Source organism: Biomphalaria glabrata, chromosome 1 (assembly GCF_947242115.1).
Source record: "Biomphalaria glabrata chromosome 1, xgBioGlab47.1, whole genome shotgun sequence".
NCBI lineage: Eukaryota > Metazoa > Mollusca > Gastropoda > Planorbidae > Biomphalaria > Biomphalaria glabrata.
This window is the reverse complement of record NC_074711.1, coordinates 17,862,010-17,989,584: the sequence shown is the minus strand read 5'-3', so window position 1 is coordinate 17,989,584 and position 127,575 is coordinate 17,862,010. Positions and strand designations below refer to the sequence as shown.

Here is a 127,575-nt window from a genome sequence, read left to right as displayed (position 1 = left end):
TAAAACAAGACACCATTCAGTCACTCCATTTATGCATTAAGTACCTTCACTAATAAAGCAAGTTCCTGGGAAGGGGGGGCTGGCATTATGCTTTTAAGATAAGACTGACCCATTCAGAAAATAATCCTTTTTTCTATAACAGTAAAATCTGTTGAATAATTTGTCACCATCCTGATTAATGATAGTTTAGATCTTAAGAGAAAGGAAAATAACAGCATAAACTATTGAAAATATCTGATTAATTATGTTAAGATATGTAAACGCGACATGACGCTCTTCAAAATCGACACTAGCCAGCAGGGAAAAAGTAGCACTGGATAGATCTACATGGAGAGAGGGCATAAAGGAAGGGTCTCGGATTGCAGATGCCATACACTACAGAAGCAGAAAGAAGGGTGATCACATATGCCCAACCTGCGATGGCAGCTGTGTATCAAGGATCTTATCTTATCTTATATAATACAGACGTTACTTCAAAAAAGAAGATGATTACGTCCTACGCGTCATGCATTTAGTCATGCATATTAACCAATGACTTAAATTCTGCCAAGTCACTGGTTTTCCTGGCTAGCTCAGGCAACCCATTCCATGCTCTAATAGCACTAGGGAAGAAGGAGTATTTGTACAAATTTGTCCTAGCATATGGGACGAGGAATGTGCCTTTATCTTTGTGTCTTTCAGAGTATTTTATTAAATTTTGTTTTTGTATTTGAAGATTATGGTTCAGTGTTTTATGTATGATTGCTACTTTACTTTTGAGCCTTCTGTCCTGAAGGCTTTCTAAATTTAGTGATTTTACTAAAGGTGTTACTCTAGTCAAATGTGAATATTCGTTTGTTATGAATCTCACTGCTCTATTTTGTGTCTGTTCCAGTTTCTTAATGTTTTCTTGAGTTGAGGGGTCCCAAACGGAGGATGCATATTCTATTATTGGCCTAACCAAGGTTAAGTAACATTTTAGTTTTATGTTCTTATTTGATTTATAGAAATTTCTTTTAATAAATCCTAATGCTTTGTTTGATTTTTTTGTAGTTTCATCAATATGTGGATTCCATGATAGTTTTTCATTTATTATAACACCTAGGTATTTTGCGTTTTTAGTCTGTGATACTGGTTTGCCATGAATAAGATAAGTTGAATTAATTTGTTTTAGTTTTTTTGTTACTCTTAACAACTGACATTTTTCTGGGTGGAAAGACATGCTCCAATTTGATTCCCATTTCTGTAATTCATCTAATTCTCTTTGTAAAATATCTGTGTCTTGTGTTGTTTTTATTGTTCTATATATTATGCAATCGTCTGCAAATAATCTGACTTTTGTTCCTGAACTAATGCAATTTGGTAAATCATTTATGTAAATTAAAAATAGTAGTGGACCCAAGACTGTACCTTGAGGTACACCTGAGTTTACTGTTATCGGTGTTGATTTAGAGCCATTTATTATTACAGTTTGTTCTCTCCCTATCAGAAAGTCTTTAATCCACTGATGCAGTGGAACATTAATGCCGAAATATTTTAATTTTTTAAGCAAACTATGGTGGTGAACTTTGTCAAAAGCCTTAGAAAAATCTAGTAAGATAGCATCTATTTGTTCACTATTATCTAGGATTGGCCTCTTTAGTCACACAAGAAGTTGCAAAGGGAAAAGATCGTAAAATGCCACAGATGTTATGTAAAATTGCCTTGACTTTACTTAAGTCTATCGTATGTAGGGCCAGTATCTGCTTTCGTGTTTCAATAAATGTCAAGTTCTATTATCTCGATTCAGAAGTTTGGTTTCTTTATGAATAACGAAAAGCTAAAAATGAAATAGTTGCTCGTTCGCTAGATTTTCAACTAACAGGTACTGCCCAAAAACATTCCCCACCCCCGAGCCTACCAATATTCCCCATCCCCCCTTAAATTTTTTAAAATCCTGTTCTAAGCTATATGAAGAAATAGGATATATAATAACGTCTGCACTATTTAAGAAATGTTAATTGATGAAGTCGCATTCAGTTAGTGATACTCTTACCGATGTATGTCTGATGGTCTGTTGAATAATACTTTCATTTATCGATAGATCTAGATCAGGGGTGGGCAACCTTTTTCTACCGAGGGCCGCATTAAAAAAAACTTTGGGGACTGGCGGGCCGCATACATTTTTTTTTACTCCCAATTAATGAATTACAACAACATCACAACATTTCACTACAAATGTACAATTGTACATAATGTCAAGCATTTAACTGTTTACATCCGTGCATAATGTTCTGTAACTGAAAAACTAGCTTACTAGTTGTTTTGTTCTTCAGACTGCTGTCAAATTAAGGTCAGTGAGCATAGACCTGTTCTAACACTTCAGAATTTTCAAACAAACGAAACAAAGCGTGTTCACAGATGAATTAGGTTCCGAATAATGTGACAGCTTCGCAGCAAAGTTTTTTTAAGTATGGGAATACAGCTTCTGTCAGTCATGAATCTTCTGTGGAAGAACTCACTGGAATTACTCTTTCTGGTCATAATTTGCTTGGAGGTATGTCATCTGGAGCTAAATCAGCTTCTGTATTATATGGTGAGCTGATGGTATTGAAAACTAGTTCCAAGATCTTGACGTCTTAAAATTTGCTTTCAAATTCCACAATCAAGGAATCCAAATAAGTCTTGTAATTTCATCCATTTCACTAGAAATAGTTTCACTTTTCAGCTAAGGAAAATGATAAGACCCGATTTCACTCGCTGCCTCAAGAAGTGGAATAACTTTGTTTGAAAAGATTTAAGATGCAGATGCATTTCATTTGCAAACAAAACATTGCACTGCCTCCTATGATAAACATGAAGTCTGTCTTCAACTCTTCATTAGAAATATTAGTAACAAAGTCACAGTCAATGTCCTGCAATGAACCTAACTATTTCTTCCTTGAGATTCCATATTCCTCTAGGCCAGCGGTTACTACTGTGTTACCGAACATCAGAATGTTTTGTTTCCAAATCTTCAAGTACTTCTCGGAACTGCCAGTCATGGCCAGCAGATAATTGGAGGCCCTTGGCAAAGTGAATTTGGTGGCCACAAATAAAATAAAATTTAAAAAAAAAGCGAAAACAATAAAATTATTCAATTTATTAAAAACCTATTGTACTTCAACAATAACATTGAGGACAAGTTTCGCTATTTCTTCTCTAAAATAATAAGAAGGAAGTCAGTGCAAGGCCCTCACCTATTGGGGACCCTAAGCACTTTGTCTATGCCTAAGGCTGGCCCTGTGCCAATAATAAGATCATTGAGAAATCAATTCCAACAATATATTTGATATTCATTGCTTTATTTTATTAAAATCCTGTTTTTCTTAGTCAAAGCACGAGCTCTATTAGTTGTTACACTTGCCATCTTGTAAACGCCGACCCAACACTTTCAACACAGTTTTTGATAGAATAGAATAAATACTGGCTTGTGTTTGTCTTTGAATGAATGTTTCGAAGTATTGCCATTAAGAATAATTTTCGCTTACTTTAAACTATTTAGAATGACGTTTAAGACAATGTTCCTTTAGCCTCTTCATGATAAGTGATAAGAATCAGAAGTTTCATTATTTCTAGATCTATAGATATTTACAATTATTTATATAAATATATTTGCATTTTTATATGTGTAATGTGTGGAAACACCTAGTTTCTTTAAGCGTCGGCGGGCCGCATAAAACACTTCGGCGGGCCGCATGTGGCCCGCGGCCCGTAATTTGCCCACCCCTGATCTAGATCTATACATTTATACCATGGCCTTTACTTCAGAGGTTCTCAAACTTTTTTTCACCTGAAGACCCCTTTCCACAGCCAAACTCTGTCCACGGACCCCACGTGAAAAAGTTACATAAATGCATAGTATTGTAATAATTTCAGTGAGGCCAACTCAACGAGGCACATCGATATTTATTGACACGACATCACAAGTTCATAAAACATCATCTTTCTTAGGCACAGTCTTTTCACTTCGGCTCTCAACTTCGGCGGAAATCGTTCTCCTCTTCTCTTCCTAATGTTGACATCCTTCTAGGTCTAGTCTATCACAGTGCGCACCTTCTAGCACTAGCCTGGATGGTGGTGCGCATTGCAGAGTTATAACAGTATGTAGCCTATAAATGCATATAAATTACAAATGTAAGAAATAATAACAAAAAACATTTTATTGAAGGAGTGCTTATTGATGGTATAACTTTTGTTTAAAATCAAAGAAAATAATAACTTGGATAAACTTGATGAGAATTTATGAGTGTAGTTAGATTATAGCATATACAGCTCAATGTTTGTAAATAACCGTAAATCTCCTAGAGCACAAGTTTCTAGTCGGTTTCTTTGATTTGTCGAGGTTCATGACGTCACTGAATCCACGTTCTACCAAATAAGAAGATGAGAAAGCAATCAAAAAAACCTTCTGTACATTGACATATAATGAAGGATGTACAATTGTTATCTCTTTTTGAAACCAGAATTTGAAGTATCCTTGTTCGAACATTTGTTTTAAGTTCCTCGGTTTGTTTGTTTTTGAGAGTTCAATAAGCTAATCCTGTATTAGAATGGAATCATCTGTCATTTGGGATATGAGTTTTGATTACTCGTTACTCGCATAAGGGCTCAATAAGCCTCAATACCTTTCGGTACAAATGTTCGAACAAGGATAGATAATAAGTGAAAATTAAGATTTTGTATTAGAAAATAAATTCGTCTTTGCTTTTTATTTATACTTTACCACTAGCGGATCCAGAACAGTTTTTTCCAAACCCTAACCCTATCGCCCAGTAAACCCTAACCCTATGCATAAGCGTGCGTACAGCATATATGTAGGTATATATATATATATTTTACCTTTACCTTTACCTATCCCCTAGTCTGTTGGACCGTTGGGGCACCAGGCAAGATTTGTCGACCGTCTTTCTCCATTCCTCCCTTTTTTTTGTCTTGTCTAGAACCTCTCTCAATGGCAGGCCTGTCCATTCTTTAATGTTGTCCTCCCATCGCTTTTTCTGTCTGCCTCTTCTTCTCTTCCCTGGCACTGTTCCCTGAAGGAAGGTCTTTGCGAGCCCCGTAGATCTTGTAATGTGGCCAAAGGTTTTAAGCTTTCGTCTTTTCACAATAGTTAGCAGGTCGTCATGGGCTCCGATCGCTACAGTAACCCTGTCTCTGATTTCTTGGTTTGTGATGCGGTCTTTGAATGTGATGCCTAGGATCCTTCTGTAGCATCTCAATTCCATTGCTAGGATCCTCCTCTCAAGCTCTGCATTCAACGTCCACGACTGGCAAGCATATAAAAATGTGGCCATGACCAGAGAGCGCATCAGTCTGATTTTGGTGTCGAGGGCTAAGCCCTTATCTTTCCATATTATTTTAAGTTTTGAAAGGGCTGCTGTGGACTGTGCTATTCGGGACAATAATATTGTCTCAGATGAGGGAACAAAACCCGAATTATTGGCCCGAATGTATATATATATATAGGCCTATATATATATATATATATATATATATATATGAGAATTTTTAAAAAAGCAGTATTTCTCAACCTTCGGCGAAAAAAACAACAACAAAAAACAGTCATGTTGAGGCCTTTCTTTTGCAAGCTTGTGGGTCTGGGGGAGCGCTGTAGGCTTCCACAGTGGGATCATTTTCTTGCGTTTTTCACTGAAAAAACGCATACTCCTGACATCTACAGCTCATTATTCATCAGTGTAGTTCGGGGCGAAGCATTCTTCTTTGCAGTAACGCATTCTCCTGATATCTACAGCTCACTATACATCAGTGAGGTTCGGGGCGAAGCCCCGACGCTAAAAGCGTTTTCTTGCATCCTTCATTGAAGAAACGCATTCTCTTGACCTAAAGCTCATTATTCATCCTATTTAAAAAGGACCTTTTGAATAATTTTGTACTTGAAAAAATATTTTAATATGAATTAATATTTATTTGCAAATAAAACCGATTTGTTCCTTGCACATATTTAGATTAAGGCTTTGAGGATCGCCGCGAAAAAAAAAATTCAATAAATAATGTTCAATAAAATTCAAGCATAAATTGTGAGTTATAGTCCCAAATTTATTTAAGTAGAAAAATATCAGATTGAGTAAAGGTTGGAAAAAGGCGACTAGGACAATATCACTGGGGCTTAGAACTCATCTCAATCGTGACTCTTATATTAAAAATTTTCGTTTGAATTCTAACTTTTCCAAGCAAAGACTTTCTTAAAATAAGTATGATAAATTCATATGAAATTACATAAACTCTGTCTCTGGAAAGGGGAGGGGCGATAGAATAAAAACAATTAATCCTCACTCCTTTTTGTAATTTCTGCTAAAGATTGCATTTGGCATTAAAGAATATGGGTGGGGCGACTCGATATAAGAATTTAATTTATAGCATATATAAATTATATTAGTGACAGATTTTTTTTAATTTTGTAATTTCTAAACTATAATACAAAAAGAAAAAGTACTGGTTTGTCCGATGGAGGAAACGCGATTGCATGTATCGCCCCTCCCACCTGGTACAACCCTTTTTCATTTTATATTTACTAATAAAAAAATTTGAGTTTGGTGCGACATAATATAAAATGGGTTCACATATCAACACGTAGTTTATTTTATATAGATATTCAACTAATTTTGTTCCCAAACTATGATTTCTCCATAAAAGTAGGACCGCCCCACCACACACTCAAAGGTTTTAGGTGGGAAGGGCAGAGTTATTCGCCCCCCCCCCCAATCGGCCAACAGGGGAATGACATAATATAAAGATCGGTTAAAATATCAATAACAAGTTGTAAGCATATAGATATTTAATTGATTCTGTTAGCAGGCTGTGATTTCTACAAATAAATTGGACCGCCCCCCCCCCACTCGAAAGTTTATGTGGGGAGGCGGGATTGATGCCATCGCCCACTCCCGACCCCACCAAATCAGCCAACATCCTAGAGGGGGGGGGGGGAGCGAAATAATCTAAAAATATGTTGAAATTAGTATATATTTTTAACATAAGTAATAAATTCGTATACAAATTGTGTGAATTCTATACTAAAATTCGTCCGCCCCTCCCCTTCGGAGGTGGGGTCGGCCTAATGGGGGGGGGGGGCGATCGCCCCTAACGCCCTCCCCCCTGGATCCGCCAGTGTACTTTACTAAGTAAAAATCACTGTCAAATTAAACTTACGAGCCATCTACAGTAGATAGTAGGCCTATAAATTGTTTCAACAACAAAAAAAAAAAAAAAAACGATAAACATTCAAATCTGCCTTTTAGCCTACTAGCTCTATCAACTAGCAAAATATTGCTTTTTGTAATATGTCAAGATAGATTTAGATCTATATTTCAAATTCAGAAGCATCGGAACTTCCGAAATAGGGGCATATTGAGCTCTTGATTATTAGAAAAAAAAAAAGCTAGATGACTCAGTCCTGAATATCGTCATCTTGATTCGAATATTTCTGACGACTGTAAGTGTGGCTACATGCGAGCGTAGTTTTTTTCCAAACTTAAAAGTTGATCAAGAATTAAGTTGCGTTCAACGATGACAAAAATACGATTGCACTAATTTGGCGATTTTGCAGACTGAAGAAGAGCTGGAAGAAAAAAAATAATTTCGATAAAGCAAGATATCTATAATCTTTTGTAATGAGAATGAGTTATACTGTAATGTAAATCTAAATCTAGTTTTAATAAGTTTATTTTTGAATTTTTGTTTCAGTAAAATTTATTTAACATTTTATTCCGTTAAAGGGAGGCTACGCACACAAATTATCTCTAACGAACGTTTGGAGGTGGTTTCCTTTTGCGTTTTAATCTCCACGATTCTTTCCACGCCGTTATTCAGAAGTTAGCTTAAAATGTCAGCTACAAAAGAAAGAGTTTCTACAATAATGACGGGAACTAGAATAGTATTCTACTATGGATTTATTCCAACTATTTTGGTTCTAGGTAATCTAATCTAACTATTTAAAATTAAGTAACTTTCTAACTACTAAACTAGACTTCTCCACTAGCTGCTGACTAGCAGTTGCACTACTCAAGTTCTCAACTTCTACTGAGTCTAAGTCTACTGGAGTCCTGAGGCTGGAGGGCACTACTGCTTGAGTGCCTTGAGTTGAGTAGTAGACTAACTTAGTAGACCTACTAGATCTAGGTCTAGATCTATGACTATACTAACTAAATTAGTAGTCTAAATATAGATCTAGATAGAGGAGGTTCTTATATTTTGGTAATAGGCGATATTATGCCGCCCACGCCTGATCCGGTTCTTTCTGTGGTCCTACCGTAGACCATAGGCTCATAAACCTACCCTCCAAAGCTGTACCATCGCAAATTAATATTAAGCCGAAAAAAAAATATTTAGTTTTTACGGTTCCTTATTATTGCTGTAAGTGTAATAGAGGCAACGCCATATTGTTATGATGTTCTGGAGAGGAAGTAAAGAAAAAATGTCACTGAACTATATATCGTTTGGAGCACTATATTATAGTTTAGGATTAGGTTTAGTATGATAAAAATAAAAGGTTTACTGCTAGGTTTAGGGTTAGGTTTAGAATAAGAATTAGGTATAGAATTAGGGTTAGGTTTAGAATTAGGTTTAGGGTTAGTATTTAGGTTTAGGTTTAGTACTAGGTTTAGGGAATTAAGTTTAGGGTTAGGTTTAGTATTTAGGTTTAGGGATAGGGTTAGTGTTAGGTTTAGGGTTAGTGCTAGGTTTAGGGTTAGGTTTAGGGTTAGTGCTAGGTTTAGGTTTAAGGTTAGGGTTAGGTTTCACTAAACCTATTCTAAATCTAACCCTAATTCTAAACCTAACCCCAAACCCCTAACCCTAAACCTATTCTAAACCTAACCCTAATTCTAAACCTAATCTTAAACCTAGCACTAAACCTAACCCTAAACCTAATTTTAACCCTAACCTAATCCTAAACCTAATTCTAACCCTAATCCTAAACCTAATCCTAAACCTAACCCTAAACGTAATTCTAACCCTAACCCTAAAGCTAGCACTAAATCTAAATTTTGATCATACTAAATTCCATCAAAATAATATATAGTTCAGTGATACTTGCACTTAGTTTATTGTTTTTTAAACTTCTGGGATGGAGAGTTACATCCTCTTAAGAACGTAGTAAACAAAATGGCGTATTTTTCATTACAACAATGATAAAAGAACTTGAAAACTAAATTTTTTTTTTTTCGGCTTAATATTAATTTGCGATGGTACAGCTTTGGAGGGTAGGTTTAGGAGCTTATTGTCTACAGTAAGACCACAGAAAGAACCGGATCAGGCGTGGGCGGCATAATATCGCCTGTTACCTATATTTTGAACACTCCACTCCATGATCGAATTCTCCTTCCTTGAACGGGTCGCTTTTTTTGTTTGTAATTCATTTGTTTTTATGTTTGAAGCTAAAAATGACGTTTCGGGACTGCGCATATCCAATTTTAGATAAGTTCCTGTAATTTTTTTCCGGTTTTCCAAAGCAGATGATGATGCCGCAGATGGCAGTTTTTTAGATTCTCGTTAACCATGTATAGTATATAAAGCTGTTGTTTTAACCTCCCCCGGCAATTCATACCCATATAAGCGATGAAGGCTATATTATGAGCCTATTTTATCGTAGGCTGATGGGCATATCAAAATAAGCTTCCAAACATCTTTAGACCTTCCAATCACATTTATACCGTTAGCTGTTAAATAAAATTTAAAAAGGGGGTGTCTAAACAAATAATAATGAATTCAGCTCATTCTCCTTCCTTGAACACAGCAAAATCGTAATAAGAAATATTATTGGGATTAATAAATCTATGATTTTTTCAATGATAAAATATGACCTAGATCGAGATATCTAGAATATATATAAATAATTTATGAATGAAAGAAAAAGTGCAGGCTGCTAATTTGAAGCCATATTCCATGTCCACTGCAGGTGATCACACCAGATGAGCTGGCAGTGAGGAGAAGTATACACTAATAATACAAAGGAACACATCTATTTTTATTGTTCTTTAGTTGAAGAATAAGAATCTGCTTTCAGTTTTTTTTGTAAGTTAAACCTTCACCAAATAAAAAAATAAAATAAAAATTTGACCTAGTTCCTGAAAGTCGGTGTTCAGTTATAAGAATCTACCATAGTATATACTCAGTATATATTATTATATAATTATATAGTATATAATTATAATAATAATTATAAATAATTATACTATGTCTATAGTCACATTTATAGTGTAACTATATATTATAGTATATTACAATATATTACAAACTGGTGCACCGACAACTTTCTAGAACTGAATGTCACAAAAACTAAAGAACTTATAATAGATAAAGAAAAAACAAACTATACGTGAACTGCAAATAAACACTACATCTATAGAACAAGTAAAGGCATATAAATATCTAGGCGTTATCATCAACAAAAAGCTTTCATGGGAAGACCACCTTGGAACTATGACATAGAAAACAGCCCAGCGACTCTTTTTTCTATACAAACTCAATAGCTTTAAACTAAACAAGAAGATTCTTGAGACTTTTTACGGCGTGAGTATACAAAATCTACTAACATACGAAATAACTTGTTGGCAAGGCAACGCTTCATCTAAACTGTTCTGACGTCTAGGAAACATCATTAAAAAAGCACCAAAAATTAGACTCACAACATTACCACATTTAAAGGAACTTTTTGAACAAAAGTGCCTAAGAAAAAATCGAAAAAATCTTGGAAGACAACAGCCACCCGCTCCATCAGAACTACGCCAGGTCGTCGCGAAGTGGGCGACTGCTGTCAATCAAAACAAGAACGGAGCGGTACAAAAACTCATTCGTACCTCACTAGGTCAGACTCTATCACCGCCATTCATTGATCAGGGAACATGAAATGCACCAAGATACCTGTGTGTAATCGCTGAATGAACTCTTTATGTTGTCTTTTGTATTTATGTGTATTTTTCTGTTGTTGTTGTCTTGAGAAAAGAGTCCTTGTAATCACAACAAATTTCCATAAGGATTAATAAAGCAGTCTTAGTCTTATTTATGAGTATATTATATAATATATATATATTATAATATATATATATTATTATTAAATATATAGAAAAATCATACTAGTCATAGTAATTAGATCTAGATTCTAGATCTAGAATCATCTAGTTGTACATCTAAATCTAGATTAGATCTAGAAACTAAAAGTAAAATGTGTAGATTGTAGAATGACACTCACTGACAATAACTTAAGACTTAAGCTGAGAATAGCTCAGAAGTCAGAAGTAGTAAGAAGAGTAGCGAATAGACTCAAGATCTAGATTATAGATAAGATATTTAGATAGAGCCTAGATCTAAGTTACTAATACTAGAATCTAGTTTTTAAAATAATTAATAGTTACAATCTTCTAGTTATTAACCAGGAATCTAAGAAATTATTAAATACTAAACCCTTTTATTAGACAAAATTTAGAATTCAATAAGTTGAAAGCTAACTTAGTTAGTAAGACATTACAAAAATAACTTTGACTTAATAAATAAGTAGAATCTTATCTCTGTACTAGAACTAGACAGATAATCTAGATTCTAGATAGATCTAGAATCTAGATCTAGATAGAATATTATGTAGAATATATACTATAACTATAGTATTTATAGGCACTTTTGACAGACAGTATTCAAGTATTGAGTTAATTGATTATAGATGGGGCCGACTGAAGATATCAGATCAGCATTACCATTCCAATTACAATCCCACAAATTGCCAAACGACGACATACCATGAGCATAGCCAGGGGGGGTTTTGGGGGTTCAAACCCCCCACCCCGAAATGAAATCCCCCCCCCCCCTGCCGGGGGGGGGGCGGAATTCAGTGACTGATTTTTTGCTTTCATTTTGTTTATTTTAGGTGAGATTTTAATACTAAATCATCACTTACCACAGCACAGCCGAAAGGGTTTTGAGTTTAAAACCCTCTACCGGGGTGGTTTTGAGTTTAAGACTCCCTACAGATGTTTTGAGTTTAAAACCCCCTACCAGGGGTTTTGCAGTTAAATCCCCCTCTTCTATCAACAAAACTATAAAAAATGCAAACGACAATCCCCAAATTCCAAGAAAACAGCTAAGGAAGATTTTGACTTTAAAACCGCCTCCAAAAAATTACGATAAACCCCCTCTCAATATAAAAAAAAAGCAAATTACACACTCAAAATTCTATGAGCATAGCCAAAGGAGTTTTGAGTTTAACCCCCACCCCCTCCAGTTGGGATTTGAAGCTAAAAAGTACCCCTTAAATGAAAAAAAAAGCAAATTACACACTATAAAATCTATGAGCGTAGCCAAAGGGGTTTGAAGATGAAAAATACTTCAATATTAAAAAAAACAAAAACTACAGTCACCAAATTCTATGACCGTAGCTAAATGGGGTTTTGAATTTAAAAAAAACAACTCCAGAGATTTTTTATTTTAAAACCCCTCAACAGATGATTTTGATGATAAAACTTTCCTTTTCGATATAAAATCTAAAGCAAAATACAGGCATGTAATTCCAAGAGCGTAGTCAAGAGAGGTTATAAATTTCTACCAGTGGCTGGGCTCCATAAATAAAGTGTGAATAGTCATCTGCAGAAATTGAAAAACACTAAATGTGGCTAAGACAGATTTTAGGAGTCAGTTATAGAGATCGGGTCTAAATCAAAGAAATCTTATGCTGAACTGGGAGTTGAACCCTTAGTAAGGAGTGCCGCATGAGGTTTTGCGGGACATGTTCTCTGACAAAATGAATTGGCGCGAGAGGGTCTAAGTCAGTAAGAATAGCATATTACTTTTTAATAGCAAGATAATGCAATGTAGATACATCAGAATATGCATTTTGTTGGCTTTCAATACCAGAAATAGTGCTCGGCTTTGCCCCGCGCTGTGGGAGCACTGCGAGATCCCCCAGACCCCCTTGCTAGCAAGGGCGGGGAGTCTACAAGATTTCCACTAATTCCAGGAAGAACCTATTCTAGGGCACAATAAACGTCTTCCGAAAGGGTCAGAATGTAATAAAGATTAATTATGTACACACACACAAATATATAATTTTTTCCGCGCCGGGGGGGGGGGGGCGTTGGGAATCCTGGCTACGCGCATGCGACATACATCTATTGTTAACTGCCCTCAAAATAATTACAGTTTTGATAATGGATTGAAAATTGAATGCAAGCATGGAAATGTGGGTTTAGATTGGCCTTTAAAAGATATATTTTTTATTTTTTTTTGTATTTAATTTATATAACCAGATGACTTCTAAAGACCTAGATCTAGAGGCTAAAAAAATCTCAATTTGTACAAACAATTGTACATTTGCAACATTAATTAGTTTGAATAGAATAGTAAGAATAAAATACTTTATTACATGATTTTGAAAACATTTTTAATACAGTATAGAGATAGATCTATATAATATATACAGTAGATTATCTAGATCTAGTATGGTTTGACGATGTCTATTCTTGGTAACATGGTTTAGAGGTAAGAGTGGGTAGCTGGATAGAGAAGACCCATTTGAGAACCAAGGGATTATCACCCAATAGGCTGTTTTAGGCTCTTTTTTTTACTATCAATTTAGTTCAAACATTTGTCAGGGAGACTAATAAATATGATGCCAACTTTCTGACCAACAAACAGCTAAAAAAAACGATCCCTGGGTCATAAATGGGTGACTGTCACTGTGACAATAATGAAGGTGTTTGTTTCCATGGTACCTGGGGGGGGGGGGGGAAGAGAAAAGTAGTAAAATAATGTGATAGAAGTATCTGAAGGGTCTCAATGTGCCTTGTTTCTCTAAAGACGTGTATTAGGGCTTATTCAAGCTTAAAACTTCATAAAAAAACTCTTACCTTTATAATTCTGTTCTGTTTTGAAAAAGCTTTTTTGGAATTGTATGTGCATAAATTATGCAAATTAGTTTGGCTTATTTTAATAAATGTTAATATTTCAGATAAATTCCATAAGATTAAATTAGTTCATTCATTTCTCTTCAATAATATATATAGTTTTGTGTATGTAAAGTAATTAGTTTATTTGTTAGGAATTTTTTTGTAAGAGAAGTGTTAAGGCTGGAAATAGTGCTCCATCTTTTTGGCACAAGACATGCTAAAATGCTCCGTCTTAAGAGGGTTAAATCAAGCTTCTATTTTACTTTACAATCCTTTTAATAGGCTTCTTTTCCACTATTGTCCATAAATTAGGGTATAATTTAGTTTTATACAACATTTAATTTGCAGTACAAGGAAATAATGTATGTGTCAAGACAAGAAAAAATTTAGTTATAAATATTGCATTTATTAAATGTCTTTCAGACATACGTCTTGATCCCTAATAGTTGTAGTTATACACTTTCATTGTCTATTTCAGTGTAACTAAATTATTGTTTCTAGGTCTAGACTCTAGCTGAGCATTGCTGTCTGAATTAATTGTTTGTGAAATAAAGCTTCTAATATAATATTTTATCAAGATTTTTTTTCATTGGGCTTATTTTTGTCATTTAAATGAGAAATATTTAAATTAATATAGAGTACCATTTATACACATCAAATTTAATAGTTCTAATTCATTTCAGGCTTCATGAAGGGAGCAGATGAAGGCATGCCACCTTTGTCAGTATTTAGGTAATACTATAATTTGTTGTTTGTTTTTTTAATTTTTTAAAATTGATATTATCCATTTTGATACATTTGTGCATTTGTTTTAAATAAGTTCAGTTTTTTGTTTTTGACACTTGTTTATTGTAGTAGTAGTATTTTTTACTGACATATACGGTACCTCTGCAATAATAATGCATTAAATTATCATATAATTATGTCATTGTCTATTAAAACCCAGTTCTACTAACAAGGTCATAAGTGACTGATTCCAATTTTAATTTATTTAATATGTGGGTTGAATCTGTTTTCAGATTGACCAAGTTAAAAATCATTAAATACAAATATAAATTAATTTACCAGTACCAGTATTAAAAATATCCTGTAGGTCAGATATTTATTTATTGTGTCAAAATCAATATATTTGGTTACAGCTAACATTTTGACATTTCGTTAAACACTATCTTGCTTTGCTGTCAATTATTTTTGTTTAAATTCTCTATTAAATTATACTTTTTTGTTTTCAGTTTGCTGTGGCAATAGTTCACTAAGTGATGGAGCCTTTTGTTAAGTGTTTCCAGTCCCAATTTCCATCTGTGCGGAGCCTGCTATGACTGGTTCAGTAGCACAAAGTGCAGCCCATTACAAAGTTAACATTTAAAAGTGCTGCCAACTGCATTCATTTATTGTTGACTCAAATACAACTTTTTACTTCTGTTACTTTGAAAAATGTCTTTCTTTTGATTATTTTTAGTTCTAAGTTTGTGTTGTAAAGACCAGAGCTGCTTAACACCACATTGTTTTAGATTGTTTAGTTTATTTGATAAAATAACTCCATTTTTCCAAGTGCCTTTTGAATAAGCCAGGAAAACTAATAAAGAAGTTGAGCTTACTTTTTCAATTAATATGACAAGTTGAACAAAGAGACACAGATAATCATAGGATATTGTAGACTTGTTGTTTTTTTAAATTATGTCTGTTATTGATAAGACATCCTGTTGGGCAACCTGTCTCTTGTGATGGTCATTACAATTCTTCTGACACATTGTACTCTTATCTGTTAACAAAAACTATTTGCTACATAACACAATCTTTGAAAATATCCATAAGCAAACTAAAGGCACAAATGTAGATGTGTTAAAATGGAGATGCTTTGAAACAAAACCAATACAGAATTTCTTCAAAGTTAGCACTGGCTAAGTAAACATAGACAAACTATAATATTAACTTGCTTGTAATTTAAGAACAAAAACTTTTAAAACTCCCTTCCTCTATGTTTTTTTTTTTTTTTTTTACTGAACTGTTAAGTGGGATTTTATTTTTTTCATTCTTGATACTTTATTAGCATGTACCAAGATATTTTTTTATATAAAAAAAAAATGAATGTATGCAATATTTTATTTTGCATGAAAAAAATTTTTAAATGAGGATATGAAACCAAGTAAGAGTCAGAAACATAGGAATCCATTGAGTACTTTAATGAATCTACATGAGCAGTAAAACAAATCTCGACTATTAAAACAATATTTAAAAAAACAACAACAGAAAAGCAGAAGATGGTTTAGTGACCTCTTACAACATTGCAGAGTTTATTAAAAAAACAAAACTCAAATCTCATGATGTTGCTAAAAGAAAATATTCCAGCTTTAGGAAGTCATTTCCAAAGGGATGCATCAAGAACTAAATGAGGTTCTGAAAGTATTATCAATGGAAATAACACTGTCATTGAAAGACGGATTAATGATTGATAAAAACTACATGTAATATTAATCACAACAAAAATGAGAGAATCTTTCAGCAATGTTTTGTGAAACAAATGATTAGCGACATGTTCAACTCTTATTGTATGCTGGTTCGATTGATTTTTTAAGTTAATTGTTTGTTCATTTTGTTGAGCTTTTAAATACAATTTAATTTTGTTTTGAGAAATAGGATCCATCAGTTGGTAATGACTTAAGGTTAAAAAAAAAATTGTGTTATAGGCAGCATCTACAGGCCCCCAAATTCTAGTTTAGAGTACCGGTACATGCAAGAGCTATGCAGTCAGTTAACTACAGTTAAAGAAAAAAATTAAAATGCTGTTTTTTTGGATTATGGGTGACTTCAACCTACCTGATTTAAATTGGAAAACACTAACCATAGATAAACACCAAAACCTTAAGGACATATAGGAGCTTTTCATAGAAACTTTACACAATCTTCTAAGTTTAGATCAAATTTCATTAAAACTATCTTATAAACATTGTAGAAAATCATATACCAACTAAATACACATTAAACAAAATAAATAAATGCTGGGTTAATAATAGATTAAAGAAGCTTTGTTAACAGAGGAAAACCTATAATAGAAAATTTAAAGAAACTAAGGCAGTAATAGTTTATAAAAAGTATATAAAAACTAAACACCTAACCCAAAAAGTAAGCAGACAGCTGCAAAGTAAATACATAAACACTGTAATATATAAAGATAACAAAAACCTATGGTCATACATTAAGTCTAAGAAAATGTAAACAACAGGCATAACGTCATTAAAAGGAGAAGTTAACTTAACACATAATGATAATGAAACTAAAGCTAACATCCTAAATAAATACTTTGCATCAGCATTCTCAGCCCCAGGAGACAAAGACATATTACTTAATTTAAACCAAGTAGACAACATAGGAGATATAGAAGTACAAGAAAAGGGGAACCTGAAACTATTGGGAAATATAGATCATGTGAAACACAACTAATAGGACTAATCGATATTTCAAAATGATAAAGGTTTAGATAATAGTGATCAAATAGATGCTATCTTATTAGATTTTTCCAAGGCTTTTGACAAAGTTCACCACCATAGTTTGCTTAAAAAATTTAAATATTTTGGCATTGCATCAGCGGATTAATACTTTTCTGATAGGGAGAGAACAAAATGTAATAATAAATGGCTCTAAATCAACACCAATAACAGTAAACTCTGGTGTACCTCGAGGAACAGTCTTAGGTCCACTACTATTTTTAATTTACATAAATGATTTACCAAATTAGTTCAGGAACAAAAGTCAGATTATTTGCAGACGATTGCATAATATTTAGAACAATATAAACAACACAAGATACAGAAATTTTACAAAGAGAATTAGATGAATTACAGAAATGGGAATTAAATTGGAGCATTTCTTCCCCCTCCCCCCCCCCCAGAAAAATGTCAGTCATAATGTCAGTAATAAAAAAACTATAACAAATTAATTCCACTTATCTTATTAATGGCTATAACCTAACATAGACTAAAAATGCAAAATACCTAGGTGTTATAATAAATGAAAAACTGTCTTGGAATCCCCATATTGATGAAACTATCAAAAAATCAAACAAAGCATTAGGATTTATTTAAAGAAATTTCTATAAATCAAATAAGAACACAAAATTAAAATGTTATTTAAACTTGGTTAGGCCAATAATAGAATATGCATCCTCTCTTTGGGACCCCTCAACTCAAGAAAACATTAAGAAACTGGAACAGACACACAATAGAGCAGTGAGATTCATAACAAACGAATATTCACATTTGACTAGAGTAACACTTTTAGTAAAATCACTAAATCTAGAAAGCCTTGAGGATAGAAGACTCAAAAGTAAAGTAGCAATTATAAATAAAACAATGAACCATAATCTTCAACACAAAAACAAAATTTAATAAAATACTCCGAAAAACACATTCCTCGTTCCATATGCTAGGAAAAATTTGTACAAATGCTCCTTCTCTAGTGCTATTAGAGCCTGAGCTAGCCAGGAACAGTGACTTAGCAGAATTTAGGTCATTGGTTAATATGCATGACTAAATGCATGACGCGTAGGACGTAATCATCTTTTTGAAGTAACGTCTGTATTATATAAGAAGAAGATACCTAACGCAAAAGCACGAAATGGATATGCGACTGCAAGGAAAGAAATTGACCCAAAGCTTATCAGTTTCTCTTTTCCCGGGCCGGCCTTAGGCCACTGCAACCTATGCGACCGCAGTGGGCACCGCACTTTCATAAGACCCGCGCTAATTCAAGGTGTATAAACCATTTTATAACTTAAAACAGATTTCCCGCACCCTCCTGTCGATTTACAGGAGCTCCTGGAAATTTCCCGAAATTGCAAAAGATACGAAAAAGTCCTTAAAATATATAGACAAACGTTGTCATTTGGGGGGTCACTCAATATGGAAAACACCAATCCAACGCGCGATTAATAAAAACGGCATTATGCATAAGCTGTAATTTTGTAATCTGGCGAAAGAAGCTTCTCGCGCCTCAAACTAACGAAGAATTACTTGAGGTCAACAATTCTCAAAGATAGATTGAAACATTTGGCAATAGCCTATATGCTACTGAGTGTGATCTATGTAGGAAATAGAATTATTATGATATACTGTAACGTATGACTACAAGCAATAATGTATAGTCAATAAAAATAATTTTAATAGAGGAGGAACAACAGAGATGTTACTGCATTTATACGTTCCTGTTAAATACCCGGTATCTAATGCAATTTTCATTTATAGCATTTCCCTCAACATAAATGGTTGAAACTGGACTTTTTACTATACCGGTACTATATTATAACAAGCTACCTAAGCAAAGAAATAGACTAAATGTGGCCATTAGATGAGACCTTCGCCTTTCTTTGACTTACCTAAAAGCCAGACATCTCTAGTATTGTTAAATTGCATGGGTATTCGAATGGTATTCGATTGAATTTTCCCTTCTCACGTTTCTTTGTCCAGGAGAGAGGCGCTGGGTTAAGGAAGGTTGAAGACCACTGTAGGCCTACTATGCTTAATAATGCTTTCCATATATGTGAAGTGGTCTTCCACGTTAAGCGGTGATATTAACGATGATCTTTGGGGCTCAGTAGAATTTATTGGGTAACTTCTGTTTCCCCGAGGTCTATAGTTAAACTAAAAGAGGCGGCAGCGTACGCAAATTCGTTGACCGCGATCTGGAGCTCATGTTCAGTGTGAGCAAGTAGTGCGCAATCATCGGCATAGAGAAGTTCTGTTTCGAGTTTCGACCATTTCCTTTGTTTTGGTATGGGACGGTACTCACAGTAGACGTTACAGATTAACCACGACATCGCCGTCTGAGTTAAACCTGATGTAGGTGCAGTTGCTGCCTCATTTGGCCCAGCATTACGCCAAGGAATATAGCAAACAGAATAGTAGGCCTACACAGCCCTGCTTCACACCATTTTCTAAGGGGATACGTGATCAGACAAGTCACCATTGTGGCCTTTTAGTCCCACATGTAGCTGCTTGAGGTGGGCATCCCAGCCTGGTCAAAATCCTCCATAAGCTTCGCGACTGACCATGTCGAAAGCCTTGGTGACATCCACAAATATATATATATATATATGTTTGAATGTATGTATGGGCCGCCAAACACTATTCTTGGTATTGAAAGCCAACAAATGTATCTGAAGTATCTAAAGTGCATTATCCTGCTATTAAAAAGTTTTATTTCAAAAACCTAATCTGCTATTTTTCCTTACTTAGATCCTCAGGCATCGTTCGATGCACTGGGCGGCAAGCTGCTTCCACAAAAATCTGTCACTGGCAATGTCTAAAGCCTAGCTTTTCCCACCTGCTCTGAAGTCCTCCATGAAAGTGTGGCGCCAAGTTATAGGCCTACTAGACTGCGTTTCCTCGTAATAGCCACCATGTCATCGCAAATCATATTATGCGAAATTCATTTTGTCGGAGAACATGTCCCGCAAACTTCAAGCGACGCTCTGTCACAACCTTACTTAGGGGTCGACTCACAGTTCGGCAAAAGATTTCCATGATTTAGACCCGATCTCTATAACTATATTACTCCTAAAATCCGTCTTAGCCATCTTTGTTGAGCCACATTTAGTCTTTTTCAATTTCGGCAGATGACTATTCACTGCACTTTATTAATGGAGCCCAGCCACTGGTAGAAATGTGTAACTTCTATTGGCTACGCTCTTGGAATTAGGTGACTGTAGTTTGCTTTAGATTTTATATCGAAAAGGGAAGTTTTATCCTCAAAATCAATTTTAACAAATTCAAAATGGATCGGCTACGCACATAGAATTTTGAGTGTGTAATTTACTTTTTTTTTATATTGAAGAGGTGGTTTTTGGCTGCAAACCCTGCTGGTGTTAGGGCCTGCTCCTGGCCTCCACATACTAAATCCGGCCCTGTTCCTTCGCTTTGACAAAATAAATATTTTGATGTCCTCTCTTCTGACTTCTGTCTTTTTAGGTTGTGTACCGTACGTGTGTTAGTGCATAATTCTACTGTTGGAAAACATATTGGGTATTTACCTTAGTTGTTTTTTTTTAAATTCTATTTTTTATTGTTTGTCAAGTCGTCGTCATCAATTGATAAATAAAACTATATATTTTGAGGACAAATAGTGTAGGTTATATATCATAGATAAAGAAATATAGGTCTGTGATATAGATCTAGTTAGGATCTAGATTTAAATATAGTCTACTTTCTGTGTATTTTTCAAAACACGAGTTTCGGAATGAAAGAGGAATGAAAGTACTGACTTCCGTTATCAACAAAAATACACGAGGGATAACGAAGCTTTTATAATTTGTTCTCATTTCTTTTTTAAATGAAAGAATCGATAGATCTAGCTATTGACTCTACTTTTTTTGGAAATGTCATTAGTTCCATCCCTTCAAGCTGGCTCCCAGTTTGGAAAATATACTTTTTCTCATGACTCAAAGTAAGGATTTCATTTTTAAAACGATTTTAATTTTTATGAATTTATAATTATTATATAATCTATTTATATAGATCTATTAGATTATAATTAAATTATTAATTAGAGTAGTTTAAGTTTATGCTATTCCGAACTATTCGGACACCTATAATAGTTATAGGCCCAAATTTGAAAGTTTGACTTTGACAGCGCATCATTTGACAATCACAATGGATCGACATAGAAAAGAAAATGAAGTATCTAGATCTAAATCTTCTTTAGTTTAAGCCAGTTTAAGGAGAATAAGGATGACTTCTTAGTTATTATCTTATAATTTATATTTGTACCCCTAACCCATATTTGTTATTATATTTAAATTTAAGGTCAAAGAGGCCGTGTGTTTTGATTTAATTCGGACAAATTTGACTCACATTATTTGATTCCGGATACCATTATTTATTTCGGACAGTCTATATATTTAGGCCTCAATAAACTCAGATTTTAATTCTATATTAACATAACTAAATTTTAAGATCCCCAGGCATAGCCCCTCACATTAAATCATTAAGATGTTTTGGAATTATGCATAAATACGAACACACAAAGTAAAAATATGATTAGGAACACACTTATTCTACCAAAATTAGGTCACCGGGATACGGATAGTGACTTCTATACCGACTTTTAGACTTATTTTATGTTTGAATTGTTTGCATCATTAGATGTGTGTTGATTGTTTGTGTTTTTTGTTTATTAATTAATTTAATTTAATAAATTTCTAATACAGATGTCAGATGATCTTTTGTAGTATAGTACATGTTAGGATAGCCATTCTTGCCTAACTGAATCCTCTATATTCTCTCTATATAAATCTAGATCTATCTAGTAGGTCTAGATCTAAGCATTTAACTTCATTCAATGTACCAAGCTCACTCCAAACATTTGCCCATTTATTCTCTATTTAAAAAAACAAAAACAAATGAACAAATATAATATAAGATCATTTTTTATTGATGTCCAAAACTGGCTGTCCGAAATAAATTTTGGTAAGAAAATCGTAATTTAATTCGGACACCCTATTAATTTTTTATTTGTATGGAATCAGACAATGTGGCTTATTAATCAAATAAATCAGCTTGAAAAACAGAATAAATATTGCCGGGCTCATTAGTATAGACTTAGCCAATCAAAAAAAATAGTCTTAACCCTAGGAAGAGGTAAAGTCATCCGGGTAACATAGGAAAAAACAACAACCTGACTAACAAATTTGAAATTCGTTTTTCTTACATAAAAAGATAGCTAAATGGAAGGGAATTGTGTCAGAATCATTGGCAAATGGACAAGCACATTATACAGCGCGCTAGTTTTATAATAAATATTAAGATAATTATTTAATGACCACAAAAACAGCGAATGTCCGAATTCATGTAATGTCTGAAATAAATAAACTACTATATATATTTAATATTATAATTATATTAATATAGAATCTAAATTATAATAATATAAATATAGATCTAGATCTAATATGATACATACTTACCATACTTCATACAAACATAGTTTACAATATTTACTAAGTCACATACTTATGATATAGACTATATTATATAGACTATTATAGACACTACGTCACTATTCACTATTGTCTATATAATTATAGAGTCTAGTAGTTTATTTAATTCGGGTATTCACTATTCACTATTGTCTATATAATTATAGAGTCTAGTAGTTTATTTAATTCGGACAGTCACTGTTGTTTTGGTCATTAAATAATTATTTTAATATTTATTATAAAACTAGTGCGCTGTATTGTATAATTTATAATGTGCTTGTCCATTTTCCAATGATTCTGACCCAATTTCCTTCCATTTAGGCTTTAGGCGTTACTGCCGTTAGCTGTCTTTTTATGTACAAGACAAACAAATTTCAAATTGTTTTTTCCTATGTTACCCGGATGACTTTACCTCTTTCTAGGGTTAAGACTATAGATTATATCTATTTTTTGATTGGCTAAGTCTATACTAATGAGCCCGGCAATATTTATTCTGTTTTTGAAGCTGTTTTATTTGATTTATAAGCCAAGTTGTTTGATTCCATACAAGGAAGTGGAAATGATGTAAGGCATATATTAATAATAAGTACACATAGGATAGGGGAAAAATATTGTTTTTAAAATACAAAATTTGTGTGATCTATTTATGCTTTCTATATAGACTGCAGCCTTTTGGGGAAACACTAAAAATAAAATACAAAGGTTTGATAGAAAGCTTGTTGTTTTTCATGAATAACAGTCGTCAGCTTTCAAATCTGTCAAAAACTGATTTCATTGAGCACCTAGGAGGTTAAAAGAACCTGTGTATGAAATTAATACGAACCAGTCAGACCATGAAACTGAGGCTTGATGATGTAGAGACAGATCCATTACAGCTAAGAGTCTGGGCATGGAGATGAAAAACACAGTATAGATCTCAAAGGAAAGATGCGTTGAAGTAGGCCAGGGCCTTCCGTGGGTTCTATTGCCACTGGGATGAATGGATATAAGGGCTTAAACATCTTGTTAACTCCCAAACTTCTTCCCAAAGGAAAAAAAAAGTCATTTTTTATACCATTGTAGTTTAGCCTGAGGTAAGACTTTCTTCTCTCAATGAAAAGGCATGCTACATGAGTGTATGAAAAAATGGTGCATGCACAGTATCTATAAAAAGAACATTCAAATAAAGAGGATTTAATAATATGATGAGGTGTGCGATAGGCTTGACCAGATGCTGTAATGTGATTAATGTGCTTTACTCTTATTTAGTATCTTATTTTAGTATCTGGGTGTAAAAGGGTTTACAAGATGTACCATTCCAAAATAATGTCTAGGGCAACAAATATAGTTTGTCAAATTGTTCAATCGAAAAATCATTCAAAGGCTCACAGATAATGGTTCACATGATAGTAACATATTCTGATGTAAATATTCTCCTGCCATGTTTCATTTGTTTGTAAACATTTTAAGTAGATACTTCAGGGTATGTAATAACACATTATAACTTTTTGATTCCATTATTTCCAAGAATATCTTGATTGCTAGCTCAGCAAAAGATTGGGCTTAATCAGAGTTGTTTTTCTTTATGTAGGTAAAGCACGGGAATACCATGTTAAATAAATAAAACTTAAGAAACAAAAAAATTCTCTTGGTAATAAGCCATTCTTTTTGTCCTGCTAGCTTCTTTTTTTTTTTTTCTTGGTTAAACCACTACTTAATTACAAACAAAAAGTAGCACAAAAAGTATTTTTGCCTGTGGAAATAAAATTTCATGACATTTTATTTTATATTTTAAATTCTTCTGAACACCAAATGATTATCATATTATGCATTCGTACTTTAACCACTTGCTTGCCTCAACAATACATGTTTTTTTTTTTGTTCAAATTTTGATATAGATTTATGTTTTGCTGTTGTGGCAATATCATAAAGATATTTAACACAAGAAATGGTGAATTGCTCCATGACCTTAAGGGTCATTCCAAAACTGTCACTGGTGTGGTTGTTAACCCAAGTAATATCTTACAGGTAAGTGTACCATGTTTTGATGACCAGACCGTAAGGTATATATGATTATGTTATTTTACTGGTAACACATTGAGCTTATTATTTGTTGTTTCTCAAATCTATTGCATACTTTTTTTGTTTCTGCTGTGAAGAAATGCACACATGCAAAATCTTTGTTGCTTTATGTTCTTAGGGATTTATTGTAGTTTTTAAATATATTTCTTTTTATTATACAGCTTTTATCTTGTGGTAGAGATGGACTTTTAATATCTTGGGACTACCTTGATGGTGTAAAACTAAAGGTTAGTATTTCTTGCTTTTTTTTTTAAACCAAAAAACTGCAAACTTGAATTACTATTTTTCTCTCTCTAATATACTGTCTTTTTACTTCCCTCTGTAATATTCATATAATATGGATAATTATCTTTTTACCAGCTTGCAATGTCTACAAAAGAATTTATTAGGGGCAGAACTAGAGTTCTTTAGCATTCTTAGTACAAAGTTGATGATTCATTATAGGTCTAGTAATATGAAGCAAATGTTCTCTTTCTGTTTTGTTTCCTAATAGATTTGATTTATTGCATATAGTTAGACATGGAACATTGAATAGTCATTTTTTTAATACCTCACTATCAGTTTTAAAGTACTTCTGTAAATGTAGTAAATTGACTGTGACATTTACATCACTATAGTATGATGATAGATTCAATTTTTAAAATTTGCTAGTGACAATTTTTCGGTTGAGTCAGGCAAGCTTTCCCTTGCTCAAACATGACTTTGATAGTCAATAGGAGTTGTCATCCATTTGACTTTCTCAGTACTTCATTAGGGACATGTCTTAAGTTTAAGTTTATTTACAATATTTATAGTGTTATTGTCTATTTCCAGTACTGCAATCTTTATAAAAACCCATTTATTGTCTGTGATGCATGTATGTTTCTAAAAGCACATAAGCGAGTTGTTTTCTCCATGAGCTGAAGCAGATGTCCTAGATGAGGCATAAAACATAAGATCCTTGTCTTTTTAATAAAAATTACTTTATATAAATCATTGATATAATTAGGGATTAATAATTTATTTAATTTATTTTTTCTGTTCAATTTCAGCAACATCATCTGCACATGACATTAAATGGTATCATTTCTATAAGTGCTGAGAAAAAGTCCATAATTATGCTCGCTAGATCTTCAGAGCATAAACAGTGTAAGTAATTATAAAGTTTCATTACACCCACAATAAAAATGCTACAAGTTTTCTTTTTTGTTGCCCTGAAAACACCATACTCCATTAAATACAAATAATATGCTATTATACCAAAATATTGAATTGAAATATAAAAATTATCCCTATAAATACTTAGCCATTCAACAGTCACATTTTGTTAATGCATTTTAACGATGTTTTTTTGGTCATAATGTTTGTCTTTAGAATCCCGGCTTTTATTTCTTTTTATTAGATTTTTCTGTTATGTTGTGGAAAAAGAATGCTGAAGGAGAATATTCCAGACCAAAAGTTCTATTAGACAACTGTGATGGCAATTCTAATTTGGTTTCTTTTGGATGTTCTGTGAGTTTCAGTTTTAAAAAAACAAAAACATCATGATTTCAAATCTTTTCAAATGTTCATTTCTTGTAATTGAAATATGACAATTTCTTTTTAAAATCTTTCTTTAAAGAAAGAGTATATAGCCTCTGCACTGAAGGATAAACTGTCTGTTCATTCTATGAAGAGAGAAGCTACTGAGATGTAAGTTATTGGATCATAATAAGTAGCTTTTCATTTAAAACTTCAGAATCTCAACAAATAATAATAATCAAAATATAATTTGTAAAGTTTCTTTACTTATATGCTTTATTATAATCTTACTGTCTGACCCTGTTTGTTCATCCTCATTTTTCCTCCAGAGTCAGTATGAAAGATAAATATAACAAAGACAAAGCTATCACCTGTGTTGCCTGCCATCCTTCTGACTACTGCATAGCTACTGGTCTAGAAAATGGCAAAATTATTATATGGTAAGCAGACTTAAATTTCTTGGTTACTTAGCTTCAAGATATCATTTCAATTAATTTGTTATATCATGTAAAATACTTATCATCAAAAGATTAGATATATATGTAAACATTGAGTTAATCTCAATTAAATGTAATTTTTAATTCTTTAAATAGATATTTTTTTGTATTTCTGAAAATGCATTAAAATGTCTGTTTGAATAATCCTCAGATTTTTTAAAAAGTATTACCATATTTATATAATTGTTTTTTTTTATTCATTAAAATAATTTATTTTGTTGTTGTTGTTTTTTTGTATCTTTTTTTGCCAGGCATAATTTTTTTAAGAATGCAGAACCTGTTACTTCAATCAATCATTGGCATGCTCTATCTGTTTCCTGTTTAGAATATACACCTGATGGTAAGTGCATTGGTCTGATTATATATTTAATGGTGTTATATTGTTCTTTTTTTTTTTTTTCTTTTAAGATTCTTAGAATTTCTATATTATTAACTTGAAACACAACAAACTCAACAAAACAGATTCAGTTGAATGGGGGGGGGGGGGTATATTTACAATAACCTCAATAATAGAAGATTGCATTTTTCAGCTCTTAGCTTTTGCGCTGGTCTCTAATTTCACCTCTGTCACATAGTTTTAGCCACTTCTACTGGGATTTAGGTCCATCTCCACAATACAGCATTGGATGCAACAACACAATACCAGAAACAACTTCCAAAACAACACACCACTCACTTCCCTTTCTCCACTATAAAACGGCTTTTTAACCTGTTAGTTCCTCACCTCTAATTGGGCAAGCCCACTGGGGATAATTCTTCTCTCTCTTTGTCCCGTCTCACCTTTAACTTGTTTATTTTATGTCTTAGTAAATCTAATTAGTGTTTAAAAAATAATCTACTTAAGTGCATTTTGGTGCACACTGTAATATTCTGCCCAATTGGCTAACATACAATGGGACATTTGTGCAATTATTTACTGGCAGGATCCAATTTACTCAGCGGTGGTCATGAATGTGTGCTAGTTAGATGGCAGACCAATAATACAGATCGTCGTGATTTCAAGCCACGTATGGGAGCACCACTCAAAGAGATAGTTGTCTCACCAGATGGAAATTTCTATGCAACTAAACATACAGACAATGGTAAAATTAAAACTTATATAGATATCTGCAAATCACAAATTTAAGATTGTAGTTCTTGTTTTTAATTTTACCAGGAAGTAGAAATTTGATTAAAATAAAAATGTTGCCTACAATTTGCATTTTTCATCTTGAATACTTTAAAAACATTTTTTTTATGTAGCATAATAGTGTAGATTTTTGTTTCTTAAATAATGTAATAGTTTGAGCAGTATGTTCATTGTATAACTTAGACATTCAAAGATATAAAATTTTGTTATAAACATATTTTCTTTGTAGTGATTCAACTTATGGATATCAGTTTAAAAATTCTGCAAGTTTACAGAGGAATGACCCATAACAATTTCTGCATGGGTAATGGCAAAAACCCTATTCCCTGTGGTTTAATTTATGATTCCAAATGGAGAACTATTGTTCTTAATGGATTATTGGGATGTCTTCAATTTTATTCAGTTTCATTGAATAAACAGATTTTCAATGTGAGTTCAAGATTTCTTGTACTATTATTTAGATCACATTTTAGGGGTCAACATTTTAATGGCTCAAAGATATAAAAGCTTCTCAAAGGTGCCTGGACCATTTTATGCATAAGATGACAAAAGTAAACTTAAAATAATGATTTTCTAGGGGATACCAATGTGAATAATAACACTTGTGCTAGGTAGGCCTATTATCCCAATGGGATGGGGGATGAAAACATGTCATAGACACGAGTTTTATTAAAGGTGATTATAGTAGTGACATAAATGCTGCAAAAATATCATCAGACTTTGGGTTTTAGTGCCTTAGAGAACATCTGATGGTGACTATTATTTGCAAATACAGTGGGACTTGCATTTGAGATCTAAAGAAAAGGTGCAGTGAAGATCTTTGCAGACAGCCAAAAGAGAACTTAGACTCCTAGCATACAGAAGTGTTGTCTGCATCAGGGGAGACAAAATATGTAGTTTCAGCTGGGTCTGCATAGCATTGTGATTTTTTTACTTAAAGAATATACCTCATTATCTCGAAATTTAGGAGAATTAATATGTTTGTACATCTTAAAATAACTGCATTGGGCAAGCCAACTATTGGGAGTATAAAATAAAATAAATATTAATGTCTTTTAAGATTCCATATACAACTTAATAACCCTAACTAATGACTTCTAAATAAAATGAACTAAATGATTTGCAGCTGGATATTGTTGGACAAAATTATATTTCTCCTGAAAACCTGGAGTCAGCTCAACATGTTACTGAACTTCTGAGTGCAGCAATCAGTGACGATGGTGACTGGCTGGCTACATTTGAAATGTGGGAGGATGGTGTCTTTCAACCTGAGCTAAGACTTAAATTCTGGAACTATAGCACAGAATCTCAAACGTAAGTACTTTCTGCTAGTGGTACAGATAAGTAAAAGTTCCAACTTCTCCAAATCAAAGGTAGACCATTGTAAATTAGTTAGTTGGTTAATTGTTCAATTATAGAAAAATTACGAAGGAACAATTACTGTAAACCTATACTTGAAATATAATAATATTGTTGTAACCCTGTTTTGCATTCTTGATGGCCTTGATGATCTCCCCTTTAGTAGGAGGACTTGTGTTAACATCCATTTCTTTTGTTGCTGAGGGTATTTCCGGAATCGATTCAGGAGGATGTCGGTTCAAAATTTCCTGGAAGTGTTCAGCCCCTCTATCCTTCTGTCCAACATCACTGGTGATAATCTTTCCTTGTTTGTCTTTCACTGGCTTGTTGGTGTTGGTATTTCTTCCTGCTAAGGTTCTTGTTATGTCGTACAACCTTTTCATGTCTCTTTGCTCTGCTGCCTTTTCTGCATCGACTGTCATTTCATGAAGGAAGCGTTTTTTGTCCTCTCTTGCATTCTTTCTTACAGACTTGTTTACTGCACCATACCGGGTTCTAAGATTAGCTTTTTGCTCTTCATTGTGGCATTGGTTTATCTTTTCTTTTAGCTCTTTCCGTTCCTGGATTTTGACCCATGTTTCTGCAGACAACCATTCCTTGTGTTGTTTCGTTTTCCTGCCTAGGACGTCTGTACATGTGCTTTTCCATATCTTTTGGAGAGTGAGGCAGTGCTGCTCAAGGGTTTCATCTGTCACTAGTCAAGCAAGTACTTCAAATTTATTTTAACCTCACAGTTGAAGAGTACCTTGTTTTTCTCACTCTTCAAGTACTGGGTGTTGAATTTGTAGTGTGGTCTGTCTGAAAAATCCTTAAAGGATTTAAGTTTGATCCTCGCTGTTGCTATTAGCAGATGATGGTCAGAAGCTACATCTGCTCCTCGTCTCACCCTAACATCAAGTAGACTTCTCCTCCCTTTCCGAGAGATTGCAAAATGGTCAATTTGAAGTATACATGATAAGTCAAACTGGTAATATGAATTATAACAACTTAATCACTACATTTTTATATACCATGTTGTAGTCTCATGCCTATTCTTCACTTTGTGACATCACAGAATTTTCTGAGCTAATTTTATCTTACTAGGCATTACTAAAAAAAAATGATGGCATTCTGCTTGAAAATTTTCATGTAAACAAGTTTTAAGGACACTTGGGGCTTGTGACAGTGAGTGAATTAGTGACTCTTGCAGTAAGGTCCCTTTAAGTCTTTAAAAACCTAAAGCCTACTTTTTTTGTTCAACAACATTTTATAATGTTTCTTTATTCTTTTGATGAACAGGTATGTCTTGAACACCAGTGTTGAATCTCCACATGAGAAAAGAATAACAAGTATGGTGTACAGGCCCAGGAACCAGAACAGAGCTCCTACTTTAGTCACTGTTGGCTCAGATTTATGTTTCAAACTTTGGACCTTAGTTGATGATACTGACATCTACAGTGAGTAATGCTAGAAAGTTATTGCTATAGCTGCATGTCATTTTGTTATCAGTTGTGTGCAACTGATGTGTGATGTAAAAACATAATTTGGAAAATAGGTAGTATGCCACTAGTAGAGGTCCATATACAGAGAGAGTGTGTTATGCAGGTAATGAACTACCAGTTGTAATCTTTGTGAGTTATTATATAAATCAAAATATTATTAAAATGACAAAGAAACTCATTATTTGTAATTTGAAAAAGAATTTCTTTTTTTTTTTCTTCAAATAATGATGTAATATTATGTAATAATCTTTTTTTTTAGAATGTTTATTTTCTGATTTCAGGAACTAATAACCATTGGACATGTGAATCTGTTGGTATCTACCATGATTTAGCTGCTCTTTGTGCTGATTTTTCTTCCGATGGATCTACACTAGTTGTTGGATTTAACCATTTGATAACTATTTGGGATCCTGATTGGAATATTCACAAAGCAACACTTTCCAATTCTATCAAGGACAGACAGCAGATTTTGTAAGTTTAATTTTTTTCTTCTTTACCTCAAAGTTTTGAATTGTTTAATAATGTATCAATTTAGATTTCTCTTTGATCTCAAACTATTTTATCTTCAGAAATGTTAAGTTTGGAAGTGGAAGTTACTCTCACCAGTTAGTGGCAGCCACATCAGACAGACTATTTTCTTGGAATCTGGTGACTTTAAACAGTTAGTATATATGTTTTGATATATAATATAGAAGATATATTACTGTAAAAGTCAGGCTTCTTTGCGTCATCTTAAGATAACTTTGATTTTCTTTTATATAACAATAAATGCCACCCAATTTCTTCAGGTTACCCTAGATTGACTTGCCTTCTAGTACATGTCTTGCGTATGTGAGTACCCATTCCCCCCGTAACAACAAAAAAATTAATAAAAAAAACAAACAAACCACAAGTCATTGCTAATCACATTATTTCTTGGAATCTGACTTTAATTATTAGATTTACCATGAGAATATAGTTATTTTTTATCCACACAGCAATACATGAAGATTTAAATTTTCTAGATCTTTCTAATCTAAATAACCGCAGTTCCTTTCAATGTGTCAGTTTGTTTCAGTTCTCATGATTTCAAACGGATCAGGAATAATTGTTTATTTATTGATTGTTTAGTTCTAGATTAATTCATTGGACTTTTACAGAATCTAGATCAAAATCTCTAGCTAGATGTAGTAATCTCAGTAGTAGTAGTATTGTGTTTTACAATGTCAGGCACACCAACTTTATGTAAATCTAGATTTAGTAGATCTAGGTGTGATCAGATGTCTGCTAGATCTGGAACTAATTCTAGATTTAGACTAGATCTAGTAGTTCTATGATCTAGAAGTCTTACTACTAAGAGCAGCAGTTTCTGCCATCTTATAATGAGATTTATTAATCTCAGTGTCCTTTTATTTTTGGAATTAAAAAAAAAAAAACAGATTTAGGCTGGGCTGTTTTAACTTAATTATTTAACATTCAGGACAGTACTATCCCGGGGGATTGTTAAATATATGTAATGAACCTTATGCACATTAAAAACCAATCAACTATTAGTGAAGCTTCATCTAGATGAAGATCTAAAACAATTTTTTATAAACCACCAAATTCTGGAAAGAGTTCTCAGGTGAAAGTGACAAGGGCAGAGGTTTTATTGGCAGAAAAGATGGCTAAGCTAAATCTCCCTTTTAGCAGTTTCAACACCATGACTAAGGAAATCAAATTGATTTGCCATATCTCTAAAAGTGCAGATCTAAGGCTACTGCTATAGTCACTAGCTATGCATTTGTGTGCTGGTATGGTTTTATGAATTTCTGGCTTTCATGAGTATATTTCTTTATATTTAGGAAAATACTCTTTTGACCTTAAAAAAAAACACTTTCCAGGTCTGGGAATGTAGGCTTCTCTGAAAAACTATTTTATCTAATACTAATTGCAGACTCTCTCAACTCTAATCAAATCAAAACAAAATATTTATAATTATAACTTTTTTTTAAATTGTAAAATGGTAACAGTTTTTTGAACTGCCATAGAAAATGAATGCAATTTTTTGTTTATATGTTTTGTAAAAAATATTTATCTATTTGTTCAAAAAGAAAACTTCATATTTTATTTATTTATTTCTTGCTATTATAGTTATGTGGAGCATTGCAGTAGATGTTGTTGTCCTTTTTAGAGACCCATCATCTGATCTTATGGCCTTTGTTTCTAGCTCTAAATCCTGTAAGTACTATACATTCATTCATTTTTCTTTGCTTGTTTGATAATAAGATGTGTGCAAAATTATTGAACGTTGACTTTATCTGTTAATCTTGTGCTGTTTGATAATAAGATGTGTGCAAAATTATTGAACGTTCACTTTATCTGTTAATCTTGTGCTATTTCAGTGTGTGTATTCCGGCCAGGTAGTGCTGAGCCAGTCTACCAACATGACTGCATAAGTGGTTATAATGTTGTGGGTGCTGTATTTGTGCCTGATGGGAGAAATGAAAGTCTAGTTGACCTTGGCTGGCCAGGTCGCTCTCAGATCTATATCTTTAATGAAAAACAGCAGCTTATTACATTGGATCTAGAAACTGATCAACATAAAGAACCAAACAAGGTTAGAAAGATTACAATGGAGTTGTAACTTTTTTTCTGTAATATTAGTTGATTTTTTTACAAAGCTTATACTAACAGACCTGCCTACCGTTGCGCAAAATGTGTAATTCGTTACGCAAAATCTCCCAAAAAATGACCGCCAGTACGCAAATACGCATTTAACCCGTCGCGTTACGCATTTCGTATGCTTTTTTTTCTCCTCTCTAGACTAATTTACAAGCGGTCACGCTAAGCCCACCTGTGGGGAGAGGGGCGAAACAGAAAAGGTGGGGTAAACACAATGTGCCCAGATCTATACGTTGATTGGTACTTAATAGCAATTAGATGTCTAGAAATGAAGAACGCGAGAGTGAGGGAGTGGCGGGCTGGTACCAGGTTGGTACCGTCAGTTAGCTGATTCACCAACGTGACTTTTTTTTGTGTGTAAGTTCATGAGTAGAAATTAATTATGTTGGTGCATTCCTGATTCTCGTATTCATTTGTATAGAAAAAAAAATTGAAGAGCTATCGATTCAAAACACATTGAGTGACATTGTAGATATATAATCTAGATCTGGATTCTAGATCTAGAATCTAGATAACTTGTTATACAGGAATAGATCTAGCTCAAGTCTAGCTAGTCATTATGTTATGATTCTCTACATTAGTCATTACCCTACAAACTAGTTATAGTATGATTTAGAATTTAGATTGACTAGATCTAGAATCTAGATCGATAACATCTACTACCATCTAGTCTAGATCTAGACTAGATTCTTAGTCTTAGTATAGAATAGATCAAGTATGAAGGTAGGCCTACGAAAGTTTGGATCTAGCGGATCCACGGCATCGGTAACACTTTTGAGCCCAGATCTAGAGTAGATTATATTCATTATATAGACATAGATCCAGATCTTCTTATCTTATCTTATATAATACAGACGTTACTTCAAAAAAGAAGATGATTACGTCCTACGCGTCATGCATTTAGTCATGCATATTAACCAATAACTTAAATTCTGCCAAGTCACTGGTTTTCCTGGCTAGCCCAGGCAACCCATTCCATGCTCTAATAGCACTAGGGAAGAAGGAGTATTTGTACAAATTTGTCCTAGCATATATGGGACGAGGAATGTGCCTTTATCTTTGTGTCTTTCAGAGTATTTTATTAAATTTTGTTTTTGTATTTGAAGAATATGGTTCAGTGTTTTATGTATGATTGCTACTTTACTTTTGAGCCTTCTGTCCTTAAGGCTTTCTAAATTTAGTGATTTTACTAAAGGTGTTACTCTAGTCAAATGTGAATATTCGTTTGTTATGAATCTCACTGCTCTATTTTGTGTCTGTTCCAGTTTCTTAATGTTTTCTTGAGTTGAGGGGTCCCAAACGGAGGATGCATATTCTATTATTGGCCTAACCAAGGTTAAATAACATTTTAGTTTTATGTTCTTATTTGATTTATAGAAATTTCTTTTAATAAATCCTAATGCTTTGTTTGATTTTTTTGTAGTTTCATTAATATGTGGATTCCATGATCTAGTCTAGATATCATCTCTATTGATCTAGATTTAGATTGTAGATCTAATCATGACATCTAATATTATATATATATATGACAAAATAGAGGATCACGTTATGCATTCTGGTGCCAAAATACGCATTTTGACCGTAAGTGTTATGCATTTGGACTTTTTTTGGTAGGCAGGTCTGTACCAACTCACTCTGTCTGTCTGGTAAAATGTTTGTACATGTTATTTCTCCCACACTCAATCTCGTATAAAGCTGAAATTTTGCACATTTATTTCTTTTACATGCCAACACAAGAATCATTTAAAAGAAATAAACTGTTGGTAATTAACTATTTTGTTGGGTATCTCTAACTAGGTAAAGAAATTTTATGCAGCTGATAAGGTGGAATTAGTCCTCTATATTGTTTGTAGAAAGACAAGTTTGTAAATTACTATCAAACCCATTTTCATAAGCAGCCTCCCTGGCACAGTGGTTACTGTATTGGCTTGAGGAAGCCTTAGCTCTCGAGTTCGAATTCAGGTCGCTTACTTTTTTAAAAAATAAATACATTTAAAAAGCGATCACCCAGATACCTCCTTCTTTCTCCCCCTTACCCCTTTCCAACTGGCCAGACAAGTGATAGGATCATAGTGTATTGAGAAAGCTAAAAGCATGAAATTGCGCTAAACAAAAACAATTGGTACAAATATTTCTAATCGCACAGATTTATTATTGTTTGTGTAGATCTATTACAAATTTAATTAAATGTTTGATCCAAACTAATTAATACAACTACACTTAATATAAGCTTTGTTGTTGTTTTTTTTTAATATTTGTATTTTGCTTGTTTTTTTTGTGTTTTTTTTTTGGACGGAATTAAAAAGAAGTCAATTAGACCTTTTAAGTTATTATAAAACATTCACATCACTTAGTTTTTTTCTAGGTGAAAAAAGTGTGATCTTTCATTGTTTAGCTGTCATGTTTAGATCTTAAAAACTATAAGTGCTATTGAAAATCTAATCTTACATTTGTTTGTATCATGTTTAAATTAGATGATAATTTTTTTTTATAAAATCTTACATCGTAAATTGGAATGTTCATAAAGCAACACTATCAAATTCTGTTCATCAAGCAACACTATCAAATTCTGTTCATAAAGCAACACTATCAAATTCTGTTCATAAAGCAACACTATCAAATTCTATCAAAGTTTAGTGATTAAAGAAATATAAAATAATTTTAAATGGCAACATTATATCATTCACACGTAGAAACAAAATATTTTAAAACATTTACACACAAAGTACATGATACTTTTACTTATCCAAAGAAGGGATGCCTAGTTCTTTATATTGACAATTACTACTGGTACTGTAATTGATTAGTGGAGACAAATTCATATCCAAAACAAAAGGCGCTGTTGAAATCTGATTCCTGCTCATATTCATGAAAATATCATAACCTAACCATTTACTTGCTTTTCTTAACACCAATGGGCCCACAGGGCTGACACCCACACAAACTCCCTTTGTTATCATGTTAAATTTGTTTTTACTCTACACCTCTAAAACTTTAGTCGTTTCTAAGACTATATTTAAAAACAGTTGTTTTTTTTTACTAAAAGTTATAAAAGTTTTACATTAATCATTTATCTAATTACTACTTGCTTCATTACTTGGCATACTTTATTGCTATTGCATTCTAGAGGGGAAGTAGTTCCATTGCACTAACTTAGTGGTTAGGTCTCACAGTTTTCTCTGAGATCATGGACACATTGGCACATACTCAAAGACCACAAAAGCAGTATTGGATAGCAGACTTGCTTTTATTTTTGTAATATTTAAATATTTGATTATGCATTAAAAGATTTATTGCAGGACAAAAGTGAAGCTGGCATACTGCTAAAAAAAATAAATGTCCATTAAAAAAGTATACCATTGTCTTTTTTGTTTCTGATAGATTCGCATAGCTCAAAACCTTCCAGCTAGTACACTGAGCACTATGCTGGCAGAGAAGTTGGTTCGTGAGAGCAGCGCAAAGATTAATAAAAAAACACACTCCTCTAATGATTCATTGATTACAAAGGTAATTTTAATTGTGTTTGTTTTCAGCCAATGGCAAATTTTATACAATTTATTTCAATTATCAACTTTTTTTTTTTTTTTTTTTTAAGATTCATGGGATGTGAATTTTTTATTCTTTTTCAGTTTCTACACTCTAACGAGTCCATCTCCTTACACTGTGATCAATATTTGCATAGTTTTCTTGTTAAAAAGTAAGTCATGTTAATTTAGCTTTGAAACAGGCTAAAAAATATTATTTTTTTTTAGTTAGTAGTACTATGCTACCAGCTAATGGCCCTTAAATTGAAAAATATTATAGCACACTAAAAGATTCAACCCGAGGCAGTCAAACCAAACCCTCAAACAAAAAATAAATCCTTTGACTATATTATAAATACACTCTGTCCATAACATAAATAACAATATTTTTGAAAAAGGCATTATCTAGGCTCAATTACTTCCACTATTTAATAGATGTACTAGTAAGGCTACTAATTACTACATCTTCTAACCTATACAGTGTATAAAACATCAGAATTGCCAGACTAGCTTGAGAATCAACAATGAAGGAACTTGTATGCTAGCAATAATAACATGAATGAGACTCTAATAATGATAACAACACAGTCTATGATTTAAGAACATCAACTTATAAGCCAACATCAGTCCTCAAAAACTAAAAGAATGGGTACTAGGCAATCAGAAGACTGCTGTCCAGTACCATTCAGCACATCCAGCAACAGCTTGTTAATATATTAAAAAAAATGGGAAATGCAACTATCAACAAGAGAAAAATGACATCATAAAAAGTTACATGTAACATTTACAAAGAAGAAAAGGGTCTGCTTTTTCTGTGCAAGTGAACACAATCAAATAGTGCCTGACATCAATGACATTTGTGTGTCACTATCAGCTTTTGAAAGTTGTGTAAGCACTAAATTGCCAATTTCACTTTTCCTAGTCAGTCTCATATCTAGTTGTTGCCATTGTCCAGACCTAGGATGCCTACACAGTGTTGTGGCTTTATCTCAAAGTATTTATTATTGAGGCACAGCTTGTGTTATGTGCAAAATTCAAGCATTCATCTTCTTGATGCGCTGAAATACCCAATACAGTCTGGCCATAAAGACTTTCTAAAAGGACCAAAAGCTTTTCTTTTTTTTTTGGGTGGGGGGGGGGGGGGGGGGGAGGTGAGGTTTGTTCCTAATTATTTCTTTTTTGGTCCTCATAGAACTTCTCATTGTTCTCTTGAATATATGGTGGGAGCAATAGACACTGAGTAAGGAAACTTTCCTACTACCATCTTGCCAGTACTTAAAAATGTTCTGTGCCACTAACAGGAGGGACTAACTCTTGTGATGAAGAGTTTCTTTATAGTAAAGCCCACTCCATGTAATGGTCAACATATGAAACATGCTCCAACATTGGCACAAGGCATGATTATTAGTGACACACTGAAGAAAAAATTCAAGAAAAAGCGAACCTGTATAAAAAAATATAAATAACTGATTTCTAGAAAAAAGTACAACAGTGATTTAATTCATAAGCTTCTACTATGCTCTAATCGATGCACATGCTTATAATACTAATAGGCCAGGCCGTTTTATCTGGATTTATTCTAACTTATTTATAGACTGAATTATCATTATTAGGCAAGATTTATTATATATATATACCCCATAAAACTACTGACCTTTTAATAAAAAAAAAAAGGAAAATATCATTTTCAATCTATGGGTCAGATGATGTAATGGTCATCTGTTCCTGTAGCCTATAGTTAATGAGGGTGTCATGTGGCCAGCACAATGATCAACCGTCTTTACTTTTCCCCAACTAATGTCAGGTACCCATTAGTGCTGGGTGGACTCAGAGGCGCCCTAAACATCCCAAAATTAAAAATCCCAGTCTTCACTAGTATTCAAACCAGGGACCCCTTTTACCACTCAGTCTTTGGTTTGAAGGTGTGGTTGTGTATCCTTGATTTTTCAGTACATCTACACATAAGAAAGTTTAGCAAAGAAATGTAAAATCACAGCTGGCAATAGTCCTGAAGTTGCTAGGGATTTTAGTCAATTTATTCAAAGTAAATGTCTTGAAGATCAATCTAATTGTACAGAGTACATTGAAAAAATCAGAAGCATTTGATTTTTTTTTTTTTTTTTTTTTAATGATTTTGCTGAAAATTAAGACTGTATGCTTGCATTTATAAAGTCATTTTCACTTCCTAAACTAAATGAAACATTCTGAAAATGTCTAATAATATACAGATGGAACTTAATGATCTAAAATTTCAAATTCTTTACTGAAAATGAAAAAGTCAAGAGACAAATGGTGAATTCCACCTATCTACCCCACTGCAGACACAGTTCCCACTTTTATGACACTGTCAAACATTGAAATAGATTTCTCTTTGGTTCTTGCAGGAAACAGAAGAAAACAAAATCTGATCATTCTGCACGTGATTTGGACCCAGGCAGCAGAGATGAAGACATGTCCAGTTCTGAATCTGAAGAAGAAGTGGACACAATGAATGACAATATAGATGAAAGTAATAATGTACTTGTGTCCAAGAAACCAAGTGAACAGGCAAAGGACATAGTTGACATGGACTCAATGTTAGCCAAGTGGACAAACTGGACCAATTTTTGTGAATCTTTGGCGGCCACCATTAATTCCAAAATGTTATAAGTCCTGTGCTTGTAAATAATCTGAATGTACATATTTTATTGAGAATAAATGCTGATACTTTTATTTCTAGCTTTTGTGTGGCTAATTGATGACAAGTTTTAAAATCCTTTTAGTAATATAGTAGACTAAATAGACAATCACACCCACTGTGGAACAAATCACTTTTCACCTGTTATCCATAACTCTGTATTTCTTACAAAACTCAACTAAATCTAATCACATTTTCAATAGTTACAGATACAAATAATGAATTTTAAAAGAGTATACTGGGTAAGCAACATATTATGTTTTTACCTTAGGCCTATTTCAATTTCAATCCCATCTGCCCTTTGGACCACTAGATCATTACTTTTTACAAAGCTTATATTAACTGTCTGGGTGGCATCTCTATTTTGCATCTTCCACTTGAAGCTGAAACTTTGCACAATTATTCAATATCGATGACAATAGATGAATCAATCAAAAACATACCCAATTAGTTAATCAATGTGTCATAATAATTTTGTTTTATATAGAACTATGTACTAAGCCAAGGGAAGATAAGCCTTGTGTAGCTCATTAGGTCGGTCGCTAAAAATTTGAAACAAACTGTAATATAAACCAGAAAGTAAGGCGTATGTGTGTCCCGAGTAAAAAATCAAAACCTGAGACAAATCTTTATATAACTTGGCATAGATGTTCCTTAGATCGTAGCGGAGATCTATGGCATGTTTAATGTCTACTCCACGATCGGAAGGTCCTCAAAATAAAAGAAAATACATAAATGTATCTCTATTAAAGAGGAAACTTTTTAACAAATCGGGTAAACCCGTTTACAGAGTATTTATATTTGATCACATGGGTATGTCTGCTCAACTCAACTTTTATTTTCGAGGCAAAAATAAAAATATTCGGCCATGTTTGACATAGATCTAAATCCTATCCACTATATCAGTATCGGTAGTAGGTACCCCCAACTAAGGCCCGCAGGCCGCGGGTAATATCTGGCTAGTAGACTAATAAAACCTTCTAATTTTTAATTATTTTTTGTTTGTTTTTGTAATAGCTTTTGAACAGTCAGCATTGAAACCTTATACAACGACACCCCCCCCCCCCCCCAACTGTTCCACAAAAGTGATTGGACCGTAGCGCACTGCCCTATAAACATGCCCATTACGGCCCAGTATCAGTTTTAATTAGGGTTATCCCCCTTTGCCCTAATTGCAGCCCTAAATAGCCCAAATCGCGCCCTAATGGGCGCGCATACCGTTTGCACATTGGCGTCATTAGGTTCCCATAAGGGACCAATACGGGCTACCCTAATCGTGCCAATATCGGCCCAGAATGGGTAAACCCACTTCCGGATTCATTGGGGATTTCCAGAATCGCGCCCTAATCAAGCCCATACTAGCCCCAATGGTTTAGTAACTGAGATTTTCATTGGGGTTTAATTAGGGATAACCCTTATTGTGCCAATATCGGTCCGATGCTGGCCTGAATGGTTTAGTAACTGAAATATTTATTAGGGTTCAATTAGGGATAACCCTTATTGTGCCATTATCGGTCCAATGCTGGCCCTAATGGTTTAGTAATTGAAATATTAATTAGGGTTCAATTAGGGATAACCCTTATTGTGCCAATATCGGTCCGATGCTGGCCCTAATGGTTTAGTAACTGAAATATTTATTAGGGTTCAATTAGGGATATCCCTTATTGTGCCATTATCGGTCCAATGCTGGCCCTAATGGTTTAGTAATTGAAATATTAATTAGGGTTCAATTAGGGATAACCCTTATTGTGCCATTATCGGTCCAATGCTGGCCCTAATGGTTTAGTAACTGAAATATTTATTAGGGCTCAATTAGGTATTATGCAAATACTGTCTCCGATGGTTCAGTCATTAAATTTTATTATGGCTTAATTAGGAATAATCTTTAATGTTTTTCAATACTGTAGTTTAAAACAAATTCATTAGTGATTTTTTGTTTATAATGCCCTTTTTGTTCAAATGCAGCTCAATGGTTTAGTATGAGATTTTTAACCTTTTACATAGGTCTACTTTCACACTGATGATTTAGATCTAGCAATAGAATTATTTGAATAGAATTATTTGACATAATTGTTTGGAAATTATAATAATTGAATCAGTGCATGATTTCTATATACATCTAGCTATAATGTCAACATATTTATAAAGTAATGGACAAGTTAAATTACATTTTTGGGTTTGAACACTATCAAACAATACAATTTTTGGTAACGTACTATATAAGACTTGCATGCTCTGATCATTTATTCTTAAATCAAAGTTACACAATTAACTTTTTTTTTTTTTTTATTCATGGAATAATTAACCAACACAAAAGACAAATATAACAGTACAAACAAGATATCAAGACAGCATTTTCATTCAATTCTTAGCATTCTTTACAAGCTGACTTCAAGACTGGTGGCAATAATTCATATTTTGACTTCCATGCAGCAGCTGGAACAAACAAACAAACAAATAAATATTATAGTCATGTAATAAAACTACCTTCAAGCTGTATTAATAATAAAAAGAATCTAACAATTAAACATCAGAAGACCTTACATTTATCTATGTGGACATACTATTTAACGGTTATATTTCCAGCCCTTGATGATAAACGGTGCTCAAAAATTAGGTTGCTTCTAAAGCCTATTAAGCAACACAAAAATTAATGGTATTTCAAAATTTGGAGTTCAATCTTCTCCTTAAATTAAATGTTATGAATTGGTGTCAGCAAATGTGGCACTGGTATTTGACTATGCTAAAAGTGCAATGGCAGACTAGATCGAGCTAGGCTTCAATTCATTCAATATTATATTTTGTCCAATTTATTTATATTAACTTTATCACAGGCTCTTATTAATACAACTATATTCTGTTGTAATTAGAGTTCTATGGTAATTTTAAAAATAAGTTGGCTGAAAAGTTATTCTAGAATTAAAATAAATAATTATCACAGTGAAACTTAAAAAAAACATAACAAAAAAAAAAACACAACCAGCATATTTCAAAATTAGGATAGCATTTCTTTATTTACATTTAATAAATTCCATCCCATTAACAATTTACTTTCAGATTGCTGATCAGTAATCTAAAAGCAAAATTTAATTCTTACCTTCTTGAGCAGGCTTGCTTATGAAAAGATGAACAGCATCTGTACTGCATGCATAGGTTATTATTAACCTAAAAGATTAATGTCAACTTCCCCTAAAGAAAATGTGGCGATCTGTTAAAAAAAAATAAAAAAATAAATAAATAAAAACATAAAAAATGTTTAAAGAATGCAAAAAAAAATAATATTACAATAGAGGCAAAACACAAAATGTTTAAGGTAAGGTATACAAGAAGGATTGTTGCTATATAATGACATTAGGTCAAAAACAATTCTATGTAGGCCCTATTTTCATTGTATAAATGTTCATTATAATTTTTTATGCAAATTAATAATGAACTTAAATCTCAGTGAAATTACAAAAAGCTGAAGATATTGCTCTCGAACATTGTTTCACAAGATTAACATTTATTTTACATTTTCTTTATTTAATCGATTTGATCTCATTAAAATTTTCATTTGGTTTGGGGGGATAGGGTGTCACTGATCAGTAATCTTAAAGAAAAATTTATTCTTCGTACCTTTTTGAGCAGGCTTCCTCATGAAAAGATATTGAACAGCATCTGTAGTGCATACATAGACAATTCTTATTGTCAGCTGCCCTTAAAGAAAACTGGCATTCTAAAAAAAAATAAAAAATAAAATTACAATAAAGAGAAATCCTGAAATGTTTATGGTATGGTGTATAAGAAAAATTGTTGCTATAGCCTAATGATGAGACTCTGTATTTTTTCTTTAACAGTATCCACACAATGAAATTTTAAAAAGCCTAAGCCTTAGCTAAGCCTATAGAATGAATCCTAGATCAAATTGTAGAAAAATGTGTAATATAATAATTAGTATTAAGACTATTAAGACCTCTAGATATTCTAGCTAGCTCTAAATATAATCTAGATCTATGTCTAGTTTATAGATCTAGAATTTCTAGATCTGTATAGATCTATTTAATTCTATTACATAGAGCCTAGAGTCTTTTAAAATTTACAAAAAATAAAATCTAACATATATTGAGTATTGGTGAATAAAGATGTAACGCTACCTGGACCTGGTTATGTGGTATGCACGATGGACTGTTTGGTCGCCTCGTTGGTCTCTGCATGGTCGTCTGATTCATACCCTGCAACTGCCATCACTTCCCTAAGCTCCTTTGAGGTTTAGACTACCAAGTAGATATTTTCAACTCTGAAGGAACATTTAAAAAAAAAAAAAACAATGTCAATATAGGGCTATAGTCTATAGCAGCTATAGGGTTAGCCGTTAGTGGCGTTAGTCTATTATATATAGGCCCCTAATATAGATATACTATATATATACATATTTTTCTAGACATATCTCAATATCTGATTTTAAAACCAATATAAACGTTTGATTTTATTTAGATTCTATTTGTATAAATTTAAACATTCTAAACTCTAGACTAGATTTTCAAGATCTGGAGTGTAGGCCTAATATTGTACATTAGTCTCTACAAAGTAAATATCTATATTATAAGATTATAAGTCTATACTATAGGTCTATGACTATAACTAGTTACTAGATCTAGAATTATTTAATCTAAATGACCTATCGCCTATAGTATAAAAAAATTAAAGATTAGTCTGTATTAACAATATATTAATTAAATATTATTCTATATCTACTAAATTTTCTAATAACAACTAGATTTTAGAATCTAGACTATTCTAGACTATCTTTTATTAGATCTAGATCTAGATCTAAGTTTACTAAGTCTTAGTATATCTTATAAGTCTAGGTCAATTTTTTCTAACCTCAAAATATTTGAATTAGAATAGAACTAAAATCTATATATGAGTATGAGTACTATGAGTATAATAATTATTATATTAATATACCAAAGTGTCCAAAGTCCTAAGTCTAAGTATTAGTTTACAGTTACGTGACTAGATAGGCATATAGATCTAGACTAGATCTAATATTCTGTCCTAAAAGTTAAAAGGTAGTAGATTTAGATTTAAGATCTAGTAAGTCCTTAACTAAATCTAATTCTATGCTGCAGATGCATTAGCCATTTCATGGCAGATTCTAGAATCTAGATCTAGATTCTATTCTAAATAGTAAATCAGTAAATCTAGTCATAACGCATGAATGTTAATCACTTAAGTTAAGTCTAAGTCGTCTAGATCTAGATTTAATAGGTCTCAAGTCTAGATTAGATATAATATAGACCACTATATATTTATTAATAATATTATATCGTACTAGATCTAGTAGCCTATTACTACTATTAGTAATTAGATCTAGATATTATAATAAAACTAGTCTAGAGAGATCTATAGAATCTCTAGATCTAGATTCTTAGCATTCTAGATTATTTAGATATATATATAAATCTATTCTAAGTCTAGACCTAATCTACTATCTAGATTAGATCTGTTAGTAGTGTTAGAGTACTTAGAGATTCGTCATCTGATGATGATCTGTACTTGTGATAGGCTTAAGACTTTAACTTATAAGTTACGACCATTCCAATTGAATTTCCATGGTTGCTGCCATTGCTGCCATGAGTTGAAGAACATATGCATTGATATCAAGAAGTACAGCTCTTATAATTATTTATAATAGATCTATTATAGTAATGAAAGTCTAGATTGACTAGACCTAGACTAGAGTGACTATAGCTCTATAACTTGTAGTATAACTAATAACTTAACAGATTTAGATCTAGATCTAGCTAGCTCTAATTTGATCCACGTGTGTACGCTCTAGAGTGAAGACTGAATAATCCAGTTTGTGCCGAATATCGCGAGCTTAAAAGAAATAAATGCTTCTTTTTCATTGGTCGAAAAAAATGTTAAAATGTATAAAACTTTTTTTTTTAAAATCTAAATCTAAAAAAAAAACAACAAAAAAACAAATATGTTCTCCTTTAACTTAAGATTCTATGTGTGATTAAATATTACTAGATATATATTTTTTTAGTGTGCACATTAAAAAATCAGACACACACACACACACACTATTTGATTACGAAAAGTCTGCATTGGGCCCATACGGGTAAAACTTCACTATTCCAGTTAGGGATTTCCCCAATAGAACCCTAATTAATTTTTTTAAAAAATCTTAATATTACTTACAAAAAGGATTCAAAGCAACATTTAGCTTTAAGACGATTAATACTACATTTTAAAACATCATAATATTGTTTTTTATGTTATAATAAAGATTTCATCATGTTGGTTCTGGCGTGATTGGGGAAATCCCACACCGGCACGAAAGCGGAAAGACGTTAACGGCCCAATAACTAAATCCCACACCGATCCGTTAACGTTTTTATAGGGGCGATTGTAAGTAGGTCAATCTACCCAATGAAACCTTATTACCCCACACCGCGCCAGAATGGTTTCGATGGGGCTTTGTTTATAGGGTGAGCATGCTATAAGCATGAAAGTTGCGTTAAACAAACAAGCAAAAAATATTTCCAATCGCACAAAATTATTACTGTTAGTCTATACCTAAATTAAAAAAAAAAAAAAAATTACATGATAGACTAATGCAATTTCACACAATATGTTTCATTTGAAAAATAAATAAATTTTTAAAGGTATTTATTAAATTTATTTACTTTTTTTTACATTTAGATAAATAAGTATAATTTATCTAAGCTAAACATTAAACTATGGTAGGCCTACGTTGCAATTATCATTTTCACCTTTCGCCCACGCGTGCTTCAGTAGTTAGATCATATGCATAGGGCCTATCTATAAATATTTAGCGAGGGAGTCGGAGATAACATTGTATGATAAGCAGTGGCGTCACTAGGTGACTGTAGTTCCCTTTAAATTTTATATCGAAAGGGGAACTTTTATTGTCAAAATCATAAATTTGGTGACTGTAGTTTGCTTAAGAATAATATTGAAGATAGTGGTTTTCCACCACAAAAACCTCTGTACGGGGATTTTAAACTCAAAACTATCTGGAGGGGTTTTAAACTTTTTAAAAAGCCACCTGGAGGAGGGGTGTTTAAATTCAAAACCCCCTATTGGCTTGGCTACACTCAAATAATATTAGTGTGTAATTTGCTTTTTTTTTTATATTGAAGAGGTATTTTTAGCATCAAACCCATCTGAAGGGGGGATCTAAACTCAAAACCCCTTTTGGCTACGCTCATAGCATTTTGAGTGCGTAATTTGCTTTTTTTTTTTTATATTGAAGATGTATTTTTTAGCTTCAAACCCCGCTGGCAGGGGGTTTAAACTCAAAACCCCTTTGGCTAAGCTCATAGATTTTAGATTGCATAATTTGCTTTTTTTTAATATGGAAGAGGTATTTTTTTTTTAGCATGAAACCCCACTGAAAACAAAAAGGGGGGGGGGGGTTAAACTCAAAACCCCTTTGGCTACGCTCATAGAGTTTTGAGTGTGTAATTTGCTTTTTTTTATATTGAAGAGGGGGGTTTATCGTAAATTTCGGAGGGGGTTTTAAATCATTTGTCATTTTTTGTTTTTGTTTTTTAGAAGAGGGGGTTTAACTGCAAAACCCCCTTGGCTGTGCTGGGCAAGTGATGGTTTAGTATTAAAATCTCCCCTAAAATAAAAATAAAAATCAAAGCAAAAAATCAGTCACTAAATTCCGACCCACCCCCAAGCAGGGAGGATTTCATTTCGGGGGGGGGGGGGGGGGGGGTTGAACCCAACCCCCCTGGCTACGCCCATGGTTCAAGGTATTATGGTTCCAAAGCGGGTGACACCACTATTGATAAGTTGTGTAAATTAAAAACTCGAGTTAATTATAAACATATGTCATGACGTCATAAGTGCATGACTTTGCAGAAGAAGCATTTTAAAGCCTGCACGACATATAACTTTTGAAGCACATCTATTTTGTAATTTTGTTTGTTTTGATTGTAACTATCTAGATCTAGGCTTAACGGCAAGGAAAAAAAACATTTTTTAAAAACATTTTGTCTTATCTCCCCCCCCCCCCCCAAATGGACCTCATTCACCAATCGTAAACAAACATTTAGCCACGTCATTCTCTATCTCTTCTATACAAATTACGTAATACACACAGGCTATCACGTGACAGTTTTTTCGTTGTTTTGTTAATATTATCACGTGGCTAAATGTTTTGTTTACGATTGGTGAATGAGGTCCATTGGATTAGCAGATTTAGCACTAGATCTTATATTTATTACACACGGCGCGCGGGCTACGCCAGTTGATTTGTTCCTATGCTATATAGAGTATATATAATGGCCGGAATAGGCCTATCCCTATATATATATATATATATATATATATATATATATATATATATATATATATATATATATATATATATATGAATATAATCAATAATCTGACATAGACTTTTGACCTGAACTGGAATGGTCCGCCTTATAAAGCCCTCGACTACATACTTTTGGCCCGTGAATTCTAGTATCACTTTTACTTTCCGCCTCCCGTCCATAAAATAAGTTAGTCCTACGTACAGTCTCTGACTTTTCTTCTGACCGGAAGCATCCCTACCCACATACCTTCCCACTTTTCGGTCTTTTTTTTTTATTACAATGACAACCTCTATACTTGGCCGTCCATTCTTTTATGTTGTCTTCCCAGCGCTTTCTGTGTCTGCCTCTTCTTCTTTTTCCTGGTACTGTTACCTAAAAAAAAGGTCTTTGCGAGCCCCGAAGACCTTGCAATATGGCCATATATTTTTAGGTTGCGCTTCTTTACGATAGTTAGAAGGTCATCGTGGGGTCCAATCGCTGAAGTAACCATGTCTAATGATCTAAAATCTAATCTCTTGGTTTGTGATGCGGTCTTGAAATGTGATACCTATGATTCTTCTGATGCATATCATTTGTCTTCTAACGTTACAATTATTATTGATAAGAAGAATGTATTTCAATCTATCTAGAGAAAGCCATCATTTACTCGTAGCTCGTTCTCCTATGAGTTGACCTAGATCTAGATGTTTTGAATCAGCTTCCTCTCAGCATCTGACCCAAATAACGCATCGAATCCATCTTTTTTATTATTTAGATCTACTTATTTTTATTATTTCTATTTTGTTTGTTTGCAATACACAACCATTGTCCATAGATAGATCTAGATAGATCAAATCTAAAAGAAAATGAAACAATGACAACCTCTATACTTGGCCGTCCATTCTTTTATGTTGTCTTCCCAGCGCTTTCTGTGTCTGCCTCTTCTTCTTTTTCCTGGTACTGTTACCTAAAAAAAAAGGTCTTTGCGAGCCCCGAAGACCTTGCAATATGGCCATATATTTTTAGGTTGCGCTTCTTTACGATAGTTAGAAGGTCATCGTGGGGTCCAATCGCTGAAGTAACCATGTCTAATGATCTAATTCTAATCTCTTGGTTTGTGATGCGGTCTTGAAATGTGATACCTATGATCCTTCTGATGCATATCATTTGTCTTCTAACGTTACAATTATTATTGATAAGAAGAATGTATTTCAATCTATCTAGAGAAAAGCCATCATTTACTCGTAGCTCGTTCTCCTATGAGTTGACCTAGATCTAGATGTTTTGAATCAGCTTCCTCTCAGCATCTGACCCAAATAACGCATCGAATCCATCTTTTTTTATTATTTACTTATTTTTATTATTTCTATTTTGTTTGTTTGCAATACACAACCATTGTCCATAGATAGATCTAGATAGATCAAATCTAAAAGAAAATGAAACAAAATATTCATGTACATTTTAAATCTATATTATATTTTAAAAAAGCAGGGGAATATATAGATCTACTAGATCTAGGTCTAGCTGGCGTTACCAAGATACCTGGCAGAACAACTGGCCTTGGTAATCAATAGTGACCTTGATGCAATGCGTAGTAATTCTTATAATCTAAATTCTAAATCTAGAATCAGTGATCTAGATCTAGAAATGTAAAAATATATACTGTTCAAAACATTTTTTTTCTGAAATTTAAACACAGACATTTAATCAAAATATTAGAGTTTAAATATTGTGAAATTTGCAGACTATTTTAATTTTGTTTAAAAAAAAATAGATCTAGATTAGTTGAGAAAAAAAATCCACTTCCGGCGCTGTAGTCATTTACGCAAAAAAATAGCGTAATGTTGTGTTGATTGTTGATGAAAGCAAGGACAAGGAAGTTATCACTTAATTTTGCGGCTCTTTTGTAATCTTTCTTTATTTTACCATTGCTGCCTACATTCTCATTTAAAGTTTTAATTAAAGAAAACAGCAACAAATAATCAAATTGCTTCTTATATATATTTCCATACATTTAAAAATGATCATAAAATCATGATAATGATTATATATTAGTTCGAGACAGTCAATAATAAATATAACTAAGACAAGAATATAAATATTTAGATCTAATATTATTTATTTTATTATATTATCAATATAATATTAATAATAGCCACATTCTTAGACCGTAGATGTCGTAGTCTCGACACTAGTGACTCACTAGTCTAGACTAGATCTATATAGACCTAATACTCATTTACCGAGTCTAGTCAGTCTAGTCTAGTGACTAGTCTATATTCTATATATATCTTAGCTAGTTTATACTCGTAAATTGTATGTAAATGTAGTGTAGACAAGAAAAATACTAGAATCTAGATTCTAGGTCTAAACTCTAGACTAAATTAGTCTAAAGTATTCTATATCTAGAGTCTACTATATTATAAATATTATATAGATCTAGTATTAGACTTGGACTTTCTTATTAGTTATTAGGACTTTCTTAGTATTTGTATACTGAATAGTATAATTATACCTTAATTAACTTAATATATTATATATAAGTATAAGAGGCTACTACTTTTACTGGAATAGTAATAGTGATATACATATTATACTCTATCCATTACGACCTAGTAGAGTCTAACTAAAATCAAAAATGGATTTAGAGAATCTATAGTTAGAATCATAGGTCTAGCTTTTAAAAAGTCAAATCCCATTATAAAGATATAGATTCTATAGATCTTAAAGTAGTTAAAGTTAAACTACAGGCAATTTTCTTCAAAATTTTAATTACTTGGAATCGGAAACAGATTATATTTAGAGACTCTAAATCTATCCACCCACTTAATCAAATTGTGTTTATGGCACAAAAAATATTTGATTTTTTAATTTGTTTATTCATATGTTTGACTATCTTAAAATATTATTATTATTATTGAAAGGCACCAACACTTATAAGACTATAAGAGTGATATTATTACCATCAATCAGAACATGTATAAAACGTAAATTGTTTTACTCACGCACTTATTTTCTGATATTTTTTGTTTGCTTTAGATTGTGGGGCAAGAATGATCAGGGTCGCAAGTGCAGCAAAGCGCAAGTGCAGCACCAATAGATTTGAAAGGAAATACTAATTGATTCTTTGCATTAGCTATGTTGGCAGCAAAGAAATCATGTGTAAGTTGGTATATCTAATATTATTGACTTGATAAGAACTATGTTTAATACGTTAATAATATAGTGTTAAAAAAATAATTTTGCTATAGTCTTGAATGGAGCATATGTTTATTTTTTATTATGACTCTATTAGGTTAGTGTGTGCCTGAAATATCTTTTAAGTAGAAAATGTAATCTTTTTTCAGTGTGGAGAAGGTTGCTTAGTGCTTTAATTATATGTTAATGTCAGCTTATAAATGGCTTGTTTATGTATATATAATAGAGTTACCCCATATAATTTTCGCCTTGACAGAGAGCACAGCAGGAAAAAAAAAGAAGGGGGGGGGATAACAAGTAATCTTTCTCTTTATACATTCTATATTTGACTACATTTATGACGTGTATTTTTTAAACACGTCAATATCTGGTGTCATTAAAATAGTTGCATGTTTTTTCTGTAGCTTTGTTTTCATTTTGCCCCTTTCTATTGCCCTTCCTTTTCGTACCATGGCCATGGCTTCACATATATTTCGTGGAGTCAACAGGTCTTTCATTGTAGTCAAAATTCCTGCATCAGGTAACTGTTTATTTCTATCAGGCGCATATTTCTGGAAAATGTCATTGACGAAACTGTTGCTCTCGAACTTTACAAGATGGCTGTAAGCTTTGTTTGCGAACATTACGCCATACATCACAGTTATACATGCTGAAATTGTGTTTTTGTCTCAAATACTTCCCTCTACTATCACTATTCACTTCCAAGAACGCCCGCATGACCCTCATTGAGTTTACAATCGGGTCAGCGTCTCTCTATATCCCTGACTCCATCAGATTCAAAATTTGCCTTTTACCTTTACACGCAATTCCCTGTTAGATTAGCCTTTGCCATGACAATTAATAAAGAACAAGGCCAAACGTTCAAAAAGATATGCCTGTATCTTTCAAAACCTGTTTTCAGTCATAGACAATTGTATACATGTTGCTCTCTCCAGAGTTTCTTCTTTTCATTCACTCACATTTGTTAGCCCAAAACCCACCTCATTTGGACAACTGTGTCTTTCAGGAAGTGTTCACCTGTTACTATATAGTGGTGTATGCTGCGCAGTGGGTTGACTAGTTGTTTAATATTTCAAATATTAATTTAAGCTGTTAAGAGAAATATTCATCTGATAAACCAGTAAGAGTTTTGGTTGTAACTAATCTGTATAAAACTCAGCTTTTTTTTTTTTCTGTTTTAAAAATAACACTTAAGCTATTAACATTTCTTGGTTGTCATACATTCTTTTTGGTTCGCTTCATATTCTGTCTTCATCCATTGAAAAAAAGTTTCACATTTTCATTGTGTATGAACTAATGTATATCAGTGGTGTTTATGGGTATTAAATGTTTCAAATTCAGATTAATTAAACTCATTTGGGATGGAAATCTAAGAGAGCTAAAAAGAAGAGGTGAGCTGTGTGGAGTGACAATGAAGCCACCTTTGACAGTGGAGGCAAGGGTGGCAGAGGACCTTCGTAATTGGTTAGCTTCTGAACTGGAGCAGCTCGATGCTTCTAATACTAAGTGAGCTTTAAATCAGTCAATGTCTCTAGTTGAACAAATGTTTGAAATTAAGCTCATTGTTTTCTTTACATTAAAATGTTTATTCATTTTTTTTTTAATTTGTGTGTACAGAAAGAAGGCAGGTTTTTTTTTTTTTTTTTTCACTTTAGAATTATTTATGAAAAAAAACAACAACATCTTGTTTTTAAATGTTAACATTTGATAATTGAATGGCTGCTATTTCTTTTCCTTATGTCTTTATATCATATTTTTGTATTTGTCTAGTCAATTTGCCCATCATGTTGTAACCATATTGTTACATGAAGACCTGGACATTGAGGATGAACCTTTAACTGCTGGAGATGACTTTTTACAAAATATATACAACATCAAGAAAGGGAAAACTCGGGACAGACAGAAGAAAGCTGCAGTGCAGTTTTTAAGGAGTGCAGTTTGCTGTGTAAGTAAATAGGTCAAATATGAAAAATTATTTCTAAAACATTAAGTTCTATCAAGTGTTATTCACTTGTTTCATTGACAGCGGTTTGAAAATGTGTTATGTAAGAAGAAACAAAGGTGTTTGTAGATAATAGAGACTTGGTACCCGAACACATACCTGTTTACATTATACTTCATGTACTTTTGCCTCAGTGCATGTCTAGTTAACTATAGAGACTTGGTACCCGAACACATACCTGTTTACATTATACTTCATGTACTTTTGCCTCAGTGCATGTCTAGTTAACTATAGAGACTTGGTACCCGAACACATACCTGTTTACATTATACTTCATGTACTTTTGCCTCAGTGCATGTCTAGTTAACTATAGAGACTTGGTACCCGAACACATACCTGTTTACATTATACTTCATGTACTTTTGCCTCAGTGCATGTCTAGTTAACTATAGAGACTTGGTACCCGAACACATACCTGTTTACATTATACTTCATGTACTTTTGCCTCAGTGCATGTCTAGTTAACTATAACTTCAAAATTCAATCATTTAGGCCCAGACAACAAACTTATTTAAAAAAAAAAAGTAATTAAAACATACTTTTTTTTTGTGGCTAAAATATTTTCAAATTATTTTTATTAGAATTTCTTTTTATTTTAGAATGACTCTGATGAAGCTGAGATTCAAGGAGTTGTTGATGAACTAATGGTAAAAATTGATGAAACTAAAAGTAAAATGAATAAAAAGAGTTCAAAGAGAAGTAAGTCATTTTTTTGATGGATTCACATTCTACATTTTAGTAGCCTTAATTCTGATCAACCCATCATATAGTTTTACAATCTTAACATCACATACACACTGCCATTTTAGTTTCTGGCATAGAGGGAAATGAAAATACAGCATCGAAGATATCTTCTGAAAAATAATCTGACCACACCAATAAGACAATATGAGCTAACTATATATCCTCCAACCCCTAGAAGTTAGAAAACAATTACATTTGTAAACATTGAATTTTCGTCTAAACAAAGAAAACCACATGCACACATCAACCCTTCTATTCACACTGCTCCTTGAAATGTCTCAAATTAGAATGTCCCCACTTTCTCAAACAAATACTACTCTACTTCTTTATGGCAGTGCAAAGTAAGTAAGAGTAGAGCTTGCTTCTTTCCATAGCAAAGCCTACTGAGGTAGCCTAAAGATTAGCAAAAAAAAAGCTGACTAGAAGAAGAAAGTATTTTAAAAGTAAAGTCATTAGTATTCAGCCTTTATTCATTTATGATCATTTAACATCACATTTTATATTTATCAGGTCTTCTTGCGCCCATTGCAGTCAATGTAAAATCAGCTGTAGCCCAGGCTAGTAATAAACAGGATGGCCTTGAACAAGAAAGGTAAGTGTAATCATAGCATATTTTTGTTTTTCTCATATTGTAATCATTTATGTTTTCTTTAGGTTCTTATAACTTTAAACTTAAAAAATTAGTAATAAGACTGATCTGTTATGCTAATGAGATTTTTAATAGTTGAAAGATTTGTTTACTCTGATGTCATGTAGTAAACTAGGTTTTTGATGTACTGAAAAATATCAATAACTAAAATATGTAAAAATAAAAAAATATATATTTCTACATTTAAATTTGTCATATAAAATTTTAAAAAAAGATAAGTTTTCCTTAATGTGAAGTTACGAAAAATCACTTTAAATTGGGATTATACAAAGCATTTTACACCTTTACCTGCAGGCGCTACAATGAAGCATTTCCATCACTAGCCAGTGAAGAGTCCCTCAGCAAAGAAGGTGCACCTCGATTCAATGTGGATTCTGTGTGGAACAGGTCTCCTCCTGCTGGCAAGGAAAACAGCAAGAAACGGGTGAAAAAGAAACCAGTCCAGTTCCTAAACAGACAGTGTTACATGTTCACATGTCAGGAAGAAGCCCAGGCTTGTAGTATTGCTAGACAGGTAGCTGCTCTTGCCTTAGCTGAGACTTCATTACCTAATGTTGAAGCTGCGGAAGTTTTCCCATCCACATTGCAGGACAGCTCACCATCTTCTTTTGGCGACAACTCCGGTTGCTGGAAGTCAGCTTTTCGGACTGTTGTTCTCACCAAGGTCTTTTCTCCCTCAGTAGCCCCGCTTCAGTCCAAAGATAAATTTCTAGTCCCATATGCTGACACAGTTTACAAGGTGTTTTCCCCAAATGTTGTTAGTAAATTTAATTTAAAATCATCAGACCTAGCTCTAAGTGTGAAGAAAGCAACCTCAGAAGACCAAGCTTATTCTAACAGTCGACACTTTCACCCAATTCCTGATGGGAGTGGTCAGCATTTGTATTCAGAATGCCTGTTGGATGAAGATGAAACACTTGACTCAAAGAAAGCAGATAATGAGATCTGTGCAATCTTTGAAGCTGGCATTATAGAAGAACAACAACTTAGACAGAAAGTACAAAATGTAGTCCAAAATAAAGTTCAGAAAGTCAAGAAACCAAAAGTAACAACACCATATCAGAAGATTCCCAGTGAAGATGATCTTGAACATGCTTTACAGTTTCCCTGCCACTGTGGGGATTTTTGGCAAGATATAGTACATAAAGGTGGCATAGCACTCTATCCAGACTTACATGTGAAGGACATCACTTTAAATGCTACTGATGGACTGAAACCAGCAACATTACTGAATGGTGGCATTGAACAATATGCTGACTTACATGAAGAGAAGATCATGAGTGAAACTGATGGACTGGTTAAATGTACTATTGATACCCCACTTCGTAGTGTATCGACATCGATAGAACAGTTTAATGGCTCTTCACAAAATTCCAACTTACACTGGAAGGACAACACCATGAATGAAATTGGTGGAGTGGCTGAGTGGGCTCAGGTGTCTTTACCTACAGCACCAGTGGGTAAAGAGATCAGTGACTTATCTCTACTTAGCTTAAAATCTTTAAGAGAGACTTACTCCCTACAGGTTATCAAGAATTTAGTTGTAAATTATGTTTCCTCTGTTTCCTGTGAGCAAAGATCAACTGGGCACATTTTGAAGGGCATGGTAGATACACTTATCAAGAGGAAAGAATATACTTTGCTCCTTGTAAAAGGCAACATGAATGACAAGAAAATTAAGGAAAGCCTTGATGTAGATCAAGTTTTAGAAGTATGCATTGAAACCCTTACTAATATTTTATCACCAGAGGCAACAGAAATGGTATGGTTTGATGAAGCTCATTCTTTGTCAGAGTCAGATAGATCAGACAAACAGGCTAGTGACAACCATAATGTAGAGAAATATTGGCAAGAAGAAAATGTTCAATTTTCTGTGAACTACATCTTAGAGAGCATTGATAAGAGCAACCATATTGACAGTGCTAGTGAATTAAAAATAGCAGGTAGTAATAACTTGCTAACTTTATGTTCTACTGGTCCTGGATTGAATTCCGCTTGTATTGATTTAGAAAACATACCTGTTGAGGATTTAGTTAGTGGCATTCCTAGTTTGAATGGGTTCTCACCTAGCTTTCTTGACAATGTAGATCTTACATACCTAGACGATATGGAGAATAGAAGCATACATGGAAGTGATTGCCGACCAAGGAGAACTCCAATGACTTTCAGAGAGGATGCTCTCACATGGGAGGGCAAAACGGAAAAAATAGATTTGTCAGATGGCTGGCCACCTGATAGTGACATACATAGTAAAATGGGCCTAGCCGCCCAATCTAAAGAGTGGCACATTGCATCTGGGTGTTATCTTGCACCCCTGCAGCCAGTGGAGACAACAGGACTGGAGGTGTATGACCAGCAGGACATTGGTTATTTCTCTAATGACATGAGGCAAGTGCAGTGGGACAATCCTTGGCCATTGACAGAATGGGACCATATCTGTAAGGAGTACCTTGGGGGATTTATGGTGAGTACTCCAGCATGGCCACAGCGTGCTTCTCCTCCTAATCCATATAGGCCTTCCTTGTTGACTTCCTGCCTCAGTAAAGAGGGAGCTCAGTTTCTTGAGGTGAGTGCTTTTTCTTTTCTCTACCCTCCTCCCTTTTTTTTTTCTTTTGTATAGGTATTGCAGACCTGCCTACCGTTACGCAAAATGCATATTCGTTACGCAAAATCTCCCAAAAATGACAGTCAGTGCGCAAATACGCATTTAACCCCTCGCGTTACGCATTTCGTATCCTTTTTTTTCCCTCTCTTAACTAGCTTACGAGTGGTCACGGAGGTCACGCTAAGCCATCCTGTTGGGGGGGGGGGGACAGAAAAGGTGGGGGAACACATTGTGTCCAGATCTATACGTTGATTGGTTCTAAAAAGCAATTAGATTTAGTCTAGAAATGAAGAACGCAAGAGTGAGGGAGTGGCGGGTTGGTACCAGGTTAGTACCGTCTATTAGCTGATACACCAACGTGACTTTTTCTTTTTGTAAGTTCATTAGTAGAAATTAATTATGTTGAATCCCTGATTCCCGTATTCATTTGTATAGAAAAAAATATCGAAGTGCTATCGATTCAAAACACATTGAGTGACATTGTAGATATCTAATCTAGATAACTTGTTATACAGGAATAGATCTACCTAGAGTCTAGCTAGTCATTACGTTATGACAGTTATGTCACGATTCTCTACATAACTCTACAATCTAGATCCAATTTAGTTGTAGTATGATTTAGATTGACTAGATCTAGATCTTAGATCGATAACATCTACTACCATCTAGTCTAGATCTAGACTAGATTCTTAGTCTTAGCATAAAAAAAAAGGCACGTTGGTGTATCAGCTAATAGACGGTACTAACCTGGTACCAACCCGCCACTCCCTCACTCTTGCGTTCTTCATTTCTAGACTAAATCTAATTGCTTTTTAGATCAAGGATGAAGGTAGGCCTACGAAAGTTTGGAGTAGACCTACGTTTGTAGCGGATCCACGGCATCGGTGACACTCTTGAGCCCAGATCTAGAGTAGATTATATTCATTATATAGACATAGATCCAGATCTAGTCTAGATATCATCTCTATTGTCGTATTGATCTAGATTTAGATTGTAGATCTAATATTATATATATATATGACAAAATAGTGGATTGCGTAAGTGTTACGCATTCTGGTGCCAAAATACGCATTTTGACCATCAGCGTTACGCATTTGGACTTTTTTTAGTAGGCAGGTCTGGTATTGTATGAAATGTTTAAAGCACTATGGCTTTTACTAGGATATCTTCATGCTCACAATAGTAAGATCCTCTGACCTATAAAACACAATTTTTGATGTTATGTTGTAAACATAGCATGTCTAATTTTGTATTTAAAAAAAACAAGATTACAAAGAGAGTTTGTGTTGTCACACAAACTCGGAGGCGGCCCCCGTCGGAGTCGGATCCCTGTCGGATTCGCCTATTTGCAAGGCATATTCAAGACATGATTTTGTTTTGATTTTTAAAAGTAATAATGTTTCAAAGATTCATTTGGCGTTGTAAAAAATGTTTTTTTTTTTTTTCTGTAAAATGTTTTACATGTTTTGGATGTTCCTTTAAAGTTAAAGATAATTTACTTCCTTATCCGATTCTCCCGCTCGACTATGGGGGATAGCAGCGAGCAGGGTATGAAACCGGTACTGTTTTTGAGATAATTAGTTCAGCACGCTAACTGCACGACCAGGGCATTGCTCTTAATAACAAACTGGCTACAAACTAATAGCCTATTATTGATAAAGAGATGTTTGTAAAATGTTTTACATGTTTCGGATGTTCCTTCAGAGTTGAAGATAGTTTACTTCCTAGTCCAAACCTCCGCAGGACGACGGGGGATGGGAGCGGGCAGGGTTTGAACCCGGGACCATCGATAAATCCAAATGACAGCCCAGCATGCAAAATGCACGACCAGGCAGCCATCCCGACCAGGCAGATATATTACACATTACGGCATGACAACTACCGGATATGTACAATATATCAGACGAGCGATTTTAGATAATCTTTGAAATTCTAGATCCAGAATCTACAGTGATTTTAATTAGAATATAAATCTAAATCTAGTTTTAAAAATGTAGCTCTAGTGTAAAAAAAAAAGCTAGATCTAGTGTAAAAAATCTAGCTCTAGTGTAAAAAAACATCTAGATCTAGTTTTAAAAATCTAGATTAGATCTAAATCTAGCTATTTTGCCTTTTTTAAATACAAGTCAGATAACACTGCCTAGTGAGGTTAAAAATGTCTTTATCAATACGAGCAGGCTCTCGAGGGTTCATAGACATTGGTGCACCGAGTTATTTTAGCATCTCATTTAAAGAATTAACTATTAGATATATTACATCAAAGAAAAAAAAATCCATTACGTCACAATGGGCTAGTTAGACTAAATTTGTATGTATTTTTATATATGTATATATATATATATAAGGATTAAAGACGCATTTTTTTCTGCGTTTTGTCTGTCCGTCATGTTAATATCGAAAAAAAAAAAGACTAAAAGCTATTGAAAATCTGATTAAAATTTAATTTCCCTTCAGAAACATCGCAATAGTTTTAAGTTTCCATAATGGATTGTTCCGGATGTTTGTAATTAAAGGGCCTAGTGAGAAAAAATAAGAATTCCAGATAAATCAAATACCATTTTTAATTCAATTTTTGGGATGGTCTCGTATGAAAATTAGAATTTTATTTGAAGAATTTGTCTTTAGTACTGATAAAAACATTCTAGTATTATTTGACACAGCCCAAGAGAGTTGAGGCACGACATGGCCTAAATTGTGCCGATGTGCCTCAAATCAAAAATCAAATCAAACCAAGAGAGTTGCTTTTTTTTTTTTTTTTTTTTTTTTTTTTTTTAAGGGGAGTTAATCCATTGATTTTTTTCAACAAAATCTCTTTATAGCCAATCCCAGTATTCTTTTGTAAAATCATCCCTATGATGTGCTAATTATTGTGTAAATCTTATTTTATCCTTGCTTTCCAAATGAAATAGTGAATTTAGCATGTTTTGTACTTTTATATTATTGTTGGCTATTTTGAATATTAGAACTAACATTAAATGAACTGACTACAGGATACAACCCCTTGCAATCTATTTTTGTCTTTGCAAATGTTCTATACCAAATATTAACCCTTCCTTCCTCCTCCTAGAAAGAATATTTGTACTTTATACATTTGAATTTCATCTGTTACATATTTGACTACAATACTTTATACCAAGTTTAATATAAAATAATTATTTAATATTGATTTTCTTTTTTTTTGCTCCATCTAGAGTGCTTTTGTAAATTCATACTTTTCAAATGATTTCACGGAACCTCATTCTAATTTGAAGGTACGTTTCTACGTTTAAGCTTTAAACTATCAGATCATAGCTATTAGCTTCTTTAATACTTGGATATTTTTATTTCTTGTATGTTTAAGAATCTTAAGTTTAATAAATTAAATGGCATCTCAGCATTTGACTTAAATAATTGGGTGCTCGGCCAAAATATTTCAGTCCAAAACTGACCTTGAACACCTGGTTCAAGCCAAGAACAACTAGCGAATGCGAGCACTGATTACATAGCATCAGTTTCATTCAGCCTACCATTAAAAGAAGACTGGAACTTTCTGCTTTGTATAAAACATTTTTTTCCTGTTAATAATTTATCAATTGTAAATCTTTATGGGTACAGGGAAAATCATTGGTAAACACAAAGAGAAGTGGAAGACAGAATGACTATTGAACTGAACAAGGAAACATAGTAAAATAAAAAAAAACTTTGTGCATGTTTTGGCTCTCGCTTCCCAGTATGGCATGTGTTTAGTTTTAGAATATATATATTTACACTCTGTCTGATCTGTAAGAATCAATTAAATCTAGACATTATTTTTATGGGAAAAATAGTTTCTGTTTTTGAACAAATTCTGGTCAATAACCATGGTACTTTTTGATTTTGGTTGAATTTATTACCAAATAATATGTTTAAAGATTCTCATCACATGACTATTTATTATTATTTTAATTTATGCCCTATTCTGTTTTTCTATAAAGCGAACTGCTCATGCCGTAGACTGTTCTGCATTAGAAAAATTGTGGCTCTCCAGGAGAAACAATAGTTTAGAACGTTTTTGGCTGGCTAAGGATAGCCAGCATTCCATTGGTAAGCTAATCAAAGTTATATAAATGCTACTATGATATCACTTATAGTGAAGAAAGCATAAAAAAATAAATGTTCTGTTTGAACTGATTTGATTAGCTGAGAGATCCCTGCAGTTTTATTTCACTTTTATCATGGATCTGGTCATGGCTGTCACCTACATTATAAATTAACAAAACATGAAATATTTCCTAATTCTAGATAGAGAGGAATCAATTATTATAGTAGAAAGTAAACAATAAAAGGTACAAATAAAAACCAACAAATAACTTAGTTGCTGTTAAAAACATAATGCATTAATAATTCAGCATTCCAGACTTTTATTTTGAATACATTTATTTATTTATTTATTTGTTGTTGTATTTTTAGTTACTAGACTTGCTATTTTGTATATTTCCAGCTGTAGGTTGGAATTCTTCCTTTGCGCTGATTGAAGGTGTGACATGTTCCAATTGGTTAGAAAATAATTGCAATCTAGGCCATTCATGTCCATTTTCTCATCCTAGGTAAACAACTATTGTATATTTTTTCTTTCTCTTTATTTTATCACAGTTGACCCTTGATAGTCCCACGTTTACTGAGCTTGGGTGATGTGGGATTACCAAAGCCTTGCTGTACCATAAAGAATTTAGACGTATATGTCAAGAAAATTATATTTATGATATACAGTAATAAGATATTCTCTTAAACTTTCAATGGTATAAAATAAACAATAGAACATTTATTGATTTTAAAAAATCCAAGTAACTTCCTCTACTTGGGGATATTTGTAGATTTTTCTCTTGGTTTGGTCTTTAATGGATTTCACAAAATGTTTTATTTTCTCTCTAGTTTTCATTTAAAAAAGAAAAGGTTTTCTGATGCCATAAATCCAAGAAATGCATTGATGGGAATTTTCTGAATTCCGAAAATTTCTTCTGATCCGATTTTCTAGCAAATAAAATTATTCTACATAATTTAAAAAAATTCAGTATCATCTTTTTTTAAGTCTCCGCGACAGGCCAGTTCAAAAACCGGGAAAGGGGGGGGGGGGGGAATTTTTTACAAAATTTCCTAAAATTTTTAAAAAGTCTTTTCCCATCACTGTAAATGTCAGTAGGAGTTTCACCTCCATCATACCTCTTAATAATTTTCCATTCTTTTCTGGAAGCAATGTTTTATGTTCAAGTTTGCAAACTTCAACGCTAACAAATATGGCAGGTAAACAGAATCATAGAAAGACAATCATGAATGTATCACTACTTAACGCAGCAATAATCACAAGAGAACAAGCAAAATGTACATGTCAAAACACATGTGCAGCTTGAAGCATACATTGTCACAGAGGTAGCATGTGTCGGATTATTGTGTTGAATTAAAAAGTGTCCGGCTATCAAGAGTCATTTGTACTTGTTATAAGAACACAAACATTCAAAATATGAATTGCAAAAAAAGCATGACTATTTAGCAACATATTCTAGAACTATGTAGACTGACTTGAATGGTTGTAATGAGCAAAGCTTAAAATAAAACCAAAAACACTTCCAAGTAGTACCATATATTCTTTTCAAATATTATTTTTTTTTTATTTATTTATTTTTTTCTTTTCTACAGTATATGATGTGTTAGACTAGAAACTAGAGACTGCAAGAATTACGTTTTGAACCAGTATGATGGAAAAGAAGTAACTTAGACTGCTCATAACATCAACCATTTCATTCACTATGACAACGATTCATATACGTAAATAAAAAAAAAATCATTGTTTAATCATTCATTTATTTTGCCTCAAACATTTTTCCAATTATGGGCTAGTGTTTTATATTTGTTTTGCTTGTAACAAAATGTTACATTGCATGGAAACCTTGGGCCGCCAAGGTTTATAACAAATTGTAATATCTGTCTAGCACTGTTTGCTTACTAGCCCAATACAGCTATTTGAATAAGTCCATTAAGATTCTTATGTTGGAAAAGGAAATAATCATTGAAATTGTAAACAATACCAATGTGGAAACAATTGATGTTCTAGAGGCACGCAGTCTTTACAATGTGTTTATATCTGTATATAGTATAACATTTCACAATGCAGTGATCATTTGGATCAGTAGCATAATTACTTCATTTTTTTTGTATATTCTGAAGGATAATTTGGCATATCTATCAACTAAAAAAATGAAAAGAAAATAGTGTACCATTCAACAGTGTAACAATGAGATATTTCAAAAATAAATCTGTGCCTTCTGTGTGAGCTATTCCCATTGTAGACAGTTTGCTTGTTTCCACAAGACAAGACAATATTCTGTCAGAAGTTTGTTTGTGTACTTAAGTCTCAGGCTGGCCATCTGTTTGAAATGGATAATTGGCGACTGTAGTATTGTCAAACTCTTGATTGTATGCCCTTTTATCTGTAGTATGTACATATACTACCATTAATTTATTCACTCAGGTCTATATTTAGTAGGATGATATGTATATGAGGGGTAGGATGGTATGACTGGGTCATAATCTATGTACAAATAAAAGTTGAGACATTTTTCTGTTTAAGTTGAAAATACAATGTTTATCCTATTTCCAGTGAACATTTTAAAATCAAATCCTTCAATTAATAAATGCTATATACGGATTTGGTACCTTGTTCTATATCTCAGTGATTGAAGATATATTTTATACAAGCCAAAAAGGAAAATCCATTATTGAATGCATTATTTAACAATATTTTTTGGAAGTTATTTTAAGAGTATCGTTTACTATAAGTTTCCTTTTCAAATTTACTATTAAATTGGGTATTGCATAGTTGATTACATTAACAATTATTTGTTAATTTAAAAAAAAAAAAAGCTTTTTGACACAGAAACATTTAAGAAACAATATTTATCTTTTGTTTTAAGTAAAGTCCTATTATAGTTTTGAATCCCATCCAGTAATTATTATTATATCTAGTCAATGGTTCACATTCTTTTTCTTTGCAATACATTTATTTGATGTTTGAAAGTAAACTTTTGATTCTAGACCATACATAAGGAATTACATTTTTTTTTATAACAGTTAAATAATTTGGATACATTTGTTGGTATGAATTTTAGGAGACATTTACATTTTTTAAACTATATAATAATCTCATTCTCCACATATTTTAAACTAGGATCACTGGGATGAGAGGGGGTGGGGTGGGATGATTAGTAGATGGTGCTGAAAAGTGTAAGCAATTTTTTTTTCAATTTGATTGTAGAAATCAAAATGCGTCTTTCACTATGGTCTTCTGTTGTGAATGGTCATTGCAGATATGCCAACAGTTATGTTTCAGCGATCAACATTTTGTGTTGTTAATGGTTATTAAGATATATTTATCTATTGAGATATGCACTTTGATTGGTCCTCTTTGTTCAGGCAATGTACAGTCATTCTTGACACTAATTAAACTCTTATATTAATCAAGGTTTACAAAATGCATGTGCCATGAGCTGAGTTTCAAAGTAAACTGCCTCAGTTAATTGTTTTTTGTTCTTTCTTCTTTTTTTTTTTTTTTTTAAAATATTTGCTCTTATACTGAATAAGAAAAAAATAAAGTGTCATTGAATAAGGTAGAAATAAATTTCTTAATCTGTTTCTATTTTGTTTTGTTAACATGCTGTAACAAATTTACTTGAGTAAACTGGAGAGGATGTCAGTTTGTTGATAACTCAATAGATTCATTTTCACATCAGCTATGGTAAAAATTGAAGACAATAGTACTACAATCAGTTTTAAATCTTCCATGCTATGATTGGTGTCATTTTTCTCTCCAATTTTTATCTTTTATTCCCAATAGGTCTGGGTATAGAGTCAATTTTCTTCTTAGTACTTAGGCTATTATTGTTTTGTTTGTTATGAAATGAAAACTGTGGCCTGAAATTCATATTTGTGAAACAAACTTGCACAAATGAAGAAGAGTGGGAAAAACAAAATGTCTAGTGTTGGAAGGCCTAACAGTTGGCATATCTGTGAGAGTCTGTGTACAACACCCTAACAGTTGGCATATCTGTGAGAGTCTGTGTAGAACACCCTAACAGTTGGCATATCTGTGAGAGTCTGTGTAGAACACCCTAACAGTTGGCATATCTGTGAGAGTCTGTGTAGAACACCCTATAACATTGTTGGCTTTGTTCTTCTTTGTGAACCGGTGGTGATTTGTTTGGTGAAGCTGGTCTCTTAGTGCTTGCATGACTGGGTATGAATATAAATTAAGTTTGTATGGTTTCAAAATGTATGGTTATTAATGTTGAATGTTATTTGAAATATATTCTGTTCAGTTAAGGACAACAATAACCAAAAAAAAAAAAAAGAAAGAAGTTAATTGTTTTTTTTTTAAAGCATAATTAGGGATTGTTTTTATTTCATTTTTTTTTTAAATCTGTGATATAGTTTTAGTGACCAATTGTTCTTTCCATGAGTGTTCTGGCACTAATTACAATGGTATCAGTTCTCAGGAAAGTATTTGAGTCAATGTCTGTTAAGAATCAATAGACTGCACTAACAATGATTAGTTGTGCTAAGCATTCATTGGTTCCATTGCCATGAAATAGTTCCAAATTGTGTTGCTAATGAACACAACAAAATGCTTACAAGTACATAGTGAGTTGAATGTTAGTCATGAAGAGAACACTTATAATGTGGCACTCTTTATTCTTAGTCTCTACTCGCAGACTATTACAATTTCTTTAGTTATATCTACTTATTGAAATGTTACTCAAGTAGGAATAAGTCTAGTATCAATGTCAGAAGTATAAACTAGGAATCAAATGAGTGGGCCTAAGTTAAATGGCTGACTTGAAAATAGAGTTCATGTATAGTGGACACGTTATTTATTTTGTGAAATCACGAGTTTGACTACATCTTAATTGACAGATAGTCAATATAGAATTTTTCCTTAAATGTTTTGTATCATCTGTCATGACATTCAAGACCAAGATGACAGAAATATTTGTGAATATTTTTCAAGCCCCGCCCCAAAAAACAACTTACACTGTCTAGCTGGTCCAGAAAATGGTTTATGTTTGATCTACACATATGCATTATTTACTTCACTGTTGTATATTTACTCTGGTCCAGCTATCCTAGTTTGTGTGAGTGAAAAGTGCAGAATGACAAGCTTTGAGATGACAAGAACAAGTGAAGGATTTCATGTTTCTGTCTCCCAATAGACAGATGACATTTTTTTGGAAATGAAATAACAGTATTTCCATTGAAAGTGACTGCTTGTAAAAAACACATTTAAAAATAAATCAGTGCTTTGAAGTTGGCCTGTTCTGAAAAGAAAATCCGACAATATTTTATACACTCTACTTATGTGTCTATATGTTTTCATGTGTATTTTGATGCCCGAACATATGTTAAACAAGGGTGTTTGTTCTTTTATGTTAAACAAGGGTGTTTGTTTTTTTATGTTCTACTGGACTAGACGTCAAGACTTTGTCTAGTAATTCATTCATACAGGAGAAGAAAATCCAGTGATTACTATTTGTGAAGTTTGTATGTCCAGTATTGGAAAGAAGAGAAACTTTCAAGTATGTTGAATATATGTTGTTTTTGCAATATGTGTAGTTTTTGTAATTGTGGCAATGTTTGTTGTTTTAGGAATGTTTAATAACTGTTAGAATTCTAACAAGTTACTCATAGAACTGCTATGAAATGTGTGTATTGAGTTAGTTTAAAGCTTTTTGTTTGACTTGTCCAGTCTTTGATTGCCCTATTTCAATATAAAAATCATTTTTCGGAGCAGTAATTATAAACCCATTATTGACTTTTTTCCTCTCTGTACAATGTTTAAGAACAATTGGCACACTTTCCTTCTTTGCCACAGTGCATGGGGAACTGGTAGAGATCAGTGATCTTCTCTTGTCTGTCTGTAGCGTAGACGGTTTACTCTGTCTCAAGTCTATTTTCACATTTGGAGATATGCAATCCTTATCATTGGTTGAGAGTTACTGTCTATCATTTCAGTTAGTACTTAGAGCCATGAAGAGTTTTGGGAACGTTTGGATATTGTATAACACCCCCCCCCTCCCCCCTATCTTCCCCTTGTAACAAACAAACAGTAACTAAAACTCAATCACCTTTTCTGAATACACTCATGTTCAAATTTACAAAAGACTTGTTTATTAAATATCATTTTTCCAAATGACATATTTCACCATGGTATCTATAAAAGTGATGGGCAAAGTATCGACTTCTTTCAGCGCTTCGATGAGGTATTCAGTTTGTTTTCCCCAATATTGTACATATACATCAGGTGGCCGCCCGAAAAACTGTAACGCTGATTATTAATAATTTTTGAAAACCTGTGGTATAAGCCTTATGCAAAAAGTCCAATCCGCAAAATTCAAGGTACCACTGTAACTGTTATTTCATTTGAATATTTTTTTAGTTTTGTTATGTAACATATCTTCAGATCACTTCCCCTTGTAACAAATTGTAAGGAATTTGTATTATCCCCGCCCCCCCTCCCTCCATAGGTTGTTGCATATTATCTGAGCGTTCCCTTTTAATGGATTTTATGCCAATACACGTTTTACTGTTGTGGTCACTGCAATGTTAAGAAGGCTTTACTGCTAATAAACTACACTTAGTTTGTCTTGATATGATAGTCATATATAGTCTGGAGGTTTTCTTCTTTGATTGGTTAAAGACTTAATGTAGTTCCAAAGTAGAGAGATACTGGTACTGAATGTAGCCAAAAGGTTTTGTAGTTTACCCCCTGATTTATTCTTTTTGTATTCATATATATTTGTAGAGTCTTACTAGAGTGTATTACATTAAGTTGATCAGACTATTAAGTTGGCCTTGTATAGCTCATGAGTATATATTTATACATATATATATATATATATATTTATATTTGAACTACATATAACATTTTTATATTTTGGATAATGCTATTTCTTATCAAATGTTTGTCAACATACTCAGCAGCATAGGAATTTGCTCTATTTTATTTGTACAATGTCAAATTTCTTTTTTATTTTAAAGCGTAGCTTCATAGTATTAACAGGCCACATCCCCAAGGACATTTTGCTTTAATGCTATATTTATGTTTGAATCAAAACATTTATAATTCTCCTGTTTCATGAATTTTTTTTTATATTTGTTTTACTTACTGCCTTTATTTTCCTTTTAAAAACAAAACCAAAAAAAAATAATTTCTTTGTGGATTTTATTTGTTTCATGGTGATTGCTTTTCGAATCCAATTATTTGAAGGGAATTGAAGTATTTTGTGCCAGGAGCCACTGGACTCATTCTGTTTTATCTGTTTTAGCTATGTTTAATTCATATATATATATATATTTGTATTGTCCAATGCACTGTCCCATTGTAATTATTCATATTGCATTTTTTTTAAGATTCATTGAAATATTTGACATTATATTAAACTTATGAAAAAAAAATACAACACACAAAAACAACAACAGAACTTAAAAACCTTTTTAGATATTTGGTTGGGAAAAAAATACGTTTTGTGAACAGTTTGGCCTACAGTTAGAATTTGTGTTTTCCAGATCTTTGTCTATTAATTGTATTCCCAATTTGAGTTTAAAACCTGTGCAAATAACGTGATATAATCGAATCCACGAATTACATCATAATTATAACATGGAACACTGATGGTGTGCCCCTTGACACATAGTATGATGTTCCTACTGTTGTGGTATGATGTCTATTTTAGGCCCATGGTATATGTATATTTATTTCTTGTAATTAACCAGCACTGATTCGATATACAATCAACGAATCAAAGCAGTGCTTCTCAGTTTTATGGGTCAGTGAATAGCGCACTGTAAATACCGGTATTAGACAGATCGTTGTCTCTGCACACGTTTCTAGACTTCACCTTCCAGAGAGTTGACAACTTTGGGAGTACATCCTTTTGTTTTTGTTTCAAGTGCGTTCAGTTGAGAAACACCGTCTTTTTTTTTTTTGTGTATTATATTTGTGTGAATAGCTCAATAATAGAGCTTGTCCAATGTATTGGATTAACATCAAAGTTTTGATCAGAGTGAAAAAAAAAATAGAAGAGCTAGACCCACTTGTTTGGGATTTGATCCACCTTTAAGACTTGTTTATTTGTGGGTCATTGCTATCTTTGAAGTGTTTTGTCTCTTAGTAACAAGAGACACCAAGTTTGACTAGACATGTGTCACTGTTAGGAACATATTAGATCACTGTGAGTAGACTGTAGACATGTGTCAACATTCCAATGTTTTTAAGTCCATTTGAAAGTTAGAACAAATAAAAGATGAAAACTAACAATGGCCTTTTTTTTTTATGTCGGCTTTAGTCATTACAAGCTTCTTTTTGTGTTGTTTAATGTCAGATGTCTGGTTTAGTCATTACAAACTTCTTTTTGTGTTGTTTAATGTCATATGTCTGGTTTAGTCATTACAAACTTCTTTTTGTGTTGTTTAATGTCAGATGTCTGGTTTAGTCATTACAAACTTCTTTTAGTATTGTTTAATGTCATATGTCTGGTTTAGTCATTACAAACTTCTTTTTGTGTTGTTTAATGTCTGGTTTAGTCATTACAAACTTCTTTTTGTGTTGTTTAATGTCTGGTTTAGTCATTACAAACTTCTTTTTGTGTTGTTTAATGTCTGGTTTAGTCATTACAAACTTCTTTTTGTGTTGTTTAATGTCTGGTTTAGTCATTAGAAACTTCTTTTTGTGTTGTTTAATGTCAGATGTCTGGTTTAGTCATTACAAACTTCTTTTTGTGTTGTTTAATGTCAGATGTCTGGTTTAGTCATTACAAACTTCTTTTTGTGTTGTTTAATGTCAGATGTCTGGTTTAGTCATTACAAACTTCTTTTTGTGTTGTTTAATGTCAGATGTCTGGTTTAGTCATTACAAACTTCTTTTTGTGTTGTTTAATGTCAGATGTCTGGTTTAGTCATTACAAACTTCTTTTTGTGTTGTTTAATGTCAGATGTCTGGTTTAGTCATTACAAACTTCTTTTTGTGTTGTTTAATGTCAGATGTCTGGTTTAGTCATTACAAACTTCTTTTTGTGTTGTTTAATGTCTGGTTTAGTCATTACAAGCTTCTTTTTGTGTTGTTTAATGTCAGATGTCTGGTTTAGTCATTACAAACTTCTTTTTGTGTTGTTTAATGTCAGATGTCTGGTTTAGTCATTACAAACTTCTTTTTGTGTTGTTTAATGTCAGATGTCTGGTTTAGTCATTACAAACTTCTTTTAGTATTGTTTAATGTCATATGTCTGGTTTAGTCATTACAAACTTCTTTTTGTGTTGTTTAATGTCTGGTTTAGTCATTACAAACTTCTTTTTGTGTTGTTTAATGTCTGGTTTAGTCATTACAAACTTCTTTTTGTGTTGTTTAATGTCTGGTTTAGTCATTACAAACTTCTTTTTGTGTTGTTTAATGTCTGGTTTAGTCATTACAAACTTCTTTTTGTGTTGTTTAATGTCTGGTTTAGTCATTACAAGCTTCTTTTTGTGTTGTTTAATGTCTGGTTTAGTCATTACAAGCTTCTTTTTGTGTTGTTTAATGTCAGATGTCTGATTTAGTCATTACAAACTTCTTTTTGTGTTGTTTAATGTCATATGTCTGGTTTAGTCATTACAAACTTCTTTTTGTGTTGTTTAATGTCTGGTTTAGTCATTACAAGCTTCTTTTTGTGTTGTTTAATGTCTGGTTTAGTCATTACAAACTTCTTTTTGTGTTGTTTAATGTCTGGTTTAGTCATTACAAACTTCTTTTTGTGTTGTTTAATGTCTGGTTTAGTCATTACAAGCTTCTTTTTGTGTTGTTTAATGTCAGATGTCTGATTTAGTCATTACAAACTTCTTTTTGTGTTGTTTAATGTCATATGTCTGGTTTAGTCATTACAAACTTCTTTTTGTGTTGTTTAATGTCAGATGTCTGGTTTAGTCATTACAAGCTTCTTTTTGTGTTGTTTAATGTCAGATGTCTGGTTTAGTCATTACAAACTTCTTTTTGTGTTGTTTAATGTCTGGTTTAGTCATTACAAGCTTCTTTTTGTGTTGTTTAATGTCTGGTTTAGTCATTACAAACTTCTTTTTGTGTTGTTTAATGTCTGGTTTAGTCATTACAAACTTCTTTTTGTGTTGTTTAATGTCTGGTTTAGTCATTACAAGCTTCTTTTTGTGTTGTTTAATGTCAGATGTCTGGTTTAGTCATTACAAACTTCTTTTTGTGTTGTTTAATGTCTGGTTTAGTCATTACAAGCTTCTTTTTGTGTTGTTTAATGTCTGGTTTAGTCATTACAAACTTCTTTTTGTGTTGTTTAATGTCTGGTTTAGTCATTACAAACTTCTTTTTGTGTTGTTTAATGTCTGGTTTAGTCATTACAAGCTTCTTTTTGTGTTGTTTAATGTCTGGTTTAGTCATTACAAACTTCTTTTTGTGTTGTTTAATGTCTGGTTTAGTCATTACAAACTTCTTTTTGTGTTGTTTAATGTCTGGTTTAGTCATTACAAACTTCTTTTTGTGTTGTTTAATGTCTGGTTTAGTCATTACAAACTTCTTTTTGTGTTGTTTAATGTCTGGTTTAGTCATTACAAACTTCTTTTTGTGTTGTTTAATGTCTGGTTTAGTCATTACAAACTTCTTTTTGTGTTGTTTAATGTCTGGTTTAGTCATTACAAACTTCTTTTTGTGTTGTTTAATGTCTGGTTTAGTCATTACAAGCTTCTTTTTGTGTTGTTTAATGTCAGATGTCTGGTTTAGTCATTACAAACTTCTTTTAGTATTGTTTAATGTCAGATGTCTGGTTTAGTCATTACAAACTTCTTTTAGTATTGTTTAATGTCATATGTCTGGTTTAGTCATTACAAACTTCTTTTTGTGTTGTTTAATGTCAGATGTCTGGTTTAGTCATTACAAACTTCTTTTAGTATTGTTTAATGTCAGATGTCTGGTTTAGTCATTACAAACTTCTTTTAGTATTGTTTAATGTCATATGTCTGGTTTAGTCATTACAAACTTCTTTTAGTATTGTTTAATGTCATATGTCTGGTTTAGTCATTACAAACTTCTTTTTGTGTTGTTTAATGTCTGGTTTAGTCATTACAAACTTCTTTTTGTGTTGTTTAATGTCTGGTTTAGTCATTACAAACTTCTTTTTGTGTTGTTTAATGTCTGGTTTAGTCATTACAAACTTCTTTTTGTGTTGTTTAATGTCAGATGTCTGGTTTAGTCATTACAAGCTTCTTTTTGTGTTGTTTAATGTCATATGTCTGGTTTAGTCATTACAAACTTCTTTTTGTGTTGTTTAATGTCAGATGTCTGGTTTAGTCATTACAAGCTTCTTTTTGTGTTGTTTAATGTCTGGTTTAGTCATTACAAACTTCTTTTTGTGTTGTTTAATGTCTGGTTTAGTCATTACAAGCTTCTTTTTGTGTTGTTTAATGTCTGGTTTAGTCATTACAAGCTTCTTTTTGTGTTGTTTAATGTCTGGTTTAGTCATTACAAGCTTCTTTTTGTGTTGTTTAATGTCAGATGTCTGGTTTAGTCATTACAAACTTCTTTTTGTGTTGTTTAATGTCAGATGTCTGGTTTAGTCATTACAAGCTTTTTTTTGTGTTGTTTAATGTCTGGTTTAGTCATTACAAGCTTCTTTTTGTGTTGTTTAATGTCAGATGTCTGGTTTAGTCATTACAAACTTCTTTTTGTGTTGTTTAATGTCAGATGTCTGGTTTAGTCATTACAAGCTTCTTTTTGTGTTGTTTAATGTCAGATGTCTGGTTTAGTCATTACAAGCACCTTGTTAATTTTCCTTAGACATATAGGTGGAAGGAGTTAAGCTTTGTAATGTGTCGGGAATATAATGTCCAGGACTCTGATGCATATTAGAGTGAAGGGAGCACTAAAGCACTGTAGACTTTCAGTTTTGTGGAGTCCTCTCCGTTGCTACACTTGTCCTTGAAGTCTGTCAAAAGCAGCACTGGCACGAGCAACACGGAAGTCATTCTCATCATTAAGGTTGGCGTTTACTGATATAGTGCTTCCCAGATAGACAAAAGTTTTAGCATTTGCTAGTTTCTGGCCATCTATGAAAATGTCTGGTTCTGCGACAGATTTATTTTGAGGAGGTTGGTGCAGCACCTCACTCTTTTTTACACTGATAGTGAGGCCAAAATATTTGCTGGCGTTGGCGAAGAGGGACAGGCTCTTTAAAAGGTCTTCTTCGTTTGAGGCATTTAGGGCACAGTCGTCTGCGAATAGCAGGTCTCTGATCCAGCCATATTTTACTTTGGTCTTCGCCTTAAGGCGATATCGTATGACATTTCCAACGGTTTCTAAGCAAAAGACGTCTTTCAGCATAGCAATGAACATTAGGCTGAAAAGCGTTGGAGCCAGCCGTTTGAGACAGGCAAAAGGCTTGGAGTTGTCTCCGTTGTCTTGGACTCTTGCTTGCATGTCATCATAAAATTGGCGCACAATTGTTACCAAGTGATCTGGGCGGCCAAATTTGGACATAATTTGCCAAAGGCCTTCACGATTGACGTTATCAAAAGCTTTAGTCAAATCTATGAATACAGATTAAAATTTGGCTCTCTAAATTTCTCCTGGAGTTGGCGGACTGCAAAGATCATGTCAACCGTATAAGCTCGCCAGTCTGCTACAAGTAAATGAAAAGAACTAAGTATAGAGTAGTTTGCAGAAATAGAAATACCTAGGCAAAAAGTTACGTTTTACCTGGCAAGCTAGAGATTTGGTTCGTGTTTTTTTTTTAATGTAAGTTTTGCCTTCGAGCCCGAAGATCAGGCAAGAGTGCAGTACCTCCCCAGTCTTACCTTTCTCCTCCTCTTATTGATTAATAAATTGTTGTTGTTTTTTATCGACACTGTTCAATAAATAACCCTGGGCCCTGATTATAATAATACTATCTAGTTTTTTTCTAATTTCCCTTTGTCGGCCGGCAACACTAGATGTAGTTTATTAAGTGAATCACTAAAAGGACAATGCCATTGAAAGAGCATAGACTTTGACAAAACGTGACATTACATAACCTAAAAAGACTTTTTTTTAAAAAAACATTCTACCCAACCATCTTAAACTATCCTCAATGATTTTTATTTGAAAGATCTTCCGACACAATGCCCGTGAAGTTCGCATAGAAGTGTCAATGAATTGAAAATAAATACGGAGAATGTTTTCCCTTTTTTTCATTTCTCTCTGCAGTGAACGAATTCTCCCTCTCTTTCTATCTTCCAATTTCTCTCTCTCTCTCTCTCTCTCTCTCTTTCTTGTAACATAATTGTAATTCCTTCGACAGCAGCACCCAATCACTATTAACTCTCTTTACGAATGATTTATCCCCGCCTTGCTATTTGATTACTCTATCGATTAACAAGCAACAACATTTATGGTAGAAAATCATTCCATAATGGTCAAAGTAGCATGGGCAGCGATTTTGCAATCAAGTAGAATAACTGAATCATTCTGCTCGATAACTTTATACAAGTTTGAGAACCACATATGTTATCGACATTTAAAAACAAAAAAAGCTTTTCATTTTGATTCAAAATTTAGACTTAAACTTTGTCAAAGATTCAACATGAAATATTCATTGGCTGTGCTTATTCTAAGTATGCTTTCTGGATTTGACTTTATGAGTAAGTTAAAAAAAAGTATAATATTATAATATAGATACAGAGAAACTCTGTTCCAGAGCTCATTTTCTGTCTTTTTTCTATTCCGTCAGTTCGGTTATCTAAGCCTTGATTCTGTATGTTCCGTCAGTTCGGTTATCTAAGCCTTGATTCTGTATGTTCCGTCAGTTCGGTTATCTAACCCTTGATTCTGTATGTTCCGTCGGTTCGGTTATCTAAGCCTTGATTCTGTATGTTCCGTCGGTTCGGTTATCTAAGCCTTGATTCTGTATGTTCCGTCGGTTCGGTTATCTAAGCCTTGATTCTGTATGTTCCGTCGGTTCGGTTATCTAAGCCTTGATTCTGTATGTTCCGTCGGTTCGGTTATCTAAGCCTTGATTCTGTATGTTCCGTCGGTTCGGTTCGATCTAAGCCTAGATTCTTTATGTTAATAGACCTATAGGCCTAAGTCTTGTATCTGTCTGACGAAGCCTATATTATATCTGCTATCTTAAGTCTTCTATATTAGCGAATGTATAAAGACATTTCATTTTGATTTAATTTAAAATATCCAATGACGTCAGCGGTGTCAAGTTTTTTTCCCCTTTGAAGTAATTCGAAACACTTTCATTCATAAAATATGTGTAGCCAGAATTAATGTTACGATAGGCCTAATGAAACACGTTTAAACCAATATAACGGTCGACCACAAGTGACCAATGAGTATAAATTAATGTTCAGGACAATTTTGCACATCGTCTTCTAAGTCTAGATTTAAAGGCATATCCTTGGAATTATTCAATAATAATATATATATATATATATATACAGACATGGCGTAATCAGCCGTGGTGTGCCGATTTTATGCGATAACTGAGTAAATTTAAAGTTGTTTCAAATGTATTGAAAGATTATCTAAGCTTTACTTATATTTTTTTTTTACTTGATGCTAACAAGGATAACGTCTAGATTCTGGACCGCAGGTTAAACTTGAAGCGCGAAAAAAACTTATTTCAAATTTATTCGCTTAAAGCAAAATCTATCAAGACTCTTTATGTTTTGGATTAGTTCAATGAGCAGGGAAAAAACTAGCCTTTTTGTCAATATTATGAATGAAGGATTTTGATTCTTCAAGACCACACTGAGCAGCACTTAATCATTAATCACTATATGGTCATCACTATTATTTTCCTGTTTTATTTGGCCTTCTCTAGATCTAGACTCTAGATCTAAATGTTTTCATACCTTTTATTTCTAGCGCTGCAGAAATTGTTCTGTCGTGAACAAGAACAGTTACTCTATTATTGTTCTGCCAAAATGCAAGACGCGTATATGCTCCATGATGACAATGAAGCAACTTTATGTAGGTCAGTCGCCTCACGATATTAACTATTTTGTATTGTTTACACTTAGACTCACCTTGTTCTGATCAAGAGTCCAACTTAATACTTATTAACTACTAATAAATAAACAAAAATAAAAACTATTCCTGTTATTCAGGGTAAACCAGTTATCTTATCTTATATAATACAGACGTTACTTCAAAAAAGATGATTAGGTCCTACGCGTCTCAGACTAAAAACTCAGAATACCTTGGTGTTATTATTAATGAAAAGTTTTCACGGAGCCCTCATTAATAAAATTATTTTATATTAGAAACAAAGAATTGGAATTTATTTTTAAAAAATCAAACAAGAATATAGGCCTAAAACTGAAATGCTATTTAACCTTGATTAGACCAATATTACAATATAGGCCTACGTCCTCTGTTTGGGACAAATTAACTCAAGAATGTAGAAGCTATAACAGTCAATAACAGACACAAAATATAGCCATTAGATCTTTAAAAAAATGTATATTCACATTTGACTTGAGTAGCGCCATTAGTAAAATCACTGAAACTGAAGTAAAGTAGCAATAATAAATACAACTCTGAACAATTCGGCCTAAAAAACAATGCAATAGTCAATAGATTATTCAAAAAGTGACAAATTCTTACATGTGCTTCTTCCCTTGTGTCATTAGAGCATGGGGCGGGTTGCTTGAATCAGCCAAGAAAACCAACGACTTAGCTGAGTTCAAGTCTCCAATTCACAAGCACGACTTGAATAAAATATGGGCACACGTAGGACGTCGTTTTTGTCTGGGAACGTCGAAATTGATGAGATAAGATACGACCTTAATTAGCTCTAAATTAGAAGTCAATTATGACATTTTCCCAACAAATTCTAAGAAATAACATATCGTACGCATATTATATTAAGACATAATCATCAGATGTTTTGCATGTTTGTGAAATAGTACAAATAAATGTTCTTATTTCGTAAGTTAAATTCTGTTGACATGAGAAGAGTGCTAGTACACATGAGAAGAGTGCTAGTACACACGAGAAGAGTGATAGTACACACGAGAAGAGTGCTAGTACACACGAGAAGAGTGCTAGTACATGTGATTTTATTTTCATAACGTATTCCAGCATAGACACCAGAAGTTGCCATGAAATACAGAATTCTAAGTAGAAATACGAATTTATAAAATTTAAATACACTAAATTGCTGAAAAAAAATATAGTAGTTTAAAATTTAATTCTAGATTCTTCAATGCGCATACAAAGTAGATACTCTTTATTACTGTACGTTTTTTGTTCTGTATTTCTTTAAGTGAGTTCTCCCAGTATTTGACTTGTGTTCAAGATTCTCAATGGACATGTCCAAATATGCTTATCTTCACTGATCCAGTCTTCATTTATGCTGTTGAAGCAGCACAAGACATTGCCAGCACACTTTGTAAGTCTATTGAAAGAGAAGATTAATAAAGGAAAGTGTTAATGATGTTTGACAGTAAACATGACATTGCCAGCACACTTTGTAAGTCTATTGAAATAGAAGATTGATGAAGGAAAGTGTCAATGATGTTTGACAGTAAACAAGACATTGCCAGCACACTTTGTAAGTCTATTGAAATAGAAGATTAATGAAGGAAAGTGTCAATGATGTTTGACAGTAAACATCTACTTATTTGTTGACATTCAACCTTGGCGCGTAGTGTGTACAGTCCTGAGACTTGACAAGTACAATGACTGGAGCTACGTTTTTATTTTATAGTGACTCATTTTATTGACTTCTGAATGTTTCTTTGATTGAACAAATTGTTTATTTACTTGAATATACAGATGATGGAAATGTATCAACGGTGCAAGATAAATCCAGATATAATGAACATAATCCAGTAAATGAAACACTGAGACATATTTCATCTGTGACAGAAAGGACATCAGTGTCATTGCTCAGTGGATTGCGAGAATGTCATGTGGCCAACACAACAACTAATGGACTTTAATTTCCACAACAAAGTCTCGTGTTCAGTAGAATTGAGACTATTCAATGGTCGTATTTCTCACTGAGCCTGTCCATGGCTTTAATTTCCACAATAAATGGCTGGCTGCCTGGTCGTGCGGTTTGCGCGCTGGACTGTCGTTCGGATTTATCGATGGTCCAGGGTTCAAACCCTGCCCGCTCCCATCCCCCGTCGTCCTGCGGGAGGTTTGGACTAGGAAGTAATTATCTTCAACTCTGAAGGAACATCCGAAACATGTAAAACATTTTACAAAGGTCTCGTGTTCAGTAGAATTGAGACTATTCAATGGTCATACTTCTCACTGAGCCTATCCATGGCTTTAATTTCCACAATAAAGGTCTCGTGTTCAGTAGAATTGAGACTATTCAATGGTCGTACTTCTCACTGAGCCTGTCCATGGCTTTAATTTCCACAATAAAGGTCTCGTGTTCAGTAGAATTGAGACTATTCAATGGTCGTACTTCTCACTGAGCCTATCCATGGCTTTAATTTCCACAATAAAGGTCTCGTGTTCAGTAGAATTGAGACTATTCAATGGTCGTACTTCTCACTGAGCCTGTCCATGGCTTTAATTTCCACAATAAAGGTCTCGTGTTCAGTAGAATTGAGACTATTCAATGGTCGTACTTCTCACTGAGCCTGTCCATGGCTTTAATTTCCACAATAAAGGTCTCGTGTTCAGTAGAATTGAGACTATTCAATGGTCGTACTTCTCACTGAGCCTGTCCATGGCTTTAATTTCCACAATAAAGGTCTCGTGTTCAGTAGAATTGAGACTATTCAATGGTCGTACTTCTCACTGAGCCTGTCCATGGCTTTAATTTCCACAATAAAGGTCTCGTGTTCAGTAGAATTGAGACTATTCAATGGTCGTACTTCTCACTGAGCCTATCCATGGCTTTAATTACCCAGCTACCTCGTGTTCAAATGGTCAACTACATTTCAAACACATGGGATTCTTTTGAGACGTTTCTGCCAGACTTGCTGCTAGGTAGCGGGCAAGGTTCAAACTCAGGACCATACTGACCACAGTCCAAAAGCGCATACTAAATGACCCGGAAGCCATCCTTTTTTTATACGTTGACTCACAATGGCTGAGGCTCAGGCACTCTTACCATTCATTTTCATTCTGCAATAACATCAAGCTTTTAGAATCAAACAACTATTTGTTGAATGACTCTATCAAAACTTTGATTTTAGTTAGAAGATAATGTAATAAATACTTTTATAAACTTTAAAGGAGGCAAATCCACACCAAGGGAACAATGCCAATTCAAGTTTGAATCATCACACACTTCCTCTTCCTTTCACCCTCCATTCATTTAGTCTCTTTATAGTGAGCTGGTGCGCAGCCATAGACCCACTACAAAACAGGGTTATTCCAATACTCTGAACTATACGTCAAACGTTTAGAGCCTGGACTGTACCATTAGTTCGCATAGCATTTATTTTAGATATTTTTTTTTTAAAGGTGGTTCCAATGTGGAAGCTGTACACAGAGTATGCTCTCTATCTATTGTGTCGAGGATGGTTAAATACTGTTACAAACTAGCCAGCCAGGGTCAGATGGACACTTCCTTCCAAGAGAACTGTTTGTGAGTATTTTACATGATGTTGATCTTTTGAAAGCGTTCATGGCTTACACCCAGGTAGAAAGGGGATTTATTGGTGGTGTTGACGATCGTTGAATTGTAGCACCTTCGATAAAGTCCAGTAGAGAATTCGATATCCCGTTGATCCTTGGAAAGGCTTTTATCCAAACCACCGGGAGCTCTTCACCCTAAGTCCAGTCTGAAGGCTCCCAGCAAAAACAACCATGGACCGAGTAAGGGGACCGTATCACGTACATAGCGCAGCGCGCCTCGTTCCTGGTTCCAAGATAAAAAAAAAAAAGCTCGTCCAGGGTATCCTGCCTACATACCTGTCTATCTATCTATCTATCTATCTATCTATCTATCTATCTATCTATCTATCTATCTATCTATCTATCTATCTATCTATCTATCTATCTATCTATCTATCTATCTATCTATCTATCTATCTATCTATCTATCTATCTATCTATCTATCTATCTATCTGTCTGTCTGTCTGTCTGTCTATCTGTCTATCTATCTGTCTATCTGTCTATCTATCTGTCTATCTGTCTATCTGTCTATCTATCTATCTATCTATCTATCTATCTATCTATCTATCTATCTATCTATCTATCTATCTATCTATCCAGACGGTGTCTTTAATTCTTGGGGGTGATACTGTCCAAACAAAGTTTTACAGATAAATTTTAATTTAATTACTTCACTTAAAAAATACTTATAATCTTTCCGTATAGTTGGCTACAAATACACTTTGTTTATTTAAACTTATTTTGTTTATTGTAATTGTGCAATAAATAAACTATTTTTTTCCCTTTCCATAGAATCAATGCCCAGTATTTGGCTTGTGTGACGTGGGTCAACACCTCTTGCCTAAACAGCCCTGCTCTCAGAAATTACAGCATACCTCTTGCTATCAACAGCTCTAGGGCATTTGTTCGCGAATGCGAAAAGCGTTTGGGTCGAAGCGACTTTATTTCAACAAAACTTAAAGATACTTAAACACACAGTGTCTTGTTAGGCTATATGTAATCAATGTTATTGACGAATTGATTTGTATATGTAGTTAATTTGTTTTTATTGTGCTTTATTTCTTGCTTAAGAGTGGGTTTAGATGTGATAGTCTTGCATGAGTAATCATATTAATGTTAAAGGCAATACATGTATATGCATTTCAAATAATGAATAATAAAATAAGGGAGGTAACAACTGCTACAATTGAGCATATTTTTTTTATATAGTTTTCTCCCTTTAGTTTTGTGCGCTTTGGCTCTATTCAGTTTCTTTCCGATCAAGTGCCAATGTCTGTCTGTGTATTTATATGTATGCCTGATGTTTACTTTTTATTTCGCTGTTTAATGCGTATAGCTTTGTTCTGTCTAATGTGTCCTTTCAGAGTGCTTGTGATGTTCATGTCATCTATAGATAACAAGATTCAATAAAACAATCCGTGTTTATTTACATACGAGTTTGTATGTATCGTAATGTATGCTTATAACTGATCCACAGGGGCCGCCTATGTGTAACACTCCATCTAGTATCTTGATTCGCATGTTTAACATTTAATTATTTAATAACGCAAACTGAATAGAACATATAAAAGCGATAAAGTCCATTTCCTAAGTGATGCCACTCTAAATGTATTTACTATGTTTGTTTATTTAATGTGATGGATAACTCTAGGATCACATGGGACTTCATTTATAAATAACATCAAACATTATGACACATTAGGTCACGTCAAGATTAACGAAAAAAAAATTAATAAAAACAAAAACATTGAAATAGAAAAATAAACACGAGCTTTGTGACCATCCCTATGTACAAAAGATTTCCTTTAGGCTATAAACATCATGCGCGCGTGTTGGTACACCGACCACCCCCACCCCACAATAGCAAGTATCTCTCACTTGTCATCAAAAGTCCAAGTTTTTTTTTTCTGTACCGTTTAAAAATAAAAAAAAAAAAGTCAAATCAGGATGGACAGTAGTCGTGATGTTAGTGTGTGACGTGATGACGACTCGTATAAAGAAGACTCCGGGCTATAGGACACATTTCTCAACTTGTGTAGATTAGTTCATATTCTATTAGGTAGGGATGACTTCTTCCATGAGATAACCGGTCTCTGGAAAACAAGGGACAGTCACTCAGTAGGGACATTAGAAAAAAAGGTGAGTTACAATCAAAACATTTTGTTTAAAATGACAAACTGAAACACCGTGAAACTATTTCTAAAAGGTTTTAGTTAGAACACAATTTCTAATGTTATTTTTTTCTCAAGTAAGTACCTATAAATGCCCATGTGTAAGGCCCCTACATTAGACCTATAAATGTCCATATGAAGGGGCCCTACATTTATACCTATAAATGTCCATGTGTAAGGCTCCAACATTTACACCTATGGAGGTGCGGTGGCTGAACGGTAAAGCGCTTGGTTTATAAACCTGGGGTCCCGGGTTCGAAGACTGGGATTTTTATTTCGGGATCTTCGTGCGCCTCTGAGTTCACCCAGCTCTAAGGGGTACCTGACATTAGATGGGGGGAAAGTAAAGGCGGTTGGTTGTTGTGCTGGCTACATGACACCTTCGTTAACCGTAGGTCACAGAAACAGATGAACTTTACATCATCTGCCCTATAGACCACAAGGTCTGAGTGGAGAACTTTACTTTACTTTTTATTTACACCTATAAATGTTCATGTGTAGAGGCTCTACATCTAGTCGCTCGTGCTATTAGACGCATTCACTCTACTAAGTCATTAGCTTGTCGGACTGATTTAGCTAACCCATCACTAGCTAACCCATCACTAGCTAACCCATCGCTAGCTAACCCATCACTAGCTAACCCATCACTAGCTAACCCATCACATGCTTGATAGGCACTTGGAAAGAGCTCTTGTGAGTTTCTAGGTTTTATATAAGGTTGGTTTTTGAATTTAGAAGTTTCATTTTAATGTTTCATTTGCTACTAGCATTACCGTATTTTCGCGCGTATACTCCGCAGCCGCGTTAACCCGCTCCCGCGTAAACCCCGATCAGATTACAAAATAAGTAAAAACAAAATCGTACAACTCGAACTCTTATATATCCCGCACAGTCTATTTATGACCTTTACTGCTTCTGCCAACATGCTTCACTTATTGGCAGAAGACAGTGAATATGATACAAGTTTCAATGGCTTCACTAACTAGAGCGAGGACAGTGACATTAGTGAGACTGGCGATTGTTTGCGGTCCCATTGAAGGCTATATGTTTCGACATAAACGGAATCGGCAAATTATTTTAGTGGCTTATTTGTCACAAATTGATTGATGATATATTAAAGATACTCTGCCGCATCGGTACTATTTGTTTTCTCGAGGCTTATAATGCTATGTTCCTAAAGCTTTCCACTGAATAGTTCACAACCACACTGCGAACAATAGGAGGTATAAAGACCTACCGGTTTTGTCCATAGCTTCCGCTACGCTATGTGTATGAGTAAAAATCAATTTCGTTCTTTGTATACCCCGCACAGCTGCCAGCTATTGGGGGAGGGGGAGGTGAGGAGGAGAGAATATATATATATATATATATATATATATATATATATATATATATATATATATATATATATATATATAGCCCGCGGGTTATATGCACGGACATACGGTACACGTGTCCATGCCCGAATTGAATTGGACCGGCCCTTAAATTCGAGTATCATTTCTCTAGTCTCGCTTCGCCTTAATAAATAGTCTATCTTATACTCTCTGACTTTTCTGTTTCTTCGGTTCTCAATCAGAATATTGGATAGGCTGATAGGCTGATAGGCTCTTTGCTATTTTCTAAACAAAGAAACTCGGATTAGGCACAGTCTCTAGCAATCAAATATTGTGGAAGTAACAGCAACAAAAAAAAATGAATATGTATATATGTACTTTAATGTAAAGAATTTAAACACGTGACGAGAATAATAATATGTTACTATCCAATACCAAAGAACGATTTGTCATTGAACCAGTTGTCTGTGAACCAGTTGTCTGTGAACCAGTTGTCTGTGAACAAGTTGTCTGTGAACCAGTTGTCTGTGAACCAGTTCTCTGTGAACAAGTTGTCTGTGAACAAGTTGTCTGTGAACCAGTTGTCTGTGAACAAGTTGTCTGTGAACCAATTGTCTGTGAACCAGTTGTCTGTGAACAAGTTGTCTGTGAACCAGTTGTCTGTGAACCAGTTGTCTGTGAACCAGTTGTCTGTGAACGAGTTGTCTGTGAACCAGTTGTCTGTGAACCAATTGTCTGTGAACCAATTGTCTGTGAACCAATTGTCTGTGAACCAGTTGTCTGTGAACCAATTGTCTGTGAACCAGTTGTCTGTGAACCTGATGTCTGTGAACGAGTTGTCTGTGAACCAGTTGTCTGTGAACCAGTTGTCTGTGAACGAGTTGTCTGTGAAACAGTTGTCTGTGAACCAATTGTCTGTGAATCAATTGTCTGTGAACCAGTTGTCTGTGAACCAATTGTCTGTGAACCAGTTGTCTGTGAACCTGATGTCTGTGAACGAGTTGTCTGTGAACCAGTTGTCGGTGAACCAGTTGTCTGCGAACCAGTTGTCTGTGAACCAGTTGTCGCTGAACGAATAGTCGGGTGAACAAATTGTTGGGTGAACGAAATGTCTGTGAATGATTTGTCATGTTTCCCCCCTAGTCTAAATTTAGAATCTAGATGTAGACTAGGCCATGCTTTTTTTTTAAATTGTTTTTCTCTGAATAACTAATAAATGTTAGATTACAAAACAATGGGACATTTTTTTTTCATAAATTATAACGGTCATACTAGAGTTTTCCTTCTGTGGCCAACAAGCTAGTAAATCTTAATATACACCTACTGTTAAATTGCTAGGAAAATTGTTAGAGCCGTTTTTGAGATCCACATCCTGGTTCTAGGTTCCAGGTTCCAGGCTCTAGATTCAATGAAGCTCTGACATGAATTTAGGTAGTGTACAAAGTGTTTAAATAGTGCTTTAAAAGAAGAAAGTAAAATCTAGTTGTTTTTAAATGTCTGCTTTAACAAAATCGTATTTACTTCAATGATGTTGGTGATTTTCTTGTTAAGATTATTCAGAGATTGTTTAGTACTTTTCACATTGATTTTAAAACATTTTTTTCCCCTTTAAGAACTTTATCGAACCGACTGGATGACCCGACTATGTTACAGCATCAGCTTAACAGCAGACTATCCATGAATCCCCCCCCCCCCGATTAAGACTATTCACTTCTTAAATAGTTTAATTTTACGTCAAGATTATTATGTTTCCCTTTTGATTATTTTGTTTCAGATTTACTTTCTCTTCAAAACTACAACTACAACAGACATCTAGAAAATGCTCCAGTCTTCTCTTATCGCTCTTGTGTTAGTTGAATTCATTCATCAAATTGCTGCAGATGATTACACACAGACATTTCCGCTGAACTCTCCTGTCACCGGAAGTTATTACAGCCCAGCAGGTAACGCCTACTTTCAGAATAGTTATGGATCTCCTTATGGATACGGCCGCTTCGCACCCTTCGGATCTTCTTATGCCAACTCGGCATCGCCTTACGGTGACGCCTATGCGAATTATGGAAATGGCTTGAACCCATATGGCTATACCTACGCTCCATACGGCAATTCCCCGACCTCGTACAACAACGCATACGCACCTTACGGTAGTTTCCCAAGCTCATTCGACAACGGCATCTCAGACTACTTAAACCCCCTGGCTTCAGTACCTGGAGCGCTGGCCAGCACTGGTAATGGACTCCTCGGTTACCTCAGCAAATATGGTTACGATAACAAGTATTACTCGCCCATCGTCCTAGGTCACGACTTTGGCGCTGGGGCACAAGTGGGCTACCCAGGCATGCCTGGATCCTACAGGATCAGACTAAACGGAGCCCTGGTGGCGGAATCCACAGCTCCGGGAACCCCAGGAGCGTACTCCGCCCTCAGCAGTATGTCTGGAAACAAGCCGAAAGGTTACAGTGGATCCAACTTTGTCTTCAAGAAGAAAAAATAATGTTCACACACACACATTCACACATACACACACACGCGCGCAATCGTTGCTTGTCTTGTTTACATAAGTTAAAAACCCAAACCTCCAATGTTAAACCGAGTGAAGTTAAACATTTTTATGACTATTTTCAACTACACCGTGGCACAGTACAGTGTGTTTAGAAGCTTCTTACAATCAGCGCTTCAGAGATTATAAAGTCATACAACGATTATTAAGCAAATGAGACATTTTTTTTTTTTGAAAAGCCATGTTTTTTTTTTTTATAAAGGAATGCCCTCCTCAAGGACATCTCAAGAACAGTATCAACTGTATCAAAGTAATACACTACTCAATAAAATAACTGCCTCATTATTGTAAGAAACTGTATACGAGATTCCACCTCTGATTCCACCGCATTCATTTGCTAATGCAAGTTCATTTATTGATCTTTGTATTATCTCCCTTCTATTGTCTCATGACTAAAAAAAGTTGTCAGCAAACTAGAAACAAAGATACTCAATTACATCTTTACGGAATCTCTAATAGATCAATAAAATGCAATCAGCATATTTATGTCAATTTTGGTTTCTTCTTTATTTTGTTGTGTTTTCAAACTTGAATTGCGTCATTTCTTCTCCACGAACCTTGCACTAATATTTGGATCTAGAATTAGCGACATGTACGGTCTTGACTAAAACCTCTCAGAATTGGTAGCAAATATTAGAGTCATCGTGCTAACCAAAGTGTTTCAATCCCGATGGCACTGGCAGATCCGTCAAAGAAAATAGAATGGGAGTTTTGAATCTGATACCGGTACCGCTGACTATATAAGCTGCGACTCTTTCAATGAGAAACACTAGCTAACATGTAATACGAAGTTTCAAAATCCATTCAAATGTATTTACCAAGCTGTATTTCCACACTTAAAAACAAACAAACTTTGATGCTAAACTGTCACATTATTTGGGTCCACATACAACTGTGAACAAGTTTTTTTTTATTATAAGAACAAGTCAATACTGACTGACGTGTAATTTGACATCAGTCACAAGGCTAACTACTAGTAAGCTAGTTTCAAAGTTCCGGAACATTATACATGATTGTAAACAGTACAACAATAAAATGTGAATTTTTTATTTTTTTATTTTTTTTTAAAGTCTGGCTTTGAAACTACAACAAACAGTCCCAGCATACAATCACAATATGCAAAACAGATTAAAACAAAAAATTAAACTTCAGGTATTCGGCCATCGCACTAAATTTGGTGAATGACCCACAAAAAACCCATAAACAACCCACAGACAACCCACAAACAACCCACAGACAACCTTTTGAACTGTTACAGAGTCTGATTCTAAAAATGATTACTTGATAACTATGATTACATGATTAAGATGATTACATGATAGATATGATGATATGATAAGTTGATGCGATGGTAATTTGATAAGAAGTCATCGTTTTTGAAGAAGTTTTTTTTTCTTAATATCAAAACAGTACGAAACTTCACTCCGAATCTTGAAGAGCTCTCTAGGTATTACATTGAGTTCTGTCTTGAAGAGCTCTCTAGGTATTACATTGAGTTCTGTCTTGAAGAGCTCTAGGTATTACATTGAGTTCTGTCTTGAAGAGCTCTAGGTATTACATTGAGTTCTGTCTTGAAGAGCTCTAGGTATTACATTGAGTTCTGTCTTGAAGAGCTCTAGGTATTACATTGAGTTCTGTCTTGAAGAGCTCTAGGTATTACATTGAGTTCTGTCTTGAAGAGCTCTAGGTATTACATTGAGTTCTGTCTTGAAGAGCTCTAGGTATTACATTGAGTTCTGTCTTGAAGAGCTCTAGGTATTACATTGAGTTCTGTCTTGAAGAGCTCTAGGTATTACATTGAGTTCTGTCTTGAAGAGCTCTAGGTATTACATTGAGTTCTGTCTTGAAGAGCTCTAGGTATTACATTGAGTTCTGTCTTGAAGAGCTCTCTAGGTATTACATTGAGTTCTGTCTTGAAGAGCTCTCTAGGTATTACATTGAGTTCTGTCTTGAAGAGCTCTAGGTATTACATTGAGTTCTGTCTTGAAGAGCTCTAGGTATTACATTGAGTTCTGTCTTGAAGAGCTCTAGGTATTACATTGAGTTCTGTCTTGAAGAGCTCTAGGTATTACATTGAGTTCTGTCTTGAAGAGCTCTAGGTATTACATTGAGTTCTGTCTTGAAGAGCTCTAGGTATTACATTGAGTTCTGTCTTGAAGAGCTCTAGGTATTACATTGAGTTCTGTCTTGAAGAGCTCTAGGTATTACATTGAGTTCTGTCTTGAAGAGCTCTAGGTATTACATTGAGTTCTGTCTTGAAGAGCTCTAGGTATTACATTGAGTTCTGTCTTGAAGAGCTCTAGGTATTACATTGAGTTCTGTCTTGAAGAGCTCTAGGTATTACATTGAGTTCTGTCTTGAAGAGCTCTAGGTATTACATTGAGTTCTGTCTTGAAGAGCTCTAGGTATTACATTGAGTTCTGTCTTGAAGAGCTCTAGGTATTACATTGAGTTCTGTCTTGAAGAGCTCTAGGTATTACATTGAGTTCTGTCTTGAAGAGCTCTAGGTATTACATTGAGTTCTGTCTCTGTTAATGGGAAAACACGAATGCAGAATGCTGTCCATTCGTAACACGCACTTTCCAAGAGATGCAGTGGGTTCATTAGCCTTAAAGTACACACCAAATGATGGAGAAATAAACACACACATTTAGACACATTGACGAGTAGATAGGGGAGATAAACTCAATGTGAAATGAAAAATCGCAGTGAGTGATAACAAATGGATAACCAATTATTGAAATTAGGCCACACAAAGATTGTTATCGCATGAGACTACCGTCAACAGCAAACTGAATACTCTATTTAGTTAATCTCGTTCAAAGGTAAGTTTTCATTTTATTTTGTAATGTGTCTTTAGGACATTTTGGTGAATTAAAAAAAAAATAACAATAACAAAAAAGGCAAAATGAAACAGGACGAGTCGTTTAACGTCCACTGTCATTTATATTTCCATTGCTCATTGACAGGATTAATTGTGTGTAATATCTGTCAGGACTTGGTTATGTATTATGTCTAGGTAGATTAAGTACACGTTTAATTACAATATGTATGTGTATTAAAGAATAATTAAGTTTTTTTTTTGCTTAATAATTATATTAGTCCCGAAGTTCAGCCCAACAGACACACCACACACACTCAGTTGTAGCCTACATAAAATAATAAACTATGTGTATGATGATTTAAAATAAAATTATAAATTTAACACAATGATATTTATACAATGATATTGAAATGAATGATGTGAATGATAAGTAATCAGAAATAAATATGAAGATAATAAGCCATAAGTTCATTCTAAGTAATTACTTAAATGTTATTGATAAATTAAGCACCTTATATTATGTTGCTTGACAACATTGACAAATCATTGTTAATCATTTCAAACAACATCAAATTGTCATAAGTCATGTCAAAGAATAGTCTCAGTAACAGGTACTGTAGAAACTGTCAATGAGCATCAATCTTAATAGTAACATACAAGGACTGTCATTAACTTCTGACCAACTAGACTGACAAAGATGCCGACCACAATGTCCAGGGTGATACCAAAACCCACAGTATAGATTCAATGATGAAAGTTATAACACCAAAACTGAAACCCTACAGAAATAAATAACAGAGATTCTAATGTCTGATCTAAAACTACAAATACGGAGCATAGGGGCGCAGCAGTTCTACGCCATAGGACACTGTTCTTGGCAATTCCCATTCAGTTAATTCCATGTCCAATTTGTCGCCATCTTTGTTTCTTCTTCATGCTTGCCTTAGTCTCCCAGCCTTACTTTTTCCTTTTTAAACACATTTTTTTTTATGATTACATTATGGACAATATTGGAGCAATTAGCATTCTTCCATTAATTATTTGAATGCTGCACTATTTGAGCATAATATATATATAAATGAATTCATGTATAGTGCAGTCATATTCACTTTATAGATCAGCTCACTGTATTGACTGACTAAACCAACATGAAAACATCACTGTCATTTCTGATACTGGTCTTCCTGATCAGCATCCGTCCTACAGACTACACGAAGATCAAGAAAATGAATTTAACTCCAGGGTGTGAAAAGCAACTTCAAGGTAAAAGCATTGAATTACAAAATTGTTAAGTCATAATCTCATGCTTCTTTTCAGATCGCAGTTGTTAAGTAGTCATACATCTAAAGAAATAACTAAAGAAATATCAACAATGAATGATCCCTAGCTCTCTTTTCTGTATTCACTTAGGATGCGACGACTTCAAAGAACCCAAACAAAGACTTGGGAGCATGCAGTGTAAATTTTATAAAAGTTCTTGTTCCTACTCTTGCACTTTGAGATGTCCAAGAAAGGATGGGAAATTTTTACAAATTTCTGACGTATGAACTTTTTATTTGAATTATAACTTGATTATTTCTACTTATTCTTTTAACATTCTTTTATAAATAAATTAAAAGTTTTGCCAACAAAAGTATTATCTCATGGACTTAGATCCTTGGGCTAGTGTAATTATGTAAGGCATGGGCGTAGCCAGGGGGGGGGGGTTGGGGTTCAACCCCCCCCCCCGAAATGAAATCCCCCCCCCTTAGGGGGGGATCGGAATTTAGTGAATGATTTTTTGCTTTGATTTTGTTTATTTTAGGTGAATTTTAATACTAAACCATCACTTGCCCCAGCACAAGCAATGGGGTTTTGAGTTTAAAACCCAAAACCAGGGGGGTTCGAGTTTAAAAACCAGGGGTTTTGAGTTTTAAATCCCCTACTTGGGGTTTTTGCAGTTAACTCCCCCTCTTCTATAAAACAAAACAAAAAAAAATGCAAACGAAAATCCCCTAAGTCCAATAGCACAGTTAAGGGAGATTTTGATTTTAAACCCCCCTCCAAAATTTACGATAAATAAAAAGCTAATTACGCACTCAAAATGTTATGAGCGTAGCTAAATGGGTTTTGACTTAGTTTTGAGTTTAAACCCCACTTCGGCGGGGTTTGAAAGTAAAAAATACCTCTTTAATAATAAAAACAAAAGCAAATTATACACTCAAAATGTTATGAGTGTAGTCAAAGGGGTTTTGAGTTTAAACTCCCCTCCAGTGGAGTTTGAAGCTAAAAAGTACCTCTTCAATATAAATAAAAGCAAATTACTCACTCTAAAATCTATAAGCGTAGCCAAAGGGGTTTTGAATTTAAACCCCCCACCAGGGGGGTTTGAGGCTAAAAAATACATCATCAGTTGAAGAAAAAAAGCAAAGTACGCACTCAAATTGCTATGAGCGTTGCCAAAAGGGGTTTTGAGTTTAAACCGCCATTCAGGTGGATTTGATGCTAAAAAATACATCTTCAATATAAAAAAAAAAAAAGCAAATTACACACTAAAATTATTTGAACGTAGCCAATCCAATCGGGGGTTTTGATTTTAAACTAAACCCCTCTTCTACAGATGGCGTTTTTTTTAAAGTTTAAAACCCCTCCAGATGGTTTTGAGTTTAAGATCCCCCTTACAGAGCATTTTGAGGTGGAAAACCCACAACAGATGATTTTGACGATAAAACTCTTTTCGATATAAAATCTAAAGCAAACTACAGTCACTTAATTCCAAGAGCGTATTCAAGAGAGGTTACACATTTTTACCAGTGGCAGGGCTCCCTTAATAAACTGCAGTGAATAGTCATCTGCCGAAATTGAAAAACACTAAATGATGGCTAAGACAGATTTTAGGAGTTAGTTATAGAGATCGGGTTTAAATCAAGGAAATCCTATGCCGAACTGGGAGTCGACCCTTTAGTAAGATTGTGAGAGAGCGACGCATGAGGTTTGCGGGACATGTTCTCCGACAAAATGAATTACGCATAAGAAGAGTTGCAATGATATCCTAGTACAACTTGACGCCACTCAATCGTTGGGGTCCTCATGGCAGGTGGGAAGAGGCTTCAGACATTACCAGTGACAGATTTTTATGGAAACAGCTTGACGTCAAATGCGCCAAACGGCGCGGGAGGGTCTAAGTCAGTAAGAATAGCACATTAGGTTTTTGAAATAAAACTTTTTAATAGCAGGAAAATGCACTGTAGATACCTCAGAATATGCATTTTGTAGGCTTCAATATCAGAAATAGTGCTTGGCGGCGGGGCTTCGCCCCGCGCTGGGGGAGCTCCTAGCGCTTCCCCAGACCCCCCTTGCTAGTATTGGCGGGGAATCTACAATTTTTCCACTAACTCATTGAAGAACCTATTCTAGATCACAATAAACGTCTTCCCAAAGAATGAATGGTCAGAATGCAATAAAGATTATGTACACACACACACACACATAAATACATATACAAAAAAAAATTTCGCGGGGGGGGGGGGGTCTCGGGGGGGGGAAGAGCCCCCCCCCAACCCCCCCCCCCCGAAAAAAAATCCTGGCTACGCCCATGATGTAAGGTAATTATAAATTAACAGGTCCCAGAATTCGGTATAAGCTTATCATCTCCTAATATTCATAAATACTGAGATACACAGACAGTGGAGACACATCCTTTTTATTTGAGTTTCTCGCTTTGTCTAGAGCCAAACAGCAGTCTAGAGATCTATAGAACTGTAGTAGCACTAAGTACTGTTCCGTATGCACAGAAAAATTCGACTCAGTCGCTGTGTCAGGGCGAAGTTCCAAAATTTCCGAAAAAAAACCAAACATTCAATGAGAACTTGATTTGAAAAGGTTGGACCATCCAGAGGGTAGTGTCACGCTGTTCTTGTAAAAGAAACATCTGATTGGTATTAGATGTCTATCTGTAAGGCATGCTCTTCCTTCACCGGATCACAATTCTATAGCACGTGGGAAAACCATGGCACAGCGACTCTGGTGTTGGTTGGTGAATACAATTCTGCATTTCTAAACACTAGTTTTAGTGACTCAATGACCAAACGTTGTCGAGGATATTAGAATCGGTGAAGAAACCAACCAAAATCTTCTTAAAGAAATGAACAATTATCCAACTTGAGATAAAAAAGGAGTTAGGCTTTACATGCAATATATAAAGTTAGGGTGTGCACTACATTATTCCATTTTAAAACTAAATCCCCAGAAATATCCTCATTTTGAACTTTGAACTTACATTCTCCCTTTATACTTAGTCAAACAAGAATCGCCTGGAATCAAATATGCAGCCAAAACATTGTATTCCATTCCGCGACTATGGCACGTTTTATTTACGTAACAGTAACAAATCGAAGACAATGCAGAGAACAGACTTTGGAACCAAATCACAATAAAGTTTCTTATACATTGAGCCGCGATGGATTGTGGGAGAATAAAGGTCGCTGTCCTCTTTATTTGGGCTAAATATTTTTGTGGCGCCTTTTTTGTGTGTGTGCAGACGCTGAAAGACATTTTTTTTTTAAACGTGAACCTTTGATCTCAACTTTTAATAATAAAAACTCTAATGTTTCCCAGAAACGTTATGCCAAAGAGACTTTCAACTGCATCGCTGGTGTCTGGAAGAGAAAGGAAACGCCTAAAGCATATTGTTTATGTAAGGTTCACAACTCCGTATTTTTAAATTAATTATCATAGTTATCTTGATTATCTCCCCTACCAAAATAACTGCGATTTTATTCTTTTATTATAATGCAGCATTTTCCAAACGAATGTTAGACGCAGAGGTTTACCTCCCTCGTGTTTGATTTTCTTACAGATTATTTAAGTTGTGAACTAGATTTATAAAAAGATGAAATACTTTGCTTACGTTGTGTCTCTGTATCCACGTAGCGAACAGCGCAGTCAAGGAGGTCAGACAAAATTTTTACCACATGGATGAACTCAACACTTTGATCAAGACACTCTTCAATACTTCTTATAACCTTATTGGCATGGTAAGTCCTAAGACACACTTCAATACTTCTTATAACTTTATGGACATGGTAAGTCCTAAGACACTCTTCAATACTTCTTACAACTTTATTGGCATGGTAAGTCCTAAGACACTCTTCAATACTTCTTATAACTTTATGGACATGGTAAGTCCTAAGACACTCTTCAATACTTCTTATAACTTTATGGACATGGTAAGTCCTAAGACACTCTTCAATACTTCTTCTAACTTTATGGACATGGTAAGTCCTAAGACACTCTTCAATACTTCTTACAACTTTATGGACATGGTAAGTCCTAAGACACACTTCAATACTTCTTATAACTTTATGGACATGGTAAGTCCTAAGACACTCTTCAATACTTCTTATAACTTTATGGACATGGTTAAGTCCTAAGACACTCTTCAATACTTCTTACAACTTTATTGGCATGGTAAGTCCTAATACACTCTTCAATACTTCTTATAACTTTATGGACATGGTAAGTCCTAAGACACTCTTCAATACTTCTTATAACTTTATTGGCATGGTAAGTCCTAAGACACACTTCAATACTTCTTATAACTTTATTGGCATGGTAAGTCCTAAGACACTCTTCAATACTTCTTATAACTTTATTGACATGGTAAGTCTGTTTTTAGGTTAATCACTTTTCATTTGTTTATGGTTTAATACTTGTGAATTATGAGAACTTAAAAATAAAAAGAGCCCACAAAAGAGGAAAAGAAAAGAGGCCCAAGGATTCCCATGATTATAAAGCTAAAATTGAATAGCGCAACTTCTGATGTTTCCTATTACATAAAAATAAAAAAAAAAATAACGGTACCGTATTCCCCTTAAAAATGTTAGTTCGCTGTACCTGGATATTTAGCTTGTTTATTTTGTTCATGCATCGAGAGTCAATAACAACAACAACAAATAGGTTACACACACACACACACACACACACACACACACAATACTTTTTTTATAACCTCGCTTATATTGAGCACAATGTCATCAATTATTTTGAATCAATTTGTAACTGTACACAAATACCTAAGTTACATCCCCTGGTTTAACCACTTTAACACGCCTGCTGTCTTGCATGCTGACATGAGTCCCATTGGCGCTTTGGGGGGGGGGGGGAAGCACCGTTCAATCACTGTCTTATTTCTCATTATTGCAAGGCTTATCTCTCATTATTGCAAGGCTTATCTCTCATTATTGCAATGCTTATCTCTCATTATTTGCAAAGTTTATCTCTCATTATTGCAAGGCTTATCTCTTGTTATTTATTGATTGCAAAGGGCGCGGGATAAACATTTGAGACTAAAATGAAATATACTTCCGAGGACCGATATAGACGGCGGAAAGAGAACCCAAACCGACTACCGGCAGACAACGGTTACGTCTGCGCTGGATGTGGCAAAATATGCAGATCACAGCTAGGACTGCGTAGCCATGTAAAATGCTGCACTCCTACTTAATCTTCGGACTATAAGATAAGCCTTTTTATCACCCGCTAGCTTAGTACATCTTCCATGTAAAACAAAATTAATTAATCAAAACTAATAGCTCCTCCTTCGTGATCGAAGATGAGCACATTTCTCATTTCCTATGGACTCGAAGATGTCTGTAATGTCCAATCCTCGCTTTAAAAAGCCGGCCGCATACATGGCATGGGTTAGGTCAGTTGCAGATAGGCCTGCTTCTTCTCTCAGCTTTTTGTTGGTTCGGCGCTCTTTCACCCTGGCAACTCTTCTTGCTTCAAATCTTGAGACTCCGAGACTCACAGCTTCACGCCATGAGGAGCAATCGAGAGCTAGTGCTTCCCAGTCGTGAATGTCAATATCGCATTCCTTGAAGGAGCTCCTGAGAGTGTCTTTGTAGCGCTTGACCTCCCTGGGAGCGCTTTGCTGCACACAACTCCCGGTACAGAAGTCGTTTGGGAAGGCGATTGTCTGGCCTACGGACTACATGTCCCGCCCATAGGAGTTGGGACCTTTTTACTGTCGCATTGATACTGTTCATGTTGGACAGCTTTAAGTTTTCTGTGTCTGGTATGTGGTCAGACCAACGCACCTTATGGATACTCCTTAGACAGCGTAGGTGGAAGGAGTTTATCTTTTTAGTGTGGCGGGAATATAGGGTCCATGACTCTGATGCATATAGGAGTACAGCACTGTAGACTTTCAGTTTTGTGGATATGCTGAGTCCTCTCCGTTGCCACACTTGTCCTTGAAGTCTGCCAAAAGCAGCACTGGCACGAGCAATACGGAAGTCAACCTCATCATCTAGCTTGGCGTTTGCTGATATGGTGCCTCCCCGACAGACAAACTTTTTGACGTTTGCTAATTTCTGGTCATCTATAAGAATGTCTGGTTCTGTGACAAATTTATTTAATTAATTAAAACTAATTGATTAATAAAGTTCTAATTTTTTTTCAATTCATGTTTTGTCATCGACAATGAATAGTTGTGTAAAGTTTCAACTTGATCCGAGAATTGGAAGTGGGAGAAATAACGTGATCAAGATTTTGACCGAAAAAAACAGGCGGAGAAAGTTGATATAAGAGAAGTAAAAACATGGGTTCACTTGGTTGAGCTCTAATTAGAGCTTCAGACCAAACAAATAAAAACTGTTGAGCAGTCTGCGGATTATTTACTATTTGGGATTTCACAATAACTTTTGGACTCTAAACAATGTCAAGGACGCTATTTTAGTAAAACAAAAAATCCCTGTTTCCAACTAAATGGTAACGTGGCTACAGAGCCTAAACATGTGGACAGTCTCTTCATAATTCTAAAGTGTGTAAAAGTATGCACAAATTATCATAAGCCTTTTAAAATAAAAAGTTTATCCACATTTCATATATTCTTTACACCGGATACACCAAATAGCTAATTATCCACCACAGTTTAAAATATCTTAATAAAATCAATTTTTAATTACGACCACAGATAATAGTCAATCTATCAATGAACGTCTGTGATCTATAAGATGAGATTATCTTATTTCATTTGAGTGGAATTTGTTCATACTTAACCTTTCATAAGAAGTATAGGAAAAAACAATGTCCAACTGCATTTCTTAAAATACATGGGTTTAATTACATAAAATTTGATGAGTTTATTGTGTGTGTGTGTCCCACAAAGGATGAGTTAAATGTGTGTGTGTGTGTCCCACAGGCTACATTCTATGAGAGAGCAGACGTGGCACTACCAGGCTTCAGCAAGTTGATGTCAGATTTGTGGCAGAAGGAGGTCCAACTAGCTCGCTCTATGCTGTCTTACATAAATAAGAGAGGTGGATACATCTCACTCTTTGATATTGTAAGTTGGTGTCAACTTTTTTTCAAAATACTTTTATTAAACACTCGTTTGTTCATTTGTCTTGTCCTGTTCTGTGCCCTACAGTATCCAGGGGCGTAGCTAGTGATTTTGGGGGGGGGGGGGGGCCGGAGGCAGGGCCGGTCCTAGCTATTGCGGGGCCCTATGCGAAATGGATTGCGCGGGGCCTATTCTGGGTAGGGATAAGAATAATAAGTGAAAATTAAGATTTTGTATTAAAAAATAAATCGTCTTTGCATTTTATACATTCTTAATTAAGTACAAAATCAAGATCAAATTAACTTTACTTAACGAACTTTGTGAGTAGCGAAGTCATACAGCTTGATTTTGTCAAGATGCAAGGAAACTGCCGACGTAGTTTCTTCGCATTGCAGACCACCTTGTATTACTCTCCTTTTTTAAACTCCCGGCTCTAGCTTCTTTCAGTTTGGTCTATCTCTGGGGTGAATTGGAAAAGTTGAACAAATCATGTACAGTTCAAAAAAAAAAGTGACAATTGCTGGATCTATCTCAGCTGAATGAAGAGTTGCCAGGTTCAGAAAGTGATTATCACAGTTTAGAAATGTTGCCACTTCTGGAGAAAGTTATTTTGGAAGACCATCACTTGACTCATCTGTATCATTTACTTCAGATGTTTTCTCTGACTGTGGTAAAAGGTATTCCCTTGGAGTCTCTTCAGCACTACTTCTCTCATCAAGAGACGTTCTCACCTCTTCGACTGCTGTATCTTTGTATGAATCATCTGAATAGTGATACTTTTCTTCGACACGTTCATGGTCTCCTTTGTTTTCAGTGCTCTTATCAGGTTTCTTCTTAAATGATAAGGATGATGAAATAAACTTCCCTATGTATATACCAAGTTACTTGCTGACAGTAATACGGCACTAGACAGCGCTAATCCTTGAAATTGAGAGTAACCCCGCACGGACAATGTTAATACTCTGTGTGGATTACATGCAACAGGGTCACTAACTTATATAACAACGTGAAAAGCAAGATTACATGACAGTGACATAATATTTAATTAATTTAAAAACAAATTTGATCAACTAAAACAAAACTTATGTTGATTTACCCGAAAATGGAATCGTTCAATGTCTTGAACATAGACCTACATGTTCATATTTTATCTGCCAATAAATAAAGAAAAAAAAATTTCCACTATTGGGATCGAACTCAACAAAATTTTGTTATTAGCAACACTCTCTATAATACTAATTGCGAAATTTTATCTTGTACTAAATGATAAAAAATGTAGACTTATGAAATTCTTTTATTTAATATTTACAGATATTTACCACCGCTATCACTAACAATGCAATAATTTTATTCAAGTAATTTCGTAATTAATTGAATTTATAATCAATATTGTAGTTCTTCTATTATTCTACAATAATGGAAACTAAGGCTTATTTTCCATATCGACCTTTTTCTGTCATTTATATGTAGGCCTATGTTGAAAATTAATTCTCTTTATATTAAGCGTAAAAAAAAGTATTGATTAATTATAGCAAAATATGAATATCTCATTGGTCTGATCTATCAATACTAGCCAAGTCCATCCGTCCATGAAACTCTGCTGTCTAGACTTGAATCAAAATCTGGACTAGCTGGCATGGAGTCTGCTCTGGACATCCTGAAGGACGTGAATGGAGAGGCCCTGATGCTTCACAAGCAGGCTACTGACAACAAGAAGATGTCTGACCCTCATGTAAGTGGACATTAAACAAATCTAGTAGGCCCTAGTTGGAACTAAGTAGACATAGGAGCTGTAGAGCTCTCTTAGCTACAAACACCACTTAGTTAATCTACTGCTTACTGCTACCTATTAGATCTACATAGGGCCGGATTTAGGCAAGTGGAGGCCCTGTACAGTTTTTTTTTTTTTTTGTGTGTGGAGGCCCATAACCTCTTTTGAAGACTTTAATAGCGCATTTACTTAATGTCCATTTGCTTTTATTTTTTTTTTAAAGAACAAAGTATCAATGTTCTTTCAATATTCTAATGATTCTGTTCTCAACAAACTTGCTATTGTATTATTGGTCTTATATCAAAATATTGTAGCGAAGATCCTTAGCACCTATTAGTGTCAATAGTTAAAGAAGATTTCATGTAGCGTCTGGACATAATGCACAGTGTTTCTCAATCTCTTACTTCTGTCACGCCGGCGCTATTTATTGCACTGCAGAACTACAATCTCCTGGCATTCATACAGCACATTCATCAGGGTAAAAGAATTGCAGGTAAAACAAAAAGTGTAGTAAATGAGACGATACTGAGACTAGTCATATTTTTTACGTTTAATCGTTTCCAAATAATGTAGAGCAGAGGTTCTCAAACTTTTTAAACCAGGGAACCCCTTTACGTAATCAAAACTTGCCCACGAACCCCATAGTGAAAAAGCTACATAAATGTATAGTATATAAATGAGATCGTCAAAAAGTACGTACTAGACATAAAACAGCAGTGGGGGGGGGGGGGGGGGGGAGAGTTGATTAGTATTAAATGATCCGATCGGATACATTGTGGATCCAATACGATCGTCTCACGGAGCCTGGGGTGTCCGCGGACAAAAGTTTAAAACCTTTAATTAAGATCCACTAATGATACTTGTATCTAAAAGCATCGCATATTTTAGAAGAGAGAAATAGAGTATTTGTACATCTAAGTATGGTTTTCCATTTTAAAGAAAAGTAATAGACATAGTTCAGTGTTAAAAACGTGTCTAGTTTTGAGTCTGTGGATGTAAGACCCTTTGGTAGACGCTTTGTCGGAAATCCGGAGCTGAATTTGAAAAGTGTTAGCGGTAAAAATGAGAAGAAAAAAAAAAAGCTCCGAAAAAAAACAACAACGTATTAGTTTCAGCCCCTTCAAAATTCTGATTTATTTTTGTATCTCTTTTCTTGTAGGCCTATATACTCCTGGGCAGTAGCCCCCCCCCCCCCACCATCCCTTAAATCTGGCTCTGGAGTGTGTGTGTGGGGGGGGGGGGGAAGGTTTGTAAATTTAAGTTAGAACAAAAATGGCTCATCTTGTTCATTGTGTCAGCCCATCAGTCCAGTCTTACAATTAGGTCATGTGATTAGGGCGTCAATGCTTTCACCTTGAGGCACCCGCTGAAGCAGGTAGCATTTGCAGTTAGACCCGTCTATTTATAGGTCACTTCGCAGTTGTGTTCCCTATTCGTCACGACTGTTTAAACTTTGAAACGGAGAACGGATGATACAACAGACCTTCACGTCTCGACTGAAAAAGGGAGGGGATAAAAGGCACTTATCAAATCATTGTGACCTATGACCTACTAAAATTATACTTTAGGATCTATTGCTTGGCAAATCATATCAGATTATATATTCAATATTTACTTTGAATAGCCACATTGAAATAACTAACAGAATAAGCCAATAAAACTGAGGACATATTCTACTTCAGAGAGATTATCAGACATGCACTCTTCCCCCTCATTCTCCAATCGTGACTCCAAAGTATCTTGAAATTATTAACAGTGACCCACCCAAAAAGGACCCCAATCTCGTTTTGGTCACAATGACATTGATTCAAGGCTATAATTGGGCAACAATTCAAATTAAGCAAGTTTTTTGTTTGTTTACTTTTAGCTGAAGTTCTTTTTGGAAGATGGGATATTGAGTCAGAAAGTCCAAGACATCGAGACAATTGCTCAGCTCACCACTCGTCTGAAGAGTTTCTCGGATGAAGACTACCCTCTAGGAGAGTATGAAGTGGACTTAGAATTACGTTAAGTCCATACAGTGATGAGTTCAAATGAAATTGAAACTAAGAAGTTAACCAACTAACATTTATATGTGTAACTTTAAATAAATAGAAAACAACAACAAAACATTTGTAGTATTTGTTTCCCTCTTTTTTTCACTTTGAAATCAAACGACTAGCAAGGAGAATATTTGTTGCAATGTTTTCTATTTGTGTCTTATTAAAATTTAAATCTAATCGTTTTAATACAATCAGGAACTTTAATTTAAACAAACAACTCATCTGATCAAAATAGATAGCACGACTTAAACCCAAACATGACTCCCCCATTTTCCCCAGAAAAACCAACAACAAACAAAACAAACAAACGAAGAATAAAATCATTTCAAAGGAAAAAAAAATATTTTTATTGAATCAATGAAAAAAAAATATGAAAGCTCAAATGGCTGAATAATGAATAGTTTACAGTAAATATGAAATAAACAAACAAACATTGAAAGTTGTTAGAAGCCTTACTGGCATCTGAGACAGTCGTCTGTTTTTTGATCAGAGGAATGAAGGAACCTTACAACACAGTGACATGAGACTACGTGGACCTCATGCATCTAGATCTACTAGATGCTAGAATGTTATTATAAGACTGAGAACACTAAGATATGTGATAAGAATCAAGTGGTGCTGGGAAGTGTGCCAGGATTTTAAGAAAGGAAATACTAAACGTGTTACATTTGATTAAATGGGAACTTATTGAAGGATAAAAATGTAGGTCAACATTTTGTTTGACTAAAACTAGAGCCTTCAATAATGAGCAGAATAATTCTGTTTGTTTGACATTCTTATAAACAGACTCTATAGTCAGTATCTATTTCTTGATATCTAGTTCAATAGAGCCTATCTGACTAATAAAAAAAAAATAATTTCTAACCCAAAAGCTGGGAAAGTGGTTGACCTTGATGGCAATAACAATTGACTCAATTCTTCTCACCCCCATTACCACTGTATGATCCACTCATGTTGCCTTCATAGATGAAGTGGCTTACAAACCATTGACATCCCTCTAGTTCACCAGACTAGAGAGAGTTAAACACAAGGGAATCTCTATAGTAATAACCAACCAGTTTTTTTTTGGTTTAAGTCTCATCAGCTGTTAAATGTACAGTGTCTTCTCCAAGTGCAACAGTAATTCTACTTGAAATTCTAAAGCACTAAGTCTCAGTGGCAATGATTGAAGATGCAATCCAGACAACAGCCAAAATAATGAGAAAAGTTATTTCATTTGACTTCAGTTCCAGGCCAAAAATATTTTTCTAATTATGGTAAAAGCAGAACATTTTTTTTTTCAGATTTTTAATCCAAACCAGGTTTTAAGTTGTTTTTTTTTTGGCTGACACTATTAAAAGTGTACTCAAAATATTGATAATGCAGGCAATATTTTCTTTTCAACTTTATAGAAAACTAATGGATATAAAAAGAAATTTGACTTGAAAGTATTTAAAATACAAATGTGACTAGAAAGTATTATCTAACACTTTGAGAGTGAAAGTAGAAGATATAAACTTGACTTCTGATGTTAACATTACAAATATAAAAAGCTGCAGAAAACATCCTGAACTAGAGGAGACAAGACTCCTCCATCTACAAATCCATTCACTACAAACAAATAGAGAATCTGAATAAATTGTTCAATGACTGAAACACTGTTCACTTACAAAGTGAGATAGACTTTATGAACTACACAAATGTAGATAGATTTGTTCAGGTGGTAATGTTGGCAACACAAACTTAGAAGAATGACACAAGAAAGACATTGGAAGAGTGTGTGTGAAGAACGGCTGACTGAACAAGTGTGTAGATACAATGAGAGTAGCATCTTCAACTGTTCATTGATCAAAATAAAATGCATGTCAATCTGTAAAACATTGATAAGTGAAGGTCATGTGACAGCTGATGAAGATGTGACACAAACTACCTGTACAACTATTAGGATACTATTTGATCACCTTGTTATGACATGTCTCATTAACACAGGAAATGGTATTTAAGAGTCATGTGTGGCAGTACAACTATGAAGATGGTATTTAATAGTTACTGACATTAACAATCAATAATAATACAATGACACATAGCTTACAACAATGGAGATGTATAGGAAAATCTCCAGTTTCAAAAAACTTACGATCATAATTTGTTCTCAATTTTAAAATCATAACAAATAAGTAAGAGCCAACATAATCACTTATACATAGAACATATCCAGCACTTGTTCATTGAATAATTACATAACTATTTATAAACATGTATATTAGATAATGCATTCAACTAGAAAATTCAGTGCTAAAGATTTGATTGGGTTTTAGTGTAAATGAATAATAAAATGTTGACACCAGCTGGCACACATCTATCCACTAGAAAGGTAATTATGCCAGCTGCTCTAATGTCTTCAGCTGATCCAAGTTAAACAATAAATGAAAGTCAATATCTCCTTGGTGTGATCAATGGGAAACACAGCAACAGTGAAAGCTACCAATGTGAAGAAATGTGAAGGCCTTGGCACAAGATGGAGACGAAAAAGTATAACAACAAAATATCAAGTATAAACATTCAAACAACATTAACAGAGAGAAACAATGAGCTGTCCAGACAACAAGATATAATGTACACCATCAAGCCAGTGTCACAATGACATAACAAATGAAGAGGGTTGAAGGGAATGTAGAAGTGTCAGTCACAATAACCCAAGCAACTCAAAAATCAACTCGTCTGGATTGGTGTAATTAATACTAAAAAAACCCAAACAAACTAGATGGACAGTTAGTGAAATGCCCAACAGAGTAGTGGATACAAATAAATAAATTTACAACAAATGAGTAACATGAGAATGTGTTTCAACTCTGGAATGGAAATGGGGATATTTAGGGCTAGTATGCAAATAGTTTTAAATTCAAAATTAGAATTAAAATTGTTTCAGGAATCAATTTACAGGGTTAAATTTTAAAATTGTAATGAATTCTAACAACTGTCAGTGATTTCTTGTTAAAGAAAACTGCAAAATACAATCATGTCACATCACATTCAGTAGAATCAAGAAACAATAAAATGAGTCGAAGTCATCAGGTTTAAAATTTTTAAGTAACAAAGAAATAAAATATGGACGTAAATTTTACAACATAGAAAAACTTGTGAAAAGTTTATGGACGTCAACTGTACGACACAGATATAGTTTGAGAAAGGTTTATGGGGACAAAAAGATTCAACAATTTCGTCTAACACTTCATGAAGATATTATAGACATTATGAATGAAGTAGACATCACAAATGCAAGGAAATTAACAAAGACAGCATCTATATATAATGAAGCATATAAAACAATCATCATCTACAACAATTGTGTAGCTATATCAAAGCAATATTGCAACACTCTATGAAAATACAGAATTAGCTGCATCTGTCAAGACTTATGCACAACAAGGGAATTTTAAAAAAAAGAAAGGTAACTGATTCTTTTGTGCAGTAAAAATTACTTTTTTTTTAAAAAGAAATTCTAATTGCTGAATCTTAGAAACTTTTAAGAAAAAAAAAATTTCTAAGATACAGTAATTAAAACTTCGGACATTTGATTATGAATCATATTTTTAACAACTCTGATAAAAACACGAAATGATGAAACATGTCTTTTCAAAAAAGTTTCATCGATGATTTATGCATTACCAAATATACATTAATAAATAGTTCAAAGCACAATTTAGCAGGCAGCAAGAATGGACAGTGATCTCTACTTGTCTGTTGTTGATGTAGGGTATACAAAGTACAGTTTAATTACCTTCATTCTACTGTGTCTAGTAGAAAGAAGAATGGAAGCTGGTGATTACAAAGAAAACTATAGCATTAAGAAGCTCACATTCAGACATTAAGGAAATGTTGCGCTGAAGATAGTGATTATATTTAAGAATGAAATTGCTAAAATCATGAGATCAAATTCTAGAGGTAATTACATATTGTATCAGACAAATGCTCTTGCAATAAAAAATTCAAGTAGACACCACTTACTAATATAACATTGAATTGTTAATAATCTTGATTTCGATAAATGTCCAGCATTTTCTATTCACTTCAATAACTATATTGGGATCATGTAAAATGTCGCACAATATGCATATTATTACTACCTATCTACACTTTAAAATATTTAATAATATAGTAAGATATATATATTACTTCTCAAAAGTAGATTGATAACATTATCATCATTAAAATTCTCAAAATTAAAATGACAAAAAGAAAGAAACCAGATAAAGATTATTTAACAAATTCCATTGAAAGCTACAACAAATGAAATTGAAATGTGTATGACATAATCAGAAGTCTGCCAACTATTTACATTTATAAGCATATCAATCTGTACAATATCATGTGTAGGCACTATGTTGGAGCTAAACAAAGGTGTCAAGTTCACATCAACAAACAAAACAAAATCAATTGTTTTTTTTTAATAAAAAGAATTCACATTAAAAACAGAAAAGAAATAACTTAAACTCTGTACATGACTAAAATTTTATATTAAAATAATGGATTGAAAAATAAACAAAATTTTCAGTATGTAAAATACTATATGCAGAAAAAAAACATTCTGTATATGTAACAAAGTGTACATGGTTGGATGTGAGACTACTGTACAATATAGCTCTTATAGTTCTTCAACTTTTTAAACTGGTGCTTGATGTGACGTATAAAGTCATACGGCTGGACTACAATAGTTATCTCTCTTCCTAAAGCTGACAGACGATGTTCAATCTGAAGAAAGAAGAACAATTTAATGAACAAATATTTAAGATACTATCATTTCTTTGACTTAAGTTAATTTTAAAATGGTGGTAACATGCAAATAATAAAATCCAATAGCACAGATGAAAGGCCAACACTAGAAGATGGTCCACGGTGATAGCAAATGTCGAACAAAGAGTTTAATAATAAGAAAGGAACCGTGGAATGTTGTCAAGCTACATCTCTCTGTTCATAAAAAGCTCCTTGTCTCTAAAGCTGTCAAGAGTAGAGTCTGTTTACATTGGTTGATATTTCAATATTCTTCCTCAAAGCCTAATCTAGTTTTTACTAGTCCCATCATTGCCTGTAAGTCAAAACTTCCCCTATTTACGAAACAAATAACTAATTTCCAATCGTGCCATAACAAATGATATTCACCTCATCATCCTTGAAAAACAGATTCAGTGGCCGACTGTTAATCTCTGTCAGAAACCAGTGGCAACGACCATTTGCTATTGAGCAGTTGGCATGTTGGGTAAGGCCATGTTGGGCAGCCAGACCATTTGGATCAACATACACAATCTAAAGATAAGATAGAAATGAATCAATTTTTTTATTCTTATGTAATGTGCATGCAAAGACAGAAAACTCGTGTGAGAAAAAAAACTTTTCTTAGATTTCAAATTTAAGTCACAGTTCCTTTCATACATCTTTAGGTTGTTCAGCAATAAAAAAAGAAATTCACTTGGACATAAAAATTTAGTTCAACAATATAAATGTTTCTCTAACTCCCTGAAGAGATTTCACTACATTGACTCTTTCTGTGCTGCGTTCTCTCGGGCAGTTACTTCGCTACAGCGCTCAGCTAGTAATTTGGTATATAATATTTATTTCACTATTTTTTATGTTGACCTAATTATTTTTTTTTTAATTTTCATGATACGAGAGTGATAATTCTTTGTTTTGATTGTAAATTGGATGTAGGAACAACACATTTAAAAAACACATTTAGTTTATTTCACGGGACCTGAAATATGTAAATAATACAATTTCTTAGTCCATCTATCTTTTATAAATTTATAAAAAATTTATATAAAAAACTTTTATAAAGTGATCAAATATATTTAGTTTTATGATTTATCAATATTTTTGGATTGAATGTATGACTAAAATGTTAAATCTTTCAGTAAAGCAATTTTTAAAATTAATTTCCTTTTCTACTTCCTTTTTCCGTACTCAAACTTCATTTTGAAAGATATTTTCTTTAATAATTGATTTTATTTATTATTCTTTTGTAGCCAATTCATTTTCCTATAAATAAAATCAAATATTTTAGATAATAAATAAAATAACAAAGCTAGGTTAGTTGTAGTAACTCTACACACCCACGCACATTTTTGTTCATCCGGCAAACACTTTTTTTTTTTTAAAACAATGTGCACTGAAAGAGTAATGATTTCAGTAATGAAAGTGCTAAAGAAGGTATTAATATTCACATAGGTACTTACTTCACCAGTGCCGCCTTCTCTTTTAATTCCCAGGCTTTGACCTTCAGTGTTCTTGCGGATGGCGAAAACTTTGGCGTAAGGCATCCTCTGCAGTGTGACATCTACTTTAGAAGGATTCGGTTGTTTGAGCAGTTTCTGTGCAGATTCAAGGGACGTGACTTCTACATTGTTAACACTGATTAGAATGTCTCCGATGTGAAGTTTGCCATGAAGACTGGGAAAGTCCTTTTGGTTCCAGCCAACAATACTGAGGTGATCAAAGTGGACAGAGATGAAACAGAATATTGAGAAAACATGGAAAGAAATCATAGTTCTTAAGTAACATTTGTAGTCAAATCTTATTTCAATCTCATGGTAGAGTTGAGACTTATGGACAATGAACATTCCTTAAAAAGATCAATATTTAAATATTTATCTGCTACTATTATATGCTGTATGCTTTATTTTACTCATGCAAATCATTTGTTTAAAAAACATAAATAATAGTCAAAATTAGGAGGAATGATCCCAAGAAAATAAGATTTTAAAACCTTGACTGGAATGGAAGAAAACAAAACTTATTTTTTCAAAAAGACAGAGCTAATGAATTTAAAGGGAGAACTCAGAACTAGTCACATTGTTAGATATGCAGCTCAATAAGTTACAACAACTAGTTGAATTGAACTGGTATTTCAAGAAACAGTTTTCAGTGATACTGCTATCATGTTTTCTAAACAGAAAGTAACACCTTACTCAACCATCACACAAGTTCCTTTCAATGTAGACTACAAGATTAGTTTGAGCTCAAACTTTAGTGACCATTTTGTAACACTTCTATCATTCCCATTGCAGTCATTGTTTTAAGTGTTAACATACACCTACCATGGTTTCCCTTCCCAGTCGACCAATGCCAGTCCATGGCATGACTTCTGGGTCAGCTGGACAGTCAAACTGACCATAGAAATTTCTGTCTGTAAAATCTCAGCTTGAGTTTGTTTCAGTGAGACCACAGTGTGAAGGGTGTGTGAACGGTCCAGCAACATTTTGCGTGACAGACCAGAACTGCTGTTGGTAGAAACTTCAAACAAAAATGTAGGATGAGAACAATGATAAAAAAAACAACTTGTGTTTAATTATTAAGTGAGCATTCCTTGTTCTTAGGAAGAATAATTTACATAATCAGCTTGCATAAATTAAACTTGTACAATAAAAATTATTCTGAAGAAAAAACTCTAGTGCCTAAACTAGAAACCAATTTAACACAAACACATTTATATAAACTTACTATGTTCTTGGACTTTAATATCCTTGGAGTCGTCCAATGATTTCACAGTTGTAGACTCCATGCCTGAAAACTCTTTCAACTGAGGTCTCTTAATGATAAAGCTCTGAAAAGACCTTGATGGCAATCTAGGATTAGTTCCAGCATGGCTCAAGCTCTGTACTGTGTCAGGGTGAGATCTGCGTGGCACAGAGGGGGGGATCTCATGAAACCCATTCATGGTAAAAGCACTGGGTGGATGAGAATTTCGATAGGAATCCATCAAAGTGGGCCCCTTTTTGCGAGGCATGGGAAGTGGTGGGGCGCACATAGAGTCATCAAATAGATTTGTTTGTTTATAGGTTGTTGATGTCACAGTTGCAGAAGATGTCTTGATTTCAAGGTGAGAAACTTTAACATCGGAACTGCTTTTTTTTAATGGAAGAGAGTCTTTGCGTGGTGGAAGAGGTGGTAATGAAGGAACTGGAGGAGCCATTTCATAAGGAGGAGGCACATCATCAAAGATTGGCCCATAGAAATTTTCATTTTCATCTTTAGAAGATTTTATGTCAAGCTGCTTTTCAGATTTCTCCATTGAATTAGTTTCTAAAGATTTGGTCTTAGCTTCAGAATAATCCTTTAAAGCTATAGACTGGATGAGCAGTGGGTATTCATCATTGATGTCTTGCAAGACTATCTCACTAGTGATGATGTCTGTACTTGGCTCTGGTAGGCTAGAGCTAAGTGGAAAACTGCTGTTGGAAGAGCCAGATGAGGAGTCCCCACTCAGTTTTTTTGTTAGGCCTCTGCGAGGCATGGGGATAGGTTTTGAAGAAGAAGGAGAAGGCGTACGAGAATCAACCCTGTCACCTCCTGCAACCTGTACTCTGGCCTCCTCCTGACATGGAAGTTCAGAATAGTCATTCATCTCAGCACTGACTGGCCTATCTAAGCTATGACATGTGAAGATACTCTCGTTGTCAAAGCTGCAGGAAAAAACAGAAGAGTGGCTTTCCTCATTAGCAGATGAACTGGAATCTTTGGCTGCTTTAGATTGAGAATGAATAAGCTTAGTGTCAGAGGTCGGCCTCTCCAAGGAATTTCTATTAGAAGATGACTCTTTGAGCCCACTATTTGAAGAATGCCTCCTGGCATCCTTGGCTAAGTCATGTCTTTCTTCAGAGCGTCTCATTTTGCTTACTTCTCGAAGCTGGGCTATAATTTCTGGTGAAACAAAGTCACTGTCATTGCTGCTACCAAAAATAGAAGCCAAGTCAGTGCTTGGAGGGGGCTCTGCAGACTTTTTGCCCAATGTTTTGGATAACTGATGGGGAGCTCTTTCTGGCAGTGGTGGTGGCTGTGTTTCACCCGCTTTCGATGGAGACTTCGGAGAATGGGGAGTGGTATTACTGGTAGACTGCCATGAATGGGATCTCTGTGCTAGAGGTGATGCTTTGGGTGAAATTCCAAAGCGCATTTCAGTTGGTTCAATCAATACAGTGTCACTTGCTCTCTTCTCCTCTGAAGTTTTGCCATTATGGGAATTGGAGAATAAACTGAAATCAAAGTTATCATCACAACTGTCTTTGCTGGGCTTTGGTTTTTGTACAACTGCAGGACATACTGTGTAGACATGGTCCACGATTTCTTGCTGGAAAGTAAAAAAAAAAAAAAGAAAAAAACTTTATTATAAATGTAACAAATAAGTTGTAAAATAAATGTAATCCTTTCTGACTCAAAGCAGGCAATGTTCGTAAAAATAAAATATATTTTCTTAAATAATGCTTAGAAATTTTAAAGTAATTAATTACCTGCAAGATGCCAAGACGAATGAGACTAGCTTCAACTTCATTGACCCATTCAACCATTTGAGTTCTGTTAATTATAAATATAATTCCATTTCAAAAGAAAAACAAATATACAGTTATTGGCTAGTTTTAGACCTGACTGATTTTTCTGAAGACTTAAAAAGATATTTTCAAAAAGTAAAGTAATTTTTCACAGATTTATATAAAAGTCTAAAAAAAAACAACATTAAAATATTCATTACTGTCTATAACTAAATTTAAACAAAAAATTTTTTTTTTTTTTTTTTTTTTTGTGACTAGGAATCTTGGTGGGTGAGATCAAATATACTTTCAACAGAAAGCAGTTTTGTTCATGGACTTTTAGAAATGTAGGCCTTTTATTGCCAGTCTAAAACTTGTGTACTTAAATTTGTAGTCTTGGCTTAGGTCATAGTTTCATGAACAAATTTTTTTTTTACTTGAGATGAACAAAATAGTAAGAGAGTAGGTTCTGCTTAATAGGGTGCCAGGTAAGTGGTCCATTGGCACCACGTTATGTAAAATTCTTCTGTGACCAATGGTGAATGATAATTGCAAGCACAATAACCAGCTGCTTTAATTTTCCTAACAAATGTCTCATGACCAATTAATCAAAGAAATATTTCACCCCCTCACAATGGAAGCAAGTTTCCCCTAAGCCACCGCACTCACTAGTGGACTGAATGAACAAAATAAAGATTTTCCTAAGCAAGAGTGTTGATCAAACTTACCTGGATGAGGCAATGAGCTCAATGACCCTATCTGGGCAAACAATGCAAAAAGAAGGTGGGTTACTGTTGCCCATGGATTTCACATTCTGACAACTGGACAGGTTAAAGGAGTTGATGGGAGGCTGTGAGAAGACATCAATGTCGTTGTCATAATACTCCAGGTAGGGAGTCCCTTGTTTGATAGTGAAGACAAACCATTTGTTGGACTCATTTCTCTGAGAGGGGAAACAACAACAATACATTGTAAACTCTTTTTTATTCTTATTTTTTGAACATTACTTTGGTCATCAAATACATGTCAGGTAAGTTTATAATCTCTACTTGTGTTGGATGGATGTTTACTGTCAAGATGGAAGAAGATAGCACTGATGAAGACGAGATAAAACCATGTTACTGTCTGTCACAGGATGAAGGGAGGTAAGTGGTCTATCTGATGATGACAGATTAAAGACATAAAAGAGGGGATAATAAAAACGTTAATAGCTTTTTTTCTTTAAATATGAAAACAAGAATAGTGATAAATGTAGCAAAGGAAAATAAAAATATCCTAATTAGCAATCATTTGGTGTATGGGCCATTTTGGAAATTTCCTTTATGAAGAATAATATATTTCTATCATTGTTTCTTTTCAAGTTGTTAATGGTTGGCATCAGTTTTCCAATTCAAGAATATACTATGAAAACGTAATTGCTTAGTAGACTATTTTGGGTCAAAATCAACTATAGTGATGAATTAAGATCTTTGAGGATCAATAGTTACTTTATTAAGGTGCATATTTGCACTTTGTAAAATCTCTTAATAAGGAAGCAAATAGCTATCATTGTCTCTGGCAGTGGTAGGTACAAGCTCTACATTTCGAATCTCAAGAAAGTCAAGAAGCCTTGATGTCCCTGAGAATCTAGTTTCTATCCTTAACGAGCATACCTGTATAGGAAATAACCAACCCTGACTTTCCCTACTACAAAACATCTCATGAAAGAAACATCTTCAAATAATTTCTGAAAAGCATTTAGTCCTAAACATCAACTTCTTTCATTCAAAGCATCACCATCACTTACAGGATTTTTGAAATAGGTATTTGTAACTATAGACTCACTCTAAAGAATCCAGAGATCCTACTGCTCAAATAGGTATTTGTAACTATAGACTCACTCTAAAGAATCCAGAGATCCTACTGCTCAAATAGGTATTTGTAACTATAGACTCACTCTAAAGAATCCAGAGATCTTACTGCTCAAATAGGTATTTGTAACTATAGACTCACTCTAAAGAATCCAGAGATCCTACTGCTCAAATAGGTATTTGTAACTATAGACTCACTCTAAAGAATCCAGAGATCTTACTGCTCAAATAGGTATCTGTAACTATAGAGTCACTCTAAAGAATCCAGAGATCCTACTGCTCAAATAGGTATTTGTAACTATAGAGTCACTCTAAAGAATCCAGAGATCCTACTGCTCAAATAGGTATTTGTAACTATAGACTCACTCTAAAGAATCCAGAGATCCTACTGCTGCCTGTGCTTCCCTTTTTGAGATAGCCTTGCTTGACCACATTCTCCACCGCATGGGCCATTCTGGGATTCAAATGTTACCTACAAAACAAAAAATATTAAAAAATACTAAAAAACAACAACAAAAAAAGCTTATATTAAATGGAATTGTATCAATTGATTTGGATCAGTCATGTAGGGCCTAATAAAATTTGTAATAGATCTAGACTACCAACAATAAATATGTGCTATTAGAAATATTTTGTTTAGTGCCATTGGATGCTTTCAGCTTTCTGACTACGCTATGATCCTGTCACTTTCTCACTGTACTATGATCCTGTCACTTTCTCACTGCACTATGATCCTGTCACTTTCTCACTGCACTATGATCCTATCACTTTCTCACTGCACTATGATCCTATCACTTTCTCAATGTACTATGATCCTATCACTTTCTCACTGCACTATGATCCTATCACTTTCTCAATGTACTATGATCCTGTCACTTTCTCACTGCACTATGATCCTGTCACTTTCTCAATGTACTATGATCCTGTCACTTTCTCAATGTACTATGATCCTGTCACTTTCTCAATGCCCTATGATCCTGTCACTTTCTCAATGTACGATGATCCTGTCACTTTCTCAATGCACTATGATCCTGTCACTTTCTCAATGCACTATGATCCTGTCACTTTCTCACTGCACTATGATCCTGTCACTTTCTCAATGTACTATGATCCTGTCACTTTCTCAATGCCCTATGATCCTGTCACTTTCTCAATGTACGATGATCCTGTCACTTTCTCAATGCACTATGATCCTGCCACTTTCTCAATGTACTATGATCCTGCCACTTTCTCAATGTACTATGATCCTGTCACTTTCTCACTACACTATGATCCTGTCATTTTCTCACTGCACTATGATCCTGTCAATTGTCTCAATGCCCTATGATCCTGTCACTTGTCTCAATGCCCTATGATCCTGTCACTTTCTCACTGCACTATGATCCTGTCACTTTCTCACTGCACTATGATCCTGTCACTTGTCTCAATGTGGGAGAAATAATGCGTACAAACGTTTTACCAGACAGACAGACAGAATGAGTTGATTTAAACTTTGTAAATAAATAACTGAAAGTAAATAGCTGGGTGTGAAATGTATCACCTACAAACAAAAGTACATATTTTTCATTCAAGTACTAATCAATGACAAAGATACAATTATGTACAGTCCATGTCTTTGTAAAGCATGCATTTTTTTAAAACTCAGTCCAAAAAGTTTTAAGTAGGGATTTGAAATAAAGCAACATACATTTACGAAAGTTACTTTAAATTGAAAAAAAAATAATTCTCTTCTGATTAGTTGAACCCTGCCCTGGCAATACCTCCCGATCTCTATGGCTGGTTTCATTGTTTTAGCACAAGAAACGTTTTCCCTTATGTTTTATTACAATTCATTTCGAATCAGAAATAATCTGAGATAAAGTGTATCTAGATAACTGAAGCGCCCCATGGTTTCTTATATTATCCCCTAATGGTTTCTAGGGACAAGCGTAGGACGTAAACATCTTTTTTTTTTTTTATTTGAAGTAACGTCTGTATTTTATAAGACAAGATCAAGATCAACGGGTCAATCCTGAGTTAATGTGATCGACCAATTCACACGTTTTTGTTGGCTACAGATGTAAGGGCCCACACTGGATTCAAAGCGCAGAGAGAGTGAAGAGTAGTTTAATGAAGAGTAGTTTAATACAAAAAAAAAAAAATCCCTTCGCCTATCATAGGCCATGTTACTGTGTTTTAACAAGCTTTGTATCAAAGTAAATCTAACATATCTATAAGATACCAGTCAGTAGTAATCAAACAACAACAGACCATCTACAATGGATAAGTACACTACATTCTTTAGACTGACATTACTTTGTAGGATAATCCTTTTCAGCAACGTGTACCAGAGTGTTGACCAACACAAAATAATATTGACAAGTTTGTCAGACACGACCAGGGAAACATAGCCTAGCACAATGCTCCAACCTAGATCTAGTTCACAGTATACAATTTAGAATACAAACCAACAACAAACATCATGTCTTACCTACACCACGACGTAATCTCAGTAAAAGAAGAAATAGATCACAGCACTACTCCGTTCAGAATAATATTAGTGTATAAAGCCATTGTAGGAAATCACACATCTGTATCACATAGACTTGCTCATAAATTAGATTTAACTAGACTCTTATAAATACCTCGATCAGTTTTATACACTGAGTTCTAACATTGTCTAATCCACGACATCAATAAACTACTTCAAAATGAACTGAACTCCTTCTACTGGTAGACCATGTCTGTCGATTCTATAGTTCTAAAACCAGTCTCTTTGCTAAACTCATACTGAACACGTTGTGTGTACTTTAGTTACTGCCAGGTGAGGCTGTCAGTTATGGCGAGAAACTGTACATCTAATTTGTCCACACTTAAGCTAATTGCGTCTGTCACTCCATCCCATACCACTCGTCCCTTACATCCAGACTCCCAAAGGTCATCAGGACACGAACACATAGTCTGATGTCTGCGCTGGTCTTTGGCCTTTCTTTAGAGACTACACTTTGTACATCCCCTGCTTCTAAAACTGACTCGGTAAGTACCCAGTGCTACAAATGCTCTAAGTATATATTTTGATCAAACTACACAGGGAAGTGTAATAGGTCTTCAATGCACACTCAGCAGAAGGAAATAGGCCTAACTACACTGCATGTGTCAGCGGGGACTAACGTAGAGAAATCGGGATCAGGAAAGAGAAATGGACAACGAACATTGACAGCAGAACGAGCGAGCGAGCGAGCGAGAAAAGGAGAGAGGGGGGAGAGAGGACCGGGGGGAGGGGGAGGTGTGGGTGAAGATACGAATACGAAAAAATGTCAACAAGACACAACAAAAAACCCAGACAGTGGAGCTCGTAAATAGTCTAGTAGAAATAGAGGTGAGTCGATAGTCTAGTAGAAATAGAGGAGAGTCGATAGTCTAGTAGAAATAGAGGAGAGTCGATAGTCTAGTAGAAATAAGAGGAGAGTCGATAGTCTAGTAGAAATAGAGGAGAGTCAATAGTCTAGTAGAAATAGAGGAGAGTCGATAGTCTAGTAGAAATAGATGAGAGTCGATAGTCTAGTAGAAATAGATGAGAGTCGATAGTCTAGTAGAAATTGAGGAGAGTCGATAGTCTAGTAGAAATTGAGGAGAGTCGATAGTCTAGTAGAAATAGAGGAGAGTCGATAGTCTAGTAGAAATAGAGGAGAGTCGATAGTCTAGTAGAAATAGAGGAGAGTCGATAGTCTAGTAGAAATAGAGGAGAGTCGAAGTAAAACTATGTCACACTCACTTGTCATGACAAACACTTTTTTGTTAAGGCTTGGGTGCTACCATTGGAACATGAAACACATCCTAAACTCAACTTTATACACCACACTGCACAAACTACGTCATTTCTGAATAGTCTAATTCACATGGGGTTTTGCTCGTGACTGCTTTGAAGTGGACACTCATCAAGGACGAGGACATCAATAGGGTTAGTGTTAGGGTTTCCTTTCGTTTACAATGGCTGGACTTCTTCAGCGAATACTATTTGTACCATCTTCATAAAGACGTTTAATACATTTAAAAAATATCTGAGATACAGGGTCCTTTTGAAGTCCAGATATTATAGGTCAGTGATTAATATTTCTTGAGGGTCCTAAGTCCTAAGCTTTAGCTTGTGTTGCCTATATGTCAGTGCTAAATATTTCTTGAGGGTCCTAAGCTCTAGCTTGTGTTGCCTATATGTCAGTGCTAAATATTTCTTGAGGGTCCTAAGCTCTAGCTTGTGTTGCCTATATGTCAGTGCTAAATATTTCTTGAGGGTCCTAAGCTCTAGCTTGTGTGCCTATATGTCAGTGCTAAATATTTCTTGAGGGTCCTAAGCTCTAGCTTGTGTTGCCTATATGTCAGTGCTAAATATTTCTTGAGGGTCCTAAGCTCTAGCTTGTGTTGCCTATATGTCAGTGCTAAATATTTCTTGAGGGTCCTAAGCTCTAGCTTGTGTTGCCTATATGTCAGTGCTAAATATTTCTTGAGGGTTCTAAGCTCTAGCTTGTGTTGCCTATATGTCAGTGCTAAATATTTCTTGAGGGTCCTAAGCTGTAGCTTGTGTGCCTATATGTCAGTGATTAATATTTCTTGAGGGTCCTAAGCTCTAGCTTGTGTTGCCTATATGTCAGTGCTAAATATTTCTTGAGGGTCCTAAGCTCTAGCTTGTGTTGCCTATATGTCAGTGCTAAATATTTCTTGAGGGTCCTAAGCTCTAGCTTGTGTGCCTATATCTCAGTGCTAAATATTTCTTGAGGGTCCTAAGCTCTAGCTTGTGTTGCCTATATGTCAATGCTAAATATTTCTTGAGGGTCCTAAGCTCTAGCTTGTGTTGCCTATATGTCAGTGCTAAATATTTCTTGAGGGTCCTAAGCTCTAGCTTGTGTGCCTATATCTCAGTGCTAAATATTTCTTGAGGGTCCTAAGCTCTAGCTTGTGTTGCCTATATGTCAGTGCTAAATATTTCTTGAGGGTCCTAAGCTCTAGCTTGTGTTGCCTATATGTCAGTGCTAAATATTTCTTGGGGGTCCTAAGCTCTAGCTTGTGTTGCCTATATGTCAGTGCTAAATATTTCTTGGGGGTCCTAAGCTCTAGCTTGTGTTGCCTATATGTCAGTGCTTAATATTTCTTGAGGGTCCTAAGCTCTAGCTTGTGTTGCCTATATGTCAGTGCTAAATATTTCTTGAGGGTCCTAAGCTCTAGCTTGTGTGCCTATATGTCAGTGATTAATATTTCTTGAGGGTCCTAAGCTCTAGCTTGTGTTGCTTATATGTCAGTGCTAAATATTTCTCGAGGGTCCTAAGCTCTAGCTTGTGTGCCTATATGTCAGTGATTAATATTTCTTGAGGACCCTAAGCGTGTATTGCCTAGAGGTAAATTCGACCATTCATGTTGTCAGACTTAAACTGGCGCATTGCCATGAATGTACCAATCATTTTGAATAGGTTGGACTACAAATAAAAGTAGTTCACTTCTGCTAGACACTCCTATCCCCAAAATGACCTGCTAGTTAGGAGAGTCCTTGTCAACTTAGTTGGCTTGTCATTAAATGATACGACGTTCTTGTATCAATGAGGCTTACTCACACTAATGAACATGATTACTCATCCTTAAATAAATCAATTCTTCTCAGTGAGTGTGTTTGTGTGATTCCAACACATTAACCACATGACCTACATCATTAGTAGGTCAATGACTCAATTTACAAAGTGAGTAGATCGATCACTCAACTTTAAATTCACAGGAACAAAACGACATTTGGTCAAAGTCCATAGAAGTTTACTGTATTGTAGACATACAAGAAACTTGGTCTATCAACACTAGGACACAAAGTAATGGACAGTATGACCTAGACAATTAAATAGAGGTCACACTACACTGAAGAGGAGAAGCAGAAGACGTAGGGTGTGATCTTGTGACAGGATCTACATCGGAGAGCCTTCCAATTGTTAGTGGTGACATAGATAATGAAATTCATCCCAAAGCTCTTACAATATGGGACTTGTGTATGTACTTGTCAAAAATATACATTTATGTCGGCGCTAGCTATGAGTCATCTAGATTTATGTCAGCGTTCACTATGAGTCATCTACATTTATGTCAGCGTTCACTATGAGCAATCTACATTTATGTCAGCGTTCACTATGAGCCATTTAGATTTATGTCAGCGTTCACTATGAGCCATCTACATTTATGTCAGCGTTCACTATGAGCCATTTAGATTTATGTCAGCGTTCACTATGAGCCATCTACATTTATGTCGGCGTTCACTATGAGCCATTTAGATTTATGTCAGCGTTCACTATGAGCCATTTAGATTTATGTCGGCGTTCACTATGAGCCATTTAGATTTATGTCAGCGTTCACTATGAGCCATTTAGATTTATGTCAGCGTTCACTATGAGCCATTTAGATTTATGTCGGCGTTCACTATGAGCCATTTAGATTTATGTCAGCGTTCACTATGAGCCATTTAGATTTATGTCAGCGTTCACTATGAGCCATTTAGATTTATGTCAGCGTTCACTATGAGCCATTTAGATTTATGTCGGCGTTCACTATGAGCCATTTAGATTTATGTCGGCGTTCACTATGAGCCATTTAGATTTATGTCAGCGTTCACTATGAGCCATCTACATTTATGTCGGCGTTCACTATGAGCCATTTAGATTTATGTCAGCGTTCACTATGAGCCATTTAGATTTATGTCGGCGTTCACTATGAGCCATCTACATTTATGTCGGCGTTCACTATGAGCCATTTAGATTTATGTCAGCGTTCACTATGAGCCATTTAGATTTATGTCAGCGTTCACTATGAGCCATTTAGATTTATGTCGGCGTTCACTATGAGCCATTTAGATTTATGTCAGCGTTCACTATGAGCCATTTAGATTTATGTCGGCGTTCACTATGAGCCATTTACATTTATGTCAGCGTTCACTATGAGCTATCAAGCAACAAGGTGAAAGTTGATGTACGTTTAAGAGTATAAAGTATTTGCAAACGGAAATAAATGCCACTATGTTTTGTGGTAATGACTTCACTTTGTGATTGTCTTTCACTTTGTCTCTGTATATAATACATTCTTCCCAGTTCTCTCCTTTAGTTTCCATAACACTGAAAACCATTGAGACATCTTTTTTTCTTCATTAAACTAATTAGATGAAGGTCAAAGTACTCTGTGACCACTGATGGAGTTAATTATGTCACAATTCTTTCCGACGTGTTTTGTTTGCAAATCTCCCAAGTAGAGTCACCCAGTGAGAACTGTGACGCGCGAGACAAATGAGTTCTGAAGTGGGAGATCAGAATGTCTCAAGGATTGAATGTCACTCCCAAAATGATGTGTAAGAATTAAGAGACCAATGTACTTCTTGGTGAAACTTGAACTCTCTCACTTCGGAAAAACAAAAGTCTAGGAGACATTTCTTTGATAATGTTTGCATACTGTGAACTAAGTTAAATCATCAACGTCATTTCCGAAGCACAAACACACACACAGACCAAGGGGAGGGGTAAAACTCGAGTTGATTCCCAAGTCTGAGCTTCGTTACGAACACTTTATACAGAAAGAGGAGAAACAAACCAACAATTGTAGATTTCATTCTCAAATGGATGGCTGCCTGGTACAGCGACTCCGAACTGTCTCCATCGCCCCTGATTCGAGCCCTGCCCGTCGCCATCCACTGCAGTCCTGAAGCAGGTTTTGGCTAGGATGTAATTATCTTCAATTTTAAAGGAACAGCCGAAACGTGTAAAAAAAAACAAAAAAAAAAACAACATAATAACTCAAGAGTCTAAACATTTTTTTTTACACGAGGAATAGAGTCTAATCCTTTTCATAGTTCCTAACAATGGAAGAGGCGCATGAGAAAAGTCAGGCCGAAATCTCACCGAGTTTTATTTTCAAATGGGGAATGTGTGGGTCAACAACTGACTAGAAAGAAAACATACGCTGGTCATTGACTCTGACACGTCAGACTCATAAACTGACAACGACAGGTCAAACTCATAGACTGGTCGGGGCTTTCCCACAGGGTTAGAGAAAGACTGAGCTTGTGGCTAGAAGGTGGATTTAAAATAAGCCTATATTTAATGATTTAAAACAAAAACAGACAAACAAAAAAAACACAGCACTTTCTCTCGCACACATTTGGAAGTAGAAACATTCTCCTAGCCATGTCTATTTACCTCAGTCAATGATAGGCAGAAATAATGTCAATGGACCTCATTCACCAATTGTAAACAAACAACATTTAACCACGTAGTTCCCTATCTCTTCTATACACATTACTTAATCCATAAAGGCTGTCACGTGATACGTTTTTTTCCGAGTGTTTTATCAATATTATCACCTGGCTCAATGTTTTTTGTTTACGATTGGTGAATGAGGTCCATTGAAACTCCACAAAGAGGCAAAGTTAAGGGAGAATCTTGCCACTCCCAAGCCCGTGAAAAGGAGGAGGTTTAGGTGGAAGGCGAGCAGCCGCAAAAAAAAAGACACAACGCAACAGAAAGCAGACAACTGAAATCCAAAAAAGACCTTGGTCATGGTGATTCTTCTCAAGAAGAGTTCAACACCCACATCAGTGAAAGTCCATGGGAAGCTGGCTGTCTGTAGACTTAGTAGCAAAGACGGCAGAATGGACATGGACCCAGCTGAGGAGGATTGATTTTAAAAAACTAATTACGGTAAAATCAAACCAGAAGTCCCTTTCTTCCCCCCCCCCCCCCATTTTTCCAACTGGTCAAGATAAGTAGGCTAATAGGATCATAGCGCATCGAGAAAGCTAAAAGGATGAAATAGCGCTAAATAAAACAAATGATAACAAGATTACAAAGACAGTTTGTGTGGAAACACAAACTCAAAATCGGCCCCGAAGTGGTCCACCCAGGCAGGCTTCAATATTTTCAGAGAGAACATCATAATAAAATTCTATCAAAGACAAATGAGAGATAAGAATGGAGAAAGAAGGTTGACAGATCTTGTGTAGTGCCCCAACGGTACAGCAGGTCAAAGGATAGGTGCAAGTGAATGCAAAGTTAGATGTGAGCCTGGCCTAACTAGTTCCCCTTTCAGAACTTGTGGTCTATAGGGCAGATGATGTTAAGTTCATCTGTTTTTGTGGCCTACGTTTAACGAGGGTGTCATGTAGCCAGCACAACGACCAACCGCCTTTACTTTTCCCCAACTAATATCAGGTACCCATTGGAGCTGGGTGGACTCAGAGGCGCCTAAGGATTCCGAAGTTGAAAATCCCAGTCTTCACCAGGATTCGAACCCGGGCCCCCGGTTCGGAAACCAAGCTCTTTAACGCTCAGCTACCGCGCCTCTCCTGGCCTAACTAAAGTCTTATAATTGATATAATTGTTTTGAAAAGGCTCAATCTCTTATTCGAATGCTCAAAAGAAAAAAAAACAAGACATTTTCGCATTTAAAAAAAATTCATGAAAATGACGTTTTAATTTAGGTCTAACTTATAATGCATACTAATTAGCTTTTTCTCTTTAAAAAACTGCTTGCATAACTGATTTTAAAAATTAGATTTTTCGCTTTCAGAAAAAAAAAGTAGCAGTTGCATCAGAACTTTGAATGGTCTAAAATATTGTGATGTCGGATTTTCAATATCTTTTCTAGTTTACGAGATCTAAACGGGACGGACGGACAGACATTTCGCACAAAACTAATAGCGTCTTTTTCCCCTTTCGGGGGCCGCTAAAAATATTATTAATCGCACAGATTTACTGTTGTTGGTCTAGATCTATTACAAATTTAATGAAATGACTGATCCAAACTTATTATTAAAATGACACTTCGTGTTAGCTTGTTTTTCTCTCTAAATAATGTTTATGTTTTTCTTCTTTTAAAAACTGTAGTCAGAAGGTCATATGGAGATCTCATTGACAAAGTACATTCAAGTTAGTAAGACATTGTTTTTGCAGAATGTGAAATGTTCACTCTTTATTTTATTCCTCAAATGTAGGCCTATAGGTATGACCTTGCGATTTGACAATAAAAAGTAACGAGCTCTAACATATGTACTAGACCTCCCCCGGAAAAAAGCCTATTTTTTTTTCTCACGTACTTATTGTCAACAGGACTATGAAGGCGGATTTATTTAGTTTAGAAAAACAACAACAGTAAAAAACTGTGTATCTGAAGACGAATGTGTGACCGGTATGGCAGGCTCAAGAAAAGACAGAGATAAGGAAACACGCCAATAGAACTTCCCATCAATAGAGTTGTATTTTCCCTGTACTATTACAGATTCGATTACGTAGACGTTACGCATGAACCGTACATCTGATTATTTCTAACATTAGCAAAGTTTCAACGGACAAGTTAATCGACAATTTCTCATCGATGTTCCTTACAGAAGTTCCTTCAGACAAAAAGTCTTACGTGTATCCACTGTGTTACTCTAGTCAGCCTGTCCATTACAGATTAACAAATGCCCAAAGTCCTTTGATATAAGATACCAACCCTGCTGTAAGACATTTTGACAGGTTAGTTGGTCAACTATTAAACTACGCCGATGAAGCATCCCAATGTTTTTGTTTCTAAATAAATCGGCTCTTCTTTTTTGTTTTGTTTTTATGTTCGTTTTTGTTTTTCAAAGAGTAAACACACACACACACACATGTAACTCGAAGCAGGACGCTTTGTCGCGAAATGTTTTGGTCCCATTAGTTACGTTCATTGTATTCTGTCTTTCAAAAGAAATCCTACATCTCTATGTGTTGTATGTGTGTTTGTGTCGAACGTAGTTTTCATGTACAGAACAAGAGATACTTTTGGTATTTAGTTTGTTATTTATATAATGTTACATCGCTAATATTACACAAGACCAGGCTGCCATCCATACTTCACAGTAGGCGTGCATGAAATAGTCAAAGTTATAAAGACTTTTTTTCATGATGTGGGGGAGGGGTAGAATGTATACTTTGTTTATCTTGGTATAATAGAGTGAAAAAAACAAAAAAAAAACTTGTTTACATTTGTAAACTAAGTTTTAAGCGAAAAACATTAGTAGTTTTTGTACATTATGTATACGTTATTTGAGTAATTATTTTTATATCTGCTAATAAAACGTATGTTATGTGAACTATAACAAGTCTATTGATCAATGTGACTTATCATTTACTGCATGTAAATGTGTGTTTGTGTTTCACATCCCTTTCTATAATAAACCCTGGGCCGCTCTCGGAATTAAAGATGAAGATTATACATTCGCACCTAGTGATGTCAAGAGGAGTGCTAGAAAGAGATTATCGTCTTACCCACGAGAGAGGGAAGGGGTGGAGGAAAGAGTAGATACAAGGAGAGAAATGTGCCCAGAAGAGAGGGGGCGGGATAGGTATCACAGGTAATGACCAGTCCGAAGGAGAAGATCGCCAGACTCACGACTCCAACGAAGTGCTCGGTGCTGGTTTTGTCCTCATTTGTTTGACCCAAATCACCCCTAATTCTTACCCAATTTCTCAAACTATATCTTTTAAAAGTATCTTAGCTTGTTCGGATATTAAACTAATGCCAATTCTTTCTTTTTTTAAAATCTTTTGGAAAGAAATCGAAGAAAGTCATCCGTGCGCTGAGCAGAACTCACATATAATTAAGGAATCTGACTTATTCATGAAAAAAGCAAAACCTTTATATAAAAAAAAAATTCGCTGGACGGTGTTAGAATTCATACTATACATACAGTATTATAGTATATGAAATAAACATTATTATAAAAGCTACGTGCTCATTAAATTTATCATCAAATTTATCGCCAAAACGGCCGCGCCAAAAACGTCACGTCCCGCATGTGACTATTACTAATGTAGTAGCTGTCAAATTTGTATTAGGTTGTTAGATTAAGGCAATAATAACAGAGCATTACAAAAGCGTTATGAAACAAAATCGTCAACTCCTCGTTGGGAATCTGGTCCAAAACAAATCAAAGAGACATAGAGAATAAGATTCTCAAGGAGGAATCCAAATCAGTTCTACACATGTAAAGTGTCAACTATCTCCCTAGACATCTACTGTGTCGAGCACTCAGAAGCGACAAAAGAATCTATTGTGTACACGTGTAGACTCATTTCCTGTCCCAGAGACTTCAGAAACTCAAAACCCAAGCTCACTCTTTTAAAATGTAAACTAACAATCCATTAATGCGTTGAAATTAATGAATATTTATCTTTTGTATTATGCCAGGATAGGTCAACATTTTGTAACACAAGACTACATCACTGCGACAGAATACAAAAACAAAAAATTAAAAAAATCCACAACCACTGAAATGAAACAAATGAGCTCACCATGTGATTCACTTCAACAGGATTTATTTTCCTTATAATATGAATCACATGACTCCATAAAAAAAGAGAGCCTACAACAAGGTTGAGCTTTATGTCAAGCAAAGTTTGAAGATTTGGAGTTACAACCACTTGGAAAAAAAAAGTACAAAATGCCAAGCCCAATTTAAGTCTTTTTTTCAGTTTTTGTTTTTTAATGTATGTTTAAAATAGTTTTTTTTTAAAAGAGTATCTAAATAAAAAAACACAACTTTGATAATGCTCATAATATATTTAACTTTCCAATGATATACATTAAGTAAATGTACAAAATAAATGTCCATTATTTGCATTTTGAAAAAAAAAAAAAGGGCCAGGTATGTAAATATAAAAAAAAACAACTTACAAAACATTAAGCAAGAGAATTAATATATATACTAAAACTCTGAATTAAATTGAATCTGCTAAGATTTTATCACAACACTATGTGCTAATACAACTGCTTTAAAAAATATAAGAATTAGATCATTGGTTTAAAACCTGATTTTAAAGTGCATATACTTATTTTAGATACTTTCTAAAATCTAGAAAGAAATGCACATTAATGTTAAAATATAAGATCACTGGCTAATAGTTGTATTTTTTGAAATGTCACCTCCGTGACCAAATTAGAATTTATCAACTAGCCTCAACTTGAAATGAAGTGTTTTATAACACCTGAACCCACTTTCTGCAAGATGGACCCCGTGCTTATCTTATAAAATACAGACATTAATTCAAACAAGAAGATAATTACATCTACTAAGAACATTTTATAAGTTAACACTTGACAGAGACAAGGACATTTGAAAAGTGAATTAGTGATATAATAAGACTGATCAATGACTAGTGACACATTGCAAGCCACTACTCCCTTTAGTTCCCATGACTTGTGTCTTGATTTGAGTGAAGTATGTATTTCAGCAGAAAATAAAGCATATTAAATGTACAACTCCACCTAGGTCAAGATATTGTTATAATTTAGTACTAGTAAGTTAGATAAAAAGCAGCAGTGTGTCAGGCTAGAGCATAGATGGAGCACAAACAAAGAGATACTTATGTTGGTATGAACCGATAGATACTACCAGATCTAGTACTATCTTGCTAGTTAATCTAGAATCTATATTATCTATACTACAGTACTTCTAGATTGTCTAGAATAGTTCAGATCTAGCGCAGTATCATATAGTAATAGCCCCGTATTGACCCCTATACGGCTATTATATATTATTTACTATATTTCATATATTCCCTTATCCTATGCCTATCATAGGCTCTAGCTAGATATAGATCTATACTAGTTTAGATTCAGATTCTGAATATGATATTATATATGATCTAGAGACTAGAACTAATAATCTATATATCTGAAGATCTAGATCTATTCTTTTATATAGATCTTTGTCTATCTATATCTATTATATTAGATAACTAATATAGCCAATTATAAATATACTAATTATTTACTAATATTAGTCATATAGATCTAGAATATTCTAGAATCTAGGCCTAGAGTCAGTCTAGACATAGAAATACTAAATTTGAAATAGTCACATAGATCTAGAATTTAATAATCTATTCTAGATAAAAAAAAAATCAAGTATCATCTTCTACTACTAGTAGGTCTATTAGTACTAGATATAGTCAAAATATAGATTAAAGATCTATCTGATTTCTATCTAGAATATAGAAGTAAGTAGAAATAAGTAAATAAGTGAGCTAGATTCTTTCTAGATCTAGAATATAGATTCTCTAGGTCTAGGTAGATCTAACATAAGTATAATCATAATCTAAATTCTAGCATGATAGTAGATCTAAATCTATATACTATAGGATTATTATAGATGTCAGCTAGATCTATATAACTGATATACTATACTAACCTAGTCTCTAGTAATGACTAGATCTAGATCTAGTAGTAGTCTATACTATACTTTGTAACTGTATTACTGTAACTTTGCTATAGACAGTATAAGATAAGACAATTTTTATTGATCCAATCAAATGGAAATTTAGTTTGACTACAATTGACAACCTCAGCGTATAGTCGGATCTAGTGACTAGACTTCACTACTGACACTAGACTTGTCTAGACTCTATACTATATAGTCTATAGTCAGTATAGTCAAGATATAAATAAATAATATTTGTCTATTGCCCATTGGAAATATTTGGTGTAGAATAGTATAATAAATAATTATAATATAATAATAATAATATAGATCTAGTAATACAGTTATAATTATACTTAGACTAGATTAGATCTAGACTCTATATTTAATACTATTAGTAGTATTACTATATTATATATTATATACTAGTAGTAGAAATCTATTCTATATACTATAATTATATAATAATATAATTTATTTTTTATAATATACAAGTCAACAAGTTGAACAAGTCAAGATCTTATCTTATGGCTTTATAATACAAAACAGATTTATTATTTATCTAGTATACTCTATACTCTATACTGTATAGTAACAATAGTTACATAATAGTTAAGCATTACAGTATTAGTATAACTAGTATATGTAATAAGACTAGTCACTATATAGACTAAATTGACTAAATCTAAGTATAAGTTACACTTTACTGTCACTAGTTCTCACTAAGACAAGAGTAAGCAGTAACTCTGTAAGTAGTTTAGTAAGCAGTATCTAGACTATCTAGTTAAAGTAGTTACTTACAGTAAAGTAACAGTAGTGAGTAGATTAGTAAAATTATTGGTAAATAGATATACTAACCTTATTCAATCAACGACATGGTCAAAATAAAGATTCTAAATCCAACACTGAACAATACCCTTGTTCGTAAGTAGTCTAGCGAGCCATGGTTATTGGTCTCACAAACAAGGAAAACCGAGAAGAATAAAAAAGAAGAAAGTCCGTTTGTTGTTATTTTCAGCCGAGCCCAGCTGACGTCTTCTTACTTCCGGGTCAAAATTGGAATTAACCTTGTTAATTTAAATGATTTTTCCCCAACTCAGTTTTGCTTTAAAATTTAAATAAGGAGAATTCTAAAGTAGATTTTAGATCTACCTAGATAAGTGCACTAAAAACAGAAGCGTGTACATCATCTGAACGTATGTGTAGCCTAGATGTAGAAATTCCATTGAATTTTAATGGAACAGTTCTCATTTATTTAACGCTAATGCGACCATGTGGCGATTTGCCGGTGTGATCTGTATGTAGTGTGTGAGATGTTGATAATGG

At 34.2% G+C, this 127,575-nt stretch overlaps 6 protein-coding genes and 3 long non-coding RNA genes across 13 annotated transcripts; 6 read left to right on the top strand and 3 right to left on the bottom strand.

Annotated features, from left to right (window-relative positions):
- The first annotated feature begins 7,742 nt into the window (after positions 1 to 7,742).
- LOC106068256 (uncharacterized) lies at positions 7,743 to 15,324 on the top strand. The gene is made up of 3 exons (XR_008777461.1): positions 7,743 to 7,931; positions 14,573 to 14,621; positions 15,122 to 15,324. It is a non-coding gene; the product is annotated as an uncharacterized LOC106068256 (long non-coding RNA).
- Positions 15,325 to 21,114: 5,790 nt separating this feature from the next.
- LOC106068251 (WD repeat-containing protein 75-like) lies at positions 21,115 to 39,763 on the top strand. Its single transcript, XM_056025723.1, has 19 exons — positions 21,115 to 21,326; positions 24,735 to 24,864; positions 25,080 to 25,145; positions 25,950 to 26,046; positions 26,300 to 26,409; positions 26,519 to 26,589; positions 26,748 to 26,858; positions 27,167 to 27,255; positions 27,839 to 27,997; positions 28,274 to 28,473; positions 29,171 to 29,358; positions 30,682 to 30,839; positions 31,166 to 31,355; positions 31,454 to 31,545; positions 32,997 to 33,083; positions 33,248 to 33,462; positions 36,909 to 37,034; positions 37,157 to 37,224; positions 39,436 to 39,763. The coding sequence occupies exons 1-19, from the start codon at positions 21,259 to 21,261 to the stop codon at positions 39,698 to 39,700; spliced, it is 2,490 nt and encodes an 829-aa protein (XP_055881698.1). The 5' UTR covers positions 21,115 to 21,258; the 3' UTR covers positions 39,701 to 39,763.
- On the bottom strand, positions 38,188 to 48,788 carry LOC106068253 (uncharacterized). The gene is made up of 2 exons (XR_008777456.1): positions 48,160 to 48,788; positions 38,188 to 39,518 (listed from the first exon to the last, which is right to left on the bottom strand). It is a non-coding gene; the product is annotated as an uncharacterized LOC106068253 (long non-coding RNA).
- LOC129925718 (uncharacterized) lies at positions 42,014 to 45,249 on the bottom strand. The gene is made up of 5 exons (XR_008777451.1): positions 45,235 to 45,249; positions 43,862 to 44,004; positions 43,344 to 43,443; positions 42,826 to 42,936; positions 42,014 to 42,164 (listed from the first exon to the last, which is right to left on the bottom strand). It is a non-coding gene; the product is annotated as an uncharacterized LOC129925718 (long non-coding RNA).
- A 1,053-nt stretch (positions 48,789 to 49,841) lies between the features above and the next one.
- On the top strand, positions 49,842 to 69,572 carry LOC106068254 (uncharacterized). Of its 2 annotated transcripts, XM_013227560.2 has the most exons (11): positions 49,842 to 49,958; positions 51,092 to 51,214; positions 52,592 to 52,756; positions 53,021 to 53,195; positions 53,852 to 53,951; positions 54,507 to 54,588; positions 54,940 to 57,211; positions 60,442 to 60,501; positions 61,204 to 61,312; positions 61,710 to 61,815; positions 62,903 to 69,572. In XM_013227560.2, the coding sequence occupies exons 3-11, from the start codon at positions 52,662 to 52,664 to the stop codon at positions 62,907 to 62,909; spliced, it is 3,006 nt and encodes a 1,001-aa protein (XP_013083014.2). In that variant the 5' UTR covers positions 49,842 to 49,958; positions 51,092 to 51,214; positions 52,592 to 52,661; the 3' UTR covers positions 62,910 to 69,572. The 2 variants fall into 2 exon arrangements, with proteins under 2 accessions (XP_013083014.2, XP_055881664.1); XM_056025689.1 differs by lacking the exon at positions 52,592 to 52,756.
- Positions 69,573 to 74,703: 5,131 nt separating this feature from the next.
- LOC106061046 (uncharacterized) lies at positions 74,704 to 81,152 on the top strand. Its single transcript, XM_056025906.1, has 5 exons — positions 74,704 to 74,920; positions 76,155 to 76,263; positions 77,558 to 77,682; positions 79,725 to 79,848; positions 80,671 to 81,152. The coding sequence occupies exons 1-5, from the start codon at positions 74,863 to 74,865 to the stop codon at positions 80,846 to 80,848; spliced, it is 594 nt and encodes a 197-aa protein (XP_055881881.1). The 5' UTR covers positions 74,704 to 74,862; the 3' UTR covers positions 80,849 to 81,152.
- A 704-nt stretch (positions 81,153 to 81,856) lies between these two features.
- Positions 81,857 to 86,432, top strand: LOC106061047 (uncharacterized). Its single transcript, XM_013219109.2, has 2 exons — positions 81,857 to 82,017; positions 85,161 to 86,432. The coding sequence occupies exon 2, from the start codon at positions 85,206 to 85,208 to the stop codon at positions 85,878 to 85,880; it is 675 nt and encodes a 224-aa protein (XP_013074563.2). The 5' UTR covers positions 81,857 to 82,017; positions 85,161 to 85,205; the 3' UTR covers positions 85,881 to 86,432.
- Positions 86,433 to 88,614: 2,182 nt separating this feature from the next.
- On the top strand, positions 88,615 to 100,978 carry LOC106061044 (ferritin, middle subunit-like). Its single transcript, XM_013219105.2, has 8 exons — positions 88,615 to 88,771; positions 89,887 to 90,033; positions 90,181 to 90,311; positions 93,367 to 93,445; positions 93,682 to 93,785; positions 96,956 to 97,099; positions 98,670 to 98,828; positions 100,735 to 100,978. Exons 2-8 carry the CDS (start codon positions 89,919 to 89,921, stop codon positions 100,876 to 100,878), a joined length of 876 nt encoding a protein of 291 aa, XP_013074559.2. The 5' UTR covers positions 88,615 to 88,771; positions 89,887 to 89,918; the 3' UTR covers positions 100,879 to 100,978.
- Positions 100,979 to 101,232: 254 nt separating this feature from the next.
- Positions 101,233 to 127,285, bottom strand: LOC106061045 (uncharacterized). Of its 4 annotated transcripts, none has more exons than XM_056025700.1 (9): positions 127,108 to 127,285; positions 112,404 to 112,509; positions 110,916 to 111,130; positions 110,170 to 110,233; positions 108,383 to 110,009; positions 107,980 to 108,175; positions 107,119 to 107,365; positions 106,049 to 106,192; positions 101,233 to 105,640 (listed from the first exon to the last, which is right to left on the bottom strand). In XM_056025700.1, exons 2-9 carry the CDS (start codon positions 112,488 to 112,490, stop codon positions 105,515 to 105,517), a joined length of 2,706 nt encoding a protein of 901 aa, XP_055881675.1. In that variant the 5' UTR covers positions 112,491 to 112,509; positions 127,108 to 127,285; the 3' UTR covers positions 101,233 to 105,514. The 4 variants fall into 4 exon arrangements, with proteins under 4 accessions (XP_055881675.1, XP_055881685.1, XP_055881682.1 ...); XM_056025710.1 differs by lacking the exon at positions 127,108 to 127,285 and adding an exon at positions 115,792 to 116,097; XM_056025707.1 differs by lacking the exon at positions 127,108 to 127,285 and adding an exon at positions 114,508 to 115,233.
- Between the last annotated feature and the right edge of the window lie 290 nt (positions 127,286 to 127,575).

Bases quoted from the DNA above. Each gene is read 5' to 3' on its own strand.
- LOC106068251 (XM_056025723.1), top strand. From the start codon at position 21,259: ATGTCATTAGTTCCATCCCTTCAAGCTGGCTCCCAGTTTGGAAAATAT. The intron at 29,359-30,681 runs GTAAGTACTTTC...TTTGATGAACAG, and splicing joins TATAGCACAGAATCTCAAAC to GTATGTCTTGAACACCAGTG. The intron at 33,463-36,908 runs GTTAGAAAGATT...TGTTTCTGATAG, and splicing joins AACATAAAGAACCAAACAAG to ATTCGCATAGCTCAAAACCT.
- LOC106068254 (XM_013227560.2), top strand. From the start codon at position 52,662: ATGAAGCCACCTTTGACAGTGGAGGCAAGGGTGGCAGAGGACCTTCGT. The intron at 52,757-53,020 runs GTGAGCTTTAAA...GTATTTGTCTAG, and splicing joins CTCGATGCTTCTAATACTAA to TCAATTTGCCCATCATGTTG. The intron at 60,502-61,203 runs GTACGTTTCTAC...TTTTCTATAAAG, and splicing joins AACCTCATTCTAATTTGAAG to CGAACTGCTCATGCCGTAGA.
- LOC106061046 (XM_056025906.1), top strand. From the start codon at position 74,863: ATGAAATATTCATTGGCTGTGCTTATTCTAAGTATGCTTTCTGGATTT. The intron at 77,683-79,724 runs GTAAGTCTATTG...TTTTTTTTAAAG, and splicing joins AGACATTGCCAGCACACTTT to GTGGTTCCAATGTGGAAGCT. The intron at 79,849-80,670 runs GTGAGTATTTTA...CCCTTTCCATAG, and splicing joins TCCTTCCAAGAGAACTGTTT to AATCAATGCCCAGTATTTGG.
- LOC106061047 (XM_013219109.2), top strand. From the start codon at position 85,206: ATGCTCCAGTCTTCTCTTATCGCTCTTGTGTTAGTTGAATTCATTCAT.
- LOC106061044 (XM_013219105.2), top strand. From the start codon at position 89,919: ATGAAAACATCACTGTCATTTCTGATACTGGTCTTCCTGATCAGCATC. The intron at 90,034-90,180 runs GTAAAAGCATTG...GTATTCACTTAG, and splicing joins GTGTGAAAAGCAACTTCAAG to GATGCGACGACTTCAAAGAA. The intron at 97,100-98,669 runs GTAAGTTGGTGT...TATCAATACTAG, and splicing joins ACATCTCACTCTTTGATATT to CCAAGTCCATCCGTCCATGA.
- LOC106061045 (XM_056025700.1), bottom strand. From the start codon at position 112,490: ATGGCCCATGCGGTGGAGAATGTGGTCAAGCAAGGCTATCTCAAAAAG. The intron at 110,234-110,915 runs GTAAGTTTGATC...TATAATTAACAG, and splicing joins GAGCTCATTGCCTCATCCAG to AACTCAAATGGTTGAATGGG. The intron at 106,193-107,118 runs GTAAGTACCTAT...TCTTATCTTTAG, and splicing joins GAGAAGGCGGCACTGGTGAA to ATTGTGTATGTTGATCCAAA.